A 144,179-nucleotide genomic window follows, 5' to 3' on the forward strand; every position below is an offset into this window, starting at 1 on the left:
TTACTCAAGCGTTTCTTACCTTCAAACTGCCATATCTCGCGAACGGATTGCTCAATCCGCAAAATTTCTGTTGCATCTGAAAGTAGAAACTCACCCGATTACAACGGTACGTGTAGTTTTCCCCTAGGCCGTTTTAGTTATACGTTTCGAGCATCAGAACTGCGAAAATATTGAATTTCTCAAACGTTTCTTACCTCCAAACTGCCATATCTCTTGAACGGATTGAGCAATCCGCAAAATTTCTGTTGCATCTGAAAGTAGAAACTCGGCCGATTACAACGGCATGCGTACTCTTCCGCTAGGCTGTTCTAATTATACGTTTCGAGCATGAGAACTGCGAAAATTTTGAGTTTCTCGAGCGTTTCTTACCTCCAAACTGCCATATCTCGCGAACGGATTGACCAATCCGCAAAATTTCTGTTGCATCTGAAAGTAGAGACTCGCCCGATTACAATGGTACGAGTAGTTTTCTCCTAGGCCGTTCTAGTTATTCGTTTCGAGCATCAGAACTGCGAAAATTTTGAGTTTCTCAAGCGTTTCTTAACTTCAAACTGCCATATCTCGCGAACGGATTGCCCAATCCGCAAAATTTCTGTTGCATCTGAAAGTAGAAACTCACCCGATTACAACGGTACGTGTAGTTTTCCCCTAGGCCGTTTTAGTTATTCGTTTCGAGCATCAGAACTGCGAAAATTTTGAGTTTCTCAAGCGTTTCTTACCTTCAAACTGCCATATCTCGCGAACGGATTGCCCAATCCGCAAAATTTCTGTTGCATCTGAAAGTAGAAACTCGCCCGATTACAACGGTATGAGTAGTCTTCTCCTAGGCCGTTCTAGTTATTCGATTCGAGCATCGCGAACTGCGAAAATTTTGAGTTTCTCAAGCGTTTCTTACCTCCAAACTGCCATATCTCGCGATCGGAGTGACCAATCCGCAAAATTTCTGTTGCATCTGAAAGTAGAAACTCGCCCGATTACAACGGTATGCGTTCTTTTCTCCTAGGCCGTTCTAGTTATTCGTTTCGAGCATCAGCACTGCGAAAATTTTGAGTTTCTCAAGCGTTTCCTACCTCCAAACTGCCATATCTCGCGAACGGATTGACCAATCCGCAAAATTTCTGTTGCATCTGAAAGTAGAAACTCGCCCGATTGCAACGGTTTGAGTAGTTTTCCCCTAGGCCGTTCTAGTTATTCGTTTCGAGCATCAGAACTGCGAAAATTCTGAGTTACTCAAGCGTTTCTTACCTCGAAACTGCGATATCTCGCGAACGGATTGACCAATCCGCAAAATTTCTGTTGCATCTGACAGTAGAAACTCACCCGATTACAACGGTACGTGTAGTTTTCCCCGAGGCCGTTTTAGTTATTCGTTTCGAGCATCAGAACTGCGAAAATGTTGAATTTCTCAAGCGTTTCTTACCTCCAAACTGCCATATCTCGCGATCGGAGTGACCAATCCGCAAAATTTCTGTTGCATCTGAAAGGAGAATCTCGCCCGATTACAACGGTATGCGTTCTTTTCCCCTAGGCCGTTCTAGTTATTCGTTTCGAGCATCAGAACTGCGAAAATTTTGAGTTTCTCAAGCGTTTCTTACCTTCAAACTGCCATATCTCGCGAACGGATTGCCCAATCCGCAAAATTTCTGTTGCATCTGAAAGTAGAAACTCGCCCGATTACAACGGTATGAGTAGTCTTCTCCTAGGCCGTTCTAGTTATTCGATTCGAGCATCGCGAACTGCGAAAATTTTGAGTTTCTCAAGCGTTTCTTACCTCCAAACTGCCATATCTCGCGATCGGAGTGACCAATCCGCAAAATTTCTGTTGCATCTGAAAGTAGAAACTCGCCCGATTACAAAGGTATGCGTACTTTTCCCCTGGGCCGTTCTAGTTATTCCTTTCGAGCATCAAACTGCGTAAAATTTTGAGTTACTCAAGCGCTTCTTACCTCCAAACTGCCATATCTCGCGAACTGATTGACCAATCCGCAAAATTTCTGTTGCATCTGAAAGTAGAAACTCACCCGATTACAACGGTCTGCGTACTTTTCCCCTGGGCCGTTCTAGTTATTCGTTTCGAGCATCAGAACTGCGAAAATTTTGAGTTTCTCGAGCGTTTCTTACCTCCAAACTGCCATATCTCGCGAACGGATAGACCAATCCGCAAAATTTCTGATGCATCTGAAAGTAGAAACTCGCCCGATTACAACCGTATGCGTACTTTTCCCCTATGCCGTTCTAGTTATTCGTTTCGAGCATCAGAACTGCGAAAATTTTGAATTTCTCAAGCGTTTCTTACTTCCAAACTGCCATATCTCGCGAACGGATTGACCAATCCGCAAAGTTTCTGTTGCATCTGAAAGTAGAAACTCGCCCGATTACAACGGTATGCGTACTTTTCCCCTGGGCCGTTCTAGTTATTCGTTTCGAGCATCAGACCTGCGAAAATTTTGAGTTTCCCAAGCGTTTCTTACCTCCAAACTGCCATATCTCGCGAACCGATTGCAAGTCCGCAAAATTTCTGTTGCATCTGAAAGTAGAAACTCGCACGATTACAACAGTATGAGTCGTCTTCTCCTAGGCCGTTCTAGTTATTCGATTCGAGCATCAGAACTGCGAAAATTTTGAGTTTCTCAAGCGTTTCTTACAATCAAACTGCCATATCTCGTGAACGGATTGACCAATCCGCAATATTTCTGTTGCATCTGAAAGTAGAAACTCGCCCGATTACAACGGTACGTGTAATTTTCCCCTAGGCCGTTCTAGTTATTCATTTCGAGCATCAGAACTGCGAAGATATTGAATTTCTCAAGCGTTTCTTACCTCCAAACTGCCATATCTCGCGATCGGAGTGACCAATCCGCAAAATTTCTATGCAGCTGAAAGTAGAAACTCGCCCGATTACAACGGTATGCGTTCTTTTCCGCTAGGCTGTTCTAGTTATTGGTTTCGAGCATCAGAACTGCGAAAATTTTGAGTTTCTCGAGCGTTTCTCACCTCCAAACTGCCATATCTCGCGAACGGATTGACCAATCCGCAAGTTTCTGTTGCATCTGAAAGTAGAAACTCGCCCGATTACAACGGTATGCGTACTTTTCCCCTGGGCCGTTTTAGTTATACGTTTCGAGCATCAGAACTGCGAAAATTTTGAGTTTCTCGAGCGTTTCTCACCTCCAAACTGCCATATCTCGCGAACGGATTGACCAATCCGCAAAATTTCTTTTGCATCTGAAAGTAGAAACTCGGCCGATTACAACGGCATGCGTACTTTTCCGCTAGGCTGTTCTAATTATACGTTTCGAGCATTAGAACTGCGAAAATTTTGAGTTACTCAAGCGCTTCTTACCTCCAAACTGCCATATCTCGCGAACGGATTGACCAATCCGCGAAATTTCTGTTGCATCTGAAAGTAGAAACTCGCCCGATTACAACGGTATGAGTAATTTTCTCCTAGGCCGTTCTAGTTATTCGTTTCGAGCATCAGAACTGCGAAAATTTTGAGTTTCTCAAGCGTTTCTTACCTTCAAACTGCCATATCTCGCGAACGGATTGCTCAATCCGCAAAATTTCTGTTGCATCTGAAAGTAGAAACTCACCCGATTACAACGGTACGTGTAGTTTTCCCCTAGGCCGTTTTAGTTATACGTTTCGAGTATCAGAACTGCGAAAATATTGAATTTCTCAAGCGTTTCTTACCTCCAAACTGCCATATCTCTTGAACGGATTGAGCAATCCGCAAAATTTCTGTTGCATCTGAAAGTAGAAACTCGGCCGATTACAACGGCATGCGTACTTTTCCGCTAGGCTGTTCTAATTATACGTTTCGAGCATTAGAACTGCGAAAATTTTGAGTTTCTCGAGCGTTTCTTACCTCCAAACTGCCATATCTCGCGAACGGATTGACCAATCCGCAAAATTTCTTTTGCATCTGAAAGTAGAAACTCGCCCGATTACAACGGTATGTGTAGTTTTCCCCTAGGCCGTTCTAGTTATTCGTTTCGAGCATCAGAACTGCGAAAATTTTGAGTTTCTCAAGCGTTTCTTACCTCCAAACTGCCATATCTCGCGAACGGAGTGACCAATCCGCAAAATTTCTGTTGCATCTGAAAGTAGAAACTCGCCCGATTACAACGGTTCGCGTTCTTTTCCGCTAGGCCGTTCTAGTTATTGGTTTCGAGCATCAGAACTGCGAAAATTTTGAGTTTCTCGAGCGTTTCTCACCTCCAAACTGCCATATCTCGCGAACGGATTGACCAATCCGCAAGTTTCTGTTGCATCTGAAAGTAGAAACTCGCCCGATTGCAACGGTTTGAGTAGTTTTCCCCTAGGCCGTTCTAGTTATTCGTTTCGAGCATCAGAACTGCGAAAATTCTGAGTTACTCAAGCGTTTCTTACCTTCAAACTGCCATATCTCGCGAACGGATTGCTCAATCCGCAAAATTTCTGTTGCATCTGAAAGTAGAAACTCACCCGATTACAACGGTACGTGTAGTTTTCCCCTAGGCCGTTTTAGTTATACGTTTCGAGCATCAGAACTGCGAAAATATTGAATTTCTCAAACGTTTCTTACCTCCAAACTGCCATATCTCTTGAACGGATTGAGCAATCCGCAAAATTTCTGTTGCATCTGAAAGTAGAAACTCGGCCGATTACAACGGCATGCGTACTCTTCCGCTAGGCTGTTCTAATTATACGTTTCGAGCATGAGAACTGCGAAAATTTTGAGTTTCTCGAGCGTTTCTTACCTCCACACTGCCATATCTCGCGAACGGATTGACCAATCCGCAAAATTTCTGTTGCATCTGAAAGTAGAGACTCGCCCGATTACAATGGTACGAGTAGTTTTCTCCTAGGCCGTTCTAGTTATTCGTTTCGAGCATCAGAACTGCGAAAATTTTGAGTTTCTCAAGCGTTTCTTAACTTCAAACTGCCATATCTCGCGAACGGATTGCCCAATCCGCAAAATTTCTGTTGCATCTGAAAGTAGAAACTCACCCGATTACAACGGTACGTGTAGTTTTCCCCTAGGCCGTTTTAGTTATTCGTTTCGAGCATCAGAACTGCGAAAATTTTGAGTTTCTCAAGCGTTTCTTACCTTCAAACTGCCATATCTCGCGAACGGATTGCCCAATCCGCAAAATTTCTGTTGCATCTGAAAGTAGAAACTCGCCCGATTACAACGGTATGAGTAGTCTTCTCCTAGGCCGTTCTAGTTATTCGATTCGAGCATCGCGAACTGCGAAAATTTTGAGTTTCTCAAGCGTTTCTTACCTCCAAACTGCCATATCTCGCGATCGGAGTGACCAATCCGCAAAATTTCTGTTGCATCTGAAAGTAGAAACTCGCCCGATTACAACGGTATGCGTTCTTTTCTCCTAGGCCGTTCTAGTTATTCGTTTCGAGCATCAGCACTGCGAAAATTTTGAGTTTCTCAAGCGTTTCCTACCTCCAAACTGCCATATCTCGCGAACGGATTGACCAATCCGCAAAATTTCTGTTGCATCTGAAAGTAGAAACTCGCCCGATTGCAACGGTTTGAGTAGTTTTCCCCTAGGCCGTTCTAGTTATTCGTTTCGAGCATCAGAACTGCGAAAATTCTGAGTTACTCAAGCGTTTCTTACCTCGAAACTGCGATATCTCGCGAACGGATTGACCAATCCGCAAAATTTCTGTTGCATCTGACAGTAGAAACTCACCCGATTACAACGGTACGTGTAGTTTTCCCCGAGGCCGTTCTAGTTATTCGTTGCGAGCATCAGAACTGCGAAAATTTTGAGTTTCTCAAGCGTTTCATACCTCCAAACTGTCATATCTCGCGAACTGATTGGCCAATCGGCAAAATTTCTGTTGCATCTGAATGTTGAAACTCGCCCGATTACAACGGTATGAGTAGTTTTCTCCTAGGCCGTTCTAGTTATTCGTTTCGAGCATGAGAACTGCGAAAATTTTGAGTTTCCCAAGCGTTTCTTACCTCCAAACTGCCATATCTCGCGAACGGATTGACCAATCCGCAAAATTTCTGTTGCATCTGAAAGTAAAAACTCGCCCGATTACAACGGTACGTGTACTTTTCCCCTGGGCCGTTGATAGTTATTCGTTTCGAGCATCAGAACTGCGAAAATTTTGAGTTACTCAAGCGTTTCTTTCCTCCAAACTGCCATATCTCGCGAACGGATTGACCAATCCGCAAAATTTCTGTTGCATCTGAAAGTAGAAACTCGCCCGATTACAGCGGTATGCGTACTTTTCCCCTGGGCCGTTCTAGTTATTCGTTTCGAGCATCAGAACTGCGAAAATTTTGAGTTTCCCAAGCGTTTCTTACCTCCAAACTGCCATATCTCGCGAACCGATTGACCAATCCGCAAAATGTCTGTTGCATCTGAAAGAAAAACTCGCCCGATTACAACGGTACGTGTAGTTTTCCCCTAGGCCGTTCTAGTTATTCGTTTCGAGCATCAGAACTGCGAAAATATTGAATTTCTCAAGCGTTTCTTACATCCAAACTGCCATATCTCGCGAACGGATTGACCAATCCGCAAAATTTCTGTTGCATCTGAAAGCAGAAACTCGCCCGATTACAACGGTATGAGTAGCTTTCTCCTAGGCCGTTCTAGCTATCTGTTTCGGGCATCAGAACTGCGAAAATTTTGAGTTTTTCAAGCGTTTCTTACCTGCAAACTGCCATATCTCGCGAACCGATTGACCAATCCGCAAAATTTCTGTTGCATCTGAAAGTAGAAACTCGCCCGATTGCAACGGTATGAGCAGTTTTCCCCTAGGCCGTTCTAGTTATTCATTTCGAGCATCAGCACTACGAAAATTTTGAGTTTCTCAAGCGTTTCCTACCTCCAAACTGTCATATCTCGCGAACTGATTGGACAATCCGCAAAATTTCTGTTGCATCTGAAAGTAGAAACTCACCCGATTACAACGGTACGTGTAGTTTTCCCCTAGGCCGTTTTAGTTATTCGTTTCGAGCATCAGAACTGCGAAAATTTTGAGTTTCTCAAGCGTTTCTTACCTTCAAACTGCCATATCTCGCGAACGGATTGCCCAATCCGCAAAATTTCTGTTGCATCTGAAAGTAGAAACTCGCCCGATTACAACGGTATGAGTAGTCTTCTCCTAGGCCGTTCTAGTTATTCGATTCGAGCATCGCGAACTGCGAAAATTTTGAGTTTCTCAAGCGTTTCTTACCTCCAAACTGCCATATCTCGCGATCGGAGTGACCAATCCGCAAAATTTCTGTTGCATCTGAAAGTAGAAACTCGCCCGATTACAACGGTATGCGTTCTTTTCTCCTAGGCCGTTCTAGTTATTCGTTTCGAGCATCAGCACTGCGAAAATTTTGAGTTTCTCAAGCGTTTCCTACCTCCAAACTGCCATATCTCGCGAACGGATTGACCAATCCGCAAAATTTCTGTTGCATCTGAAAGTAGAAACTCGCCCGATTGCAACGGTTTGAGTAGTTTTCCCCTAGGCCGTTCTAGTTATTCGTTTCGAGCATCAGAACTGCGAAAATTCTGAGTTACTCAAGCGTTTCTTACCTCGAAACTGCGATATCTCGCGAACGGATTGACCAATCCGCAAAATTTCTGTTGCATCTGACAGTAGAAACTCACCCGATTACAACGGTACGTGTAGTTTTCCCCGAGGCCGTTTTAGTTATTCGTTTCGAGCATCAGAACTGCGAAAATGTTGAATTTCTCAAGCGTTTCTTACCTCCAAACTGCCATATCTCGCGATCGGAGTGACCAATCCGCAAAATTTCTGTTGCATCTGAAAGGAGAATCTCGCCCGATTACAACGGTATGCGTTCTTTTCCCCTAGGCCGTTCTAGTTATTCGTTTCGAGCATCAGAACTGCGAAAATTTTGAGTTTCTCAAGCGTTTCTTACCTTCAAACTGCCATATCTCGCGAACGGATTGCCCAATCCGCAAAATTTCTGTTGCATCTGAAAGTAGAAACTCGCCCGATTACAACGGTATGAGTAGTCTTCTCCTAGGCCGTTCTAGTTATTCGATTCGAGCATCGCGAACTGCGAAAATTTTGAGTTTCTCAAGCGTTTCTTACCTCCAAACTGCCATATCTCGCGATCGGAGTGACCAATCCGCAAAATTTCTGTTGCATCTGAAAGTAGAAACTCGCCCGATTACAAAGGTATGCGTACTTTTCCCCTGGGCCGTTCTAGTTATTCCTTTCGAGCATCAAACTGCGTAAAATTTTGAGTTACTCAAGCGCTTCTTACCTCCAAACTGCCATATCTCGCGAACTGATTGACCAATCCGCAAAATTTCTGTTGCATCTGAAAGTAGAAACTCACCCGATTACAACGGTCTGCGTACTTTTCCCCTGGGCCGTTCTAGTTATTCGTTTCGAGCATCAGAACTGCGAAAATTTTGAGTTTCTCGAGCGTTTCTTACCTCCAAACTGCCATATCTCGCGAACGGATAGACCAATCCGCAAAATTTCTGATGCATCTGAAAGTAGAAACTCGCCCGATTACAACCGTATGCGTACTTTTCCCCTATGCCGTTCTAGTTATTCGTTTCGAGCATCAGAACTGCGAAAATTTTGAATTTCTCAAGCGTTTCTTACTTCCAAACTGCCATATCTCGCGAACGGATTGACCAATCCGCAAAGTTTCTGTTGCATCTGAAAGTAGAAACTCGCCCGATTACAACGGTATGCGTACTTTTCCCCTGGGCCGTTCTAGTTATTCGTTTCGAGCATCAGAACTGCGAAAATTTTGAGTTTCCCAAGCGTTTCTTACCTCCAAACTGCCATATCTCGCGAACCGATTGCAAGTCCGCAAAATTTCTGTTGCATCTGAAAGTAGAAACTCGCACGATTACAACAGTATGAGTCGTCTTCTCCTAGGCCGTTCTAGTTATTCGATTCGAGCATCAGAACTGCGAAAATTTTGAGTTTCTCAAGCGTTTCTTACAATCAAACTGCCATATCTCGTGAACGGATTGACCAATCCGCAATATTTCTGTTGCATCTGAAAGTAGAAACTCGCCCGATTACAAAGGTATGAGTACTCTTCCCCTAGGCCGTTATAGTTATGCGTTTCGAGCATCAGAAATGCGAAAATTTTGAGTTTCTCAAGCGCTTCTTACCTCCAAACTGCCATATCTAGCGAACGGATTGAGCAATCCGCAAAATTTCTGTTGCATCTGAAAGTAGAAACTCGCCCGATTACAACGGCATGCGTACTTTACCCCTAGGCCGTTCTAGTTATTCGTTTCGAGCATCAGAACTGCGAAAATTTTGAGTTTCTCGAGCGTTTCTTACCTCCAAACTGCCATATCTCGCGAACGGATTGACCAATCCGCAAAATTTCTGTTGCATCTGAAAGTAGAAACTCGCCCGATTACAAAAGTATGCGTACTTTTCCCCTGGGCCGTTGTAGTTATTCGTTTCGAGCATCAGAACTGCGAAAATTTTGAGTTTCCCAAGCGTTTCTTACCTCCAAACTGCCATATCTGGCGAACGGATTGACCAATCCGCAAAATTTCTGTTGCATCTGAAAGTAAAAACTCGCCCGATTACAACCGTATGCGTACTTTTCCCCTATGCCGTTCTAGTTATTCGTTTCGAGCATCAGAACTGCGAAAATTTTGAGTTTCTCAAGCGTTTCTTACCTTCAAACTGCCATATCTCGCGAACGGATTGCCCAATCCGCAAAATTTCTGTTGCATCTGAAAGTAGAAACTCGCCCGATTACAACGGTATGAGTAGTCTTCTCCTAGGCCGTTCTAGTTATTCGATTCGAGCATCGCGAACTGCGAAAATTTTGAGTTTCTCAAGCGTTTCTTACCTCCAAACTGCCATATCTCGCGATCGGAGTGACCAATCCGCAAAATTTCTGTTGCATCTGAAAGTAGAAACTCGCCCGATTACAAAGGTATGCGTACTTTTCCCCTGGGCCGTTCTAGTTATTCCTTTCGAGCATCAAACTGCGTAAAATTTTGAGTTACTCAAGCGCTTCTTACCTCCAAACTGCCATATCTCGCGAACTGATTGACCAATCCGCAAAATTTCTGTTGCATCTGAAAGTAGAAACTCACCCGATTACAACGGTCTGCGTACTTTTCCCCTGGGCCGTTCTAGTTATTCGTTTCGAGCATCAGAACTGCGAAAATTTTGAGTTTCTCGAGCGTTTCTTACCTCCAAACTGCCATATCTCGCGAACGGATAGACCAATCCGCAAAATTTCTGATGCATCTGAAAGTAGAAACTCGCCCGATTACAACCGTATGCGTACTTTTCCCCTATGCCGTTCTAGTTATTCGTTTCGAGCATCAGAACTGCGAAAATTTTGAATTTCTCAAGCGTTTCTTACTTCCAAACTGCCATATCTCGCGAACGGATTGACCAATCCGCAAAGTTTCTGTTGCATCTGAAAGTAGAAACTCGCCCGATTACAACGGTATGCGTACTTTTCCCCTGGGCCGTTCTAGTTATTCGTTTCGAGCATCAGAACTGCGAAAATTTTGAGTTTCCCAAGCGTTTCTTACCTCCAAACTGCCATATCTCGCGAACCGATTGCAAGTCCGCAAAATTTCTGTTGCATCTGAAAGTAGAAACTCGCACGATTACAACAGTATGAGTCGTCTTCTCCTAGGCCGTTCTAGTTATTCGATTCGAGCATCAGAACTGCGAAAATTTTGAGTTTCTCAAGCGTTTCTTACAATCAAACTGCCATATCTCGTGAACGGATTGACCAATCCGCAATATTTCTGTTGCATCTGAAAGTAGAAACTCGCCCGATTACAAAGGTATGAGTACTCTTCCCCTAGGCCGTTATAGTTATGCGTTTCGAGCATCAGAAATGCGAAAATTTTGAGTTTCTCAAGCGCTTCTTACCTCCAAACTGCCATATCTAGCGAACGGATTGAGCAATCCGCAAAATTTCTGTTGCATCTGAAAGTAGAAACTCGCCCGATTACAACGGCATGCGTACTTTACCCCTAGGCCGTTCTAGTTATTCGTTTCGAGCATCAGAACTGCGAAAATTTTGAGTTTCTCGAGCGTTTCTTACCTCCAAACTGCCATATCTCGCGAACGGATTGACCAATCCGCAAAATTTCTGTTGCATCTGAAAGTAGAAACTCGCCCGATTACAAAAGTATGCGTACTTTTCCCCTGGGCCGTTCTAGTTATTCGTTTCGAGCATCAGAACTGCGAAAATTTTGAGTTTCCCAAGCGTTTCTTACCTCCAAACTGCCATATCTGGCGAACGGATTGACCAATCCGCAAAATTTCTGTTGCATCTGAAAGTAAAAACTCGCCCGATTACAACCGTACGTGTACTCTTCCCCTGGGCCGTTATAGTTATTCGTTCGAGCATCAGAACTGCGAAAATTTTGAGTTACTCAAGCGTTTCTTTCCTCCAAACTGCCATATCTCGCGAACGGATTGACCAATCCGCAAAATTTTTGTTGCATCTGAAAGTAGAAACTCGCCCGATTACAACGGCATGCGTACTTTACCCCTAGGCCGTTCTAGTTATTCGTTTCGAGCATCAGAACTGCGAAAATTTTGAGTTTCTCGAGCGTTTCTTACCTCCAAACTGCCATATCTCGCGAACGGATTGACCAATCCGCAAAATTTCTGTTGCATCTGAAAGTAGAAACTCGCCCGATTACAAAAGTATGCGTACTTTTCCCCTGGGCCGTTCTAGTTATTCGTTTCGAGCATCAGAACTGCGAAAATTTTGAGTTTCCCAAGCGTTTCTTACCTCCAAACTGCCATATCTGGCGAACGGATTGACCAATCCGCAAAATTTCTGTTGCATCTGAAAGTAAAAACTCGCCCGATTACAACCGTATGCGTACTTTTCCCCTATGCCGTTCTAGTTATTCGTTTCGAGCATCAGAACTGCGAAAATTTTGAGTTTCTCAAGCGTTTCTTACCTTCAAACTGCCATATCTCGCGAACGGATTGCCCAATCCGCAAAATTTCTGTTGCATCTGAAAGTAGAAACTCGCCCGATTACAACGGTATGAGTAGTCTTCTCCTAGGCCGTTCTAGTTATTCGATTCGAGCATCGCGAACTGCGAAAATTTTGAGTTTCTCAAGCGTTTCTTACCTCCAAACTGCCATATCTCGCGATCGGAGTGACCAATCCGCAAAATTTCTGTTGCATCTGAAAGTAGAAACTCGCCCGATTACAAAGGTATGCGTACTTTTCCCCTGGGCCGTTCTAGTTATTCCTTTCGAGCATCAAACTGCGTAAAATTTTGAGTTACTCAAGCGCTTCTTACCTCCAAACTGCCATATCTCGCGAACTGATTGACCAATCCGCAAAATTTCTGTTGCATCTGAAAGTAGAAACTCACCCGATTACAACGGTCTGCGTACTTTTCCCCTGGGCCGTTCTAGTTATTCGTTTCGAGCATCAGAACTGCGAAAATTTTGAGTTTCTCGAGCGTTTCTTACCTCCAAACTGCCATATCTCGCGAACGGATAGACCAATCCGCAAAATTTCTGATGCATCTGAAAGTAGAAACTCGCCCGATTACAACCGTATGCGTACTTTTCCCCTATGCCGTTCTAGTTATTCGTTTCGAGCATCAGAACTGCGAAAATTTTGAATTTCTCAAGCGTTTCTTACTTCCAAACTGCCATATCTCGCGAACGGATTGACCAATCCGCAAAGTTTCTGTTGCATCTGAAAGTAGAAACTCGCCCGATTACAACGGTATGCGTACTTTTCCCCTGGGCCGTTCTAGTTATTCGTTTCGAGCATCAGAACTGCGAAAATTTTGAGTTTCCCAAGCGTTTCTTACCTCCAAACTGCCATATCTCGCGAACCGATTGCAAGTCCGCAAAATTTCTGTTGCATCTGAAAGTAGAAACTCGCACGATTACAACAGTATGAGTCGTCTTCTCCTAGGCCGTTCTAGTTATTCGATTCGAGCATCAGAACTGCGAAAATTTTGAGTTTCTCAAGCGTTTCTTACAATCAAACTGCCATATCTCGTGAACGGATTGACCAATCCGCAATATTTCTGTTGCATCTGAAAGTAGAAACTCGCCCGATTACAAAGGTATGAGTACTCTTCCCCTAGGCCGTTATAGTTATGCGTTTCGAGCATCAGAAATGCGAAAATTTTGAGTTTCTCAAGCGCTTCTTACCTCCAAACTGCCATATCTAGCGAACGGATTGAGCAATCCGCAAAATTTCTGTTGCATCTGAAAGTAGAAACTCGCCCGATTACAACGGCATGCGTACTTTACCCCTAGGCCGTTCTAGTTATTCGTTTCGAGCATCAGAACTGCGAAAATTTTGAGTTTCTCGAGCGTTTCTTACCTCCAAACTGCCATATCTCGCGAACGGATTGACCAATCCGCAAAATTTCTGTTGCATCTGAAAGTAGAAACTCGCCCGATTACAAAAGTATGCGTACTTTTCCCCTGGGCCGTTCTAGTTATTCGTTTCGAGCATCAGAACTGCGAAAATTTTGAGTTTCCCAAGCGTTTCTTACCTCCAAACTGCCATATCTGGCGAACGGATTGACCAATCCGCAAAATTTCTGTTGCATCTGAAAGTAAAAACTCGCCCGATTACAACCGTACGTGTACTCTTCCCCTGGGCCGTTATAGTTATTCGTTCGAGCATCAGAACTGCGAAAATTTTGAGTTACTCAAGCGTTTCTTTCCTCCAAACTGCCATATCTCGCGAACGGATTGACCAATCCGCAAAATTTTTGTTGCATCTGAAAGTAGAAACTCGCCCGATTACAACGGCATGCGTACTTTACCCCTAGGCCGTTCTAGTTATTCGTTTCGAGCATCAGAACTGCGAAAATTTTGAGTTTCTCGAGCGTTTCTTACCTCCAAACTGCCATATCTCGCGAACGGATTGACCAATCCGCAAAATTTCTGTTGCATCTGAAAGTAGAAACTCGCCCGATTACAAAAGTATGCGTACTTTTCCCCTGGGCCGTTCTAGTTATTCGTTTCGAGCATCAGAACTGCGAAAATTTTGAGTTTCCCAAGCGTTTCTTACCTCCAAACTGCCATATCTGGCGAACGGATTGACCAATCCGCAAAATTTCTGTTGCATCTGAAAGTAAAAACTCGCCCGATTACAACCGTATGCGTACTTTTCCCCTATGCCGTTCTAGTTATTCGTTTCGAGCATCAGAACTGCGAAAATTTTGAGTTTCTCAAGCGTTTCTTACCTTCAAACTGCCATATCTCGCGAACGGATTGCCCAATCCGCAAAATTTCTGTTGCATCTGAAAGTAGAAACTCGCCCGATTACAACGGTATGAGTAGTCTTCTCCTAGGCCGTTCTAGTTATTCGATTCGAGCATCGCGAACTGCGAAAATTTTGAGTTTCTCAAGCGTTTCTTACCTCCAAACTGCCATATCTCGCGATCGGAGTGACCAATCCGCAAAATTTCTGTTGCATCTGAAAGTAGAAACTCGCCCGATTACAAAGGTATGCGTACTTTTCCCCTGGGCCGTTCTAGTTATTCCTTTCGAGCATCAAACTGCGTAAAATTTTGAGTTACTCAAGCGCTTCTTACCTCCAAACTGCCATATCTCGCGAACTGATTGACCAATCCGCAAAATTTCTGTTGCATCTGAAAGTAGAAACTCACCCGATTACAACGGTCTGCGTACTTTTCCCCTGGGCCGTTCTAGTTATTCGTTTCGAGCATCAGAACTGCGAAAATTTTGAGTTTCTCGAGCGTTTCTTACCTCCAAACTGCCATATCTCGCGAACGGATAGACCAATCCGCAAAATTTCTGATGCATCTGAAAGTAGAAACTCGCCCGATTACAACCGTATGCGTACTTTTCCCCTATGCCGTTCTAGTTATTCGTTTCGAGCATCAGAACTGCGAAAATTTTGAATTTCTCAAGCGTTTCTTACTTCCAAACTGCCATATCTCGCGAACGGATTGACCAATCCGCAAAGTTTCTGTTGCATCTGAAAGTAGAAACTCGCCCGATTACAACGGTATGCGTACTTTTCCCCTGGGCCGTTCTAGTTATTCGTTTCGAGCATCAGAACTGCGAAAATTTTGAGTTTCCCAAGCGTTTCTTACCTCCAAACTGCCATATCTCGCGAACCGATTGCAAGTCCGCAAAATTTCTGTTGCATCTGAAAGTAGAAACTCGCACGATTACAACAGTATGAGTCGTCTTCTCCTAGGCCGTTCTAGTTATTCGATTCGAGCATCAGAACTGCGAAAATTTTGAGTTTCTCAAGCGTTTCTTACAATCAAACTGCCATATCTCGTGAACGGATTGACCAATCCGCAATATTTCTGTTGCATCTGAAAGTAGAAACTCGCCCGATTACAAAGGTATGAGTACTCTTCCCCTAGGCCGTTATAGTTATGCGTTTCGAGCATCAGAAATGCGAAAATTTTGAGTTTCTCAAGCGCTTCTTACCTCCAAACTGCCATATCTAGCGAACGGATTGAGCAATCCGCAAAATTTCTGTTGCATCTGAAAGTAGAAACTCGCCCGATTACAACGGCATGCGTACTTTACCCCTAGGCCGTTCTAGTTATTCGTTTCGAGCATCAGAACTGCGAAAATTTTGAGTTTCTCGAGCGTTTCTTACCTCCAAACTGCCATATCTCGCGAACGGATTGACCAATCCGCAAAATTTCTGTTGCATCTGAAAGTAGAAACTCGCCCGATTACAAAAGTATGCGTACTTTTCCCCTGGGCCGTTCTAGTTATTCGTTTCGAGCATCAGAACTGCGAAAATTTTGAGTTTCCCAAGCGTTTCTTACCTCCAAACTGCCATATCTGGCGAACGGATTGACCAATCCGCAAAATTTCTGTTGCATCTGAAAGTAAAAACTCGCCCGATTACAACCGTACGTGTACTCTTCCCCTGGGCCGTTATAGTTATTCGTTCGAGCATCAGAACTGCGAAAATTTTGAGTTACTCAAGCGTTTCTTTCCTCCAAACTGCCATATCTCGCGAACGGATTGACCAATCCGCAAAATTTTTGTTGCATCTGAAAGTAGAAACTCGCCCGATTGCAACGGTATGGGTAGTTTTCCCCTAGGCCGTTCTTGTTATTCATTTCGAGCATCAGCACTGCGAAAATTTTGAGTTTCTCAAGCGTTTCCTACCTCCAAACTGTCATATCTCGCGAACTGATTGGCCAATCGGCAAAATTTCTGTTGCATCTGAATGTAGAAACTCGCCCGATTACAACGGTATGAGTAGTTTTCTCCTAGGCCGTTCTAGTTATTCGTTTCGAGCATCAGAACTGCGAAAATTTTGAGTTTCTCAAGCGTTTCTTACCTCCAAACTGCCATATCGCGCGAACGGATTGACCAATCCGCAAAATTTCTGTTGCATCTGAAAGTAGAAACTCGCCCGATTACAACGGTATGCGTACTTTTCCCCTGGGCCGTTCTAGTTATTCGTTTCGAGCATCAGAACTGCGAAAATTTTGAGTTTCTCAAGCGCTTCTTACCTCCAAACTGCCATATCTAGCGAACGGATTGAGCAATCCGCAAAATTTCTGTTGCATCTGAAAGTAGAAACTCGCCCGATTACAACGGCATGCGTACTTTTCCCCTAGGCCGTTCTAGTTATTCGTTTCGAGCATCAGAACTGCGAAAATTTTGAGTTTCTCGAGCGTTTCTTACCTCCAAACTGCCATATCTCGCGAACGGATTGACCAATCCGCAAAATTTCAGTTGCATCTGAAAGTAGAAGCTCGCCCGATTACAACGGTATGAGCAGTTTTCCGCTAGGCTGTTCTAATTATTCGTTTCGAGCATTAGAACTGCGAAAATTTTGAGTTTCTCGAGCGTTTCTTACCTCCAAACTGCCATATCTCGCGAACGGATTGACCAATCCGCAAAATTTCTGTTGCATCTGAAAGTAGAAACTCGCCCGATTACAACGGTATGTGCAGCTTTCCCCTAGGCCGTTCTAGTTATTCGTTGCGAGCATCAGAACTGCGAAAATTTTGAGTTTCTCAAGCGTTTCATACCTCCAAACTGTCATATCTCGCGAACTGATTGGCCAATCGGCAAAATTTCTGTTGCATCTGAATGTTGAAACTCGCCCGATTACAACGGTATGAGTAGTTTTCTCCTAGGCCGTTCTAGTTATTCGTTTCGAGCATGAGAACTGCGAAAATTTTGAGTTTCCCAAGCGTTTCTTACCTCCAAACTGCCATATCTCGCGAACGGATTGACCAATCCGCAAAATTTCTGTTGCATCTGAAAGTAAAAACTCGCCCGATTACAACGGTACGTGTACTTTTCCCCTGGGCCGTTGATAGTTATTCGTTTCGAGCATCAGAACTGCGAAAATTTTGAGTTACTCAAGCGTTTCTTTCCTCCAAACTGCCATATCTCGCGAACGGATTGACCAATCCGCAAAATTTCTGTTGCATCTGAAAGTAGAAACTCGCCCGATTACAGCGGTATGCGTACTTTTCCCCTGGGCCGTTCTAGTTATTCGTTTCGAGCATCAGAACTGCGAAAATTTTGAGTTTCCCAAGCGTTTCTTACCTCCAAACTGCCATATCTCGCGAACCGATTGACCAATCCGCAAAATGTCTGTTGCATCTGAAAGAAAAACTCGCCCGATTACAACGGTACGTGTAGTTTTCCCCTAGGCCGTTCTAGTTATTCGTTTCGAGCATCAGAACTGCGAAAATATTGAATTTCTCAAGCGTTTCTTACATCCAAACTGCCATATCTCGCGAACGGATTGACCAATCCGCAAAATTTCTGTTGCATCTGAAAGCAGAAACTCGCCCGATTACAACGGTATGAGTAGCTTTCTCCTAGGCCGTTCTAGCTATCTGTTTCGGGCATCAGAACTGCGAAAATTTTGAGTTTTTCAAGCGTTTCTTACCTGCAAACTGCCATATCTCGCGAACCGATTGACCAATCCGCAAAATTTCTGTTGCATCTGAAAGTAGAAACTCGCCCGATTACAGCGGTATGCGTACTTTTCCCCTGGGCCGTTCTAGTTATTCGTTTCGAGCATCAGAACTGCGAAAATTTTGAGTTTCCCAAGCGTTTCCTACCTCCAAACTGTCATATCTCGCGAACTGATTGGACAATCCGCAAAATTTCTGTTGCATCTGAAAGTAGAAACTCACCCGATTACAACGGTACGTGTAGTTTTCCCCTAGGCCGTTTTAGTTATTCGTTTCGAGCATCAGAACTGCGAAAATTTTGAGTTTCTCAAGCGTTTCTTACCTTCAAACTGCCATATCTCGCGAACGGATTGCCCAATCCGCAAAATTTCTGTTGCATCTGAAAGTAGAAACTCGCCCGATTACAACGGTATGAGTAGTCTTCTCCTAGGCCGTTCTAGTTATTCGATTCGAGCATCGCGAACTGCGAAAATTTTGAGTTTCTCAAGCGTTTCTTACCTCCAAACTGCCATATCTCGCGATCGGAGTGACCAATCCGCAAAATTTCTGTTGCATCTGAAAGTAGAAACTCGCCCGATTACAACGGTATGCGTTCTTTTCTCCTAGGCCGTTCTAGTTATTCGTTTCGAGCATCAGCACTGCGAAAATTTTGAGTTTCTCAAGCGTTTCCTACCTCCAAACTGCCATATCTCGCGAACGGATTGACCAATCCGCAAAATTTCTGTTGCATCTGAAAGTAGAAACTCGCCCGATTGCAACGGTTTGAGTAGTTTTCCCCTAGGCCGTTCTAGTTATTCGTTTCGAGCATCAGAACTGCGAAAATTCTGAGTTACTCAAGCGTTTCTTACCTCGAAACTGCGATATCTCGCGAACGGATTGACCAATCCGCAAAATTTCTGTTGCATCTGACAGTAGAAACTCACCCGATTACAACGGTACGTGTAGTTTTCCCCGAGGCCGTTCTAGTTATTCGTTTCGAGCATCAGAACTGCGAAAATTTTGAGTTTCTCGAGCGTTTCTTACCTCCAAACTGCCATATCTCGCGAACGGATTGACCAATCCGCAAAATTTCTGTTGCATCTGAAAGTAGAAACTCGCCCGATTACAAAAGTATGCGTACTTTTCCCCTGGGCCGTTCTAGTTATTCGTTTCGAGCATCAGAACTGCGAAAATTTTGAGTTTCCCAAGCGTTTCTTACCTCCAAACTGCCATATCTGGCGAACGGATTGACCAATCCGCAAAATTTCTGTTGCATCTGAAAGTAAAAACTCGCCCGATTACAACCGTACGTGTACTCTTCCCCTGGGCCGTTATAGTTATTCGTTCGAGCATCAGAACTGCGAAAATTTTGAGTTACTCAAGCGTTTCTTTCCTCCAAACTGCCATATCTCGCGAACGGATTGACCAATCCGCAAAATTTTTGTTGCATCTGAAAGTAGAAACTCGCCCGATTGCAACGGTATGGGTAGTTTTCCCCTAGGCCGTTCTTGTTATTCATTTCGAGCATCAGCACTGCGAAAATTTTGAGTTTCTCAAGCGTTTCCTACCTCCAAACTGTCATATCTCGCGAACTGATTGGCCAATCGGCAAAATTTCTGTTGCATCTGAATGTAGAAACTCGCCCGATTACAACGGTATGAGTAGTTTTCTCCTAGGCCGTTCTAGTTATTCGTTTCGAGCATCAGAACTGCGAAAATTTTGAGTTTCTCAAGCGTTTCTTACCTCCAAACTGCCATATCGCGCGAACGGATTGACCAATCCGCAAAATTTCTGTTGCATCTGAAAGTAGAAACTCGCCCGATTACAACGGTATGCGTACTTTTCCCCTGGGCCGTTCTAGTTATTCGTTTCGAGCATCAGAACTGCGAAAATTTTGAGTTTCTCAAGCGCTTCTTACCTCCAAACTGCCATATCTAGCGAACGGATTGAGCAATCCGCAAAATTTCTGTTGCATCTGAAAGTAGAAACTCGCCCGATTACAACGGCATGCGTACTTTTCCCCTAGGCCGTTCTAGTTATTCGTTTCGAGCATCAGAACTGCGAAAATTTTGAGTTTCTCGAGCGTTTCTTACCTCCAAACTGCCATATCTCGCGAACGGATTGACCAATCCGCAAAATTTCAGTTGCATCTGAAAGTAGAAGCTCGCCCGATTACAACGGTATGAGCAGTTTTCCGCTAGGCTGTTCTAATTATTCGTTTCGAGCATTAGAACTGCGAAAATTTTGAGTTTCTCGAGCGTTTCTTACCTCCAAACTGCCATATCTCGCGAACGGATTGACCAATCCGCAAAATTTCTGTTGCATCTGAAAGTAGAAACTCGCCCGATTACAACGGTATGTGCAGCTTTCCCCTAGGCCGTTCTAGTTATTCGTTGCGAGCATCAGAACTGCGAAAATTTTGAGTTTCTCAAGCGTTTCATACCTCCAAACTGTCATATCTCGCGAACTGATTGGCCAATCGGCAAAATTTCTGTTGCATCTGAATGTTGAAACTCGCCCGATTACAACGGTATGAGTAGTTTTCTCCTAGGCCGTTCTAGTTATTCGTTTCGAGCATGAGAACTGCGAAAATTTTGAGTTTCCCAAGCGTTTCTTACCTCCAAACTGCCATATCTCGCGAACGGATTGACCAATCCGCAAAATTTCTGTTGCATCTGAAAGTAAAAACTCGCCCGATTACAACGGTACGTGTACTTTTCCCCTGGGCCGTTGATAGTTATTCGTTTCGAGCATCAGAACTGCGAAAATTTTGAGTTACTCAAGCGTTTCTTTCCTCCAAACTGCCATATCTCGCGAACGGATTGACCAATCCGCAAAATTTCTGTTGCATCTGAAAGTAGAAACTCGCCCGATTACAGCGGTATGCGTACTTTTCCCCTGGGCCGTTCTAGTTATTCGTTTCGAGCATCAGAACTGCGAAAATTTTGAGTTTCCCAAGCGTTTCTTACCTCCAAACTGCCATATCTCGCGAACCGATTGACCAATCCGCAAAATGTCTGTTGCATCTGAAAGAAAAACTCGCCCGATTACAACGGTACGTGTACTTTTCCCCTGGGCCGTTGATAGTTATTCGTTTCGAGCATCAGAACTGCGAAAATTTTGAGTTACTCAAGCGTTTCTTTCCTCCAAACTGCCATATCTCGCGAACGGATTGCCCAATCCGCAAAATTTCTGTTGCATCTGAAAGTAGAAACTCGCCCGATTACAACGGTATGAGTAGTCTTCTCCTAGGCCGTTCTAGTTATTCGATTCGAGCATCGCGAACTGCGAAAATTTTGAGTTTCTCAAGCGTTTCTTACCTCCAAACTGCCATATCTCGCGATCGGAGTGACCAATCCGCAAAATTTCTGTTGCATCTGAAAGTAGAAACTCGCCCGATTACAACGGTATGCGTTCTTTTCTCCTAGGCCGTTCTAGTTATTCGTTTCGAGCATCAGCACTGCGAAAATTTTGAGTTTCTCAAGCGTTTCCTACCTCCAAACTGCCATATCTCGCGAACGGATTGACCAATCCGCAAAATTTCTGTTGCATCTGAAAGTAGAAACTCGCCCGATTGCAACGGTTTGAGTAGTTTTCCCCTAGGCCGTTCTAGTTATTCGTTTCGAGCATCAGAACTGCGAAAATTCTGAGTTACTCAAGCGTTTCTTACCTCGAAACTGCGATATCTCGCGAACGGATTGACCAATCCGCAAAATTTCTGTTGCATCTGACAGTAGAAACTCACCCGATTACAACGGTACGTGTAGTTTTCCCCGAGGCCGTTTTAGTTATTCGTTTCGAGCATCAGAACTGCGAAAATGTTGAATTTCTCAAGCGTTTCTTACCTCCAAACTGCCATATCTCGCGATCGGAGTGACCAATCCGCAAAATTTCTGTTGCATCTGAAAGGAGAATCTCGCCCGATTACAACGGTATGCGTTCTTTTCCCCTAGGCCGTTCTAGTTATTCGTTTCGAGCATCAGAACTGCGAAAATTTTGAGTTTCTCAAGCGTTTCTTACCTTCAAACTGCCATATCTCGCGAACGGATTGCCCAATCCGCAAAATTTCTGTTGCATCTGAAAGTAGAAACTCGCCCGATTACAACGGTATGAGTAGTCTTCTCCTAGGCCGTTCTAGTTATTCGATTCGAGCATCGCGAACTGCGAAAATTTTGAGTTTCTCAAGCGTTTCTTACCTCCAAACTGCCATATCTCGCGATCGGAGTGACCAATCCGCAAAATTTCTGTTGCATCTGAAAGTAGAAACTCGCCCGATTACAAAGGTATGCGTACTTTTCCCCTGGGCCGTTCTAGTTATTCCTTTCGAGCATCAAACTGCGTAAAATTTTGAGTTACTCAAGCGCTTCTTACCTCCAAACTGCCATATCTCGCGAACTGATTGACCAATCCGCAAAATTTCTGTTGCATCTGAAAGTAGAAACTCACCCGATTACAACGGTCTGCGTACTTTTCCCCTGGGCCGTTCTAGTTATTCGTTTCGAGCATCAGAACTGCGAAAATTTTGAGTTTCTCGAGCGTTTCTTACCTCCAAACTGCCATATCTCGCGAACGGATAGACCAATCCGCAAAATTTCTGATGCATCTGAAAGTAGAAACTCGCCCGATTACAACCGTATGCGTACTTTTCCCCTATGCCGTTCTAGTTATTCGTTTCGAGCATCAGAACTGCGAAAATTTTGAATTTCTCAAGCGTTTCTTACTTCCAAACTGCCATATCTCGCGAACGGATTGACCAATCCGCAAAGTTTCTGTTGCATCTGAAAGTAGAAACTCGCCCGATTACAACGGTATGCGTACTTTTCCCCTGGGCCGTTCTAGTTATTCGTTTCGAGCATCAGAACTGCGAAAATTTTGAGTTTCCCAAGCGTTTCTTACCTCCAAACTGCCATATCTCGCGAACCGATTGCAAGTCCGCAAAATTTCTGTTGCATCTGAAAGTAGAAACTCGCACGATTACAACAGTATGAGTCGTCTTCTCCTAGGCCGTTCTAGTTATTCGATTCGAGCATCAGAACTGCGAAAATTTTGAGTTTCTCAAGCGTTTCTTACAATCAAACTGCCATATCTCGTGAACGGATTGACCAATCCGCAATATTTCTGTTGCATCTGAAAGTAGAAACTCGCCCGATTACAACGGTACGTGTAATTTTCCCCTAGGCCGTTCTAGTTATTCATTTCGAGCATCAGAACTGCGAAGATATTGAATTTCTCAAGCGTTTCTTACCTCCAAACTGCCATATCTCGCGATCGGAGTGACCAATCCGCAAAATTTCTATGCAGCTGAAAGTAGAAACTCGCCCGATTACAACGGTATGCGTTCTTTTCCGCTAGGCTGTTCTAGTTATTGGTTTCGAGCATCAGAACTGCGAAAATTTTGAGTTTCTCGAGCGTTTCTCACCTCCAAACTGCCATATCTCGCGAACGGATTGACCAATCCGCAAGTTTCTGTTGCATCTGAAAGTAGAAACTCGCCCGATTACAACGGTATGCGTACTTTTCCCCTGGGCCGTTTTAGTTATACGTTTCGAGCATCAGAACTGCGAAAATTTTGAGTTTCTCGAGCGTTTCTCACCTCCAAACTGCCATATCTCGCGAACGGATTGACCAATCCGCAAAATTTCTTTTGCATCTGAAAGTAGAAACTCGGCCGATTACAACGGCATGCGTACTTTTCCGCTAGGCTGTTCTAATTATACGTTTCGAGCATTAGAACTGCGAAAATTTTGAGTTACTCAAGCGCTTCTTACCTCCAAACTGCCATATCTCGCGAACGGATTGACCAATCCGCGAAATTTCTGTTGCATCTGAAAGTAGAAACTCGCCCGATTACAACGGTATGAGTAATTTTCTCCTAGGCCGTTCTAGTTATTCGTTTCGAGCATCAGAACTGCGAAAATTTTGAGTTTCTCAAGCGTTTCTTACCTTCAAACTGCCATATCTCGCGAACGGATTGCTCAATCCGCAAAATTTCTGTTGCATCTGAAAGTAGAAACTCACCCGATTACAACGGTACGTGTAGTTTTCCCCTAGGCCGTTTTAGTTATACGTTTCGAGTATCAGAACTGCGAAAATATTGAATTTCTCAAGCGTTTCTTACCTCCAAACTGCCATATCTCTTGAACGGATTGAGCAATCCGCAAAATTTCTGTTGCATCTGAAAGTAGAAACTCGGCCGATTACAACGGCATGCGTACTTTTCCGCTAGGCTGTTCTAATTATACGTTTCGAGCATTAGAACTGCGAAAATTTTGAGTTTCTCGAGCGTTTCTTACCTCCAAACTGCCATATCTCGCGAACGGATTGACCAATCCGCAAAATTTCTTTTGCATCTGAAAGTAGAAACTCGCCCGATTACAACGGTATGTGTAGTTTTCCCCTAGGCCGTTCTAGTTATTCGTTTCGAGCATCAGAACTGCGAAAATTTTGAGTTTCTCAAGCGTTTCTTACCTCCAAACTGCCATATCTCGCGAACGGAGTGACCAATCCGCAAAATTTCTGTTGCATCTGAAAGTAGAAACTCGCCCGATTACAACGGTTCGCGTTCTTTTCCGCTAGGCCGTTCTAGTTATTGGTTTCGAGCATCAGAACTGCGAAAATTTTGAGTTTCTCGAGCGTTTCTCACCTCCAAACTGCCATATCTCGCGAACGGATTGACCAATCCGCAAGTTTCTGTTGCATCTGAAAGTAGAAACTCGCCCGATTGCAACGGTTTGAGTAGTTTTCCCCTAGGCCGTTCTAGTTATTCGTTTCGAGCATCAGAACTGCGAAAATTCTGAGTTACTCAAGCGTTTCTTACCTTCAAACTGCCATATCTCGCGAACGGATTGCTCAATCCGCAAAATTTCTGTTGCATCTGAAAGTAGAAACTCACCCGATTACAACGGTACGTGTAGTTTTCCCCTAGGCCGTTTTAGTTATACGTTTCGAGCATCAGAACTGCGAAAATATTGAATTTCTCAAACGTTTCTTACCTCCAAACTGCCATATCTCTTGAACGGATTGAGCAATCCGCAAAATTTCTGTTGCATCTGAAAGTAGAAACTCGGCCGATTACAACGGCATGCGTACTCTTCCGCTAGGCTGTTCTAATTATACGTTTCGAGCATGAGAACTGCGAAAATTTTGAGTTCTCGAGCGTTTCTTACCTCCAAACTGCCATATCTCGCGAACGGATTGACCAATCCGCAAAATTTCTGTTGCATCTGAAAGTAGAGACTCGCCCGATTACAATGGTACGAGTAGTTTTCTCCTAGGCCGTTCTAGTTATTCGTTTCGAGCATCAGAACTGCGAAAATTTTGAGTTTCTCAAGCGTTTCTTAACTTCAAACTGCCATATCTCGCGAACGGATTGCCCAATCCGCAAAATTTCTGTTGCATCTGAAAGTAGAAACTCACCCGATTACAACGGTACGTGTAGTTTTCCCCTAGGCCGTTTTAGTTATTCGTTTCGAGCATCAGAACTGCGAAAATTTTGAGTTTCTCAAGCGTTTCTTACCTTCAAACTGCCATATCTCGCGAACGGATTGCCCAATCCGCAAAATTTCTGTTGCATCTGAAAGTAGAAACTCGCCCGATTACAACGGTATGAGTAGTCTTCTCCTAGGCCGTTCTAGTTATTCGATTCGAGCATCGCGAACTGCGAAAATTTTGAGTTTCTCAAGCGTTTCTTACCTCCAAACTGCCATATCTCGCGATCGGAGTGACCAATCCGCAAAATTTCTGTTGCATCTGAAAGTAGAAACTCGCCCGATTACAACGGTATGCGTTCTTTTCTCCTAGGCCGTTCTAGTTATTCGTTTCGAGCATCAGCACTGCGAAAATTTTGAGTTTCTCAAGCGTTTCCTACCTCCAAACTGCCATATCTCGCGAACGGATTGACCAATCCGCAAAATTTCTGTTGCATCTGAAAGTAGAAACTCGCCCGATTGCAACGGTTTGAGTAGTTTTCCCCTAGGCCGTTCTAGTTATTCGTTTCGAGCATCAGAACTGCGAAAATTCTGAGTTACTCAAGCGTTTCTTACCTCGAAACTGCGATATCTCGCGAACGGATTGACCAATCCGCAAAATTTCTGTTGCATCTGACAGTAGAAACTCACCCGATTACAACGGTACGTGTAGTTTTCCCCGAGGCCGTTTTAGTTATTCGTTTCGAGCATCAGAACTGCGAAAATGTTGAATTTCTCAAGCGTTTCTTACCTCCAAACTGCCATATCTCGCGATCGGAGTGACCAATCCGCAAAATTTCTGTTGCATCTGAAAGGAGAATCTCGCCCGATTACAACGGTATGCGTTCTTTTCCCCTAGGCCGTTCTAGTTATTCGTTTCGAGCATCAGAACTGCGAAAATTTTGAGTTTCTCAAGCGTTTCTTACCTTCAAACTGCCATATCTCGCGAACGGATTGCCCAATCCGCAAAATTTCTGTTGCATCTGAAAGTAGAAACTCGCCCGATTACAACGGTATGAGTAGTCTTCTCCTAGGCCGTTCTAGTTATTCGATTCGAGCATCGCGAACTGCGAAAATTTTGAGTTTCTCAAGCGTTTCTTACCTCCAAACTGCCATATCTCGCGATCGGAGTGACCAATCCGCAAAATTTCTGTTGCATCTGAAAGTAGAAACTCGCCCGATTACAAAGGTATGCGTACTTTTCCCCTGGGCCGTTCTAGTTATTCCTTTCGAGCATCAAACTGCGTAAAATTTTGAGTTACTCAAGCGCTTCTTACCTCCAAACTGCCATATCTCGCGAACTGATTGACCAATCCGCAAAATTTCTGTTGCATCTGAAAGTAGAAACTCACCCGATTACAACGGTCTGCGTACTTTTCCCCTGGGCCGTTCTAGTTATTCGTTTCGAGCATCAGAACTGCGAAAATTTTGAGTTTCTCGAGCGTTTCTTACCTCCAAACTGCCATATCTCGCGAACGGATAGACCAATCCGCAAAATTTCTGATGCATCTGAAAGTAGAAACTCGCCCGATTACAACCGTATGCGTACTTTTCCCCTATGCCGTTCTAGTTATTCGTTTCGAGCATCAGAACTGCGAAAATTTTGAATTTCTCAAGCGTTTCTTACTTCCAAACTGCCATATCTCGCGAACGGATTGACCAATCCGCAAAGTTTCTGTTGCATCTGAAAGTAGAAACTCGCCCGATTACAACGGTATGCGTACTTTTCCCCTGGGCCGTTCTAGTTATTCGTTTCGAGCATCAGAACTGCGAAAATTTTGAGTTTCCCAAGCGTTTCTTACCTCCAAACTGCCATATCTCGCGAACCGATTGCAAGTCCGCAAAATTTCTGTTGCATCTGAAAGTAGAAACTCGCACGATTACAACAGTATGAGTCGTCTTCTCCTAGGCCGTTCTAGTTATTCGATTCGAGCATCAGAACTGCGAAAATTTTGAGTTTCTCAAGCGTTTCTTACAATCAAACTGCCATATCTCGTGAACGGATTGACCAATCCGCAATATTTCTGTTGCATCTGAAAGTAGAAACTCGCCCGATTACAAAGGTATGAGTACTCTTCCCCTAGGCCGTTATAGTTATGCGTTTCGAGCATCAGAACTGCGAAAATTTTGAGTTTCTCAAGCGTTTCTTACCTCCAAACTGCCATATCTCGCGAACGGAGTGACCAATCCGCAAAATTTCTGTTGCATCTGAAAGTAGAAACTCGCCCGATTACAACGGTTCGCGTTCTTTTCCGCTAGGCCGTTCTAGTTATTGGTTTCGAGCATCAGAACTGCGAAAATTTTGAGTTTCTCGAGCGTTTCTCACCTCCAAACTGCCATATCTCGCGAACGGATTGACCAATCCGCAAGTTTCTGTTGCATCTGAAAGTAGAAACTCGCCCGATTGCAACGGTTTGAGTAGTTTTCCCCTAGGCCGTTCTAGTTATTCGTTTCGAGCATCAGAACTGCGAAAATTCTGAGTTACTCAAGCGTTTCTTACCTTCAAACTGCCATATCTCGCGAACGGATTGCTCAATCCGCAAAATTTCTGTTGCATCTGAAAGTAGAAACTCACCCGATTACAACGGTACGTGTAGTTTTCCCCTAGGCCGTTTTAGTTATACGTTTCGAGCATCAGAACTGCGAAAATATTGAATTTCTCAAACGTTTCTTACCTCCAAACTGCCATATCTCTTGAACGGATTGAGCAATCCGCAAAATTTCTGTTGCATCTGAAAGTAGAAACTCGGCCGATTACAACGGCATGCGTACTCTTCCGCTAGGCTGTTCTAATTATACGTTTCGAGCATGAGAACTGCGAAAATTTTGAGTTTCTCGAGCGTTTCTTACCTCCACACTGCCATATCTCGCGAACGGATTGACCAATCCGCAAAATTTCTGTTGCATCTGAAAGTAGAGACTCGCCCGATTACAATGGTACGAGTAGTTTTCTCCTAGGCCGTTCTAGTTATTCGTTTCGAGCATCAGAACTGCGAAAATTTTGAGTTTCTCAAGCGTTTCTTAACTTCAAACTGCCATATCTCGCGAACGGATTGCCCAATCCGCAAAATTTCTGTTGCATCTGAAAGTAGAAACTCACCCGATTACAACGGTACGTGTAGTTTTCCCCTAGGCCGTTTTAGTTATTCGTTTCGAGCATCAGAACTGCGAAAATTTTGAGTTTCTCAAGCGTTTCTTACCTTCAAACTGCCATATCTCGCGAACGGATTGCCCAATCCGCAAAATTTCTGTTGCATCTGAAAGTAGAAACTCGCCCGATTACAACGGTATGAGTAGTCTTCTCCTAGGCCGTTCTAGTTATTCGATTCGAGCATCGCGAACTGCGAAAATTTTGAGTTTCTCAAGCGTTTCTTACCTCCAAACTGCCATATCTCGCGATCGGAGTGACCAATCCGCAAAATTTCTGTTGCATCTGAAAGTAGAAACTCGCCCGATTACAACGGTATGCGTTCTTTTCTCCTAGGCCGTTCTAGTTATTCGTTTCGAGCATCAGCACTGCGAAAATTTTGAGTTTCTCAAGCGTTTCCTACCTCCAAACTGCCATATCTCGCGAACGGATTGACCAATCCGCAAAATTTCTGTTGCATCTGAAAGTAGAAACTCGCCCGATTGCAACGGTTTGAGTAGTTTTCCCCTAGGCCGTTCTAGTTATTCGTTTCGAGCATCAGAACTGCGAAAATTCTGAGTTACTCAAGCGTTTCTTACCTCGAAACTGCGATATCTCGCGAACGGATTGACCAATCCGCAAAATTTCTGTTGCATCTGACAGTAGAAACTCACCCGATTACAACGGTACGTGTAGTTTTCCCCGAGGCCGTTCTAGTTATTCGTTGCGAGCATCAGAACTGCGAAAATTTTGAGTTTCTCAAGCGCTTCTTACCTCCAAACTGCCATATCTAGCGAACGGATTGAGCAATCCGCAAAATTTCTGTTGCATCTGAAAGTAGAAACTCGCCCGATTACAACGGCATGCGTACTTTACCCCTAGGCCGTTCTAGTTATTCGTTTCGAGCATCAGAACTGCGAAAATTTTGAGTTTCTCGAGCGTTTCTTACCTCCAAACTGCCATATCTCGCGAACGGATTGACCAATCCGCAAAATTTCTGTTGCATCTGAAAGTAGAAACTCGCCCGATTACAAAAGTATGCGTACTTTTCCCCTGGGCCGTTCTAGTTATTCGTTTCGAGCATCAGAACTGCGAAAATTTTGAGTTTCCCAAGCGTTTCTTACCTCCAAACTGCCATATCTGGCGAACGGATTGACCAATCCGCAAAATTTCTGTTGCATCTGAAAGTAAAAACTCGCCCGATTACAACCGTACGTGTACTCTTCCCCTGGGCCGTTATAGTTATTCGTTCGAGCATCAGAACTGCGAAAATTTTGAGTTACTCAAGCGTTTCTTTCCTCCAAACTGCCATATCTCGCGAACGGATTGACCAATCCGCAAAATTTTTGTTGCATCTGAAAGTAGAAACTCGCCCGATTGCAACGGTATGGGTAGTTTTCCCCTAGGCCGTTCTTGTTATTCATTTCGAGCATCAGCACTGCGAAAATTTTGAGTTTCTCAAGCGTTTCCTACCTCCAAACTGTCATATCTCGCGAACTGATTGGCCAATCGGCAAAATTTCTGTTGCATCTGAATGTAGAAACTCGCCCGATTACAACGGTATGAGTAGTTTTCTCCTAGGCCGTTCTAGTTATTCGTTTCGAGCATCAGAACTGCGAAAATTTTGAGTTTCTCAAGCGTTTCTTACCTCCAAACTGCCATATCGCGCGAACGGATTGACCAATCCGCAAAATTTCTGTTGCATCTGAAAGTAGAAACTCGCCCGATTACAACGGTATGCGTACTTTTCCCCTGGGCCGTTCTAGTTATTCGTTTCGAGCATCAGAACTGCGAAAATTTTGAGTTTCTCAAGCGCTTCTTACCTCCAAACTGCCATATCTAGCGAACGGATTGAGCAATCCGCAAAATTTCTGTTGCATCTGAAAGTAGAAACTCGCCCGATTACAACGGCATGCGTACTTTTCCCCTAGGCCGTTCTAGTTATTCGTTTCGAGCATCAGAACTGCGAAAATTTTGAGTTTCTCGAGCGTTTCTTACCTCCAAACTGCCATATCTCGCGAACGGATTGACCAATCCGCAAAATTTCAGTTGCATCTGAAAGTAGAAGCTCGCCCGATTACAACGGTATGAGCAGTTTTCCGCTAGGCTGTTCTAATTATTCGTTTCGAGCATTAGAACTGCGAAAATTTTGAGTTTCTCGAGCGTTTCTTACCTCCAAACTGCCATATCTCGCGAACGGATTGACCAATCCGCAAAATTTCTGTTGCATCTGAAAGTAGAAACTCGCCCGATTACAACGGTATGTGCAGCTTTCCCCTAGGCCGTTCTAGTTATTCGTTGCGAGCATCAGAACTGCGAAAATTTTGAGTTTCTCAAGCGTTTCATACCTCCAAACTGTCATATCTCGCGAACTGATTGGCCAATCGGCAAAATTTCTGTTGCATCTGAATGTTGAAACTCGCCCGATTACAACGGTATGAGTAGTTTTCTCCTAGGCCGTTCTAGTTATTCGTTTCGAGCATGAGAACTGCGAAAATTTTGAGTTTCCCAAGCGTTTCTTACCTCCAAACTGCCATATCTCGCGAACGGATTGACCAATCCGCAAAATTTCTGTTGCATCTGAAAGTAAAAACTCGCCCGATTACAACGGTACGTGTACTTTTCCCCTGGGCCGTTGATAGTTATTCGTTTCGAGCATCAGAACTGCGAAAATTTTGAGTTACTCAAGCGTTTCTTTCCTCCAAACTGCCATATCTCGCGAACGGATTGACCAATCCGCAAAATTTCTGTTGCATCTGAAAGTAGAAACTCGCCCGATTACAGCGGTATGCGTACTTTTCCCCTGGGCCGTTCTAGTTATTCGTTTCGAGCATCAGAACTGCGAAAATTTTGAGTTTCCCAAGCGTTTCTTACCTCCAAACTGCCATATCTCGCGAACCGATTGACCAATCCGCAAAATGTCTGTTGCATCTGAAAGAAAAACTCGCCCGATTACAACGGTACGTGTAGTTTTCCCCTAGGCCGTTCTAGTTATTCGTTTCGAGCATCAGAACTGCGAAAATATTGAATTTCTCAAGCGTTTCTTACATCCAAACTGCCATATCTCGCGAACGGATTGACCAATCCGCAAAATTTCTGTTGCATCTGAAAGCAGAAACTCGCCCGATTACAACGGTATGAGTAGCTTTCTCCTAGGCCGTTCTAGCTATCTGTTTCGGGCATCAGAACTGCGAAAATTTTGAGTTTTTCAAGCGTTTCTTACCTGCAAACTGCCATATCTCGCGAACCGATTGACCAATCCGCAAAATTTCTGTTGCATCTGAAAGTAGAAACTCGCCCGATTGCAACGGTATGAGCAGTTTTCCCCTAGGCCGTTCTAGTTATTCATTTCGAGCATCAGCACTACGAAAATTTTGAGTTTCTCAAGCGTTTCCTACATCCAAACTGTCATATCTCGCGAACTGATTGGACAATCCGCAAAATTTCTGTTGCATCTGAAAGTAGAAACTCGCCCGATTACAACGGTATGAGTACTCTTCCCCTAGGACGTTATAGTTATGCGTTTCGAGCATCAGAACTGCGAAAATTTTGAGTTTCTCAAGCGCTTCTTACCTCCAAACTGCCATATCTAGCGAACGGATTGAGCAATCCGCAAAATTTCTGTTGCATCTGAAAGTAGAAACTCGCCCGATTACAACGGCATGCGTACTTTTCCCCTGGGCCGTTCTAGTTATTCGTTTCGAGCATCAGAACTGCGAAAATTTTGAGTTTTTCAAGCGTTTCTTACCTGCAAACTGCCATATCTCGCGAACGGATTGACCAATCCGCAAAGTTTCTGTTGCATCTGAAAGTAGAAACTCGCCCGATTACAACGGTATGCGTACTTTTCCCCTGGGCCGTTCTAGTTATTCGTTTCGAGCATCAGAACTGCGAAAATTTTGAGTTTCCCAAGCGTTTCTTACCTCCAAACTGCCATATCTCGCGAACCGATTGACCAATCCGCAAAATTTCTGTTGCATCTGAAAGAAAAACTCGCCCGATTACAACGGTACGTGTAGTTTTCCCCTAGGCCGTTCTAGTTATTCGTTTCGAGCATCAGAACTGCGAAAATATTGAATTTCTCTAGCGTTTCTTACCTCCAAACTTCCATATCTCGCGAAGGGATTGACCAATCCGCAAAATTTCTGTTGCATCTGAAAGTAGAAACTCGCCCGATTACAACGGTATGTGTACTTTTTCCCTAGGCCATTCTAGTTATTCGTTTCGAGCATCAGAACTGCGAAAATTTTAAGTTTCTTAACCGTTTCTTCACTCCAAACTGCCATATCTCGCGAACGTATTGACGATTCCGCAAAATTTCTGTTGCATCTGAAGGTAGAAACTCGCCCGATTACAACGGTATGTGTACTTTCCCCTAGGCAATTCCAGTTATTCGTGACGAGACTCAGAACTGCAAAAATGTTGAGTTTCTCAACCGTTTTTTACATCCAAACTGACATATCTCGCGGACGGATTGACGAATCCGAAAAATTTCTGTTGCATCTGAAAGTAGGAACTCGCCCGATTACAACGGTATGTGTACTTTTCCCCTAGGCGATTCTACTTATTCGTTTCGAGCATCAGAACTGCGAAAATTTTGAGTTTCCCAAGCGTTTCTTACCTCCAAACTGCCATATCTCGCGAACCGATTGACCAATCCGCAAAATTTCTGTTGCATCTGAAAGAAAAACACGCCCGATTACAACGGTACGTGTAGTTTTCCCCTAGGCCGTTCTAGTTATTCATTTCGAGCATCAGAACTGCGAAAATTTTGAGTTTCTCAAGCGTTTCTTACCTCCAAACTGCCATATCTCGCGAACGGATTGACCAATCCGCAAAGTTTCTGTTGCATCTAAGAGTAGAAACTCGCCCGATTACAACGGTATGCGTACTTTTCCCCTGGGCCGTTCTAGTTATTCGTTTCGAGCATCAGAACTGCGAAAATTTTGAGTTTCCCAAGCGTTTCTTACCTCCAAACTGCCATATCTCGCGAACCGATTGACCAATCCGCAAAATTTCTGTTGCATCTGAAAGAAAAACACGCCCGATTACAACGGTACGTGTAGTTTTCCCCTAGGCCGTTCTAGTTATTCATTTCGAGCATCAGAACTGCGAAAATTTTGAGTTTCTCGAGCGTTTCTTACCTCCAAACTGCCATATCTCGCGAACGGATTGACCAATCCGCAAAATTTCTGTTGCATCTGAAAGTAGAAACTCGCCCGATTACAAAAGTATGCGTACTTTTCCCCTGGGCCGTTCTAGTTATTCGTTTCGAGCATCAGAACTGCGAAAATTTTGAGTTTCCCAAGCGTTTCTTACCTCCAAACTGCCATATCTGGCGAACGGATTGACCAATCCGCAAAATTTCTGTTGCATCTGAAAGTAAAAACTCGCCCGATTACAACCGTACGTGTACTCTTCCCCTGGGCCGTTATAGTTATTCGTTCGAGCATCAGAACTGCGAAAATTTTGAGTTACTCAAGCGTTTCTTTCCTCCAAACTGCCATATCTCGCGAACGGATTGACCAATCCGCAAAATTTTTGTTGCATCTGAAAGTAGAAACTCGCCCGATTGCAACGGTATGGGTAGTTTTCCCCTAGGCCGTTCTTGTTATTCATTTCGAGCATCAGCACTGCGAAAATTTTGAGTTTCTCAAGCGTTTCCTACCTCCAAACTGTCATATCTCGCGAACTGATTGGCCAATCGGCAAAATTTCTGTTGCATCTGAATGTAGAAACTCGCCCGATTACAACGGTATGAGTAGTTTTCTCCTAGGCCGTTCTAGTTATTCGTTTCGAGCATCAGAACTGCGAAAATTTTGAGTTTCTCAAGCGTTTCTTACCTCCAAACTGCCATATCGCGCGAACGGATTGACCAATCCGCAAAATTTCTGTTGCATCTGAAAGTAGAAACTCGCCCGATTACAACGGTATGCGTACTTTTCCCCTGGGCCGTTCTAGTTATTCGTTTCGAGCATCAGAACTGCGAAAATTTTGAGTTTCTCAAGCGCTTCTTACCTCCAAACTGCCATATCTAGCGAACGGATTGAGCAATCCGCAAAATTTCTGTTGCATCTGAAAGTAGAAACTCGCCCGATTACAACGGCATGCGTACTTTTCCCCTAGGCCGTTCTAGTTATTCGTTTCGAGCATCAGAACTGCGAAAATTTTGAGTTTCTCGAGCGTTTCTTACCTCCAAACTGCCATATCTCGCGAACGGATTGACCAATCCGCAAAATTTCAGTTGCATCTGAAAGTAGAAGCTCGCCCGATTACAACGGTATGAGCAGTTTTCCGCTAGGCTGTTCTAATTATTCGTTTCGAGCATTAGAACTGCGAAAATTTTGAGTTTCTCGAGCGTTTCTTACCTCCAAACTGCCATATCTCGCGAACGGATTGACCAATCCGCAAAATTTCTGTTGCATCTGAAAGTAGAAACTCGCCCGATTACAACGGTATGTGCAGCTTTCCCCTAGGCCGTTCTAGTTATTCGTTGCGAGCATCAGAACTGCGAAAATTTTGAGTTTCTCAAGCGTTTCATACCTCCAAACTGTCATATCTCGCGAACTGATTGGCCAATCGGCAAAATTTCTGTTGCATCTGAATGTTGAAACTCGCCCGATTACAACGGTATGAGTAGTTTTCTCCTAGGCCGTTCTAGTTATTCGTTTCGAGCATGAGAACTGCGAAAATTTTGAGTTTCCCAAGCGTTTCTTACCTCCAAACTGCCATATCTCGCGAACGGATTGACCAATCCGCAAAATTTCTGTTGCATCTGAAAGTAAAAACTCGCCCGATTACAACGGTACGTGTACTTTTCCCCTGGGCCGTTGATAGTTATTCGTTTCGAGCATCAGAACTGCGAAAATTTTGAGTTACTCAAGCGTTTCTTTCCTCCAAACTGCCATATCTCGCGAACGGATTGACCAATCCGCAAAATTTCTGTTGCATCTGAAAGTAGAAACTCGCCCGATTACAGCGGTATGCGTACTTTTCCCCTGGGCCGTTCTAGTTATTCGTTTCGAGCATCAGAACTGCGAAAATTTTGAGTTTCCCAAGCGTTTCTTACCTCCAAACTGCCATATCTCGCGAACCGATTGACCAATCCGCAAAATGTCTGTTGCATCTGAAAGAAAAACTCGCCCGATTACAACGGTACGTGTAGTTTTCCCCTAGGCCGTTCTAGTTATTCGTTTCGAGCATCAGAACTGCGAAAATATTGAATTTCTCAAGCGTTTCTTACATCCAAACTGCCATATCTCGCGAACGGATTGACCAATCCGCAAAATTTCTGTTGCATCTGAAAGCAGAAACTCGCCCGATTACAACGGTATGAGTAGCTTTCTCCTAGGCCGTTCTAGCTATCTGTTTCGGGCATCAGAACTGCGAAAATTTTGAGTTTTTCAAGCGTTTCTTACCTGCAAACTGCCATATCTCGCGAACCGATTGACCAATCCGCAAAATTTCTGTTGCATCTGAAAGTAGAAACTCGCCCGATTGCAACGGTATGAGCAGTTTTCCCCTAGGCCGTTCTAGTTATTCATTTCGAGCATCAGCACTACGAAAATTTTGAGTTTCTCAAGCGTTTCCTACATCCAAACTGTCATATCTCGCGAACTGATTGGACAATCCGCAAAATTTCTGTTGCATCTGAAAGTAGAAACTCGCCCGATTACAACGGTATGAGTACTCTTCCCCTAGGACGTTATAGTTATGCGTTTCGAGCATCAGAACTGCGAAAATTTTGAGTTTCTCAAGCGCTTCTTACCTCCAAACTGCCATATCTAGCGAACGGATTGAGCAATCCGCAAAATTTCTGTTGCATCTGAAAGTAGAAACTCGCCCGATTACAACGGCATGCGTACTTTTCCCCTGGGCCGTTCTAGTTATTCGTTTCGAGCATCAGAACTGCGAAAATTTTGAGTTTTTCAAGCGTTTCTTACCTGCAAACTGCCATATCTCGCGAACGGATTGACCAATCCGCAAAGTTTCTGTTGCATCTGAAAGTAGAAACTCGCCCGATTACAACGGTATGCGTACTTTTCCCCTGGGCCGTTCTAGTTATTCGTTTCGAGCATCAGAACTGCGAAAATTTTGAGTTTCCCAAGCGTTTCTTACCTCCAAACTGCCATATCTCGCGAACCGATTGACCAATCCGCAAAATTTCTGTTGCATCTGAAAGAAAAACTCGCCCGATTACAACGGTACGTGTAGTTTTCCCCTAGGCCGTTCTAGTTATTCGTTTCGAGCATCAGAACTGCGAAAATATTGAATTTCTCTAGCGTTTCTTACCTCCAAACTTCCATATCTCGCGAAGGGATTGACCAATCCGCAAAATTTCTGTTGCATCTGAAAGTAGAAACTCGCCCGATTACAACGGTATGTGTACTTTTTCCCTAGGCCATTCTAGTTATTCGTTTCGAGCATCAGAACTGCGAAAATTTTAAGTTTCTTAACCGTTTCTTCACTCCAAACTGCCATATCTCGCGAACGTATTGACGAATCCGCAAAATTTCTGTTGCATCTGAAGGTAGAAACTCGCCCGATTACAACGGTATGTGTACTTTCCCCTAGGCAATTCCAGTTATTCGTGACGAGACTCAGAACTGCAAAAATGTTGAGTTTCTCAACCGTTTTTTACATCCAAACTGACATATCTCGCGGACGGATTGACGAATCCGAAAAATTTCTGTTGCATCTGAAAGTAGGAACTCGCCCGATTACAACGGTATGTGTACTTTTCCCCTAGGCGATTCTACTTATACGTTTCGAGCATCAGAACTGCGAAAATTTTGAGTTTCCCAAGCGTTTCTTACCTCCAAACTGCCATATCTCGCGAACCGATTGACCAATCCGCAAAATTTCTGTTGCATCTGAAAGAAAAACACGCCCGATTACAACGGTACGTGTAGTTTTCCCCTAGGCCGTTCTAGTTATTCATTTCGAGCATCAGAACTGCGAAAATTTTGAGTTTCTCAAGCGTTTCTTACCTCCAAACTGCCATATCTCGCGAACGGATTGACCAATCCGCAAAGTTTCTGTTGCATCTAAGAGTAGAAACTCGCCCGATTACAACGGTATGCGTACTTTTCCCCTGGGCCGTTCTAGTTATTCGTTTCGAGCATCAGAACTGCGAAAATTTTGAGTTTCCCAAGCGTTTCTTACCTCCAAACTGCCATATCTCGCGAACCGATTGACAAGTCCGCAAAATTTCTGTTGCATCTGAATGTAGAAACTCGCACGATTACAACAGTATGAGTCGTCTTCTCCTAGGCCGTTCTAGTTATTCGATTCGAGCATCAGAACTGCGAAAATTTTGAGTTTCTCAAGCGTTTCTTACAATCAAACTGCCATATCTCGCGAACGGATTGACCAATCCGCAATATTTCTGTTGCATCTGAAAGTAGAAACTCGCCCGATTACAACGGTATGAGTACTCTTCCCCTAGGCCGTTATAGTTATGCGTTTCGAGCATCAGAACTGCGAAAATTTTGAGTTTCTCGAGCGTTTCTTACCTCCAAACTGCCATATCTCGCGAACGGATTGACCAATCCGCAAAATTTCAGTTGCATCTGAAAGTAGAAGCTCGCCCGATTACAACGGTATGAGCAGTTTTCCGCTAGGCTGTTCTAATTATTCGTTTCGAGCATTAGAACTGCGAAAATTTTGAGTTTCTCGAGCGTTTCTTACCTCCAAACTGCCATATCTCGCGAACGGATTGACCAATCCGCAAAGTTTCTGTTGCATCTGAAAGTAGAAACTCGCCCGATTACAACGGTATGTGTACTTTTCCCCTAGGCCATTCTAGTTATTCGTTTCGAGCATCAGAACTGCAAAAATTTTAAGTTTCTTAACCGTTTCTTCCCTCCAAACTGCCATATCTCGCGAACGTATTGACGATTCCGCAAAATTTCTGTTGCATCTGAAAGTAGAAACTCGCCCGATTACAACGGTATGTGTACTTTCCCCTAGGCAATTCTAGTTATTCGTGACGAGACGCAGAACTGCAAAAATATTGAGTTTCTCAACCGTTTTTTACATCCAAACTGACATATCTCGCGGACGGATTGACGAATCCGAAAAATTTCTGTTGCATCTGAAAGTAGGAACTCGCCCGATTACAACGGTATGTGTACTTTTCCCCTAGGCGATTCTACTTATTCGTTTCGAGCATCAGAACTGCGAAAATTTTGAGTTTCCCAAGCGTTTCTTACCTCCAAACTGCCATATCTCGCGAACCGATTGACCAATCCGCAAAATCTCTGTTGCATCTGAAAGAAAAACTCGCCCGATTACAACGGTACGTGTAGTTTTCCCCTAGGTCGTTCTAGTTATTCGTTTCGAGCATCAGAACTGCGAAAATTTTGAGTTTCTCATGCGTTTCCTACCTCCAAACTGTCATATCTCGCGAACGGATTGACCAATTCGCAAAATTTCTGTTGCATCTGAAAGTAGAAACTCGCCCGATTACAACGGTATGAGTAGTTTTCTCTAAGGCCGTTCTAGTTATGCGTTTCGAGCATCAGAACTGCGAAAATTTTGAGTTTCTCGAGCGTTTCTTCCCTCCAAACTGCCATATCTCGCGAACGGATTGACCAATCCGCAAAATTTCTGTTGCATCTGAAAGTAGAAACTCGCCCGATTACAAAGGTATGCGTACATTTCCCCTAGGCCGTTCTAGTTATTCATTTCGAGCATCAGAACTGCGAAAATTTTGAGTTTCTCGAGCGTTTCTTACCTCCAAACTGCCATATCTCGCGAACCGATTGACAAGTCCGCAAAATTTCTGTTGCATCTGAAAGTAGAAACTCGCACGATTACAACAGTATGAGTCGTCTTCTCCTAGGCCGTTCTAGTTATTCGATTCGAGCATCAGAACTGCGAAAATTTTGATTTTCTCAAGCGTTTCTTACAATCAAACTGCCATATCTCGCGAACGGATTGACCAATCCGCAATATTTCTGTTGCATCTGAAAGTAGAAACTCGCCCGATTACAACGGTATGAGTACTCTTCCCCTAGGCCGTTATAGTTATGCGTTTCGAGCATCAGAACTGCGAAAATTTTGAGTTTCTCGAGCGTTTCTTACCTCCAAACTGCCATATCTCGCGAACGGATTGACCAATCTGCAAAATTTCTGTTGCATCTGAAAGTAAAAACTCGCCCGATTACAACGGTATGCGTACTTTTCCCCTGGGCCGTTCTAGTTATTCGTTTCGAGCATCAGAACTGCGAAAATTTTGAGTTTCCCAAGCGTTTCTTACATCCAAACTGCCATATCTCGCGAACGGATTGACCAATCCGCAAAATTTCTGTTGCATCTGAAAGTAAAAACTCGCCCGATTACAACGGTACGTGTACTTTTCCCCTGGGCCGTTCTAGTTATTCGTTTCGAGCATCAGAACTGCGAAAATTTTGAGTTACTCAAGCGTTTCTTTCCTCCAAACTGCCATATCTCGCGAACGGATTGACCAATCCGCAAAATTTCTGTTGCATCTGAAAGCAGAAACTCGCCCGATTACAACGGTATGAGTAGCTTTCTCCTAGGCCGTTCTAGCTATCTGTTTCGGGCATCAGAACTGCGAAAATTTTGAGTTTTTCAAGCGTTTCTTTCCTGCAAACTGCCATATCTCGCGAACCGATTGACCAATCCGCAAAATTTCTGTTGCATCTGAAAGTAGAAACTCGCCCGATTGCAACGGTATGAGCAGTTTTCCCCTGGGCCGTTCTAGTTATTCGTTTCGAGCATCAGAACTGCGAAAATTTTGAGTTTCCCAAGCGTTTCTTACTTCCAAACTGCCATATCTCGCGAACGGATTGACCAATCCGCAAAGTTTCTGTTGCATCTGAAAGTAGAAACTCGCCCGATTACAACGGTATGCGTACTTTTCCCCTGGGCCGTTCTAGTTATTCGTTTCGAGCATCAGAACTGCGAAAATTTTGAGTTTCCCAAGCGTTTCTTACCTCCAAACTGCCATATCTCGCGAACCGATTGACCAATCCGCAAAATTTCTGTTGCATCCGAAAGAAAAACTCGCCCGATTACAACGGTACGTGTAGTTTTCCCCTAGGCCGTTCTAGTTATTCGTTTCGAGCATCAGAACTGCGAAAATATTGAATTTCTCAAGCGTTTCTTACCTCCAAACTTCCATATCTCGCGAAGGGTTTGACCAATCCGCAAAATTTCTGTTGCATCTGAAAGTAGAAACTCGCCCGATTACAACGGTATGTGTACTTTTCCCCTAGGCCATTCTAGTTATTCGTTTCGAGCATCAGAACTGCGAAAATTTTAAGTTTCTTAACCGTTTCTTCCCTCCAAACTGCCATATCTCTCGAACGTATTGACGATTCCGCAAAATTTCTGTTGCATCTGAAAGTAGAAACTCGCCCGATTACAACGGTATGTGTACTTTCCCCTAGGCAATTCTAGTTATTCGTGACGAGACGCAGAACTGCAAAAATGTTGAGTTTCTCAACCGTTTTTTACATCCAAACTGACATATCTCGCGGACGGATTGACGAATCCGAAAAATTTCTGTTGCATCTGAAAGTAGGAACTCGCCCGATTACAACGGTATGTGTACTTTTCCCCTAGGCGATTCTACTTATTCGTTTCGAGCATCAGAACTGCGAAAATTTTGAGTTTCCCTAGCGTTTCTTACCTCCAAACTGCCATATCTCGCGAACCGATTGACCAATCCGCAAAATTTCTGTTGCATCTGAAAGAAAAACTCGCCCGATTACAACGGTACGTGTAGTTTTTCCCTAGGTCGTTCTAGTTATTCGTTTCGAGCACCAGAACTGCGAAAATATTGAATTTCTCAAGCGTTTCTTACACCCAAACTGCCATATCTCGCGAACGGATTGACCAATCCGCAAAATTTCTGTTGCATCTGAAAGTAGAAACACGCCCGATTGCAACGGTACGTGTAGTTTTCCCCTAGGCCGTTCTAGTTATTCGTTTCGAGCATCAGAACTGCGAAAATTTTGAGTTTCTCATGCGTTTCCAACCTCCAAACTGTCATATCTCGCGAACGGATTGACCAATTCGCAAAATTTCTGTTGCATCTGAAAGTAGAAACTCGCCCGATTACAACGGTATGAGTAGTTTTCTCTTAGGCCGTTCTAGTTATGCGTTTCGAGCATCAGAACTGCGAAAATTTTGAGTTTCTCGAGCGTTTCTTCCCTCCAAACTGCCATATCTCGCGAACGGATTGACCAATCCGCAAAATTTCTGTTGCATCTGAAAGTAGAAACTCGCCCGATTACAAAGGTATGCGTACATTTCCCCTAGGCCGTTCTAGTTATTCATTTCGAGCATCAGAACTGCGAAAATTTTGAGTTTCCCAAGCGTTTCTTACCTCCAAACTGCCATATCTCGCGAACCGATTGACAAGACCGCAAAATTTCTGTTGCATCTGAAAGTAGAAACTCGCACGATTACAACAGTATGAGTCGTCTTCTCCTAGGCCGTTCTAGTTATTCGATTCGAGCATCAGAACTGCGAAAATTTTGATTTTCTCAAGCGTTTCTTACAATCAAACTGCCACATCTCGCGAACGGATTGACCAATCCGCAATATTTCTGTTGCATCTGAAAGTAGAAACTCGCCCGATTACAACGGTATGAGTACTCTTCCCCTAGGCCGTTATAGTTATGCGTTTCGAGCATCAGAACTGCGAAAATTTTGAGTTTCTCGAGCGTTTCTTACCTCCAAACTGCCATATCTCGCGAACGGATTGACCAATCCGCAAAATTTCAGTTGCATATGAAAGTAGAAGCTCGCCCGATTACAACGGTATGAGCAGTTTTCCGCTAGGCTGTTCTAATTATTCGTTTCGAGCATTAGAACTGCGAAAATTTTGAGTTTCTCGAGCGTTTCTTACCTCCAAACTGCCATATCTCGCGAACGGATTGACCAGTCCGCAAAATTTCTGTTGCATCTGAAAGTAGAAACTCGCCCGATTACAACGGTATGTGCAGCTTTCCCCTAGGCCGTTCTAGTTATTCGTTTCGAGCATCAGAACTGCGAAAATTTTGAGTTTCTCAAGCGTTTCTTACCTCCAAACTGCCATATCTCGCGAACGGAGTGACCAATCCGCAAAATTTCTGTTGCATCTGAAAGTAAAAACTCGCCCGATTACAACGGTATGCGTACTTTTCCCCTGGGCCGTTCTAGTTATTCGTTTCGAGCATCAGAACTGCGAAAATTTTGAGTTTCCCAAGCGTTTCTTACCTCCAAACTGCCATATCTCGCGAACGGATTGACCAATCCGCAAAATTTCTGTTGCATCTGAAAGTAAAAACTCGCCCGATTACAACGGTACGTGTACTTTTCCCCTGGGCCGTTCTAGTTATTCGTTTCGAGCATCAGAACTGCGAAAATTTTGAGTTACTCAAGCGTTTCTTTCCTCCAAACTGCCATATCTCGCGAACGGATTGACCAATCCGCAAGATTTCTGTTGCATCTGAAAGCAGAAACTCGCCCGATTACAACGGTATGAGTAGCTTTCTCCTAGGCCGTTCTAGCTATCTGTTTCGGGCATCAGAACTGCGAAAATTTTGAGTTTTTCAAGCGTTTCTTACATGCAAACTGCCATATCTCGCGAACCGATTGACCAATCCGCAAAATTTCTGTTGCATCTGAAAGTAGAAACTCGCCCGATTGCAACGGTATGAGCAGTTTTCCCCTAGGCCGTTCTAGTTATTCATTTCGAGCATCAGCACTACGAAAATTTTGAGTTTCTCAAGCGTTTCCTACCTCCAAACTGTCATATCTCGCGAACTGATTGGACAATCCGCAAAATTTCTGTTGCATCTGAATGTAGAAACTCGCCCGATTACAACGGTATGAGTAGTTTTCTCCTAGGCCGTTCTAGTTATTCGTTTCGAGCATCAGAACTGCGAAAATTTTGAGTTTCTCAAGCGTTTCTTACTTCCAAACTGCCATATCTCGCGAACGGATTGACCAATCCGCAAAGTTTCTGTTGCATCTGAAAGTAGAAACTCGCCCGATTACAACGGTATGCGTACTTTTCCCCTGGGCCGTTCTAGTTATTCGTTTCGAGCATTAGAACTGCGAAAATTTTGAGTTTCTCGAGCGTTTCTTACCTCCAAACTGCCATATCTCGCGAACGGATTGACCAATCCGCAAAATTTCTGTTGCATCTGAAAGTAGAAACTCGCCCGAATACAACGGTATGTGCAGCTTTCCCCTAGGCCGTTCTAGTTATTCGTTTCGAGCATCAGAACTGCGAAAATTTTGAGTTTCTCAAGCGTTTCTTACCTCCAAACTGCCATATCTCGCGAACGGAGTGACCAATCTGCAAAATTTCTGTTGCATCTGAAAGTAAAACCTCGCCCGATTACAACGGTACGTGTACTTTTCCCCTGGGCCGTTCTAGTTATTCGTTTCGAGCATCAGAACTGCGAAAATTTTGAGTTACTCAAGCGTTTCTTTCCTCCAAACTGCCATATCTCGCGAACGGATTGACCAATCCGCAAAATTTCTGTTGCATCTGAAAGCAGAAACTCGCCCGATTACAACGGTATGAGTAGTTTTCTCCTAGGCCGTTCTAGTTATTCGTTTCGAGCATCAGAACTGCGAAAATTTTGAGTTTCTCAAGCGTTTCTTACTTCCAAACTGCCATATCTCGCGAACGGATTGACCAATCCGCAAAATTTCTGTTGCATCTGAAAGTAGAAACTCGCCCGATTGCAACGGTATGAGCAGTTTTCCCCTAGGCCGTTCTAGTTATTCATTTCGAGCATCAGCACTACGAAAATTTTGAGTTTCTCAAGCGTTTCCTACCTCCAAACTGTCATATCTCGCGAACTGATTGGACAATCCGCAAAATTTCTGTTGCATCTGAATGTAGAAACTCGCCCGATTACAACGGTATGAGTAGTTTTCTCCTAGGCCGTTCTAGTTATTCGTTTCGAGCATCAGAACTGCGAAAATTTTGAGTTTCTCAAGCGTTTCTTACTTCCAAACTGCCATATCTCGCGAACGGATTGACCAATCCGCAAAGTTTCTGTTGCATCTGAAAGTAGAAACTCGCCCGATTACAACGGTATGCGTACTTTTCCCCTGGGCCGTTCTAGTTATTCGTTTCGAGCATTAGAACTGCGAAAATTTTGAGTTTCTCGAGCGTTTCTTACCTCCAAACTGCCATATCTCGCGAACGGATTGACCAATCCGCAAAATTTCTGTTGCATCTGAAAGTAGAAACTCGCCCGATTACAACGGTATGTGCAGCTTTCCCCTAGGCCGTTCTAGTTATTCGTTTCGAGCATCAGAACTGCGAAAATTTTGAGTTTCTCAAGCGTTTCTTACCTCCAAACTGCCATATCTCGCGAACGGAGTGACCAATCTGCAAAATTTCTGTTGCATCTGAAAGTAAAAACTCGCCCGATTACAACGGTATGCGTACTTTTCCCCTGGGCCGTTCTAGTTATTCGTTTCGAGCATCAGAACTGCGAAAATTTTGAGTTTCCCAAGCGTTTCTTACCTCCAAACTGCCATATCTCGCGAACGGATTGACCAATCCGCAAAATTTCTGTTGCATCTGAAAGTAAAAACTCGCCCGATTACAACGGTACGTGTACTTTTCCCCTGGGCCGTTCTAGTTATTCGTTTCGAGCATCAGAACTGCGAAAATTTTGAGTTACTCAAGCGTTTCTTTCCTCCAAACTGCCATATCTCGCGAACGGATTGACCAATCCGCAAAATTTCTGTTGCATCTGAAAGCAGAAACTCGCCCGATTACAACGGTATGAGTAGCTTTCTCCTAGGCCGTTCTAGCTATCTGTTTCGGGCATCAGAACTGCGAAAATTTTGAGTTTTTCAAGCGTTTCTTTCCTGCAAACTGCCATATCTCGCGAACCGATTGACCAATCCGCAAAATTTCTGTTGCATCTGAAAGTAGAAACTCGCCCGATTGCAACGGTATGAGCAGTTTTCCCCTAGGCCGTTCTAGTTATTCATTTCGAGCATCAGCACTACGAAAATTTTGAGTTTCTCAAGCGTTTCCTACCTCCAAACTGTCATATCTCGCGAACTGATTGGACAATCCGCAAAATTTCTGTTGCATCTGAAAGTAGGAACTCGCCCGATTACAACGGTATGAGTAGTTTTCTCTTAGGCCGTTCTAGTTATGCGTTTCGAGCATCAGAACTGCGAAAATTTTGAGTTTCTCGAGCGTTTCTTCCCTCCAAACTGCCATATCTCGCGAACGGATTGACCAATCCGCAAAATTTCTGTTGCATCTGAAAGTAGAAACACGCCCGATTACAAAGGTATGCGTACATTTCCCCTAGGCCGTTCTAGTTATTCATTTGGAGCATCAGAACTGCGAAAATTTTGAGTTTCCCAAGCGTTTCTTACCTCCAAACTGCCATATCTCGCGAACCGATTGACAAGTCCGCAAAATTTCTGTTGCATCTGAAAGTAGAAACTCGCACGATTACAACAGTATGAGTCGTCTTCTCCTAGGCCGTTCTAGTTATTCGATTCGAGCATCAGAACTGCGAAAATTTTGATTTTCTCAAGCGTTTCTTACAATCAAACTGCCATATCTCGCGAACGGATTGACCAATCCGCAATATTTCTGTTGCATCTGAAAGTAGAAACTCGCCCGATTACAACGGTATGAGTACTCTTCCCCTAGGCCGTTATAGTTATGCGTTTCGAGCATCAGAACTGCGAAAATTTTGAGTTTCTCGAGCGTTTCTTACCTCCAAACTGCCATATCTCGCGAACGGATTGACCAATCCGCAAAATTTCAGTTGCATCTGAAAGTAGAAGCTCGCCCGATTACAACGGTATGAGCAGTTTTCCGCTAGGCTGTTCTAATTATTCGTTTCGAGCATTAGAACTGCGAAAATTTTGAGTTTCTCGAGCGTTTCTTACCTCCAAACTGCCATATCTCGCGAACGGATTGACCAGTCCGCAAAATTTCTGTTGCATCTGAAAGTAGAAACTCGCCCGATTACAACGGTATGTGCAGCTTTCCCCTAGGCCGTTCTAGTTATTCGTTTCGAGCATCAGAACTGCGAAAATTTTGAGTTTCTCAAGCGTTTCTTACCTCCAAACTGCCATATCTCGCGAACGGAGTGACCAATCCGCAAAATTTCTGTTGCATCTGAAAGTAAAAACTCGCCCGATTACAACGGTATGCGTACTTATCCCCTGGGCCGTTCTAGTTATTCGTTTCGAGCATCAGAACTGCGAAAATTTTGAGTTTCCCAAGCGTTTCTTACCTCCAAACTGCCATATCTCGCGAACGGATTGACCAATCCGCAAAATTTCTGTTGCATCTGAAAGTAAAAACTCGCCCGATTACAACGGTACGTGTACTTTTCCCCTGGGCCGTTCTAGTTATTCGTTTCGAGCATCAGAACTGCGAAAATTTTGAGTTACTCAAGCGTTTCTTTCCTCCAAACTGCCATATCTCGCGAACGGATTGACCAATCCGCAAAGTTTCTGTTGCATCTGAAAGTAGAAACTCGCCCGATTACAACGGTATGCGTACTTTTCCCCTGGGCCGTTCTAGTTATTCGTTTCGAGCATTAGAACTGCGAAAATTTTGAGTTTCTCGAGCGTTTCTTACCTCCAAACTGCCATATCTCGCGAACGGATTGACCAATCCGCAAAATTTCTGTTGCATCTGAAAGTAGAAACTCGCCCGAATACAACGGTATGTGCAGCTTTCCCCTAGGCCGTTCTAGTTATTCGTTTCGAGCATCAGAACTGCGAAAATTTTGAGTTTCTCAAGCGTTTCTTACCTCCAAACTGCCATATCTCGCGAACGGAGTGACCAATCTGCAAAATTTCTGTTGCATCTGAAAGTAAAACCTCGCCCGATTACAACGGTACGTGTACTTTTCCCCTGGGCCGTTCTAGTTATTCGTTTCGAGCATCAGAACTGCGAAAATTTTGAGTTACTCAAGCGTTTCTTTCCTCCAAACTGCCATATCTCGCGAACGGATTGACCAATCCGCAAAATTTCTGTTGCATCTGAAAGCAGAAACTCGCCCGATTACAACGGTATGAGTAGTTTTCTCCTAGGCCGTTCTAGTTATTCGTTTCGAGCATCAGAACTGCGAAAATTTTGAGTTTCTCAAGCGTTTCTTACTTCCAAACTGCCATATCTCGCGAACGGATTGACCAATCCGCAAAATTTCTGTTGCATCTGAAAGTAGAAACTCGCCCGATTGCAACGGTATGAGCAGTTTTCCCCTAGGCCGTTCTAGTTATTCATTTCGAGCATCAGCACTACGAAAATTTTGAGTTTCTCAAGCGTTTCCTACCTCCAAACTGTCATATCTCGCGAACTGATTGGACAATCCGCAAAATTTCTGTTGCATCTGAATGTAGAAACTCGCCCGATTACAACGGTATGAGTAGTTTTCTCCTAGGCCGTTCTAGTTATTCGTTTCGAGCATCAGAACTGCGAAAATTTTGAGTTTCTCAAGCGTTTCTTACTTCCAAACTGCCATATCTCGCGAACGGATTGACCAATCCGCAAAGTTTCTGTTGCATCTGAAAGTAGAAACTCGCCCGATTACAACGGTATGCGTACTTTTCCCCTGGGCCGTTCTAGTTATTCGTTTCGAGCATTAGAACTGCGAAAATTTTGAGTTTCTCGAGCGTTTCTTACCTCCAAACTGCCATATCTCGCGAACGGATTGACCAATCCGCAAAATTTCTGTTGCATCTGAAAGTAGAAACTCGCCCGATTACAACGGTATGTGCAGCTTTCCCCTAGGCCGTTCTAGTTATTCGTTTCGAGCATCAGAACTGCGAAAATTTTGAGTTTCTCAAGCGTTTCTTACCTCCAAACTGCCATATCTCGCGAACGGAGTGACCAATCTGCAAAATTTCTGTTGCATCTGAAAGTAAAAACTCGCCCGATTACAACGGTATGCGTACTTTTCCCCTGGGCCGTTCTAGTTATTCGTTTCGAGCATCAGAACTGCGAAAATTTTGAGTTTCCCAAGCGTTTCTTACCTCCAAACTGCCATATCTCGCGAACGGATTGACCAATCCGCAAAATTTCTGTTGCATCTGAAAGTAAAAACTCGCCCGATTACAACGGTACGTGTACTTTTCCCCTGGGCCGTTCTAGTTATTCGTTTCGAGCATCAGAACTGCGAAAATTTTGAGTTACTCAAGCGTTTCTTTCCTCCAAACTGCCATATCTCGCGAACGGATTGACCAATCCGCAAAATTTCTGTTGCATCTGAAAGCAGAAACTCGCCCGATTACAACGGTATGAGTAGCTTTCCCCTAGGCCGTTCTAGTTATTCATTTCGAGCATCAGAACTGCGAAAATTTTGAGTTTCCCAAGCGTTTCTTACCTCCAAACTGCCATATCTCGCGAACCGATTGACAAGTCCGCAAAATTTCTGTTGCATCTGAAAGTAGAAACTCGCACGATTACAACAGTATGAGTCGTCTTCTCCTAGGCCGTTCTAGTTATTCGATTCGAGCATCAGAACTGCGAAAATTTTGATTTTCTCAAGCGTTTCTTACAATCAAACTGCCATATCTCGCGAACGGATTGACCAATCCGCAATATTTCTGTTGCATCTGAAAGTAGAAACTCGCCCGATTACAACGGTATGAGTACTCTTCCCCTAGGCCGTTATAGTTATGCGTTTCGAGCATCAGAACTGCGAAAATTTTGAGTTTCTCGAGCGTTTCTTACCTCCAAACTGCCATATCTCGCGAACGGATTGACCAATCCGCAAAATTTCAGTTGCATCTGAAAGTAGAAGCTCGCCCGATTACAACGGTATGAGCAGTTTTCCGCTAGGCTGTTCTAATTATTCGTTTCGAGCATTAGAACTGCGAAAATTTTGAGTTTCTCGAGCGTTTCTTACCTCCAAACTGCCATATCTCGCGAACGGATTGACCAGTCCGCAAAATTTCCGTTGCATCTGAAAGTAGAAACTCGCCCGATTACAACGGTATGTGCAGCTTTCCCCTAGGCCGTTCTAGTTATTCGTTTCGAGCATCAGAACTGCGAAAATTTTGAGTTTCTCAAGCGTTTCTTACCTCCAAACTGCCATATCTCGCGAACGGAGTGACCAATCCGCAAAATTTCTGTTGCATCTGAAAGTAAAAACTCGCCCGATTACAACGGTATGCGTACTTTTCCCCTGGGCCGTTCTAGTTATTCGTTTCGAGCATCAGAACTGCGAAAATTTTGAGTTTCCCAAGCGTTTCTTACCTCCAAACTGCCATATCTCGCGAACGGATTGACCAATCCGCAAAATTTCTGTTGCATCTGAAAGTAAAAACTCGCCCGATTACAACGGTACGTGTACTTTTCCCCTGGGCCGTTCTAGTTATTCGTTTCGAGCATCAGAACTGCGAAAATTTTGAGTTACTCAAGCGTTTCTTTCCTCCAAACTGCCATATCTCGCGAACGGATTGACCAATCCGCAAGATTTCTGTTGCATCTGAAAGCAGAAACTCGCCCGATTACAACGGTATGAGTAGCTTTCTCCTAGGCCGTTCTAGCTATCTGTTTCGGGCATCAGAACTGCGAAAATTTTGAGTTTTTCAAGCGTTTCTTACCTGCAAACTGCCATATCTCGCGAACCGATTGACCAATCCGCAAAATTTCTGTTGCATCTGAAAGTAGAAACTCGCCCGATTACAACGGTATGTGTACTTTCCCCTAGGCAATTCTAGTTATTCGTGACGAGACGCAGAACTGCAAAAATGTTGAGTTTCTCAACCGTTTTTTACATCCAAACTGACATATCTCGCGGACGGATTGACGAATCCGAAAAATTTCTGTTGCATCTGAAAGTAGGAACTCGCCCGATTACAACGGTATGTGTACTTTTCCCCTAGGCGATTCTACTTATTCGTTTCGAGCATCAGAACTGCGAAAATTTTGAGTTTCCCAAGCGTTTCTTACCTCCAAACTGCCATATCTCGCGAACCGATTGACCAATCCGCAAAATTTCTGTTGCATCTGAAAGAAAAACTCGCCCGATTACAACGGTACGTGTAGTTTTCCCCTAGGCCGTTCTAGTTATTCGTTTCGAGCATCAGAACTGCGAAAATATTGAGTTTTTCAAGCGTTTCCTACCTCCAAACTGCCATATCTCGCGAACGGATTGACCAATCCGCAAAATTTCTGTTGCATCTGAAAGTAGAAACACGCCCGATTGCAACGGTACGTGTAGTTTTCCCCTAGGCCGTTCTGGTTATTCGTTTCGAGCATCAGCACTGCGAAAATTTTGAGTTTCTCAAGCGTTTCTTACCTCCAAACTGCCATATGTCGCGAACGGATTGAACAATCCGCAAAATTTCTGTTGCATCTGAAAGTAGAAACTCGCCCGATTACAAAGGTATGCGTACATTTCCCCTAGGCCGTTCTAGTTATTCGTTTCGAGCATCAGAACTGCGAAAATTTTGAGTTTCTCGAGCGTTTCTTACATCCAATCTGCCATATCTCGCGAACGGATTGACCAATCCGCAAAATTTCTGTTGCATCTGAAAGTAGAAACTCGCCCGATTACAAAGGTATGAGTAGTTTTCCCGTAGGACGTTCTAGTTATTCATTTCGAGCATCAGCACTGCGAAAATTTTGAGTTTCTCAAGCGTTTCCTACGTCCAAACTGCCATATCTCGCGAACTGATTGACCAATCCGCAAAATTTCTGTTGCATCTGAAAGTAAAAACTCGCCCGATTACAACGGTATGCGTACTTTTCCCCTGGGCCGTTCTAGTTATTCGTTTCGAGCATCACAACTGCGAAAATTTTGAGCTTCTCGAGCGTTTCTTACCTCCAAACTGCCATATCTCGCGAACGGATAGACCAATCTGCAAAATTTCTGTTGCATCTGAAAGTAGAAACTCGCCCGATTACAACCGTATGCGCACTTTTCCCCTATGCCGTTCTAGTTATTCGTTTCGAGCATCAGAACTGCGAAAATTCTGAGTTACTCAAGCGTTTCTTACCTCCAAACTGCCATGTCTCGCGATCGGAGTGACCAATCCGCAAACTTTCTGTTACATCTGAAAGTTGAAACTCGCCCGATTACAACGGTATGCGTTCTTTTCCCCTAGGCCGTTCTAGTTATTCGTTTCGAGCATCAGCACTGCGAAAATTTTGAGTTTCTCAAGCGTTTCCTACCTCCAAACTGCCATATCTCGCGAACGGATTGACCAATCCGCAAAATTTCTGTTGCATCTGAAAGTAGAAACTCGCCCGATTACAACGGTACGTGTAGTTTTCCCCTAGGCCGTTCTAGTTATTCGTTTCGAGTATCAGAACTGCGAAAATATTGAATTTCTCAAGCGTTTCTTACCTCCAAACTGCCATATCTCGCGAACGGATTGACCAATCCGCAAAATTTCTGTTGCATCTGAAAGTAGAAACGCGCCCGATTACAAAGGTATGCGTACTTTTCCCCTGGGCCGTTCTAGTTATTCGCTTCGAGCATCAGAACTGCGAAAATTTTGAGTTTCTCAAGCGTTTCTTACATCCAACCTGCCATATCTCGCGAACGGATTGACCAATCCGCAAAATTTCTGTTGCATCTGAAAGTAGAAACCCGCCCGATTACAAGGGTATGCGTACTTTTCCCCTAGGCCGTTCTGGTTATTCGTTTCGAGCATCAGCACTGCGAAAATTTTGAGTTTCTCAAGCGTTTCTTACCTCCAAACTGCCATATGTCGCGAACGGATTGAACAATCCGCAAAATTTCTGTTGCATCTGAAAGTAGAAACTCGCCCGATTACAAAGGTATGCGTACATTTCCCCTAGGCCGTTCTAGTTATTCGTTTCGAGCATCAGAACTGCGAAAATTTTGAGTTTCTCGAGCGTTTCTTACATCCAATCTGCCATATCTCGCGAACGGATTGACCAATCCGCAAAATTTCTGTTGCATCTGAAAGTAGAAACTCGCCCGATTACAAAGGTATGAGTAGTTTTCCCGTAGGACGTTCTAGTTATTCATTTCGAGCATCAGCACTGCGAAAATTTTGAGTTTCTCAAGCGTTTCCTACGTCCAAACTGCCATATCTCGCGAACTGATTGACCAATCCGCAAAATTTCTGTTGCATCTGAAAGTAAAAACTCGCCCGATTACAACGGTATGCGTACTTTTCCCCTGGGCCGTTCTAGTTATTCGTTTCGAGCATCACAACTGCGAAAATTTTGAGCTTCTCGAGCGTTTCTTACCTCCAAACTGCCATATCTCGCGAACGGATAGACCAATCTGCAAAATTTCTGTTGCATCTGAAAGTAGAAACTCGCCCGATTACAAGCGTATGCGCACTTTTCCCCTATGCCGTTCTAGTTATTCGTTTCGAGCATCAGAACTGCGAAAATTCTGAGTTACTCAAGCGTTTCTTACCTCCAAACTGCCATGTCTCGCGATCGGAGTGACCAATCCGCAAACTTTCTGTTACATCTGAAAGTTGAAACTCGCCCGATTACAACGGTATGCGTTCTTTTCCCCTAGGCCGTTCTAGTTATTCGTTTCGAGCATCAGCACTGCGAAAATTTTGAGTTTCTCAAGCGTTTCCTACCTCCAAACTGCCATATCTCGCGAACGGATTGACCAATCCGCAAAATTTCTGTTGCATCTGAAAGTAGAAACTCGCCCGATTACAACGGTACGTGTAGTTTTCCCCTAGGCCGTTCTAGTTATTCGTTTCGAGTATCAGAACTGCGAAAATATTGAATTTCTCAAGCGTTTCTTACCTCCAAACTGCCATATCTCGCGAACGGATTGACCAATCCGCAAAATTTCTGTTGCATCTGAAAGTAGAAACGCGCCCGATTACAAAGGTATGCGTACTTTTCCCCTGGGCCGTTCTAGTTATTCGCTTCGAGCATCAGAACTGCGAAAATTTTGAGTTTCTCAAGCGTTTCTTACATCCAACCTGCCATATCTCGCGAACGGATTGACCAATCCGCAAAATTTCTGTTGCATCTGAAAGTAGAAACCCGCCCGATTACAAGGGTATGCGTACTTTTCCGCTGGGCCGTTCTAGTTATTCGTTTCGAGCATCAGAACTGCGAAGATTTTGAGTTACTCAAGCGTTTCTTACCTCCAAACTGCCATATCTCGCGAACCGATTGACCAATCCGCAAAATTTCTGTTGCATCTGAAAGAAAAACTCGCCCGATTACAACGGTACGTGTAGTTTTCCCCTAGGCCGTTCTAGTTATTCGTTTCGAGCATCAGAACTGCGAAAATATTGAATTTCTCAAGCGTTTCTTACACCCAAACTGCCATATCTCGCGAACGGATTGACCAATCCGCAAAATTTCTGTTGCATCTGAAAGTAGAAACACGCCCGATTGCAACGGTACGTGTAGTTTTCCCCTAGGCCGTTCTAGTTATTCGTTTCGAGCATCAGAACTGCGAAAATTTTGAGTTTCTCATGCGTTTCTTACCTCCAAACTGTCATATCTCGCGAACGGATTGACCAATTCGCAAAATTTCTGTTGCATCTGAAAGTAGAAACTCGCCCGATTACAGCGGTATGAGTAGTTTTCCCCTAGGCCGTTCTGGTTATTCGTTTCGAGCATCAGAACTGCGAAAATTTTGAGTTTCTCGAGCGTTTCTTACCTCCAAACTGCCATATCTCGCGAACGGATTGACCAATCCGCAAAATTTCTGTTGCATCTGAAAGTAGAAACTCGCCCGATTACAACGGTGTGAGTAGTTTCCCCCTAAGCCGGTCTAGTTATTCGTTTCGAGCATCAGAACTGCGAAAATATTGAATTTCTCAAGCGTTTCTTACCTCCAAACTGCCATATCTCGCGAACGGATTGACCAATCCGCAAAATTTCTGTTGCATCTGAAAGTAGAAACTCGCCCGATTACAACGGTGTGAGTAGTTTCCCCCTAAGCCGGTCTAGTTATTCGTTTCGAGCATCAGAACTGCGAAAATATTGAATTTCTCAAGCGTTTCTTACCTCCAAACTGCCATATCTCGCGAACTGATTGACCAATCCGCAAAATTTCTGTTGCATCTGAAAGTAGAAACTCGCCCGATTACAACGGTATGCGTAGTTTTCCCCTAGGCCGTTCTGGTTATTCGTTTCGAGCATCAGCACTGCGAAAATTTTGAGTTTCTCAAGCGTTTCTTACCTCCAAACTACCATATGTCGCGAACGGATTGAACAATCCGCAAAATTTCTGTTGCATCTGAAAGTAGAAACTCGCCCGATTACAAAGGTATGCGTACATTTCCCCTAGGCCGTTCTAGTTATTCGTTTCGAGCATCAGAACTGCGAAAATTTTGAGTTTCTCATGCGTTTCCTACCTCCAAACTCTCATATCTCGCGAACGGATTGACCAATCCGCAAAATTTCTGTTGCATCTGAAAGTAGAAACTCGCCCGATTACAACGGTATGAGTAGTTTTCCCCTAGGCCGTTCTGGTTATTCGTTTCGAGCATCAGAACTGCGAACATTTTGAGTTTCTCGAGCGTTTCTTACCTCCAAACTGCCATATCTCGCGAACGGATTGACCAATCCGCAAAATTTCTGTTGCATCTGAAAGTAGAAACTCGCCCGATTACAACGGTATGAGTAGTTTTCCCGTAGGACGTTCTAGTTATTCATTTCGAGCATCAGCACTGCGAAAATTTTGAGTTTCTCAAGCGTTTCTTACACCCAAACTGCCATATCTCGCGAACGGATTGACCAATCCGCAAAATTTCTGTTGCATCTGAAAGTAGAAACACGCCCGATTGCAACGGTACGTGTAGTTTTTCCCTAGGCCGTTCTAGTTATTCGTTTCGAGCATCAGAACTGCGAAAATTTTGAGTTTCTCATGCGTTTCTTACCTCCAAACTGTCATATCTCGCGAACGGATTGACCAATTCGCAAAATTTCTGTTGCATCTGAAAGTAGAAACTCGCCCGATTACAGCGGTATGAGTAGTTTTCCCCTAGGCCGTTCTGGTTATTCGTTTCGAGCATCAGAACTGCGAAAATTTTGAGTTTCTCGAGCGTTTCTTACCTCCAGACTGCCATATCTCGCGAACGGATTGACCAATCCGCAAAATTTCTGTTGCATCTGAAAGTAGAAACTCGCCCGATTACAACGGTGTGAGTAGTTTCCCCCTAAGCCGGTCTAGTTATTCGTTTCGAGCATCAGAACTGCGAAAATATTGAATTTCTCAAGCGTTTCTTACCTCCAAACTGCCATATCTCGCGAACTGATTGACCAATCCGCAAAATTTCTGTTGCATCTGAAAGTAGAAACTCGCCCGATTACAACGGTATGCGTAGTTTTCCCCTAGGCCGTTCTGGTTATTCGTTTCGAGCATCAGCACTGCGAAAATTTTGAGTTTCTCAAGCGTTTCTTACCTCCAAACTGCCATATGTCGCGAACGGATTGAACAATCCGCAAAATTTCTGTTGCATCTGAAAGTAGAAACTCGCCCGATTACAAAGGTTTGCGTACATTTCCCCTAGGCCGTTCTAGTTATTCGTTTCGAGCATCAGAACTGCGAAAATTTTGAGTTTCTCATGCGTTTCCTACCTCCAAACTCTCATATCTCGCGAACGGATTGACCAATCCGCAAAATTTCTGTTGCATCTGAAAGTAGAAACTCGCCCGATTACAACGGTATGAGTAGTTTTCCCCTAGGCCGTTCTGGTCATTCGTTTCGAGCATCAGAACTGCGAACATTTTGAGTTTCTCGAGCGTTTCTTACCTCCAAACTGCCATATCTCGCGAACGGATTGACCAATCCGCAAAATTTCTGTTGCATCTGAAAGTAGAAACTCGCCCGATTACAAAGGTATGAGTAGTTTTCCCCTAGGACGTTCTAGTTATTCATTTCGAGCATCAGCACTGCGAAAATTTTGAGTTTTTCAAGCGTTTCCTACCTCCAAACTGCCATATCTCGCGAACGAATTGACCAATCCGCAAAATTTCTGTTGCATCTGAAAGTAGAAACTCGCCCGATTACAACGGTATGCGTAGTTTTCCCCTAGGCCGTTCTGGTTATTCGTTCCGAGCATCAGAACTGCGAAAATTTTGAGTTTCTCGAGCGTTTCTTACCTCCAATCTGCCATATCTCGCGAACAGATTGACCAATCCGCAAAATTTCTGTTGCATCTGAAAGTAGAAACTCGCCCGATTACAACGGTATGAGTAGTTTTCCCGTAGGACGTTCTAGTTATTCATTTCGAGCATCAGCACTGCGAAAATTTTGAGTTTCTCAAGCGTTTCCTACGTCCAAACTGCCATATCTCGCGAACTGATTGACCAATCCGCAAAATTTCTGTTGCATCTGAAAGTAGAAACGCGCCCGATTACAAAGGTATGCGTACTTTTCCCCTGGGCCGTTCTAGTTATTCGCTTCGAGCATCAGAACTGCGAAAATTTTGAGTTTCTCAAGCGTTTCTTACATCCAACCTGCCATATCTCGCGAACGGATTGACCAATCCGCAAAATTTCTGTTGCATCTGAAAGTAGAAACCCGCCCGATTACAAGGGTATGCGTACTTTTCCGCTGGGCCGTTCTAGTTATTCGTTTCGAGCATCAGAACTGCGAAGATTTTGAGTTACTCAAGCGCTTCTTACCTCCAAACTGCCATATCTAGCGAACGGATTGACCAATCCGCAAAATTTCTGTTGCATCTGAAAGTAGAAACTCGCCCGATTACAACGATATGCGTACTTTTCCCCTGGGCCGTTCTAGTTATTCGTTTCGAGCATCAGAACTGCGAAAATTTTGAGTTTCTCGAGCGTTTCTTACCTCCAAACTGCCATATCTCGCGAACGGATAGACCAATCCGCAAAATTTCTGTTGCATCTGAAAGTAGAAACTCGCCCGATTACAACCGTATGCGTACTTTTCCCCTATGCCGTTTTAGTTATTCGTTTCGAGCATCAGAACTGCGAAAATTCTGAGTTACTCAAGCGTTTCTTACCTCCAAACTGCCATATCTCGCGATCGGAGTGACCAATCCGCAAACTTTCTGTTGCATCTGAAATTTGAAACTCGCCCGATTACAACGGTATGCATTCTTTTCCCCTAGGCCGATCTAGTTATTCGTTTCGAGCATCAGCACTGCGAAAATTTTGAGTTTCACAAGCGTTTCCTACCTCCAAACTGCCATATCTCGCGAACGGATTGACCAATCCGCAAAATTTCTGTTGCATCTGAAAGTAGAAACTCGCCCGATTACAAAGGTATGCGTACTTTTCCCCTGGGCCGTTCTAGTCATTCGCTTCGAGCATCAGAACTGCGAAAATTTTGAGTTTCTCAAGCGTTTCTTACATCCAACCTGCCATATCTCGCGAACGGATTGACCAATCCGCAAAATTTCTGTTGCATCTGAAAGTAGAAACTCGCCCGATTACAACGGTATGAGTAGTTTTCCCCTAGGCCGTTCTGGTTATTCGTTTCGAGCATCAGAACTGCGAAAATTTTGAGTTTCTCGAGCGTTTCTTACCTCCAAACTGCCATATCTCGCGAACTGATTGACCAATCCGCAAAATTTCTGTTACATCTGAAAGTAGAAACTCACCCGATTACAACGGTCTGCGTACTTTTCCCCTGGGCCGTTCTAGTTATTCGTTTCGAGCATCAGAACTGCGAAAATTTTGAGTTACTCAAGCGTTTCTTTCCACCAAACTGCCATATCTCGCGAACGGATTGACCAATCCGCAAAATTTCTGTTGCATCTGAAAGTAAAAACTCGCCCGGCTACAACGGTACGTGTAGTTTTCCCCTAGGCCGTTCTAGTTATTCGTTTCGAGCAACAGAACAGCGAAAATATTGAATTTCTCAAGCGTTTCTTACCTCCAAACTGCCATATCTCGCGAACGGATTGACCAATCCGCAAAATTTCTGTTGCATGTGAAAGCAGAAACTCGCCCGACTACAACGGTACGTGTAGTTTTCCCCTAGGCCGTTCCAGTTATTCGTTTCGAGCATCAGCACTGCGATAATTTTGAGTTTCTCAAGCGTTTCTTACCTCCAAACTGCCATATCTCGCGAACGGATTGACCAATCCGCAAAATTTCTGTTGCATCTGAAAGTAGAAACTCGCCCGATTACAAAGGTATGAGTAGTTTTCCCCTAGGACGTTCTAGTTATTCATTTCGAGCATCAGCACTGCGAAAATTTTGAGTTTTTCAAGCGTTTCCTACCTCCAAACTGCCATATCTCGCGAACTGATTGACCAATCCGCAAAATTTCTGTTGCATCTGAAAGTAGAAACACGCCCGATTACAACGGTACGTGTAGTTTTCCCCTAGGCCGTTCTAGTTATTTGTTTCGAACATCAGCACTGCGATAATTTTGAGTTTCTCAAGCGTTTCTTACCTCCAAACTGCCATATCTCGCGAACGGATAGACCAATCCGCAAAATTTCTGTTGCATCTGAAAGTAGAAACTCGCCCGATTACAACCGTATGCGTACTTTTCCCCTATGCCGTTCTAGTTATTCGTTTCGAGCATCAGAACTGCGAAAATTCTGAGTTACTCAAGCGTTTCTTACCTCCAAACTGCCATATCTCGCGAACGGATTGACCAATCCGCAAAATTTCTGTTGCATCTGAAAGTAGAAACCCGCCCGATTACAAGGGTATGCGTACTTTTCCGCTGGGCCGTTCTGGTTATTCGTTTCGAGCATCAGAACTGCGAAGATTTTGAGTTACTCAAGCGCGTCTTACCTCCAAACTGCCATATCTAGCGAACGGATTAACCAATCCGCAAAATTTCTGTTACATCTGAAAGTAGAGACTCGCCCGATTACAACGGTATGCGTACTTTTCCCCTGGGCCGTTCTAGTTATTCGTTTCGAGCATCAGAACTGCGAAAATTTTGAGTTTCTCGAGCGTTTCTTACCTCCAAACTGCCATATCTCGCGAACGGATAGACCAATCCGCAAAATTTCTGTTGCATCTGAAAGTAGAAACTCGCCCGATTACAACCGTATGCGTACTTTTCCCCTATGCCGTTCTAGTTATTCGTTTCGAGCATCAGAACTGCGAAAATTCTGAGTTACTCAAGCGTTTCTTACCTCCAAACTGCCATATCTCGCGATCGGTGTGACCAATCCGCAAACTTTCTGTTGCATCTGAAATTTGAAACTCGGCCGATTACAACGGTTTGCATTCTTTTCCCCTAGACCGATCTAGTTATTCGTTTCGAGCATCAGCACTGCGAAAATTTTGAGTTTCACAAGCGTTTCCTACCTCCAAACTGCCATATCTCGCGAACGGATTGACCAATCCGCAAAATTTCTGTTGCATCTGAAAGTAGAAACTCGCCTGATTCCAACGGTATGAGTAGTTTTCCCCTAGGCCGTTCTAGTTATTCGTTTCGAGCATCAGAACTTCGAAAATTTGGAGTTTTTCAAGCGTTTCTTACTTCAAAACTGCCATACCTCGCGAACGGATTGACCAATCCGCAAAATTTCTGTTGCATCTGAAAGTAGAAACTCGCCCGATTACAACGGTATGAGGAGTTTTCCCCTAGGCCGTTCTAGTTATTCGTTTCGAGTATCAGAACTGCGAAAATTTGGAGTTTCTCAAGCGTTTCTTACCTCAAAACTGCCATATCTCGCGAACGGATTGACCAATCTGCAAAATTTCTGTTGTATCTGAAAGTAGAAACCCGCCTGATTACAACGGTATGAGTAGTTTTCCCCTAGGCCGTTCTAGTTATTCGTTTCGAGCATCAGAACTGCGAAAATTTGGAGCCTCTCAAGCGTTTCTTACCTCCAAAATACTATATCTCGCGAACGGATTAACCAATCCGCAAAATTTCTGTTGCATCTGAAAGTAGAAACTCGCCCGATTACAACGGTATTAGTAGTTTTCCCCTAGGCAGTTCTAGTTACTCGTTTCGAGTATCAGAACTGCGAAAATATTGAATTTCTCAAGCGTTTCTTACCTCCAAACTGCCATATCTCGCGAACGGATTGACCAATCCGCAAAATTTCTGTTGCATCTGAAAGTAGAAACTCGCCCGATTACAACGGTACGTGTAGTTTTCCCCTAGGCCGTTCTAGTTATTCGTTTCGAGTATCAGAACTGCGAAAATATTGAATTTCTCAAGCGTTTCTTACCTCCAAACTGCCATATCTCCGAACGGATTGACCAATCGGCAAAATTTCTGTTGCATCTGAAAGTAGAAACTCGCCCGATTACAACGGTCTTAGTAGTTTTCCCCTAGGCCGTTCTAGTTATTCGTTTCGACAATGAGAACTGCGAAAATTTGGAGTTTCTCAAGCGTTTCTTACCTCAAAACTGCCATATCTCGCGAACGGATTGACCCATCCGCAAAATTTCTGTTGCATCTGAAAGTAGAAACTCGCCCGGTTACAACGGTACGTGTAGTTTTCCCCTAGGCCGTTCTAGTTATTCGTTTCGAGTATCAGAACTGCGAAAATATTGAATTTCTCAAGCGTTTCTTACCTCCAAACTGCCATATCTCCGAACGGATTGACCAATTGGCAAAATTTCTGTTGCATCTGAAAGTAGAAACTCGCCCGATTACAACGGTCTTAGTAGTTTTCCCCTAGGCCGTTCTAGTTATTCGTTTCGACTATGAGAACTGCGAAAATTTGGAGTTTCTCAAGCGTTTCTTACCTCAAAACTGCCATATCTCGCGAACGGATTGACCCATCCGCAAAATTTCTGTTGCATCTGAAAGTAGAAACCCGCCTGATTACAACGGTATGAGTAGTTTTCCCCTAGGCCGTTCTAGTTATTCGTTTCGAGCATCAGAACTGCAAAAATTTGGAGTTTTTCAAGCGTTTCTTACCTCAAAACTGCCATATCTGGCGAACGGATTGACCCATCCGCAAAATTTCTGTCGCATCTGAAAGTAGAAACTCGCCCGATTACAACGGTATGAGGAGTTTTCCCCTAGGCCGTTCTAGTTATTCGTTTCGAGTATCAGAACTGCGAAAATTTGGAGTTTCTCAAGCGTTTCTTACCTCAAAACTGCCATATCTCGCGAACGGATTGACCAATCTGCAAAATTTCTGTTGTATCTGAAAGTAGAAACCCGCCTGATTACAACGGTATGAGTAGTTTTCCCCTAGGCCGTTCTAGTTATTCGTTTCGAGCATCAGAACTGCGAAAATTTGGAGCCTCTCAAGCGTTTCTTACCTCCAAAATACAATATCTCGCGAACGGATTAACCAATCCGCAAAATTTCTGTTGCATCTGAAAGTAGAAACTCGCCCGATTACAACGGTACGTGTAGTTTTCCCCTAGGCCGTTCTAGTTATTCGTTTCGAGTATCAGAACTGCGAAAATATTGAATTTCTCAAGCGTTTCTTACCTCCAAACTGCCATATCTCCGAACGGATTGACCAATCGGCAAAATTTCTGTTGCATCTGAAAGTAGAAACTCGCCCGATTACAACGGTCTTAGTAGTTTTCCCCTAGGCCGTTCTAGTTATTCGTTTCGACAATGAGAACTGCGAAAATTTGGAGTTTCTCAAGCGTTTCTTACCTCAAAACTGCCATATCTCGCGAACGGATTGACCCATCCGCAAAATTTCTGTCGCATCTGAAAGTAGAAACTCGCCCGATTACAACGGTATGAGTAGTTTTCCCCTAGGCCGTTCTAGTTATTCGTTTCGGGCATCAGAACTGCGAAAATTTGCAGTTTCTCAAGCGTTTCTTACCTCAGAACTGCCATATCTCGCGAACGGATTGACCAATCCGCAAAATTTCTGTTGCATCTGAAAGTAGAAACTCGCCCGATTACAACGATATGCGTACTTTTCCCCTAGGTCGTTCCAGTTATTCGTTTCGAGCATCAGAACTGCGAAAATATTGAATTTCTCAAGCGTTTCTTACCTCCAAACTGCCATATCTCGCGAACGGATTGACCAATCCGCAAAATTTCTGTTGCATCTGAAAGTAGAAACTCGCCCGATTACAAAGGTATGCGTACTTTTCCCCTGGGCCGTTCTAGTTATTCGCTTCGAGCATCAGAACTGCGAAAATTTTGAGTTTCTCAAGCGTTTCTTACATCCAACCTACCATATCTCGCGAACGGATTGACCAATCCGCAAAATTTCTGTTGCGTCTGAAAGTAGAAACTCGCCCGATTACAAAGGTATGCGTACTTTTCCCCTGGGCCGTTCTAGTTACTCGCTTCGAGCATCAGAACTGCGAAAATTTTGAGTTTCTCAAGCGTTTCTTACATCCAACCTGCCATATCTCACGAACGGATTGCACAATCCGCAAAATTTCTGTTGCATCTGAAAGTTTAAATTCGCCCGATTACAACGGTACGTGTAGTTTTCCCCTAGGCCGTTCTAGTTATTCGTTTCGAGTATCAGAACTGCGAAAATATTGAATTTCTCAAGCGTTTCTTACCTCCAAACTGCCGTATCTCGCGAACGGATTGACCAATCCGCAAAATTTCGGTTGCATCTGAAAGTAGAAACACGCCCGATTACAACGGTGCGTGTAGTTTTCTCCTAGGCCGTCCTAGTTATTCGTTTCGAGTATCAGAACTGCGAAAATATTGAATTTCTCAAGCGTTTCTTACCTCCAAACTGCCATATCTCCGAACGGATTGACCAATCGGCAAAATTTCTGTTGCATCTGAAAGTAGAAACTCGCCCGATTACAACGGTCTTAGTAGTTTTCCCCTAGGCCGTTCTAGTTATTCGTTTCGACAATGAGAACTGCGAAAATTTGGAGTTTCTCAAGCGTTTCTTACCTCAAAACTGCCATATCTCGCGAACGGATTGACCCATCCGCAAAATTTCTGTTGCATCTGAAAGTAGAAACCCGCCTGACTACAACGGTATGAGTAGTTTTCCCCTAGGCCGTTCTAGTCATTCGTTTCGGGCATCAGAACTGCGAAAATTTGGAGTTTCTCAAGCGCTTCTTACCTCAAAACTGCTATATCTCGGGAACGGATTGACCAATCCGCAAAATTTCTGTTGCATCTGAAAGTAGAAACCCGCCTGATTACAACGGTATGAGTAGTTTTCCCCTAGGCCGTTCTAGTTATTCGTTTCGAGCATCAGAACTGCGAAAATTTGGAGTTTTTCAAGCGTTTCTTACTTCAAAACTGCCATACCTCGCGAACGGATTGACCAATCCGCAAAATTTCTCTTGCATCTGAAAGTAGAAACTCGCGCGGTTACAACGGTATGAGTAGTTTTCCCCTAGGCCGTTCTAGTTATTCGCTTCGAGCATCAGAACTGCGAAAATTTGGAGTTTCTCATGCGTTTCTTACCTCAAAACTGCCATATCTGGCGAACGGATTGACCCATCCGCAAAATTTCTGTCGCATCTGAAAGTAGAAACTCGCCCGATTACAACGGTATGAGTAGTTTTCCCCTAGGCCGTTCTAGTTATTCGTTTCGGGCATCAGAACTGCGAAAATTTGCAGTTTCTCAAGCGTTTCTTACCTCAGAACTGCCATATCTCGCGAACGGATTGACCAATCCGCAAAATTTCTGTTGCATCTGAAAGTAGAAACTCGCCCGATTACAACGATATGCGTACTTTTCCCCTAGGTCGTTCCAGTTATTCGTTTCGAGCATCAGAACTGCGAAAATATTGAATTTCTCAAGCGTTTCTTACTTCCAAACTGCCATATCTCGCGAACGGATTGACCAATCCGCAAAATTTCTGTTGCATCTGAAAGTAGAAACTCGCCCGATTACAAAGGTATGCGTACTTTTCCCCTGGGCCGTTCTAGTTATTCGCTTCGAGCATCAGAACTGCGAAAATTTTGAGTTTCTCAAGCGTTTCTTACATCCAACCTACCATATCTCGCGAACGGATTGACCAATCCGCAAAATTTCTGTTGCGTCTGAAAGTAGAAACTCGCCCGATTACAAAGGTATGCGTACTTTTCCCCTGGGCCGTTCTAGTTACTCGCTTCGAGCATCAGAACTGCGAAAATTTTGAGTTTCTCAAGCGTTTCTTACATCCAACCTGCCATATCTCACGAACGGATTGCACAATCCGCAAAATTTCTGTTGCATCTGAAAGTTTAAATTCGCCCGATTACAACGGTACGTGTAGTTTTCCCCTAGGCCGTTCTAGTTATTCGTTTCGAGTATCAGAACTGCGAAAATATTGAATTTCTCAAGCGTTTCTTACCTCCAAACTGCCGTATCTCGCGAACGGATTGACCAATCCGCAAAATTTCGGTTGCATCTGAAAGTAGAAACACGCCCGATTACAACGGTGCGTGTAGTTTTCTCCTAGGCCGTCCTAGTTATTCGTTTCGAGTATCAGAACTGCGAAAATATTGAATTTCTCAAGCGTTTCTTACCTCCAAACTGCCATATCTCCGAACGGATTGACCAATCGGCAAAATTTCTGTTGCATCTGAAAGTAGAAACTCGCCCGATTACAACGGTCTTAGTAGTTTTCCCCTAGGCCGTTCTAGTTATTCGTTTCGACAATGAGAACTGCGAAAATTTGGAGTTTCTCAAGCGTTTCTTACCTCAAAACTGCCATATCTCGGGAACGGATTGACCAGTCCGCAAAATTTCTGTTGCATCTGAAAGTAGAAACCCGCCTGATTCCAACGGTATGAGTAGTTTTCCCCTAGGCCGTTCTAGTTATTCGTTTCGAGCATCAGAACTTCGAAAATTTGGAGTTTTTCAAGCGTTTCTTACTTCAAAACTGCCATACCTCGCGAACGGATTGACCAATTCGCAAAATTTCTGTTGCATCTGAAAGTAGAAACTCGCCCGATTACAACGGTATGAGGAGTTTTCCCCTAGGCCGTTCTAGTTATTCGTTTCGAGTATCAGAACTGCGAAAATTTGGAGTTTCTCAAGCGTTTCTTACCTCAAAACTGCCATATCTCGCGAACGGATTGACCAATCTGCAAAATTTCTGTTGTATCTGAAAGTAGAAACCCGCCTGATTACAACGGTATGAGTAGTTTTCCCCTAAGCCGTTCTAGTTATTCGTTTCGAGCATCAGAACTGCGAAAATTTGGAGCCTCTCAAGCGTTTCTTACCTCCAAAATACTATATCTCGCGAACGGATTAACCAATCCGCAAAATTTCTGTTGCATCTGAAAGTAGAAACTCGCCCGATTACAACGGTATTAGTAGTTTTCCCCTAGGCAGTTCTAGTTACTCGTTTCGAGTATCAGAACTGCGAAAATATTGAATTTCTCAAGCGTTTCTTACCTCCAAACTGCCATATCTCGCGAACGGATTGACCAATCCGCAAAATTTCTGTTGCATCTGAAAGTAGAAACTCGCCCGATTACAACGGTATGAGTAGTTTTCCCCTAGGCCGTTCTAGTTATTCGTTTCGGGCATCAGAACTGCGAAAATATTGAATTTCTCAAGCGTTTCTTACCTCGAAACTGCCATATCTCCGAACGGATTGACCAATCGGCAAAATTTCTGTTGCATCTGAAAGTAGAAACTCGCCCGATTACAACGGTCTTAGTAGTTTTCCCCTAGGCCGTTCTAGTTATTCGTTTCGACAATGAGAACTGCGAAAATTTGGAGTTTCTCAAGCGTTTCTTACCTCAAAACTGCCATATCTCGCGAACGGATTGACCCATCCGCAAAATTTCTGTTGCATCTGAAAGTAGAAACCCGCCTGATTACAACGGTATGAGTAGTTTTCCCCTAGGCCGTTCTAGTTATTCGTTTCGAGCATCAGAACTGCGAAAATTTGGAGTTTTTCAAGCGTGTCTTACTTCAAAACTGCCATACCTCGCGAACGGATTGACCAATCCGCAAAATTTCTCTTGCATCTGAAAGTAGAAACTCGCGCGATTACAACGGTATGAGTAGTTTTCCCTAGGCCGTTCTAGTTATTCGTTTCGAGCATCAGAGCTGCGAAAATTTGGAGTTTCTCATGCGTTTCTTACCTCAAAACTGCCATATCTCGCGAACGGATTGACCCATCCGCAAAATTTCTGTCGCATCTGAAAGTAGAAACTCGCCCGATTACAACGGTATGAGTAGTTTTCCCCTAGGCCGTTCTAGTTATTCGTTTCGGGCATCAGAACTGCGAAAATTTGCAGTTTCTCAAGCGTTTCTTACCTCAGAACTGCTATATCTCGCGAACGGATTGACCAATCCGCAAAATTTCTGTTGCATCTGAAAGTAGAAACTCGCCCGATTACAACGGTATGAGTAGTTTTCCCCTAGGCCGTTCTAGTTATTCGTTTCGAGCATCAGAACTGCGAAAATTTGGAGTTTCTCAAGCGTTTCTTACCTCAAAACTGCCATATCTCGCGAACGGATAGACCAATCCGCAAAATTTCTGTTGCATCTGAAAGTAGAAACTCGCCCGATTACAATGATATGCGTACTTTTCCCCTAGGTCGTTCCAGTTATTCGTTTCGAGCATCAGAACTGCGAAAATATTGAATTTCTCAAGCGTTTCTTACCTCCAAACTGCCATATCTCGCGAACGGATTGACCAATCCGCAAAATTTCTGTTGCATCTGGAAGTAGAAACTCGCCCGATTACAAGGGTATGCGTACTTTTCCCCTGGGCCGTTCTAGTTATTCGCTTCGAGCATCAGAACTGCGAAAATTTTGAGTTTCTCAAGCGTTTCTTACATCCAACCTGCCATATCTCGCGAACGGATTGACCAATCCGCAAAATTTCTGTTGCGTCTGAAAGTAGAAACTCGCCCGATTACAAAGGTATGCGTACTTTTCCCCTGGGCCGTTCTAGTTATTCGCTTCGAGCATCAGAACTGCGAAAATTTTGAGTTTCTCAAGCGTTTCTTACATCCAACCTGCCATATCTCACGAACGGATTGCACAATCCGCAAAATTTCTGTTGCATCTGAAAGTTTAAATTCGCCCGATTACAGCGGTACGTGTAGTTTTCCCCTAGGTCGTTCCAGTTATTCGTTTCGAGTATCAGAACTGCGAAAATATTGAATTTCTCAAGCGTTTCTTACCTCCAAACTGCCATATCTCGCGAACGGATTGACCAATCCGCAAAATTTCTGTTGCATCTGGAAGTAGAAACTCGCCCGATTACAAGGGTATGCGTACTTTTCCCCTGGGCCGTTCTAGTTATTCGCTTCGAGCATCAGAACTGCGAAAATTTTGAGTTTCTCAAGCGTTTCTTACATCCAACCTGCCATATCTCGCGAACGGATTGACCAATCCGCAAAATTTCTGTTGCGTCTGAAAGTAGAAACTCGCCCGATTACAAAGGTATGCGTACTTTTCCCCTGGGCCGTTCTAGTTATTCGCTTCGAGCATCAGAACTGCGAAAATTTTGAGTTTCTCAAGCGTTTCTTACATCCAACCTGCCATATCTCACGAACGGATTGCACAATCCGCAAAATTTCTGTTGCATCTGAAAGTTTAAATTCGCCCGATTACAGCGGTACGTGTAGTTTTCCCCTAGGCCGTTCTAGTTATTCGTTTCGAGTATCAGAACTGCGAAAATATTGAATTTCTCAAGCGTTTCTTACCTCCAAACTGCCATATCTCGCGAACGGATTGACCAATCCGCAACATTTCGGTTGCATCTGAAAGTAGAAACACGCCCGATTACAACGGTGCGTGTAGTTTTCTCCTAGGCCGTCCTAGTTATTCGTTTCGAGTATCAGAACTGCGAAAACATTGAATTTCTCAAGCGTTTCTTACCTCCAAACTGCCATATCTCCGAACGGATTGACCAATCGGCAAAATTTCTGTTGCATCTGAAAGTAGAAACTCGCCCGATTACAACGGTCTTAGTAGTTTTCCCCTAGGCCGTTCTAGTTATTCGTTTCGACAATGAGAACTGCGAAAATTTGGAGTTTCTCAAGCGTTTCTTACCTCAAAACTGCAATATCTCGGGAACGGATTGACCAGTCCGCAAAATTTCTGTTGCATCTGAAAGTAGAAACCCGCCTGATTACAACGGTATGAGTAGTTTTCCCCTAGGCCGTTCTAGTTATTCGTTTCGAGCATCAGAACTGCGAAAATTTGGAGCCTCTCAAGCGTTTCTTACCTCCAAAATACTATATCTCGCGAACGGATTAACCAATCCGCAAAATTTCTGTTGCATCTGAAAGTAGAAACTCGCCCGATTACAACGGTATTAGTAGTTTTCCCCTAGGCAGTTCTAGTTACTCGTTTCGAGTATCAGAACTGCGAAAATATTGAATTTCTCAAGCGTTTCTTACCTCCAAACTGCCATATCTCGCGAACGGATTGACCAATCCGCAAAATTTCTGTTGCATCTGAAAGTAGAAACTCGCCCGATTACAACGGTACGTGTAGTTTTCCCCTAGGCCGTTCTAGTTATTCGTTTCGAGTATCAGAACTGCGAAAATATTGAATTTCTCAAGCGTTTCTTACCTCCAAACTGCCATATCTCCGAACGGATTGACCAATCGGCAAAATTTCTGTTGCATCTGAAAGTAGAAACTCGCCCGATTACAACGGTCTTAGTAGTTTTCCCCTAGGCCGTTCTAGTTATTCGTTTCGACAATGAGAACTGCGAAAATTTGGAGTTTCTCAAGCGTTTCTTACCTCAGAACTGCTATACCTCGCGAACGGATTGACCCATCCGCAAAATTTCTGTCGCATCTGAAAGTAGAAACTCGCCCGATTACAACGGTATGAGTAGTTTTCCCCTAGGCCGTTCTAGTTATTCGTTTCGGGCATCAGAACTGCGAAAATTTGCAGTTTCTCAAGCGTTTCTTACCTCAGAACTGCTATATCTCGCGAACGGATTGACCAATCCGCAAAATTTCTGTTGCATCTGAAAGTAGAAACTCGCCCGATTACAACGGTATGAGTAGTTTTCCCCTAGGCCGTTCTAGTTATTCGTTTCGAGCATCAGAACTGCGAAAATTTGGAGTTTCTCAAGCGTTTCTTACCTCCAAACTGCCATATCTCGCGAACGGATTGACCAATCCGCAAAATTTCTGTTGCATCTGGAAGTAGAAACTCGCCCGATTACAAAGGTATGCGTACTTTTCCCCTGGGCCGTTCTAGTTATTCGCTTCGAGCATCAGAACTGCGAAAATTTTGAGTTTCTCAAGCGTTTCTTACATCCAACCTGCCATATCTCGCGAACGGATTGACCAATCCGCAAAATTTCTGTTGCGTCTGAAAGTAGAAACTCGCCCGATTACAAAGGTATGCGTACTTTTCCCCTGGGCCGTTCTAGTTATTCGCTTCGAGCATCAGAACTGCGAAAATTTTGAGTTTCTCAAGCGTTTCTTACATCCAACCTGCCATATCTCACGATCGGATTGCACAATCCGCAAAATTTCTGTTGCATCTGAAAGTTTAAATTCGCCCGATTACAGCGGTACGTGTAGTTTTCCCCTAGGCCGTTCTAGTTATTCGTTTCGAGTATCAGAACTGCGAAAATATTGAATTTCTCAAGCGTTTCTTACCTCCAAACTGCCATATCTCGCGAACGGATTGACCAATCCGCAACATTTCGGTTGCATCTGAAAGTAGAAACACGCCCGATTACAACGGTGCGTGTAGTTTTCTCCTAGGCCGTCCTAGTTATTCGTTTCGAGTATCAGAACTGCGAAAACATTGAATTTCTCAAGCGTTTCTTACCTCCAAACTGCCATATCTCCGAACGGATTGACCAATCGGCAAAATTTCTGTTGCATCTGAAAGTAGAAACTCGCCCGATTACAACGGTCTTAGTAGTTTTCCCCTAGGCCGTTCTAGTTATTCGTTTCGACAATGAGAACTGCGAAAATTTGGAGTTTCTCAAGCGTTTCTTACCTCAAAACTGCCATATCTCGGGAACGGATTGACCAGTCCGCAAAATTTCTGTTGCATCTGAAAGTAGAAACCCGCCTGATTCCAACGGTATGAGTAGTTTTCCCCTAGGCCGTTCTAGTTATTCGTTTCGAGCACCAGAACTTCGAAAATTTGGAGTTTTTCAAGCGTTTCTTACTTCAAAACTGCCATACCTCGCGAACGGATTGACCAACCCGCAAAATTTCTGTTGCATCTGAAAGTAGAAACTCGCCCGATTACAACGGTATGAGGAGTTTTCCCCTAGGCCGTTCTAGTTATTCGTTTCGAGCATCAGAACTGCGAAAATTTGGAGCCTCTCAAGCGTTTCTTACCTCCAAAATACTATATCTCGCGAACGGATTAACCAATCCGCAAAATTTCTGTTGCATCTGAAAGTAGAAACTCGCCCGATTACAACGGTATTAGTAGTTTTCCCCTAGGCAGTTCTAGTTACTCGTTTCGAGTATCAGAACTGCGAAAACTTTGAGTTTCTCAACCGTTTCTTACCTCCAAACAGCCATATCTCGCGACCGGATTGAACAATCAGCAAAATTTCTGTTGCATCTGAAAGTAGAAACGCGCCCGATTACAACGGTATGTGCAGTTTTCCCCTAGGCCTTACTAGTTAGTCGTTTCGAGCATCAGAACTGCGAAAATGTTGAGTTTCTCAACCGCTTCTTACCTCCAAACTGCCGTATCTCGCGAACGGATTGACGAATCTGAATAATTTCTGTTGCTTCTGAAAGCAGAAACTCGCCCCATTACAACGGTATGTGTACTTTTCCCCTAGGCCTTTCCAGTTATTCGTTTCGAGCATCAGAACTGCGAAAATGTTGAGTTTCTCAACCGTTTCTTACCTCCAAACTGCCGTATCTCGCGAACGGATTGACGAATCCGAATAATTTCTGTTGCATCTGAACGTAGAAACTCGCCCGATTACAACGGTATGTGTACTTTTCCCCTACACCATTCTAGTTATTCGTTTCGAGCATCAGAACAGCGAAAATGTTGAGTTTCTCAACCGTTTCTTACCTCCAAACTGCCATATCTCGCGACAGGATTGACGAATCCGAATAATTTTTGTTGCACCATAAAAGTAGAAACTCGCCCGATTACAACGTAGGTGTACTTTTCCCCTAGGCCATTCTAGTTATTCGTTTCGAGCATCAGAACTGTGAAAATGTTGAGTTTCTCCGCCGTTTCCTACCTCCAAACTGCCATATCTCGCGAACGGATTGACGAATCCGAATAATTTCTGTTGCGTCTGAAAGTAGAAGCTCGCCCGATTACAACGGTATGTGTACTTTTCCCCTAGGCCATTCTCGTTATTCGTTTCGAGCATCAGAACTGTGAAAATGTTGAGTTTCCCAACCGTTTCTTACCTCCAAACTGCCATATCTCGCGAACGGATTGACGAATCCGCAAAATTTCTGTTGCATCTGAAAGCAGAAACTCGCCCGATTACAACGGTATGTGTACTTTTCCCCTAGGCCTTTCTAGTTATTCGTTTCGAGCATCAGAACTGCGAAAATGTTGAGTTTCTCAACCGCTTCTTACCTCCAAACTGCCGTATCTCGCGAACGGATTGACGAATCCGAATAATTTCTGTTGCATCTGAACGTATAAACTCGCCCGATTACAATGGTATGTAAACTTTCCCCCTAGACCATTCTAGTTATTCGTTTCGAGCATCAGAACTGCGAAAATGTTGAGTTTCTCAACCGTTTCTTACCTCCAAACTGCCGTATCTCGCGAACGGATTGACGAATCCGAATAATTTCTGTTGCATCTGAACGTATAAACTCGCCCGATTACAACGGTATGTGTACTTTTCCCCTAGGCCTTTCTAGTTATTCGTTTCGAGCATCAGAACTGCGAAAATGATGAGTTTCTCAACCGCTTCTTACTTCCAAACTGCCGTATCTCGCGAACGGATTGACGAATCGGAATAATTTCTGTTGCATCTGAAAGCAGAAACCCGCCCCATTACAACGGTATGTGTACTTTTCCCCTAGGCCTTACTAGTTAGTCGTTTCGAGCATCAGAACTGCGAAAATGTTGAGTTTCTCAACCGCTTCTTACCTCCAAACTGCCGTATCTCGCGAACGGATTGACGAATCTGAATAATTTCTGTTGCATCTGAAAGCAGAAACTCGCCCCATTACAACGGTATGTGTACTTTTCCCCTAGGCCTTTCCAGTTATTCGTTTCGAGCATCAGAACTGCGAAAATGTTGAGTTTCTCAACCGTTTCTTACCTCCAAACTGCCGTATCTCGCGAACGGATTGACGAATCCGAATAATTTCTGTTGCATCTGAACGTATAAACTCGCCCGATTACAACGGTATGTGTACTTTTCCCCTAGGCCTTTCTAGTTATTCGTTTCGAGCATCAGAACTGCGAAAATGTTGAGTTTCTCAACCGCTTCTTACCTCCAAACTGCCGTATCTCGCGAACGGATTGACGAATCCGAATAATTTCTATTGCATCATAACGTAGAAACTCGCCCGATTACAACGGTATGTGTACTTTTCCCCTAGACCATTCTAGTTATTCGTTTCGAGCATCAGAACAGCGAAAATGTTGAGTTTCTCAACCGTTTCTTACCTCCAAACGGCAATATCTCGCGAACCGATTGACGAATCCGAATAATTTCTGTTGCATCTGTCAGTAGAAACCCGCCCGATTACAACGGTATGTGTACCTTTCCCCTAGGCCATTCTCGTTATTCGTTTCGAGCATCAGACGTGTGAAAATGTTGAGTTTCCCAACCGTTTCTTACCTCCAAACTACCATATCTCGCGAACGGATTGACGAATCCGCAAAATTTCTGTTGCATCTGAAAGCAGAAACGCGCCCGATTACAACGGTACGTGTACTTTTCCCCTAGGCCTTTCTAGTTATTCGTTTCGAGCATCAGTACTGCGAAAATGTTGAGTTTCTCAACCGCTTCTTACCTCCAAACTGCCGTATCTCGCGAACGGATTGACGAATCCGAATAATTTCTGTTGCATCCGAACGTATAAACTCGCCCGATTACAACGGTATGTCCACTTTTCCCCTAGACCATTCTAGTTATTCGTTTCGAGCATCGGAACAGCGAAAATGTTGAGTTTCTCAACCTTTTCTTACCTCCAAACTGCCATATCTCGCGACAGGATTGACGAATCCGAATAATTTCTGTTGCATCTGAAAGTAGAAGCTCGCCCGATTACAACGGTATGTGTACTTTTCCCCTAGGCCATTCTCGTTATTCGTTTCGAGCATCAGAACTGTGAAAATGTTGAGTTTCCCAACCGTTTCTTACCTCCAAACTGCCATATCTCGCGAACGGATTGACGAATCCGCAAAATTTCTGTTGCATCTGAAAGCAGAAACTCGCCCGATTACAACGGTATGTGTACTTTTCCCCTAGGCCTTTCCAGTTATTCGTTTCGAGCATCAGAACTGCGAAAATGTTGAGTTTCTCAACCGCTTCTTACCTCCAAACTGCCGTATCTCGCGAACGGATTGACGAATCGGAATAATTTCTGTTGCATCTGAAAGCAGAAACCCGCCCCATTACAACGGTATGTGTACTTTTCCCCTAGGCCTTACTAGTTAGTCGTTTCGAGCATCAGAACTGCGAAAATGTTGAGTTTCTCAACCGCTTCTTACCTCCAAACTGCCGTATCTCGCGAACGGATTGACGAATCGGAATAATTTCTGTTGCATCTGAAAGCAGAAACTCGCCCCATTACAACGGTATGTGTACTTTTCCCCTAGGCCTTACTAGTTAGTCGTTTCGAGCATCAGAACTGCGAAAATGTTGAGTTTCTCAACCGTTTCTTACCTCCAAACTGCCATATCTCGCGAACGGATTGATGAATCCGCAAAATTTCTGTTGCATCTGAAAGCAGAAACTCGCCCGATTACAACGGTATGGGTACTTTTCCCCTAGGCATTTCTAGGTATTCGTTTCGAGCATCAGAACTGCGAAAATGTTGAGTTTCTCAACCGCTTCTGACCTCCAAACTGCCGTATCTCGCGAACGGATTGACGAATCCGAATAATTTCTATTGCATCATAACGTAGAAACTCGCCCGATTACAACGGTATGTGTACTATTCCCCTAGACCATTCTAGTTATTCGTTTCGAGCATCAGAACAGCGAAAATGTTGAGTTTCTCAACCGTTTCTTACCTCCAAACGGCCATATCTCGCGAACCGATTGACGAATCCGAATAATTTCTGTTGCATCTGTCAGTAGAAACCCGCCCGATTACAACGGTATGTGTACCTTTCCCCTAGGCCATTCTCGTTATTCGTTTCGAGCATCAGAACTGCGAAAATGTTGAGTTTCTCAACCGCTTCTTACCTCCAAACTGCCGTATCTCGCGAACGGATTGACGAATCCGAATAATTTCTGCTGCATCTGAACGTATAAACTCGCCCGATTACAACGGTATGTCCACTTTTCCCCTAGACCATTCTAGTTATTCGTTTCGAGCATCAGAACAGCGAAAATGTTGAGTTTCTCAACCGTTTCTTACCTCCAAGCTGCGATATCTCGCGACAGGATTGACGAATCCGAATAATTTCTGTTGCATCTGAAAGTAGAATCTTGCCCGATTACAACGGTGTGTGTACTTTTCCCCTAGGCCATTCTCGTTATTCATTTCGAGCATCAGAACTGTGAAAATGTTGAGTTTCCCAACCGTTTCTTACCTCCAAACTGCCGTATCTCGCGAACGGATTGACGAATCCGAATAATTTCTGTTGCATCATAACGTAGAAACTCGCCCGATTACAACGGTATGTGTACTTTTCCCCTAGACCATTCTGGTTATTCGTTTCGAGCATCAGAACAGCGAAAATGTTGAGTTTCTCAACCGTTTCTTACTTCCAAACTGCCATATCTCGCGACAGGATTTACGAATCGGAATAATTTCTGTTGCATCTGAAAGTAGAAACTCGCCCGATTACAACGGTTTGTGTACTTTTCCCCTAGGCCATTCTCGTTATTCGTTTCGAGCATCAGAACTGTGAAAATTTTGAGTTTCTCAACCGTTTCTTACCTGCAAACTGCCATATCTCGCGAACGGATTGACGAATCCGCAAAATTTCTTTCGCATCTGAAAGTAGAAACTCGCCCGATTACAACGGTGAGTGTACTTTTCCCTTAGGCCTTTCTAGTTATTCGTTTCGAGCATCAGAACTGTGAAAATGATGACTTTCTCAACCGTTTCTTACTTCCAAACTGCCATATCTCGCGAACGGATTGACGAAGATGAATAATTTCTGTTGCATCTGAAAGTAGAAGCTCGCCTGATTACAACGGTATGTGTACTTTTCCCCTAGGCCATTCTCGTTATTCGTTTCGAGCATCAGAACTGTGAAAATGTTGAGTTTCTCAACCGCTTCTTACCTCCAAACTGCCGTATATCGCGAACGGATTGACGAATCCGAACAATTTCTGTTGCATCTGAAAGCAGAATCTCGCCCCATTACAACGGTATGTGTACTTTTCCCCTAGGCCTTTCTAGTTATTCGTTTCGAGCATCAGAACTGCGAAAATGTTGAGTTTCTCAACCGCTTCTTACATCCAAACTGCCGTATCTCGCGAACGGATTGACGAATCCGAATAATTTCTGTTGCATCATAACGTAGATACTCGCCCGATTACAACGGTATGTGTACTTTTCCCCTAGACCATTCTAGTTATTCGTTTCGAGCACCAGAACAGCGAAAATGTTGAGTTTCTCAACCGTTTCTTACTTCCAAACTGTCATATCTCGCGACAGGATTGACGAATCCGAATAATTTCTGTTGCATCTGAAAGTAGAAACTCGCCCGATTACAAAGGTTTGTGTACCCTTCAACTAGGGTATTCTAGTTATTCGTTTCGAGCATCCGAACTGCGAGGATTTTGAGTTTCTCAACCGTTTCTTACCTCCAAACTGCCATATCTCGCGAACGGATTGACGAATCCGCCAAATTTCTGTTGCATCTGAAAGTAGAAACTCGCCCGATTACAACGGTATGTGTACTTTTCCCTTAGGCCTTTCTAGTTATTCGTTTCGAGCATCAGAACTGCGAAAATGATGACTTTCTCAACCGTTTCTTACTTCCAAACTGCCATATCTCGCGAACGGATTGACGAATCTGAATAATTTCTGTTGCATCTGAAAGTAGAAGCTCGCCCGATTACAACGGTATGTGTACTTTTCCCCTAGGCCATTCTCGTTATTCGTTTCGAGCATCAGAACTGTGAAAATGTTGAGTTTCCCAACCGTTTCTTACCTCCAAACTGCCATATCTCGCGAACGGATTGACGAATCCGCAAAATTTCTGTTGCATCTGAAAGCAGAAACTCGCCCGATTACAACGGTATGTGTACTTTTCCCCTAGACCATTCTAGTTATTCGTTTCGAGCATCAGAACAGCGAAAATGTTGAGTTTCTCAACCGTTTCTTACCTCCAAACTGCCATATCTCGCGACAGGATTGACGAATCCGAATAATTTCTGTTGCATCTGAAAGTAGAAACTCGCCCGATTACAACGGTATGTGTACCTTTCGACTAGGCTATTCTAGTTATTCGTTTCGAGCATCAGAACTGCGAGAATTTGAGTTTCTCAACCGTTTCTTACATCCAAACTGCCGTATCTTCGGAACGGATTGACGAAACCGAATAATTTCTGTTGCATCTGAACGTATAAACTCGCCCGATTACAACGGTATGTCCACCTTTCCCCTAGACAATTCTAGTTATTCGTTTCGAGCATCAGAACAGCGAAAATGTTGAGTTTCTCAACCGTTTCTTACTTCCAAACTGCCATATCTCGCGAACGGATTGACGAATCCGAATAATTTCTGTTGCACCTGACAGTAGAAGCTCGCCCGATTACAACGGTATGTGTACTTTTCCCCTAGGCAATTCTCGTTATTCGTTTCGAGCATCAGAACTGCGAAAATGATGACTTTCTCAACCGTTTCTTACTTCCAAACTGCCATATCTCGCGAACGGATTGACGAATCTGAATAATTTCTGTTGCATCTGAAAGTAGAAGCTCGCCCGATTACAACGGTATATGTACTTTTTAACTAGGCTATTCTAGTTATTCGTTTCGAGCATCAGAACTGTGAAAATTTTGAGTTTCTCAACCGTTTCTTACCTCCAAACTGCCATATCTCGCGAACGGATTGACGAATCCGCAAAATTTCTGTCGCATCTGAAAGTAGAAACTCGCCCGATTACAACGGTGAGTGTACTTTTCCCTTAGGCCTTTCTAGTTATTCGTTTCGAGCATCAGAACTGTGAAAATGATGACTTTCTCAACCGCTTCTTACCTCCAAACTGCCGTATCTCGCGAACGGATTGACGAATTCGAACAATTTCTGTTGCATCTGATAGCAGAATCTCGCCCCATTACAACGGTATGTGTACTTTTCCCCTAGACCTTACTAGTTATTCGTTTCGAGCATCAGAACTGCGAAAAGGTTGAGTTTCTCAACCGTTTCTTACCTCCAAACTGCCATATCTCGCGAACGGATTGACGAATCCGCAAAATTTCTGTTGCATCTGAAAGCAGAAACTCGCCCGGTTACAACGGTATGTGTACTTTTCCCCTAGGCCTTTCTAGTTATTCGTTTCGAGCATGAGAACTGCGAAAATGTTGAGTTTCTCAACCGCTTCTTACATCCAAACTGCAGTATCTCGCGAACGGATTGACGAATCCGAATAATTTCTGTTGCATCATAACGTAGATACTCGCCCGATTACAACGGTATGTGTACTTTTCCCCTGGACCATTCTAGTTATTCGTTTCGAGCATCAGAACAGCGAAAATGTTGAGTTTCTCAACCGTTTCTTACTTCCAAACTGTCATATCTCGCGACAGGATTGACGAATCCGAATAATTTCTGTTGCATCTGAAAGTAGAAACTCGCCCGATTACAAAGGTTTGTGTACCTTTCAACTAGGCTATTCTAGTTATTCGTTTCGAGCATCCGAACTGCGAGAATTTTGAGTTTCTCAACCGTTTCTTACCTCCAAACTGCCATATCTCGCGAACGGATTGACGAATCCGCCAAATTTCTGTTGCATCTGAAAGCAGAAACTCGCCCGATTACAACGGTATGTGTACTTTTCCCTTAGGCCTTTCTAGTTATTCGTTTCGAGCATCAGAACTGCGAAAATGATGACTTTCTCAACCGTTTCTTACTTCCAAACTGCCGTATCTCGAGAACGGATTGACGAATCCGAATAATTTCTGTTGCATCTGAACGTAGAAACTCGCCCGATTACAACGGTATGTCCACCTTTCCCCTAGACAATTCTAGTTATTCGTTTCGAGCATCAGAACAGCGAAAATGTTGAGTTTCTCAACCGTTTCTTACCTCCAAACTGCCATATCTCGCGAACGGATTGACGAATCCGAATAATTTCTGTTGCATCTGACAGTAGAAACTCGCCCCATTACAACGGTATGTGTACTTTTCCCCTAGGTCTTTCTAGTTATTCGTTTCGTGCATCAGAACTGCGAAAATGTTGAGTTTCTCAACCGTTTCTTACCTCCAAACTGCCATATCTCGCGACAGGATTGACGAATCCGAATAATTTCTGTTGCATGGAAAGTAGGAACTCGCCCGATTACAACGGTATATGTACTTTTCAACTAGGCTATTCTAGTTATTCGTTTCGAGCATCTGAACTGCGAGAATTTTGAGTTTCTCAACCGTTTCTTACCTCCAAACTGCCGTATCTCGCGAACGGAATGACGAATCCGAATAATTTCTGTTGCATCTGAACGTATAAACTCGCCCGATTACAACGGTATGTCCACTTTTCCCCTAGACCATTCTAGTTGTTCGTTTCGAGTATCAGAACAGCGAAAATGTTGAGTTTCTCAACCGTTTCTTACCTCCAAACTGCCATATCTTGCGACAGGATTGACGAACCCGAATAATTTCTGTTGTATCTGAAAGTAGAAGCTCGCCCGATTACACCGGTATGTGTACTTTTCCCGTAGGCCATTCTCGTTATTCGTTTCGGGCATCAGAACTGTGAAAATGTTGAGTTTCCCAAACGTTTCTTACATCCAAACTGCCATATCTCGTGAACGGATTGACGAATACGCAAAATTTCCGTTGCATCTGAAAGCAGAAACTCGCCCGATTACAACGGTATGTGCACATATCCCCTAGACCATTCTAGTTATTCGTTTCGAGCATCAGAACAGCGAAAATGTTGAGTTTCTCAACCGTTTCTTACCTCCAAGCTGCCATATCTCGCGACAGGATTGACGAATCCGAATAATTTCTGTTGCATCTGAAAGTAGAAGCTTGCCCGATTACAACGGTATGTGTACTTTTCCACTAGGCCATTCTCGTTATTCGTTTCGAGCATCAGAACTGCGAGAATTTTGAGTTTCACAACCGTTTCTTACCTCCAAACTGCCGTATCTCGCGAACGGATTGACGAATCCGAATAATTTCTGTTGCATCTGAACGTATAAACTCGCCCGATTACAACGGTATGTCCACCTTTCCCCTAGACAATTCTAGTTATTCGTTTCGAGCATCAGAACAGCGAAAATGTTGAGTTTCTCAACCGTTTCTTACCTCCAAACTGCCATATCTCGCGAACGGATTGACGAATCCGAATAATTTCTGTTGCATCTGACAGTAGAAACTCGCCCCAGTACAACGGTATGTGTACTTTTCCCCTAGGCCTTTCTAGTTATTCGTTTCGAGCATCAGAACTGCGAAAATGTTGAGTTTCACAACCGTTTCTTACCTCCAAACTGCCATATCTCTTGACAGGATTGACGAATCCGAATAATTTCTGTTGCATCTGAAAGTAGGAACTCGCCCGATTACAACGGTATATGTACTTTTCAACTTGGCTATTCTAGTTATTCGTTTCGAGCATCTGAACGCGGAGAATTTTGAGTTTCTCAACCGTTTCTTACCTCCAAACTGCCGTATCTCGCGAACGGATTGACGAATCCGAATAATTTCTGTTGCATCTGAACGTATAAACTCGCCCGATTACAACGGTATGTCCACTTTTCCCCTAGACCATTCTAGTTATTCGTTTCGAGTATCAGAACAGCGAAAATGTTGAGTTTCTCAACCGTTCCTTACCTCCAAACTGCCATATCTCGCGACAGGATTGACGAATCCGAATAATTTCTGTTGCATCTGAAAGTAGAAGCTCGCCCGATTACAACGGTATGTGTACTTTTCCCGTAGGCCATTCTAGTTATTCGTTTCGAGCATCAGAACTGTGAAAATGTTGAGTTTCCCAACCGTTTCTTACCTCCAAACTGCCATATCTCGCGAACGGATTGACGAATCCGCAAAATTTCTGTTGCATCTGAAAGTAGAAACTCGCCCGATTACAACGGTAAGTGTACTTTTCCCCTAGTCCATTCTAGTTATTCGTTTCGAGCATCAGAACTGCGAGAATTTTGAGTTTCTCAACCGTTTCTTACCTCCAAACTGCCATATCTCCCGAACGGATCGACGAATCCGAATAATTTCTGTTGCATCTGAAAGCAGAAACTCGCCCCATTACAACGGTATGTGTACTTTTCCCCTAGGCCATTCTCGTTATTCGTTTCGAGCGTCAGAACTGTGAAAATGTTAAGTTACCAAACCGTTTCTTTCCTCCAAACTGCCATATCTCGCGAACGGATTGACGAATCCGAATAATTTCTGTTGCATCTGAAAGTAGAAGCTCGCCCGATTACAGCGGTACTTGTACTTTTCCCCTAGGCCTTTCCAGTTACTCGTTTCGAGCATCAGAACTGCGAAAATGTTGAGTTTCTCAACCGCTTCTTACCTCCAAACTGCCGTATCTCGCGAACGGATTGACGAATCCGAATAACTTCTGTTGCATCTGAACGTAGAAACTCGCCCGATTACAACGGTATGTGTCCTTTTCCTCTAGACCATTCTAGTTATTCGTTTCGAGCATCAGAACAGCGAAAATGTTGAGTTTCTCAACCGTTTCTTACCTCCAAACTGCCATATCTCGCGACAGGATTGACGAATCCGAATAATTGCTGTTGCATCTGAAAGTAGAGACTCGCCCGATTACAACGGTTTGTGTACTTTTCAACTAGGCTATTTTAGTTATTCGTTTCGAGCATCCGAACTGCGAGAATTTTGAGTTTCTCAACCGTTTCTTACCTCCAAACTGCCATATCTCGCGAACGGATTGACGACACCGCAAAATTTCTGTTGCATCTGAAAGTAGAAACTCGCCCGATTATAACGGTATGTGTACTTTTCCCTTAGGCCTTTCTAGTTATTCGTTTCAAGCATCAGAACTGCGAAAATAATGACTTTCTCAACCGTTTCTTACTTCCAAACTGCCATATCTCGCGAACGGATTGACGAATCTGAATAATTTCTGTTGCATCTGAAAGTAGAAGCTCGCCCGATTACAACGGTATGTGTACTTTTCCCCTAGGCCATTCTCGTTATTCGTTTCGAGCATCAGAACTGTGAAAATGTTGAGTTTCCCAACCGTTTCTTACCTCCAAACTGCCATATCTCGCGAACGGATTGACGAATCCGCAAAATTTCTGTTGCATCTGAAAGCAGAAACTCGCCCCATTACAACGGTATGTGTACTTTTCCCCCAGGCCTTTCTAGTTATTCGTTTCGAGCATTAGAACTGCGAAAATGTTGAGTTTCTCAACCGCTTCTTACCTCCAAACTGCCGTATCTCGCGAACGGATTGACGAATCCGAATAATTTCTGTTGCATCTGAACGTAGAAACTCGCCCGATTACAACGGTATGTGTACTTTTCCCCTAGACCATTCTAGTTATTCGTTTCGAGTATCAGAACAGCGAAAATGTTGAGCTTCTCAACCGTTTCTTACCTCCAAACTGCCATATCTCGCGACAGGATTGACGAATCCGAATAATTTCTGTTGCATCTGAAAGTAGAAACTCGCCCGATTACAACGGTATGTGTATTTTTCCCCTGTGCCATTCTCGTTATTCATTTCGAGCATCAGAACTGTGAAAATGTTGAGTTTGTCAACCGTTTCTTACCTCCCAACCGCCATATCTCGCGAACGGATTGACGAATCCGAATAATTTCTGTTGCATCTGACTGTAGAAACTCGCCCGATTACAACGGTATGTGTACTTTTCCCCTAGGCCATTCTAGTTGTTCGTTTCGAGCATCAGAACTGCGAAAATGTTGAGTTTCTCTACCGTTTCTTACCTCCAAACTGCCATATCTCGCGAACGGATTGACGAATCCGAATAATTTCGGTTGCATCTGAAAGTGGAAACTCGCCCGATTACGACGGTATGTGTAATTTTCCCCTAGACCATTCTAGTTATTCGTTTCGAGCATCAGAACTGCGAAAATGTTGAGTTTCCCAACCGTTTCTTACCTCCAAACTGCCATATCTCGCGAACGGATTGACGAATCCGAATAATTTCTGTTGCATCTGAAAGTAGAAACTCGCCCGATTACAACGGTATGTGTACTTTACCCTAGGCCTTTCTAGTTATTCGTTTCGAGCATCAGAACTGCGAAAATGTTGAGTTTCTCTACCGTTTCTTACCTCCAAACTGCCATATCTCGCGAACGGATTGACGAATCCGAATAATTTCTGATGCATTTGAAAGCAGAAGCTCGCCCGATTACAACGGTATTTGTAATTTTCCCCTAGACCATTCTAGTTATTCGTTTCGAGCATCAGAACTGCGAAAATGTTGAGTTTCTCAACCGTTTCTTCCCTCCAAACTGCCATATCTCGCGAACGGATTGACGAATACGCAAACTTTCTTTTGCATCTGAAAGTAGAAGCTCGCCGTATACAACGGTATGTGTACTTTTCTCCTAGGCCAATGTCGTTATTCGTTTCGAGCATCAGAACTGTGAAAATGTTGAGTTTCCCAACCGTTTCTTACCTCCAAACTGCCATATCTCGCGAACGGATTAACGAATCCGCAAAATTTCTGTTGGATCTGAAAGCAGAAACTCGCCCGATTACAACGGTATGTGTACTTTCCCCCTAGGCCTTTCTAGTTATTCGTTTCGAGCATCAGAACTGCGAAAATTTTGAGTTTCTCAACCGTTTCTTACCTCCGAACCGCCATATCTCGCGAACGGATTGACAAATCCGCAAAATTTCTGTTGCATCTGAAAGTAGAAACTCGCCCGATTACAACGGCATGTGTACTTTTCCCCTAGGCCTTTCTAGTTATTCGTTTCGAGCATCAGAACTGCGAAAATGTTGAGTTTCTCAACCGTTTCTTACCTCCAAACTGCCATATCTCGGGAACGGATTGACGAATCCGCAAAATTTCTGTTGCATTTGAAAGTAGAAACTCGCCCGATTACAACGGTATGTGTACTTTTCCCCTAGGCCATTCTACTTATTCGTTTCGAGCATCAGAACTGCGAATATTTTGAGCTTCTCAATCGTTTCTTCCCTCCAAACTGCCATATCTGCGAACGGATTGACGACTCCGCAAAATTTCTGTTGCATCTGAAAGTAGAAACTCGCCCGATTACGCCGGGATGTGTACTTTTCCTCTAGGCCATTCTAGTTATTCGTTTCCAGCATCAGAACTGCGAACATTTTGAGTTTCTCAACCGATGCTTACCTCCAAACTGTCATATCTCGCGAACGGATTGACGAATCCCAATAATTTCTGTTGCATCTGAAAGTAGTAACTCGCCCGATTACAACGGTATGTGTTCTTTTCCCCTAGGTCATTCTAGTTATTCGTTCCGAGCATCAGAACAGCGAAAATGTTGAATTTCTCAACCGTTTCTTCCCTCCAAACTGCCATATCTCGCGAACGGATTGGCGAATCCGCAAACTTTCTTTTGCATCTGAAAGTAGAAGCTCGCCGTATACAACGGTATGTGTACTTTTCTCCTAGGCCAATCTCGTTATTCGTTTCGAGCATCAGAACTGTAAAAATGTTGAGTTTCCCAACCGTTTCTTACCTCCAAACTGCAATATCTCGCGAACGGATTGACGAATCCGCAAAATTTCTGTTGCATCTGAAAGCAGAAACTCGCCCGATTACAACGATATGTGTACTTTCCCCCTAGGCCTTGCTAGTTCTTCATTTCGAGCATCAGAACTGCGAAAATGTTGAGAATCTCAAACGTTTCTTACTTCCAATCTGCCATATCTCGCGAACGGACTGACGAATCCGAATAATTTCTGTTGCATCTGAAAGTAGAAACTCGCCCGATTACAACGGTATGTGTACATTTCCCCTAGGCCAGTCTCGCTATTCGTTTCGAGCATCAGAACAGCAAAGATTTTAAGTTTCTCAAACGTTTCTTCCCGCCAAACTGCCTTATATCGCGAACGGATTGTCGAATCCGAATCATTTCTGTTGCATCTGAAAGTAGAAACTCGACCGATTACGCCGGGTTGTGTACTTTTCCTCTAGGCAGCTCTAGTTATTCGTTTCGAGCATCAGAACTGCGAAAATTTTGTGTTTCTCAACCGTTTCTTAACTCCAAACTGCCATATCTCACGAACGGATTGACGAATCCGAATAATTTTGGTTGCATCTGACAGTATAAACTCGCCCGATTACAACGGTATGTGTACTTTTCCCCTAGGCCATTCTAGTTATTCGTTTCGAGCATCAGAACAGCGAAAATGTTGAGTTTCTCAACCGTTTCTTACCTCCAAACTGCCATATCTCGCGACAGGATTGACGAATCCGAATAATTTCTGTTGCATCTGAAAGTAGAAACTCGCCCGATTTCAACGTATGTCTACTCTTCCCCTAGGCCATTCTAGTTATTCGTTTCGAGCATCAGAACAGCGAAAATGTTGAGTTTCTCAACCGTTTCTTACATCCAAACTGCCATATCTCGCGAACGGATTGACGAATCCGAATAATTTCTGTTGCGTCTGAAAGTAGAAACTCGCCCGATTACAACGGTATGTGTACTTTTCCCCTAGGCTATTCTAGTTATTCGTTTCGAGCATCAGAACTGCGAAAATTTTGAGTTTCTCAACCGTTTCTTACCACCAAACTGCCATATCTCGCGAACGGTTTGACGAATTCGAATAATTTCTGTTGCATCTGACAGTAGAAACTCGCCCGATTACAACGGTTTGTGTACTTTTCCCCTAGGCCATTCTAGTTATTCGTTTCGAACAACAGAACAAAGAAAATGTTGAGTTTCTCTACCGTTTCTTACCTCCAAACTGCCATATCTCGCGAACGGATTGACGAATCCGAATAATTTCTGTTGCATCTGAAAGTAGAAACTGGGCCGATTACAACGGTATGTGTACTTTTCCCCTAGGCCATTCTAGTCATTCGTTTCGAGCATCAGAACTGCGAAAGTGTTGAGTTTCTCTACCGATTCTCACTTCCAAACTGCCATATCTCGCGAACGGATTGACGAATCCGAATAATTTTGGTTGCATCTGACAGTATAAACTTGCCCGATTACAACGGTATGTGTACTTTTCCCCTAGGCCGTTCTAGTTATTCGTTTCGAGCATCAGAACTGTGAAAATGTTGAGTTTCTCTACCGATTCTCACCTCCAAACTGCCATATCTCGCGAACGGATTGACGAATCCGAATAATTTCTGTTGCATCTGAAAGTAGAAACTCGCCCGATTACAACGGTATGTGTACTTTTCCCCTAGGCCATTCTAGTTATTCGTTTCGGGCATCAGAACTGCGAAAATGTTGAGTTTCTCTACCGATTCTCACCTCCAAACTGCCATATCTCGCGAACGGATTGACGAATCCGAATAATTTCTGTTGCATCTGAAAGTAGAAACTCGCCCGATTACAACGGTATGTGTAATTTTCCCCTAGACCATTCTAGTTATTCGTTTCGAACAACAGAACAGCGAAAATGTTGAGTTTCTCAACCGTTTCTTACTTCCAAACTGCCATATCTCACGACAGGATTGACGAATCCGAATAATTTCTGTTGCATCTGAAAGTAGAAACTCGCCTGATAACAACGGTATGTGTACACTTCCGCTAGGCCAATCTGGTTATTCGTTTCGAGAATCAGAACTGCGAAGATCTTGAGTTTCTCAACCGTTTCTTCCCTCCAAACTGCCATATCTCGCGAACGGATTGACGAATCCGCAAAATTGCTGTTGCATCTGAAAGTAGAAACTCGACCGATTACGCCGGGTTGTGTACTTTTCCTCTAGGCAACTCTATTTATTCGTTTCGAGCATCAGAACTGCGAAAATATTGAGTTCCTCAACCGTTTCTTACTTCCAAACTGCCATATCTCACGACAGGATTGACGAATCCGAATAATTTCTTTTGCATCTGAAAGTAGAAACTCGCCCGATTACAAAGGTATGTGTACTTTTCCCCTGGGCCATTCTCGTTATTCATTTCGAGCATCAGAACTGTGAAAATGTTGAGTTTCTCAACCGTTTCTTACCTCCAAACTGCCATATCTCGCGAACGGATTGACGAATCCGAATAATTTCTGTTGCATCTGAAGGTAGAAACTCGCCCGATTACGCCGGGTTGTGTACTTTTCCTCTAGGCAACTCTAGTTATTCGTTTCGAGCATCAGAACTGCGAAAATTTTGTGTTTCTCAACCGTTTCTTACCTCCAAACTGCCATATCTCACGAACGGATTGACGAATCCGAATAATTTTGGTTGCATCTGACAGTATAAACTCGCCCGATTACAACGGTATGTGTACTTTTCCCCTAGGCCATTCTAGTTATTCGTTTCGAGCATCAGAACAGCGAAAATGTTGAGTTTCTCAACCGTTTCTTACCTCCAAACTGTCATATCTCGCGACAGGATTGACGAATCCGAATAATTTCTGTTGCGTCTGAAAGTAGAAACTCGCCCGATTACAACGGTATGTGTACTTTTCCCCTGGGCCTTTCTAGTTATTCGTTTCGAGCATCAGAACTGCGAAAATGTTGAGTTTCTCAACCGTTTCCTACCTCCAAACTGCCTTATCTCGCGAACGGTTTGACGAATTCGAATAATTTCTGTTGCATCTGACAGCAGAAACTCGCCCGATTACAACGGTATGTGTACTTTTCCCCTAGGCCAATCGCGTTATTCGTTTCGAGCGTCAGAACTGCGAAGATTTTAAGTTTCTCAACCGTTTCTACCCTCCAAACTGCCATATCTCGCGAACGGATTGACGAATCCGCAAAATTTCTGTTGCATCTGAAAGTAGAAACTCGCCCGATTACGCCGGGATGTGTACTTTTCCTCTAGGCCATTCTAGTTATTCGTTTCGAGCATCAGAACAGCGAAAATGTTGAGTTTCTCAACGGTTTCTTACCTCCAAACTGCCATATCCCGCGAACGGATTGACGAATCCGCAAAATTTCTGTTGCATCTGAAAGTAGAAACTCGCCCGATTACGCCGGGATGTGTACTTTTCCTCTAGGCCATTCTAGTTATTCGTTTCGAGCATCAGAACTGCGAAAATTTTGAGTTTCTCAACCGATGCTTACATCCAAACTGCCATATCTCGCGAACCGATTGACGAATCCGAATAATTTCTGTTGCATCTGACAGTAGAAACTTGCCCGATTTCAACGTATCTCTACTCTTCCCCTAGGCCATTCTAGTTATTCGTTTCGAGCATCAGAACAGCGAAAATGTTGAGTTTCTCAACCGTTTCTTCCCTCCAAACTGCCATATCTCGCGAACGGATTGACGAATCCGAATAATTTCTGTTGCATCTGACAGTAGAAACTCGCCCGATTACAACCGTATGTGTACTTTTCCCGTAGGCAATTCTAGTTATTCGTTTCGAGCATCAGAACAGCGAAAATGTTGAGTTTCTCAACGGTTTCTTACCTCCAAACTGCCATATCCCGCGATCGGTTTGACGAATCCGAATAATTTCTGTTGCATCTGAAAGTAGAAATTCGCCCGATTTCAACGTATGTCTACTCTTCCCCTAGTCCATTCTAGTTATTCGTTTCGAGTATCAGAACTGCGAAGATTTTAAGTTTCTCAACCGTTTCTTCCCTCCAAACTGCCATATCTCGCGAACGGTTTGACGAATCCGCAAAATGTCTATTGCATCTGAAAGTAGAAACTCGCCCGATTACAACGGTATTTGTAGTTTTCCCCTGGGCCATTCTCGTTATTCGTTTCGAGCATCAGAACTGTGAAAATGTTGAGTTTCTCAACCGTTTCTTACATCCAAACTGCCATATCTCGCGAACGGATTGACGAATCCGCACAATTTCTGTAGCATCTGAAAGTAGAAACTCGCCCGGTTACGCCGGGATGTGTACTTTTCCCCTAGGCTATTCTAGTTACTCGTTTCGAGCATCAGAAATGCAAAAAATTCGTGTTTCTCAACCGTTTCTTCCCTCCAAACTGCCATATCTCGCGAACGGATTGACGAATCCGCAAAATTTCTGTTGCATCTGACAGTAGATACTCGCCCGATTACAACGGCATGTGTACTTTTCCCCTAGGCCTTTCTAGTTATTCGTTTCGAGCAACAGAACTGCGAAAATGTTGAGTTTCTCAACCGTTTCTTATCTCCAAACTGCCATATCTCGCGAACGGATTGAAGAATCCGAATAATTTCTGTTGCATCTATAAGTAGAAACTCGTCCGATTACAACGGTATGTGTACTTTTCCCCTGGGCCATTCTCGTTATTCATTTCGAGCATCAGAACTGTGAAAATGTTGAGTTTCTCAACCGTTTCTCACCTCCAAACGGCCATATCTCGCGAACCAATTGACGAATCCGAATAATTTCTGTTGCATCTGAAAGTAGAAATCCGCCCGATTTCAACGTATGTCTACTCTTCCCCGAGGCCATTCTAGTTATTCGTTTCGAGCATCAGAACAGCGAAAATGTTGAGTTTCTCAACCGTTTCTTACCTCCAAACTGCCGTATCACGCGACAGGATTGACGACTCCGAATAATTTCTGTTGCATCTGAAAGTAGAAACTCGCCCGATTTCAACGTATGTCTACTCTTCCCCTAGGCCATTCTAGTTATTCGTTTCGAGCATCAGAACAGCGAAAATGTTGAGTTTCGCAACCGTTTCTTACCTCCAAACTGCCATATCTCGCGAACGGATTGACGAATCCGAATAGTTTCTGTTGCATCTATATGTAGAAACTCGCCCGATTACAACGGTATGTGTACCTTTCCCCTAGGCCATTCTAGTTATTCGTTTCGAGCATCAGAAGAGCGAAAATGTTGAGTTTCTCAACGGTTTCTTACCTCCAAACTGCCATATCTCGCGAACGGATTGACGAATCCGCAAAATTTCTGTTGCATCTGAAAGTAGGAACTCGCCCGATTACAACGGTACGTGTACATTTCCCCTAGGCCAATCTCGTTAATCGTTTCGAGCATCAGAACTGCGAAGATTCTAAGTTTCTCAACCGATTCTTCCTTCCAAACTGCCATATCTCGCGAACGGATTGACGAATCCGCAAAATTTCTGTTGCTTCTGACAGTAGAAACTCGCCCGATTTCAACGTATGTCTACTCTTCCCCTAGGCCATTCTAGTTATTCGTTTCGAGCATCAGAACAGCGAAAGTGTTGAGTTTCTCAACCGTTTCTTCCCTCCAAACTGCCATATCTCGCGAACGGATTGACGAATCCGCAAAATTTCTGTTGCATCTTAAAGTAGAAACTCGCCCGATTTCGCCGGGATGTGTACTTTTCCCCTAGGACATTCTAGTTATTCGTTTCGAGCATCAGAACTGCGAAAATTTTGAGTTTCTCAACCGATGCTTACCTCCAAACTGCCATATCTCGCGAACGGATTGACGAATCCGAATAATTTCTGTTGCATCTGACAGTAGAAACTCGCCCGAATACAACGGTATGTGTACTTCTCCCCTAGGCTACTCCAGTTATTCGTTTCGAGCATCAGAACTGCGAAAATTTTGAGTTTCTCAAGCGTTTCATACATCCAAACTGCCATATCTGGCGAACGGATTGACGAATCCTCAAAATTTCTGTTGCATCGGAAAGTAGAAACTCGCCCGATTACAACGGCATGTGTACTTTTCCTCTTCGCCTTTCTAGTTATTCGTTTCGAGCAACAGAACTGCGAAAATGTTGAGTTTCACAACCGTTTCTTACCTCCAAACTGCCATATCTCGCGAACGGATTGACGTATCCGAATAATCTCGGTTGCATCTGAAAGTAGAAACTCGCCCGCTTACGACGGGATGTGTACTTTTCCCCTAGGCCATTCTAGTTATTCGTTTCGAGCATCAGAACTGCGAAAATTTTGAGTTTCTCAACCGTTTCTTCCCTCCAAACTGCCATATCTCGCGAACGGATTGAAGAATCCGAATAGTTTCTGTTGCATCTATAAGTAGAAACTCGCCCGATTACAACGGTATGTGTACATTTCCCCTGGGCCATTCTCGTTATTCATTTCGAGCATCAGAACAGCGAAAATGTTGAGTTTCTCAACCGTTTCTTACCTCCAAACTGCCATATCTCGCGAACGGATTGACGAATCCGCAAAATTTCTGTTGCATCTGAAAGTAGAAACTTCCCCGATTACAACGGTATGTGTACTCTTCCCCTAGGCCTTTCTAGTTATTCATTTCGAGCATCAGGACTGTGAAAATGTTGAGTTTCTCAACCGTTTCTTACCTCCAAACTGCCATATCTCGCGAACGGATTGAAGAATCCGAATAGTTTCTGTTGCATCTATAAGTAGAAACTCGCCCGATTACAACGGTATGTGTACATTTCCCCTGGGCCATTCTCGTTGTTCATTTCGAGCATCAGAACAGCGAAAATGTTGAGTTTCTCAACCGTTTCTTACCTCCAAACTGCCATATCTCGCGAACGGATTGAAGAATCCGAATAGTTTCTGTTGCATCTATAAGTAGAAACTCGCCCGATTACAACGGTATGTGTACCTTTCCCCTAGGCCCTTCTAGTTATTCGTTTCGAGCATCAGAACAGCGAAAATGATGAGTCTCTACGGTTTCTTACCCCCAAACTGCCATATCTCGCGATCGGATTGACGAATCCGAATAATTTCTGTTGCATCTGAAAGTAGAAATTCGCCCGATTTCAACGTATGTCTACTCTTCCCCTAGGCCATTCTAGTTATTCGTTTCGAGCATCAGAACAGCGAAAATGTTGAGTTTCTTAACCGTTTCTTACCTCCAAACTGCCATATCACGCGACAGGATTGACGACTCCGAATAATTTCTGTTGCATCTGAAACTAGAAACTCGCCCGATTTCAACGTATGTCTACTCTTCCCCTAGGCCATTCTAGTTATTCGTTTCGAGCATCAGAACAACGAAAATGTTGAGTTTCTCAACCGTTTCTTACCTCCAAACTGCCATATCTCGCGACAAGATTGACGAATCCGCAAAATTTCTGTTGCATCTGAAATTAGAAACTCGCCCGATTACAACGGTATGTGTACATTTCCCCTAGGCAATCTCGTTATTCGTTTCGAGCATCAGAACTGCGAAGATTTTAAGTTTCTCAACCGTTTCTTCCCTCCAAACTGCCATATCTCGCGAACGGATTGACGAATCCGCAAAATTTCTGTTGCATCTGAAAGTAGAAACTCGCCCGAATACGCCGGAATGTGTACTTTTCCCCTAGGCCATTCTAGTTATTCGTTTCGAGCATCAGAACAGCGAAAATTTTGAGTTTCTCTACCGTTTCTTACCTCCAAACGGCCATATCTCGCGAACCGATTGACGAATCCGAATAATTTCTGTTGCATCTGACAGTAGAAACTCGCCCGATTACAACGGTATGTGTACTTTTCCCCTAGGCCATTCTAGTTATTCGTTTCGAGCATCAGAACGGCGAAAATGTTGAGTTTCTCAACCGTTTCTTACATCCAATCTGCCATATCTCGCGACCGGATTGACGAATCGGAATAATTTCTGTTGCATCTGAAGGTAGAAACTCTCCCGATTACAACGGTATGTGTACTTTTCCCCTAGGCTATTCTAGTTACTCGTTTCGAGCATCAGAAATGCAAAAAATTCGAGTTTCTCAACCGTTTCTTCCCTCTCAAACTGCGATATCTCGCGAACGGATTGACGAATCCGCAAAATTTCTGTTGCATCTGGAAGTAGAAACTCGCCCGATTACGACGGTATGTGTACTTCTCCCCTGGGCCATTCTCGTTATTCGTGTCGAGCATCAGAACTGTGAAAATGTTGAGTTTCTCAACCGATGCTTACCTCCAAACTGCCATATCTCGCGAACGGATTGACGAATCCGAATAATTTCTGTTGCATCTGACAGTAGAAACTCGCCCGATTACAACGGTATGTGTACTTTTCCCCTAGGCCATTCTAGTTATTCGTTTCGAGCATCAGAACAGCGAAAATGTTGGGTTTCTCAACCGTTTCTTACATCCAAACTGCCATATCTCGCGACCGGATTGACGAATGCGAATAATTTCTGTTGCATCTGAAAGTAGAAACTCTCCCGATTACAACGGTATGTGTACTTTTCCCCTAGGCTATTCTAGTTAGTCGTTTCGAGCATCAGAAATGCAAAAAATTCGAGTTTCTCAACCGTTTCTTCCCTCCAAACTGCCATATCTCGCGAACGGATTGACGAATCCGAATAATTTCTGTTGAATCGGACAGTAGAAACTCGCCCGATTACAACGGTATCTGTACTTTTCCCCTAGGCCATTCTAGTTATTCGTTTCGAGCATCAGAACTGCGAAAATGTTGAGTTTCTCAACTGTTTCTTACCTCCAAACTGCCATATCTCGCGAACGGATTGACGAATCCGCAAAATTTCTGTTGCATCTGAAATTAGAAACTCGGCCGATTACAACGGTATGTGTACATTTCCCCTAGGCAATCTCGTTATTCGTTTCGAGCATCAGAACTGCGAAGATTTTAAGTTTCTCAACCGTTTCTTCCCTCCAAACTGCCATATCTCGCGAACGGAATGACGAATCCGAACAATTTCTGTTGCATCTAAAAGTAGAAGCTCGCCCGATTACAACGGTATGTGTACTTTTCCCCTAGGCCACTCTCGTTATTCGTTTCGAGCACCAGAACTGTGAAAATGTTGAGTTTCCCAACCGTTTTTTACTTCCAAACTGCCATATCTCGCGAACGGATTGACGAATCCGCAAAATTTCTCTTGCATCAGAAAATAGAAACTCGCCCGATTACAACGGTATGTGTACTTTTCCTCTAGGCCATTCTCGTTATTCGTTCCGAGCATCAGAACTGCGAAGATTTTAAGTTTCTCAACCGTTTCTTCCCTCCAAACTGCCATATCTCGCGAACGGATTGACGAATCTGCAAAATTTCTGTTGCATCTGACAGTAGAAACTCGCCCGATAACAACGGTATGTGTACTTTTCCCCTAGGCCATTCTAGTTATTCGTTTCGAGCATCAGAACAGCGAAAATTTTGAGTTTCTCTACCGTTTCTTACCTCCAAACGGCCATATCTCGCGAACCGATTGACGAATCCGAATAATTTCTGTTGCATCTGACAGTAGAAACTCGCCCGATTACAACGGTATGTGTACTTTTCCCCTAGGCCATTCTAGTTATTCGTTTCGAGCATCAGAACGGCGAAAATGTTGAGTTTCTCAACCGTTTCTTACATCCAATCTGCCATATCTCGCGACCGGATTGACGAATCCGAATAATTTCTGTTGCATCTGAAGGTAGAAACTCTCCCGATTACAACGGTATGTGTACTTTTCCCCTAGGCTATTCTAGTTACTCGTTTCGAGCATCAGAAATGCAAAAAATTCGAGTTTCTCAACCGTTTCTTCCCTCTCAAACTGCCATATCTCGCGAACGGATTGACGAATCCGCAAAATTTCTGTTGCATCTGGAAGTAGAAACTCGCCCGATTACGACGGTATGTGTACTTCTCCCCTGGGCCATTCTCGTTATTCGTGTCGAGCATCAGAACTGTGAAAATGTTGAGTTTCTCAACCGATGCTTACCTCCAAACTGCCATATCTCGCGAACGGATTGACGAATCCGAATAATTTCTGTTGCATCTGACAGTAGAAACTCGCCCGATTACAACGGTATGTGTACTTTTCCCCTAGGCCATTCTAGTTATTCGTTTCGAGCATCAGAACAGCGAAAATGTTGGGTTTCTCAACCGTTTCTTACATCCAAACTGCCATATCTCGCGACCGGATTGACGAATGCGAATAATTTCTGTTGCATCTGAAAGTAGAAACTCTCCCGATTACAACGGTATGTGTACTTTTCCCCTAGGCTATTCTAGTTAGTCGTTTCGAGCATCAGAAATGCAAAAAATTCGAGTTTCTCAACCATTTCTTCCCTCCAAACTGCCATATCTCGCGAACGGATTGACGAATCCGAATAATTTCTGTTGAATCGGACAGTAGAAACTCGCCCGATTACAACGGTATCTGTACTTTTCCCCTAGGCCATTCTAGTTATTCGTTTCGAGCATCAGAACTGCGAAAATGTTGAGTTTCTCAACTGTTTCTTACCTCCAAACTGCCATATCTCGCGAACGGATTGACGAATCCGCAAAATTTCTGTTGCATCTGAAATTAGAAACTCGGCCGATTACAACGGTATGTGTACATTTCCCCTAGGCAATCTCGTTATTCGTTTCGAGCATCAGAACTGCGAAGATTTTAAGTTTCTCAACCGTTTCTTCCCTCCAAACTGCCATATCTCGCGAACGGAATGACGAATCCGAACAATTTCTGTTGCATCTAAAAGTAGAAGCTCGCCCGATTACAACGGTATGTGTACTTTTCTCCTAGGCCACTCTCGTTATTCGTTTCGAGCACCAGAACTGTGAAAATGTTGAGTTTCCCAACCGTTTTTTACTTCCAAACTGCCATATCTCGCGAACGGATTGACGAATCCGCAAAATTTCTCTTGCATCAGAAAATAGAAACTCGCCCGATTACAACGGTATGTGTACTTTTCCTCTAGGCCATTCTCGTTATTCGTTCCGAGCATCAGAACTGCGAAGATTTTAAGTTTCTCAACCGTTTCTTCCCTCCAAACTGCCATATCTCGCGAACGGATTGACGAATCTGCAAAATTTCTGTTGCATCTGACAGTAGAAACTCGCCCGATAACAACGGTATGTGTACTTTTCCCCTGGGCCATTCTCGTTAATCGTTTCGAGCATCCGAACTGTGAAAATGTTGAGTTTCTCAACCGTTTCTTACCTCCAATCTGCCATATCTAGCGAACGGATTGACGAATCCGAATAATTTCTGTTGAATCGGACAGTAGAAACTCGCCCGATTACAACGGTATGTGTACTTCTCCCCTGGGCCATTCTCGTTATTCGTTTCGAGCATCAGAACTGTGAAAATGTTGAGTTTCTCAACCGTTTCTTCCCTCTCAAACTGCCATATCTCACGAACGGATTGACGAATCCGAATAATTTCTGTTGAATCGGACAGTAGAAACTCGCCCGATTACAACGGTATGTGTACTTCTCCCCTGGGCCATTCTCGTTATTCGTTTCGAGCATCAGAACTGTGAAAATGTTGAGTTTCTCAACCGTTTCTTACATCCAAACTGGCATATCTCGCGAACGGATTGACGAATCCGAATAATTTCTGTTGCATCTGAAGGTAGAAACTCTCCCGATTACAACGGTATGTGTACTTTTCCCCTAGGCTATTCTAGTTACTCGTTTCGAGCATCAGAAATGCAAAAAATTCGAGTTTCTCAACCGTTTCTTCCCTCTCAAACTGCCATATCTCGCGAACGGATTGACGAATCCGCAAAATTTCTGTTGCATCCGGAAGTAGAAACTCGCCCGATTACGACGGTATGTGTACTTCTCCCCTGGGCCATTCTCGTTATTCGTTTCGAGCATCAGAACTGTGAAAATGTTGAGTTTCTCAACCGTTTCTTACATCCAAACTGGCATATCTCGCGAACGGATTGACGAATCCGGATAATTTCTGTTGCATCTGAAAGTAGAAACTCGCCCGATTACAACGGTATGTGTACTTTTCCCCTGGGCCATTCTCGTTATTCGTGTCGAGCATCAGAACTGTGAAAATGTTGAGTTTCTCAACCGTTTCTTACATCCAAACTGCCATATCTCGCGACCGGATTGACGAATCCGAATAATTTCTGTTGCATCTGAAAGTAGAAACTCTCCCGATTACAACGGTATGTGTACTTTTCCTCTAGGCTATTCTAGTTACTCGTTTCGAGCATCAGAAATGCAAAAAATTCGAGTTTCTCAACCGTTTCTTCTCTCCAAACTGCCATATCTCACGAACGGATTGACGAATCCGAATAATTTCTGTTGAATCGGACAGTAGAAACTCGCCCGATTACAACGGTATGTGTACTTTTCCGCTAGGCCATTCTAGTTATTCGTTTCGAGCATCAGAACTGCGAAAATGTTGAGTTTCTCAACCGTTTCTTACCTCCAAACTGCCATATCTCGCGAACGGATTGACGAATCCGCAAAATTTCTGTTGCATCTGGAAGTAGAAACTCGCCCGATTACGCCGGGATGTGTACTTTTCCTCTAGGCCATTCTAGTTATTCGTTTCGAGCATCAGAACTGCGAAAATGTTGAGTTTCTCAACCTATGCTTACCTCCAAACTGCCATATCTCGCGAACGGAATGACGAATCCGAATAATTTCTGTTGCATCTAAAAGTAGAAGCTCGCCCGATTACAACGGTATGTGTACTTTTCCCCTAGACCACTCTCGTTATTCGTTTCGAGCGCCAGAACTGCGAAAATGTTGAGTTTCCCAACCGTTTTTTACTTCCAAACTGCCATATCTCGCGAACGGATTGACGAATTCGCAAAATTTCTGTTGCATCTGAAAGCAGAAACTCGCCCGATTACAACGGTATGTGTACTTTTCCCCTATGCCATTCTCGTTATTCGTTTCGAGCATCAGAACTGTGAAAATGTTGAGTTTCCAAACCGCTTCTTACCTCCAAACTGCCATATCTCGCGAACGGATTGACGAATCCGCAAAATATCTGTTGCATCTGAAAATAGAAACTCGCCCGATTACAACGGTATGTGTGCTTTTCCTCTAGGCCATTCTCGTTATTCGTTCCGAGCATCAGAACTGCGAAGATTTTAAGTTTCTCAACCGTTTCTTCCCTCCAAACTGCCATATCTCGCGAACGGATTGACGAATCCGCAAAATTTCTGTTGCATCTGACAGTAGAAACTCGCCCGATAACAACGGTATGTGTACTTTTCCCCTGGGCCATTCTCGTTATTCGTTTCGAGCATCCGAACTGTGAAAATGTTGAGTTTCTCAACCGTTTCTTACCTCCAAACTGCCATATCTAGCGAACGGATTGACGAATCCGAATAATTTTTGTTGCATCTGACAGCAGAAACTCGCCCGATTACAACGGTATGTGTACTTTTCCCCTAGGCCATTCTGGTTATTCGTTTCGAGCATCAGAACTGCGAAAATGTCGAGTTTCTCAACCGTTTCTTCCCTCCAAACTGCCATATCTCGCGAACGGATTGACGAATCCGCAAACTTTCTGTTGCATCTCAAAGTAGAAGCTCGCCCGATTACAACGGTATGTGTACTTTTCCTCTAGGCCATTCCCGTTATTCGTTACGAGCATCAGAACTGCGAAGATTTTGAGTTTCTCAACCGATGCTTACCTCCAACCTGCCATATCTCGCGAAAGGATTGACGAATCCGAATAATTTCTGTTGCATCTGACAGTAGAAACTCGCCCGATTACAACGGTATGTGTACTTTTCCCCTAGGCCATTCTAGTTATTCGTTTCGAGCATCAGAACTGCAAAAATGTTGAGTTTCTCAACCGCTTCTTACCTCCAAACTGCCATATCTCGCGAACGGATCGACGAATCCGAATAATTTCTGTTGCATCTGAAAGTAGAAGCTCGCCCGTTTACAACGGTATGTGTACTTTCCTCCTAGGACATTCTCGTTCTTCTCGTCTCGACCATCAGAGCTGCGAAAATTTTGAGTTTCTCAACAGTTTCTTACATCCAAACTGCCATATCTCGCGAACGGATTGACGAATCCGCAAAACTTCTGTTGCCTCTGAAAGTAGAAACTCGCCCGATTACAACGGTATGCGTACTCTTCCCCTAGGCCATTCTAGTTATTCGTTTCGAGCATTTGAACTGCGAAAATATTGAGTTTCTCAACCATTTCTTCCCTCCAAACTGCCATATCTCGCGAACGGATTGACGAATCCGCAAACTTTCTTTTGGATCTGAAAGTAGAATCTCGCCCGATTACAACGGTATGTGTAATTTTCCCCAGGCCATTCTCGTTATACGTTTCGAGCATCAGAACTGCGGAAATGTTGAGATTCTCAACCGTTTCCTACATCCAAAATGCCATATCTCGCGAATGGATTGGCGAATCCGAATAGTTTCTGTTGCATCTGAGAGTAGAAGCTCGCCCGATTACAACGGTATGTGTACTTTTCCTCTAGGCCATTCCCGTTATTCGTTACGAGCATGAGAACTGCGAAGATTTTGAGTTTCTCAACCGATGCTTACCTCCAAACTGCCATATCTCGCGAACGGATTGACGAATCCGAATAATTTCTGTTGCATCTGAAAGTAGAAGCTCGCCCGTTTACAACGGTATGTGTACTTTCCTCCTAGGACATTCTCGTTCTTTCGTCTCGACCATCAGAGCTGCGAAAATTTTGAGTTTCTCAACAGTTTCTTACATCCAAACTGCCATATCTAGCGAACGGATTGACGAATCCCAATATTTTCTGTTGCATCTGGCAGTAGAAACCCGCCCGATTACAACGGTATGTGTACTTTTCCCCTAGGCCATTCTAGTTATTCGTTTCGACCATCAGAACTGCGAAAATGTTGAGTTTCTCAAACGTTTCTTACATCCAAACTGCCATATCTCGCGAACGGATTGACGAATCCGCAAAATTTCCGTTGCATCTGAAAGTAGAAACTCGCCCGATTACAACGGTATGCGTACTCTTCCCCTAGGCCATTCTTGTTATTCGTTTCGAGCATTTGAACTGCGAAAATTTTGAGTTTCTCAACCGTTTCTTACATCCAAACTGCCATATCTCGCGAACGGATTGACGAATCCGCAAAATTTCTGTTCCATCTGAAAGTAGAAACTCGCCCGATTACAACGGTATGTGTACTTTTCCCCTAGGCCATTCTAGTTATTCGTTTCGAGCATTTGAACTGCGAAAATGTTGAGTTTCTCAACCGTTTCTTACCTCCAAACTGCCATACCTCGCCAACGGATTGACAAATCCGAATTATTTCCGTTGCATTTGAAAGTAGAAACTCGCCCGATTACAACGGTATGTGTACCTTTCCCCTAGGCCATTCTACTTATTCGTTTCGAGCATCAGAACTGCGAAAATTTTGAGTTTCTCAATCGTTTCTTCCCTCCAAACTGCCATATCTCGCTAACGGATTGACGCATCCGCAACATTTCGGTTGCATCTGACAGCAGAAGCTCGCCCGATTACAACAGTATGTGTACTTTTCCCGTAGGCCAGTCTCGTAATTCGTTTCGAGCATCAGAACTGGGAAAATGTTGAGTTTCTCAACCGTTTCTTACCTCCAAACTGCCATATCTCGCGAACGGATTGGCGAATCCGAATAATTTCTGCTGCATCTGAAAGTAGAAACTCGCCCGATTACAACGGTATGTGTACTCTTCCGCTAGGCCATTCTTATTATTCGTTTCGAGCATTTGAACTGCGAAAATGTTGAGTTTCTCAACCGTTTCTTACCTCCAAACTGCCATATCTCGCGAACGGATTGACGCATCCGCAACATTTCGGTTGCATCTGAAAGTAGATACTCGCCCGATTACAACGTATGTGTACTTTTCCCCTAGACCATTCTTTTTATTCGTTTTGAGTATCAGAACTGCGAAAATTTTGAGTTTCTCAACCGTTTCTTCCTTCCAAACTGCCATATCTCGCGAACGGATTGACGAATCCGCAAAATTTCTGTTGGATCTGAAAGTAGAATCTCGCCCGATTACAACGGTATGTGTACTTTTCCCCAGGCCATTCTCGTTATTCGTTTCGAGAATCAGAACTGTGAAAATGTTGAATTTCCCAACCGTTCCTTACCTCCAAACCGCCATATCTCGCGAACGGATTGACGAAGCAGCAAACTATCTGTTGCATCTGAAAGTAGAAACTCGCCCGATTACAGCGGTATGCGTACTTTTCCCCCAGGCCATTCTAGTTATTCGTTTCGAGCATTTGAACTGCGAAAATGTTGAGTTTCTCAACCGTTTCTTGACCTCCAAACTGCCATATCTCGCCAACGGATTGACAAATCCGAATAATTTCCGTTGCATTTGAAAGTAGAAACTCGCCCGATTACAACGGTATGTGTACTTTTCCCCTAGGCCATTCTCGTTATTCGTTTCGAGCATCAGAACTGTGAAAATGTTGAGTTTCCCAACCGTTTCTTACCTCCAAACTGCCATATCTCGCGAACGGATTGACGAATCCGCAAAATTTCTGTTGCACCTGAAACCAGAAACTGGCCCGATTGCAACGATATGTGTACTTTTCCCCTAGGCTATTCTAGTTATTCGTTTCGAGCATCAGAACTGCGAAAATTTTGAGTTTCTCAACCCTTTCTTACCTCCAAACTGCCATATCTCGCGAACGGATTGACGAATCCGAATAATTTGTGTTGCATCTGACAGTAGAAACCCACCCGATTACAACGGTATGTGTACTTTTCCCCTAGGCCATTCTACTTATTCGTTTCGAGCATCAGAACTGCGAAAATTTTGAGTTTCTCAACCGTTTCTTCCCTCCAAACTGCCATATCTCGTGAACGGATTGACGAATCCGCAAAATTTCTGTTGCATCTGAAAGTAGAAACTCGCCCGATTACAACGGTATGTGTACTTTTCCCCAAGACCATTCTAGTTATTCGTTTCGAGCATCAGAACTGCTAAAATGTTGCGTTTCTCAACCGTTTCTTACCTCCAAACTGCCACATCTCGCGAACGGATTGACGAATCCGCAAAACTTCTGTTGCCTCTGAAAGTAGAAACTCGCCCGATTACAACGGTATGCGTACTCTTCCCCTAGGCCATTCTAGTTATTCGTTTCGAGCATTTGAACTGCGAAAATATTGAGTTTCTCAACCATTTCTTCCCTCCAAACTGCCATATCTCGCGAACGGATTGACGAATCCGCAAACTTTCTTTTGGATCTGAAAGTAGAATCTCGCCCGATTACAACGGTATGTGTAATTTTCCCCAGGCCATTCTCGTTATACGTTTCGAGCATCAGAACTGCGGAAATGTTGAGATTCTCAACCGTTTCCTACATCCAAAATGCCATATCTCGCGAATGGATTGGCGAATCCGAATAGTTTCTGTTGCATCTGAGAGTAGAAGCTCGCCCGATTACAACGGTATGTGTACTTTTCCTCTAGGCCATTCCCGTTATTCGTTACGAGCATGAGAACTGCGAAGATTTTGAGTTTCTCAACCGATGCTTACCTCCAAACTGCCATATCTCGCGAACGGATTGACGAATCCGAATAATTTCTGTTGCATCTGAAAGTAGAAGCTCGCCCGTTTACAACGGTATGTGTACTTTCCTCCTAGGACATTCTCGTTCTTCTCGTCTCGACCATCAGAGCTGCGAAAATTTTGAGTTTCTCAACAGTTTCTTACATCCAAACTGCCATATCTAGCGAACGGATTGACGAATCCCAATATTTTCTGTTGCATCTGGCAGTAGAAACCCGCCCGATTACAACGGTATGTGTACTTTTCCCCTAGGCCATTCTAGTTATTCGTTTCGACCATCAGAACTGCGAAAATGTTGAGTTTCTCAAACGTTTCTTACATCCAAACTGCCATATCTCGCGAACGGATTGACGAATCCGCAAAATTTCCGTTGCATCTGAAAGTAGAAACTCGCCCGATTACAACGGTATGTGTACTTTTCCCCTAGGCCATTCTAGTTATTCGTTTCGAGCATTTGAACTGCGAAAATGTTGAGTTTCTCAACCGTTTCTTACCTCCAAACTGCCATACCTCGCCAACGGATTGACAAATCCGAATTATTTCCGTTGCATTTGAAAGTAGAAACTCGCCCGATTACAACGGTATGTGTACCTTTCCCCTAGGCCATTCTACTTATTCGTTTCGAGCATCAGAACTGCGAAAATTTTGAGTTTCTCAATCGTTTCTTCCCTCCAAACTGCCATATCTCGCTAACGGATTGACGCATCCGCAACATTTCGGTTGCATCTGACAGCAGAAGCTCGCCCGATTACAACAGTATGTGTACTTTTCCCGTAGGCCAGTCTCGTAATTCGTTTCGAGCATCAGAACTGGGAAAATGTTGAGTTTCTCAACCGTTTCTTACCTCCAAACTGCCATATCTCGCGAACGGATTGGCGAATCCGAATAATTTCTGCTGCATCTGAAAGTAGAAACTCGCCCGATTACAACGGTATGTGTACTCTTCCGCTAGGCCATTCTTATTATTCGTTTCGAGCATTTGAACTGCGAAAATGTTGAGTTTCTCAACCGTTTCTTACCTCCAAACTGCCATATCTCGCGAACGGATTGACGCATCCGCAACATTTCGGTTGCATCTGAAAGTAGATACTCGCCCGATTACAACGTATGTGTACTTTTCCCCTAGACCATTCTTTTTATTCGTTTTGAGTATCAGAACTGCGAAAATTTTGAGTTTCTCAACCGTTTCTTCCTTCCAAACTGCCATATCTCGCGAACGGATTGACGAATCCGCAAAATTTCTGTTGGATCTGAAAGTAGAATCTCGCCCGATTACAACGGTATGTGTACTTTTCCCCAGGCCATTCTCGTTATTCGTTTCGAGAATCAGAACTGTGAAAATGTTGAATTTCCCAACCGTTCCTTACCTCCAAACCGCCATATCTCGCGAACGGATTGACGAAGCAGCAAACTATCTGTTGCATCTGAAAGTAGAAACTCGCCCGATTACAGCGGTATGCGTACTTTTCCCCCAGGCCATTCTAGTTATTCGTTTCGAGCATTTGAACTGCGAAAATGTTGAGTTTCTCAACCGTTTCTTGACCTCCAAACTGCCATATCTCGCCAACGGATTGACAAATCCGAATAATTTCCGTTGCATTTGAAAGTAGAAACTCGCCCGATTACAACGGTATGTGTACTTTTCCCCTAGGCCATTCTCGTTATTCGTTTCGAGCATCAGAACTGTGAAAATGTTGAGTTTCCCAACCGTTTCTTACCTCCAAACTGCCATATCTCGCGAACGGATTGACGAATCCGCAAAATTTCTGTTGCACCTGAAACCAGAAACTGGCCCGATTGCAACGATATGTGTACTTTTCCCCTAGGCTATTCTAGTTATTCGTTTCGAGCATCAGAACTGCGAAAATTTTGAGTTTCTCAACCCTTTCTTACCTCCAAACTGCCATATCTCGCGAACGGATTGACGAATCCGAATAATTTGTGTTGCATCTGACAGTAGAAACCCACCCGATTACAACGGTATGTGTACTTTTCCCCTAGGCCATTCTACTTATTCGTTTCGAGCATCAGAACTGCGAAAATTTTGAGTTTCTCAACCGTTTCTTCCCTCCAAACTGCCATATCTCGTGAACGGATTGACGAATCCGCAAAATTTCTGTTGCATCTGAAAGTAGAAACTCGCCCGATTACAACGGTATGTGTACTTTTCCCCAAGACCATTCTAGTTATTCGTTTCGAGCATCAGAACTGCTAAAATGTTGCGTTTCTCAACCGTTTCTTACCTCCAAACTGCCACATCTCGCGAACGGATTGACGAATCCGCAAAATTTCTGTTGCATCTGAAAGTAGAAACTCGCCCGATTACAACGGTATGTGTACTTTTCCCCTAGGCCATTATAGTTATTCGTTTCGAGCATTTGAACTGCGAAAATGTTGAGTTTCTCAACCGTTCCTTCCCTCCAAACTGCCATATCTCGCGAACGGATTGACGCATCCGCAACATTTCTGTTGCATCTGTCGGCAGAAACTCGCCCGATTACAACGGTATGTGTACTTTTCCAATAGCGCTTTCTAGTTTTTCGTTTCGAGCATCAGAACTGCGAAAATGTTGAGTTTCTCAACCGTTTCTTACCTCCAAACTGCCATATCTCGCGAGCGGATTGACGAATCCGCAAACTTTCGGTTGAATCTGAAAGTAGAAACTCGCCCGATTACAACGGCATGTGTACTTTTCCCCTAGGCGATTCTGGTTATTCGTTTCGAGCATTTGAACTGCGAAAATGTTGAGTTTCTCAACCGTTTCTTACCTCCAAACTGCCATATCTCGCCAACGGATTGACGAATCCGAATAATTTCCGTTGCATTTGAAAGTAGAAACTCGCCCGATTACAACGGTATGTGTACTTTTTCCCTAGGCCTTTCTAGTTATTCGTTTCGAGCATCAGAACTGCGAAAATGTTGAGTTTCTCAACCGTTTCTTACATCCAAACTGCCATATCTCGCGAACGGATTGACGAATCCGCAAACTTTCTGTTGCATCTGAAAGTAGAAACTCGCCCGATTACAACGATATGTGTACTTTTCCCCTAGACCATTCTTGTTATTCGTTTCTAGTATCAGAACTGCGAAAATTTTGAGTTTCTCAACCGTTTCTTACCTCCAAACTGCCATATCTCGCGAACAGATTGAGGCATCCGCAACATTTCGGTTGCATCTGACAGCAGAAACTCGCCCGATTGCAGCGGTATGCGTACTTTTCCCCTAGGCCTTTCTAGTTATTCGTTTCGAGCATCAGAACTGCGAATATGTTGAGTTTCTCAATCGTTTCTTCCCTCCAAACTGCCATATCTCGCGAACAGATTGAGGCATCCGCAACATTTCGGTTGCATCTGACAGCAGAAACTCGCCCGATTACAACGGTATGTGTACTTTTCCCCTAGGCGTTTCTAGTTATTCGTTTCGAGCATCAGAACTGCGAAACTGTTGAGTTTCTCAACCATTTCTTACATCCAAACTGCCATATCTCGCGAACGGATTGACGAATCCACGAACTTTGTGTTGCATCTGAAAGTAGAAACTCGCCCGATTACAACGGTATGTGTATTTTTCCCCTAGGCCATTCTTGTTATTCGTTTCGAGCATCAGAACTGCGAAAATGTTGAGTTTCTCAACCGTTTCTTCCCTCCAAACTGCCATATCTCGCGAACGGATTGACGAATCCGCAAAATTTCTGTTGCATCTGAAAGCAGAAACTCGCCCGATTACAACGGTATGTGTACTTTTCCCCTAGGCCATTCTCGTTATTCGTTTCGAGCATCAGAACTGGGAAAATGTTGAGTTTCTCAACCGTTTCTTACCTCCAAACTGCCATATCTCGCCAACGGATTGACGAATCCGAATAATTTCTGTTGCATCTGGAAGTAGAAACTCGACCGATTACAACGGTATGTGTACTTTTCCCCTAGGCCATTCTACTTATTCGTTTCGAGCATCAGAACTGCGAAAATTTTGAGTTTCTCAATCGTTTCTTCTCTCCAAACTGCCATATCTCGCGAACAGACTGAGGCATCCGCAACATTTCGGTTGCATCTGAGAGCACAAACTCGTCCGATTACAACGGTATGTGTACTTTTCCCCTAGGCCATTCTAGTTATTCGTTTCGAGCATCAGAACTGCGAAAATGTTGAGTTTCTCAACCGTTTCTTACCTCCAAACTGCCATATCTCGCGAACGGATTGACGAATCCGAATAATTTCTGTTGCATCTGAAAGTAGAAACTCGCCCGAATACAACGGTATGTGTACTTTTCCCCTAGGCCATTCTAGTTATTCGTTTCGAGCATCAGAACTGCGAAAATGTTGAGTTTCTCAACCGTTTCTTACCTCCAAACTGCCATATCTCGCGAACGGGTTGACGAATCCGCAAAGTTTCTATTGCATCTGAAAGTAGAAACTCGCCCGATTACAACGGTATGTGTACTTTTCCCCTAGGCCATTCTAGTTATTCGTTTCGAGCATCAGAACTGCGAAAATGTTGAGTTTCTCAACCGTTTCTTCCCTCCAAACTGCCATATCTCGCGAACGGATTGACGCATCCGAAACATTTCTGTTGCATCTGTCAGCAGACACTCGCCCGATTACAACGGTATGTGTACTTTTCCAATAGCGCTTTCTAGTTGTTCGTTTCGAGCATCAGAACTGCGAAAATGTTGAGTTTCTCAACCGTTTCTTACCTCCAAACTGCCATATCTCGCGAGCGGATTGACGAATCCGCAAACTTTCCGTTGCATCTGAAATTAGAAACTCGCCCGATTACAACGGCATGTGTACTTTTCCCCTAGGCCATTCTTGTTATTCGTTCCGAGTACAAGAACTGCGAAAATTTTGAGTTTCTCAACCGTTTCTTACCTCCAAACTGCCATATCTCGCGAACGGATTGACGAATCCGCAAAATTTCTGTTGCATCTGAAAGTAGAAACTCGCCCGATTACAACGGTATGCGTACTTTTCCCCTAGGCGATTCTAGTTATTCGTTTCGAGCATTTGAACTGCGAAAATGTTGAGTTTCTCAACCGTTTCTTACCTCCAAACTGCCATATCTCGCCAACGGATTGACGAATCCGAATAATTTCCGTTGCATCTGAAAGTAGAAACTCGCCCGATTACAACGGTATGTGTACTTTTCCCCTAGGCCATTCTTGTTATTCGTTTCTAGTATCAGAACTGCGAAAATTTTGAGTTTCTCAACCGTTTCTTACCTCCATACTGCCAAATCTCGCGAACAGATTGAGGCATCCGCAACATTTCGGTTGCATCTGACAGCAGAAACTCGCCCGATTACAGCGGTATGCGTACTTTTCCCCTAGGCCTTTCTAGTTATTCGTTTCAAGCATCAGAACTGCGAAACAGTTGAGTTTCTCAACCATTTCTTACATCCAAACTGCCATATCTCGCGAACGGATTGACGAATGCGCGAACTTTGTGTTGCATCTGAAAGTAGAAACTCGCCCGATTACAACGGTATGTGTATTTTTCCCCTAGGCCATTCTTGTTATTCGTTTCGAGCATCAGAACTGCGAAAATGTTGAGTTTCTCAACCGTTTCTTCCCTCCAAACTGCCATATCTCGCGAACGGATTGACGAATCCGCAAAATTTCTGTTGCATCTGAAAGCAGAAACTCGCCCGATTACAACGGTATGTATACTTTTCCCCTAGGCCATTCTCGTTATTCGTTTCGAGCATCAGAACTGCGAAAATGTTGAGTTTCTCAACCGTTTCTCACCTCCAAACTGCCATATCTATCGAACGGATTGACGAATCCGAATAATTTCTGTTGCATCTGAAAGTAGAAACTCGCCCGATTACAACGCTATGTGTACTTTTCCCCAAGACTATTCTAGTTATTCGTTTCGAGCATCAGAACTGCGAAAATGTTGCGTTTCTCAACCGTTTCTTCTCTCCAAACTGCCATATCTCGCGAACGGATTGACGAATCCGCAAAATTTCAGTTGCATCTGATGTAGAAACTCGCCCGATTACAACGGTATGTGTACTTTTCCCCTAGGCCATTCTTGTTCTTCGTTTCGAGTACCAGAACTGCGAGAATTTTGAGTTTCTTAACCGTTTCTTACCTCCAAACTGCCACATCTCGCGAACGGATTGACGAATCCGAAAAATTTCTGTTGCATCTGAAAGTAGAAATTCGCCCGATTACAACGGTATGTGTTCTTTTCCCCTAGGCCATTATAGTTATTCGTTTCGAGCATTTGAACTGCGAAAATGTTGAGTTTCTCAACCGTTTCTTCCCTCCAAACTGCCATATCTCGCGAACGGATTGACGCATCCGCAACATTTCTGTTGCATCTGTCAGCAGAAACTCGCCCGATTACAACGGTATGTGTACTTTTCCAATAGCGCTTTCTAGTTGTTCGTTTCGAGCATCAGAACTGCGAAAATGTTGAGTTTCTCAACCGTTTCTTACCTCCAAACTGCCATATCTCGCGAGCGGATTGACGAATCCGCAAACTTTCGGTTGCATCTGAAAGTAAAAACTCGCCCGATTAAAACGGCATGTGTACTTTTCCCCTAGGCCATTCTTGTTATTCGTTCCGAGTACAAGAACTGCGAAAATTTTGAGTTTCTCAACCGTTTCTTACCTCCAAACTGCCATATCTCGCGAACGGATTGACGAATCCGAATAATTTCTGTTGCATCTGAAAGTAGAAACTCGCCCGATTACAACGGTATGTGTACTTTTCCCCTAGGCCATTCTAGTTATTCGTTTCGAGCATCAGAACTGTGGAAATGTTGAGTTTCCCAACCGTTTCTTCCCTCCAAACTGCCATATCTCGCGAACGGATTGACGAATCCGCAAGCTTTCTGTTGCATCTGAAAGTAGAAGCTCGCCCGATTACAACGGTATGTGTACTTTTCCCCTAGGCCATTCTAGTTATTCGTTTCGAGCATCAGAACTGCGAAAATGTTGAGTTTCTCAACCGTTTCTTACCTCCAAACTGCCATATCTCGCCAACGGATTGACGAATCCGAATAATTTCCGTTGCATTTGAAAGTAGAAACTCGCCCGATTACAACGGTATGTGTACTTTTCCCCTAGGCCATTCTACTTATTCGTTTCGAGCACCATAACTGCGAAAATTTTGAGTTTCTCAATCGTTTCTTCCCTCCAAACTGCCATATCTCGCGAACAGATTGAGGCATCCGCAACATTTCGATTGCATCTGACAGCAGAAACTCGCCCGATTACAACGGTATGTGTACTTTTCCCCTAGGCCTTTCTAGTTATTCGTTTCGAGCATCAGAACTGCGAAACTGTTGAGTTTCTCAACCGTTTCTTACATCCAAACTGCCATATCTCGCGAACGGATTGACGAATCCGAATAATTTCTATTGCATCTGAATGTAGAAGCTCGCCCGATAACAACGGTATGTGTACTTTTCCCCTAGGCCATTCTAGTTATTCGTTTCGAGCATCAGAACTGCGAAAATTTTGAGTTTCCCAACCATTTCTTACCTCCAAACTGCCATATCTCGGGAACGGATTGACAAATCCGCAAAATTTCTGTTGCATCTGAAAGTAGAAACTCGCCCGATTACAACGGTATGTGTACTTTTCCCCTAGGCCATTCTAGTTATTCGTTTCGAGCATCAGAACTGCGAAAATTTTGAGTTTCTCAACCGTTTCTTACCTCCAAACTGCCATATCTCGCGAACGGATTAACGAATCCGCAAAATTTCTGTTGCATCTGAAAGTAGAAACTCGCCTGATTACAACGGTATGTGTAGTTTTCCCCTAGGCCATTCTAGTCATTCGTTTCGAGCATCAGAACTGCGAAAGTGTTGAGTTTCTCAACCGCTTCTTACTTCCAAACTGCCATATCTCGCGAACGGATTGACGAATCCGTAATATATCTGTTGCATCTGAAAGTATAAACTCGCCCGATTACAAGGGTATGTGTACTTTTCCCCTAGGCCATTCTACTTATTCGTTTCGACCATCAGAACTGCGAAAATTTTGAGTTTCTCAACCGTTTCTTACCTCCAAACTGCCATATCTCGCGAACGGATTGACGAATCCGCAAAATTTCTGTTGCATCTGAAAGTAGAAACTCGCCCGATTACAACGGTATGCGTACTTTTCCCCTAGGCGATTCTAGTTATTCGTTTCGAGCATTTGAACTGCGAAAATGTTGAGTTTCTCAACCGTTTCTTACCTCCAAACTGCCATATCTCGCCAACGGATTGACGAATCCGAATAATTTCCGTTGCATCTGAAAGTAGAAACTCGCCCGATTACAACGGTATGTGTACTTTTCCCCTAGGCCATTCTTGTTATTCGTTTCTAGTATCAGAACTGCGAAAATTTTGAGTTTCTCAACCGTTTCTTACCTCCATACTGCCAAATCTCGCGAACAGATTGAGGCATCCGCAACATTTCGGTTGCATCTGACAGCAGAAACTCGCCCGATTACAGCGGTATGCGTACTTTTCCCCTAGGCCATTCTAGTTCTTCGTATCGAGCATTTGAACTGCGAAAATGTTGAGTTTCTCAACCTTTTCTTACCTCCAAACTGCCATATCTCGCCAACGGATTGACAAATCCGAATAATTTCCGTTGCATTTGAAAGTAGAAACTCGCCCGATTACAACGGTATGTGTACTTTTCCCCTAGGCCTTTCTAGTTATTCGTTTCAAGCATCAGAACTGCGAAACAGTTGAGTTTCTCAACCATTTCTTACATCCAAACTGCCATATCTCGCGAACGGATTGACGAATGCGCGAACTTTGTGTTGCATCTGAAAGTAGAAACTCGCCCGATTACAACGGTATGTGTTCTTTTCCCCTAGGCCATTATAGTTATTCGTTTCGAGCATTTGAACTGCGAAAATGTTGAGTTTCTCAACCGTTTCTTCCCTCCAAACTGCCATATCTCGCGAACGGATTGACGCATCCGCAACATTTCTGTTGCATCTGTCAGCAGAAACTCGCCCGATTACAACGGTATGTGTACTTTTCCAATAGCGCTTTCTAGTTGTTCGTTTCGAGCATCAGAACTGCGAAAATGTTGAGTTTCTCAACCGTTTCTTACCTCCAAACTGCCATATCTCGCGAGCGGATTGACGAATCCGCAAACTTTCGGTTGCATCTGAAAGTAAAAACTCGCCCGATTAAAACGGCATGTGTACTTTTCCCCTAGGCCATTCTTGTTATTCGTTCCGAGTACAAGAACTGCGAAAATTTTGAGTTTCTCAACCGTTTCTTACCTCCAAACTGCCATATCTCGCGAACGGATTGACGAATCCGCAAAATTTCTGTTGCATCTGAAAGTAGAAACTCGCCCGATTACAACGGTGTGCGAACTTTTCCCCTAGGCGATTCTAGTTATTCGTTTCGAGCATTTGAACTGCGAAAATGTTGAGTTTCTCAACCGTTTCTTACCTCCAAACTGCCATATCTCGCCAACGGATTGACGAATCCGAATAATTTCCGTTGCATTTGAAAGTAGAAACTCGCCCGATTACAACGGTATGTGTACTTTTCCCCTAGGCCTTTCTAGTTATTCGTTTCGAGCATCAGAACTGCGAAAATGTTGAGTTTCTCAACCGTTTCTTACATCCAAACTGCCATATCTCGCGAACGGATTGACGAATCCGCAAACATTCTGTTGCATCTGAAAGTAGAAACTCGCCCGATTACAACGATATGTGTACATTTCCCCTAGGCCATTCTTGTTATTCGTTTCTAGTATCAGAACTGCGAAAATTTTGAGTTTCTCAACCGTTTCTTACCTCCAAACTGCCATATCTCGCGAACAGATTGTGGCATCCGCAACATTTCGGTTGCATCTGACAGCAGAAGCTCGCCCGATTACAGCGGTATGCGTACTTTTCCCCTAGGCCATTCTAGTTATTCGTTTCGAGCATCAGAACTGCGAAAATGTTGAGTTTCTCAACCGTTTCTTACCTCCAAACTGCCATATCTCGCGAACGGATTGACGAATCCGCAAAATTTCTGTTGCATCTGAAAGTAGAAACTCGCCCGAACACAACGGTATGTGTACTTTTCCCCTAGGCCATTCTAGTTATTCGTTTCAAGCATCAGAACTGCGAAAATGTTGAGTTTCTCAACCGTTTCTTTCCTCCAAACTGCCATATCTCGCCAACGGATTGACGAATCCGAATAAATTCCGTTGCATTTGAAAGTAGAAACTCGCCCGATTACAACGGTATGTGTACTTTTCCCCTAGGCCATTCTACTTATTCGTTTCGAGCATCAGAACTGCGAAAATTTTGTGTTTCTCAATCGTTTCTTCCCTCCAAACTGCCAGATCTCGCGAACAGATTGAGGCATCCGCAACATTTCGGTTGCATCTGACAGCAGAAACTCGCCTGATTACAACGGTATGTGTACTTTTCCCCTAGGCCTTTCTAGTTATTCGTTTCGAGCATCAGAACTGCGAAACTGTTGAGTTTCTCAACCGTTTCTTCCCTCCAAACTGCCATATCTCGCCAACGGATTGACGAATCCGCAAAATTTCTGTTGCATCTGAAAGTAGAAACTCGCCCGATTACAACGGTATGTGAACTTTTCCCCTAGGCCATTCTAGTTATTCGTTTCGAGCATCAGAACTGCGAAAATGTTGAGTTTCTCAACCGTTTCTTACCTCCAAACTGCCATATCTTGCGAACGGATTGACGAATCCGAATAATTTCTGTTGCATGTGAAAGTAGAAACTCGCCCGATTACAACGGTATGTGTACTTTTCCCCTAGGCCATTCTAGTTATTCGTTTCGAGCATCAGAACTGTGGAAATGTTGAGTTTCCCAACCGTTTCTTCCCTCCAAACTGCCATATCTCGCGAACGGATTGACGAATCCGCAAGCTTTCTGTTGCATCTGAAAGTAGAAGCTCGCCCGATTACAACGGTATGTGTACTTCTCCCCTAGGCCATTCTAGTTATTCGTTTCGAGCATCAGAACTGCGAAAATGTTGAGTTTCTCAACCGTTTCTTACCTCCAAACTGCCATATCTCGCCAACGGATTGACGAATCCGAATAATTTCCGTTGCATTTGAAAGTAGAAACTCGCCCGATTACAACGGTATGTGTACTTTTCCCCTAGGCCATTCTACTTATTCGTTTCGAGCACCAGAACTGCGAAAATTTTGAGTTTCTCAATCGTTTCTTCCCTCCAAACTGCCATATCTCGCGAACAGATTGAGGCATCCGCAACATTTCGATTGCATCTGACAGCAGAAACTCGCCCGATTACAACGGTATGTGTACTTTTCCCCTAGGCCTTTCTAGTTATTCGTTTCGAGCATCAGAACTGCGAAACTGTTGAGTTTCTCAACCGTTTCTTACATCCAAACTGCCATATCTCGCGAACGGATTGACGAATCCGAATAATTTCTGTTGCATCTGAAAGTAGAAGCTCGCCCGATAACAACGGTATGTGTACTTTTCCCCTAGGCCATTCTAGTTATTCGTTTCGAGCATCAGAACTGCGAAAATTTTGAGTTTCCCAACCATTTCTTACCTCCAAACTGCCATATCTCGCGAACGGATTGACGAATCCGCAAAATTTCTGTTGCATCTGAAAGTAGAAACTCGCCCGATTACAACGGTATGTGTACTTTTCCCCTAGGCCATTCTAGTTATTCGTTTCGAGCATCAGAACTGCGAAAATTTTGAGTTTCTCAACCGTTTCTTACCTCCAAACTGCCATATCTCGCGAACGGATTAACGAATCCGCAAAATTTCTGTTGCATCTGAAAGTAGAAACTCGCCTGATTACAACGGTATGTGTAGTTTTCCCCTAGGCCATTCTAGTCATTCGTTTCGAGCATCAGAACTGCGAAAATGTTGAGTTTCTCAACCGTTTCTTACCTCCAAACTGCCATATCTCGCCAACGGATTGACGAATCCGAATAATTTCCGTTGCATTTGAAAGTAGAAACTCGCCCGATTACAACGGTATGTGTACTTTTCCCCTAGGCCATTCTACTTATTCGTTTCGAGCACCAGAACTGCGAAAATTTTGAGTTTCTCAATCGTTTCTTCCCTCCAAACTGCCATATCTCGCGAACAGATTGAGGCATCCGCAACATTTCGATTGCATCTGACAGCAGAAACTCGCCCGATTACAACGGTATGTGTACTTTTCCCCTAGGCCTTTCTAGTTATTCGTTTCGAGCATCAGAACTGCGAAACTGTTGAGTTTCTCAACCGTTTCTTACATCCAAACTGCCATATCTCGCGAACGGATTGACGAATCCGAATAATTTCTGTTGCATCTGAAAGTAGAAGCTCGCCCGATAACAACGGTATGTGTACTTTTCCCCTAGGCCATTCTAGTTATTCGTTTCGAGCATCAGAACTGCGAAAATTTTGAGTTTCCCAACCATTTCTTACCTCCAAACTGCCATATCTCGCGAACGGATTGACGAATCCGCAAAATTTCTGTTGCATCTGAAAGTAGAAACTCGCCCGATTACAACGGTATGTGTACTTTTCCCCTAGGCCATTCTAGTTATTCGTTTCGAGCATCAGAACTGCGAAAATTTTGAGTTTCTCAACCGTTTCTTACCTCCAAACTGCCATATCTCGCGAACGGATTAACGAATCCGCAAAATTTCTGTTGCATCTGAAAGTAGAAACTCGCCTGATTACAACGGTATGTGTAGTTTTCCCCTAGGCCATTCTAGTCATTCGTTTCGAGCATCAGAACTGCGAAAGTGTTGAGTTTCTCAACCGCTTCTTACTTCCAAACTGCCATATCTCGCGAACGGATTGACGAATCCGTAATATATCTGTTGCATCTGAAAGTATAAACTCGCCCGATTACAAGGGTATGTGTACTTTTCCCCTAGGCCATTCTACTTATTCGTTTCGACCATCAGAACTGCGAAAATTTTAAGTTTCTCAACCTTTTCTTACCTCCAAACTGCCATATCTCGCGAACGGATTGACGAATCCGCAAAATTTCTGTTGCATCTGAAAGTAGAAACTCGCCCGATTACAACGGTGTGTGTAGTTTCCCCCTAGGCCATTCTAGTTATTCGTTTCGAGCATCAGAACTGCGACAATGTTGAGTTTCTCAACCGCTTCTTACCTCCAAACTGCCATATGTCGCGAAAGGATTGACGAATCCGAATAATTTCTGTTGCATCTGAAGGTAGAAACTCGCCCGATTACAACGGTATGTGTACTTTTCCCGTAGGCCATTCTAGTTACTCGTTTCGAGCATCAGAACTGCGAAAATTTTGAGTATCTCAACCGTTTCTTACCTCCAAACTGCCATATCTCGCGAACGGATTGACGAATCCGAATAATTTCTGTTGCATCTGAAAGTATAAACTCGCCCGATTGCAAGGGTATGTGTACTTTTCCCCTAGGCCATTCTACTTATTCGTTTCGACCATCAGAACTGTGAAAATTGTGAGTTTCTCAACCTTTTCTTACCTCCAAACTGCCATATCTCGCGAACGGATTGACGAATCCGCAAAATTTCTGTTGCATCTGAAAGTAGAAACTCGCCCGATTACAACGGTGTGTGTAGTTTCCCCCTAGGCCATTCTAGTTATTCGTTTCGAGCATCAGAACTGCGACAATGTTGAGTTTCTCAACCGCTTATTACCTCCAAACTGCCATATGTCGCGAAAGGATTGACGAATCCGAATAATTTCTGTTGCATCTGAAGGTAGAAACTCGCCCGATTACAACGGTATGTGTACTTTTCCCGTAGGCCATTCTAGTTACTCGTTTCGAGCATCAGAACTGCGAAAATTTTGAGTATCTCAACCGTTTCTTACCTCCAAACTGCCATATCTCGCGAACGGATTGACGAATCCGAATAATTTCTGTTGCATCTGAAAGTATAAACTCGCCCGATTGCAAGGGTATGTGTACTTTTCCCCTAGGCCATTCTACTTATTCGTTTCGACCATCAGAACTGTGAAAATTGTGAGTTTCTCAACCTTTTCTTACCTCCAAACTGCCATATCTCGCGAACGGATTGACGATTCCGCAAAATTTCTGTTGCATCTGAAAGTAGAAACTCGCCCGATTACAACGGTATGTGTACTTTTCCCCTAGGCCATTCTAGTTATTCGTTTCGAGCATCAGAACTGCGAAAATTTTGAGTTTCTCAACCGTTTCTTACCTCCAAACTGCCATATCTCGCGAACGGATTGACGAATCCGCAAAATTTCTGTTGCATCTGAAAGTAGAAACTCGCCCGATTACAACGGTATGTGTAGTTTTCCCCTAGGCCATTCTAGTCATTCGTTTCGAGCATCAGAACTGCGAAAGTGTTGAGTTTCTCAACCGCTTCTTACTTCCAAACTGCCATATCTCGCGAACGGATTGACGAATCCGTAATATATCTGTTGCATCTGAAAGTATAAACTCGCCCGATTACAAGGGTATGTGTACTTTTCCCCTAGGCCATTCTAGTTATTCGTTTCGAGCATCAGAACTGCGAAAATTTTGAGTTTCTCAACCGTTTCTTACCTCCAAACTGCCATATCTCGCGAACGGATTAACGAATCCGCAAAATTTCTGTTGCATCTGAAAGTAGAAACTCGCCTGATTACAAAGGTATGTGTAGTTTTCCCCTAGGCCATTCTAGTCATTCGTTTCGAGCATCAGAACTGCGAAAGTGTTGAGTTTCTCAACCGCTTCTTACTTCCAAACTGCCATATCTCGCGAACGGATTGACGAATCCGTAATATATCTGTTGCATCTGAAAGTATAAACTCGCCCGATTACAAGGGTATGTGTACTTTTCCCCTAGGCCATTCTACTTATTCGTTTCGACCATCAGAACTGCGAAAATTTTAAGTTTCTCAACCTTTTCTTACCTCCAAACTGCCATATCTCGCGAACGGATTGACGAATCCGCAAAATTTCTGTTGCATCTGAAAGTAGAAACTCGCCCGATTACAACGGTGTGTGTAGTTTCCCCCTAGGCCATTCTAGTTATTCGTTTCGAGCATCAGAACTGCGACAATGTTGAGTTTCTCAACCGCTTGTTACCTCCAAACTGCCATATGTCGCGAAAGGATTGACGAATCCGAATAATTTCTGTTGCATCTGAAGGTAGAAACTCGCCCGATTACAACGGTATGAGTACTTTTCCCGTAGGCCATTCTAGTTACTCGTTTCGAGCATCAGAACTGCGAAAATTTTGAGTATCTCAACCGTTTCTTACCTCCAAACTGCCATATCTCGCGAACGGATTGACGAATCCGAATAATTTCTGTTGCATCTGAAAGTATAAACTCGCCCGATTGCAAGGGTATGTGTACTTTTCCCCTAGGCCATTCTACTTATTCGTTTCGACCATCAGAACTGTGAAAATTGTGAGTTTCTCAACCTTTTCTTACCTCCAAACTGCCATATCTCGCGAACGGATTGACGATTCCGCAAAATTTCTGTTGCATCTGAAAGTAGAAACTCGCCCGATTACAACGGTATGTGTACTTTTCCCCTAGGCCATTCTAGTTATTCGTTTCGAGCATCAGAACTGCGAAAATTTTGAGTTTCTCAACCGTTTCTTACCTCCAAACTGCCATATCTCGCGAACGGATTGACGAATCCGCAAAATTTCTGTTGCATCTGAAAGTAGAAACTCGCCCGATTACAACGGTATGTGTAGTTTTCCCCTAGGCCATTCTAGTCATTCGTTTCGAGCATCAGAACTGCGAATGTGTTGAGTTTCTCAACCGCTTCTTACTTCCAAACTGCCATATCTCGCGAACGGATTGACGAATCCGTAATATATCTGTTGCATCTGAAAGTATAAACTCGCCCGATTACAAGGGTATGTGTACTTTTCCCCTAGGCCATTCTACTTATTCGTTTCGACCATCAGAACTGCGAAAATTTTGAGTTTCTCAACCTTTTCTTACCTCCAAACTGCCATATCTCGCGAACGGATCGACGAATCCGCAAAATTTCTGTTGCATCTGAAAGTAGAAACTCGCCCGATTACAACGGTATGTGTACTTTTCCCGTAGGCCATAATAGTTATTCGTTTCGAGCAACAGAACTGCGAAAATTTTGAGTATCTCAACCGTTTCTTACCTCCAAACTGCCATATCTCGCGAACGGATTGACGAATCCGAATAATTTCTGTTGCATCTGAAAGTAGAAGCTCTCCCGATTACAACGGCGTGTGTACTTTTCGCCTAGGCCAATCTAGTTATTTGTATCGACCATCAGAACTGCGAAAATTTTGAGTTTCTCACCCGTTTCTAACCTCCAAACTGCCATATCTCGCGAACGGATTGACGAATCCGCAAAATTTCTGATGCATCTGAAAGTTGAAACTCGCCCTGTTACAACGGTGTGTGTAGTTTCCACCTAGGCCATTCTAGTCATTCGTTTCGAGCATCAGAACTGCGAAAGTGTTGAGTTTCTCAACCGCTTCTTACTTCCAAACTGCCATATCTCGCGAACGGATTGACGAATCCGTAATATATCTGTTGCATCTGAAAGTATAAACTCGCCCGATTACAAGGGTATGTGTACTTTTCCCCTAGGCCATTCTACTTATTCGTTTCGACCATCAGAACTGCGAAAATTTTGAGTTTCTCAACCTTTTCTTACCTCCAAACTGCCATATCTCGCGAACGGATCGACGAATCCGCAAAATTTCTGTTGCATCTGAAAGTAGAAACTCGCCCGATTACGACGGTATGTGTACTTTTCCCGTAGGCCATAATAGTTATTCGGTTCGAGCAACAGAACTGCGAAAATTTTGAGTATCTCAACCGTTTCTTACCTCCAAACTGCCATATCTCGCGAACGGATTGACGAATCCGAATAATTTCTGTTGCATCTGAAAGTAGAAGCTCTCCCGATTACAACGGCGTGTGTACTTTTCGCCTAGGCCAATCTAGTTATTTGTATCGACCATCAGAACTGCGAAAATTTTGAGTTTCTCACCCGTTTCTAACCTCCAAACTGCCATATCTCGCGAACGGATTGACGAATCCGCAAAATTTCTGATGCATCTGAAAGTTGAAACTCGCCCTGTTACAACGGTGTGTGTAGTTTCCACCTAGGCCATTCTAGTCATTCGTTTCGAGCATCAGAACTGCGAAAATGTTGAGTTTCTCAACCGCTTCTTACCTCCAAACTGCCATATGTCGCGAAAGGATTGACGAATCCGAATAATTTCTGTTGCATCTGAAGGTAGAAACTCGCCCGATTACAACGGTATGTGTACTTTTCCCGTAGGCCATTCTAGTTACTCGTTTCGAGCATCAGAACTGCGAAAATTTTGAATATCTCAACCGTTTCTTACCTCCAAACTGCCATATCTCGCGAACGGATTGACGAATCCGAATAATTTCTGTTGCATCTGAAAGTATAAACTCGCCCGATTACAAGGGTATGTGTACTTTCCCCCTAGGCCATTCTACTTATTCGTTTCGACCATCAGAACTGTGAAAATTGTGAGTTTCCCAAACATTTCTTACCTCCAAACTGCCATATCTCGCGAACGGATTGACGAATCCGCAAAATTTCTGTTGCATCTGAAAGTAGAAACTCGCCCGATTACAACGGTATGTGTACTTTTCCCCTAGGCCATTCTCGTTATTCGTTTCGAGCATCAGAACTGTGAAAATGTTGAGTTTCCCAACCGTTTCTTACCTCCAAACTGCCATTTCTCGCGAATGGATTGACGAATCCGCAAAATTTCTGATGCATCTGAAAGCAGAAACTCGCCCGATTACAACGGTATGTGTACTTTTCCCCTACGCCATTCTCGTTATTCGTTTCGAGCATCAGAACTGCGAAAATGTTGAGTTTCTCAACCGTTTCTTACCTCCACGCTGCCATATCTCGCGAACGGATTGACGAATCCGAATAATTTCTGTTGCATCTGAAAGTATAAACTCGCCCGATTACAAGGGTATGTGTACTTTTCCCCTAGGCCATTCTACTTATTCGTTTCGACCATCAGAACTGTGAAAATTGTGAGTTTCCCAAACATTTCTTACCTCCAAACTGCCATATCTCGCGAACGGATTGACGAATCCGCAAAATTTCTGTTGCATCTGAAAGTAGAAACTCGCCCGATTACAACGGTATGTGTACTTTTCCCGTAGGCCATTCTAGTTACTGGTTTCGAGCATCAGAACTGCGAAAATTTTGAGTATCTCAACCGTTTCTTACCTCCAAACTGCCATATCTCGCGAACGGATTGACGAATCCGAATAATTTCTGTTGCATCTGAAAGTATAAACTCGCCCGATGACAAGGGTATGTGTACTTTTCCCCTAGGCCATTCTACTTATTCGTTTCGAGCATCAGAACTGCGAAAATTTTGAGTTTCTCAACCGTTTCTTTCCTCCAAACTGCCATATCTCGCGAACGGATTGACGAATCCGCAACATTTCTGTTGCATCTGAAAGTAGAAACTCGCCCGATTACAACGGTATGTGTACTTTTCCCGTAGGCCATTCTAGTTATTCGTTTCGAGCATCAGAACTGCCAAAATTTTGAGTTTCTCAACCGTTTCTTACCTCCAAACTGTCATATCTCGCGAACGGATTGACGAATCCGCAACATTTCTGTTGCATCTGAAAGTAGAAACTCGCCCGATTACAACGGTATGTGTACTTTTCCCGTAGGCCATTCTAGTTATTCGTTTCGAGCAACAGAACTGCGAAAATTTTGAGTATCTCATCCGTTTCTTACCTCCAAACTGCCATATCTCGCGAACGGATTGACGAATCCGAATAATTTCTGTTGCATCTGAAAGTAGAAGCTCGCCCGATTACAACGGTATGTGTACTTTTCGCCTAGGCCAATCTAGTTATTTGTATCGACCATCAGAACTGCGAAAATTTTGAGTTTCTCAACCGTTTCTTACCTCCAAACTGCCATATCTCCGGAACATAATGACGAATCCGAATAATTTCTGTTGCATCTGAAAGTAGAAACTCGCCCGATTACAACGTTATGTGTACTTTTCCCCTAGGCCATTCTAGTTATTCGTTTCGAGCATCAGAACTGCGTAAATTTTGAGTTTCTCAACCGTTTCTTACTTTAAAATTGCCATATCTCGCGAACGGATATACGAATCCGAATAATTTCCGTTGCATCTGAAAGTAGAAACTCGCCCGATTACAACGGTATGTGTAGTTTTCCCCTAGGCCATTCAACTTATTCGCTTCGAGCATCAGATCTGCGAAAATTTAAAGTTTCTCAAACGTTTCTTCCCTCCAAACAGGCATATATCGCGAACGGATTGACGAATCCGCAAAATTTCTGTTGCATCTGAAAGTAGAAACTCGCCCGATTACAACGGTATGTGCAGTTTTCCCCTAGGCCATTCTAGTTATTCGTTTCGAGCATCAGAACTGCGAGAATTTTGAGTTTCTCAAACGTTTCTTCCCTCCAAACAGCCATATATCGCGGACGGATTGACGAATCCGCAAAATTTCTGTTGCATCTGAAAGCTGAAACTCGCCCGATTACAACGGTATGTGTACTTTTCCCCTAGGCCATTCTAGTTATTCGTTTCGAGCATCAGAACTGCGAAAATTTTGAGTTTCTCAACCGTTTCTTACCTCCAAACTGCCATATGTCGCGAACGGATTGAGGAATCCGAATAATTTCTGTTTCATCTGAGAGAAGAAACTCGCCCGATTACAACGTTTTGTGTACTTTTCCCCTACGCGACTCTAGTTATTCGTTTCGAGCATCAGAACTGCGAAAATTTTGAGTTTCTCAAACGTTTCTTCCCTCCAAACAGCCATATATCGCGGACGGATTGACGAATCCGAAAATTTCTGTTGCATCTGAAAGCTGAAACTCATCCGATTACAACGGTATGTGTACTTTTCGCCTAGGCCATTCTAGTTATTCGTTTCGAGCATCAGAACTGCGAAAATTTTGAGTTTCTCAAACGTTTCTTCCCTCCAAACAGCCATATATCGCGGACGGATTGACGAATACGAAAATTTCTGTTGCATCTGAAAGCTGAAACTCGCCCGATTACAACGGTATGTGTACTTTTCCCCTAGGCCATTCTAGTTATTCGTTTCGAGCATCAGAACTGCGAAAATTTTGAGTTTCTCAACCGTTTCTTACCTCCAAACTGCCATATGTCGCGAACGGATTGAGGAATCCGAATAATTTCTGTTGCATCTGAAAGAAGAAACTCGCCCGATTACAACGTTTTGTGTACTTTTCCCCTACGCGACTCTAGTTATTCGTTTCGAGCATCAGAACTGCGAAAATTTTGAGTTTCTCAAACGTTTCTTCCCTCCAAACAGCCATATATCGCGGACGGATTGACGAATCCGCCAAATTTCTGTTGAATCTGAAAGTAGAAGCTCGCCCGATTACAAGGGTATGTGTACTTTTCCCCTAGGCCATTATACTTATTCGTTTCGAGTATCAGAACTGCGAAAATTTTGAGTTTCTCAAACGTTTCTTCCCTCCAAACAGCCATATATCGCGAACGGATTGACGAATCCGCAAAATTTCTGTTGCATCTGAAAGTAGAAACTCGCCCGATTACAACGGTATGTGCAGTTTTCCCCTAGGCCATTCTAGTTATTCGTTTCGAGCATCAGAACTGCGAGAATTTTGAGTTTCTCAAACGTTTCTTACCTCCAAACTGCCATATCTCGCGACCGGATTGAAGAATGCGCAAAATTTCTGTTGCATCTGAAAGTAGAAACTCGCCCGATAACAACGGTATGTGTACTTTTCCCCTAGGCCATTATACTTATTCGTCTCGAGCATCAGAACTGCGAAAATTTTGAGTTTCTCAAACGTTACTTCCCTCCAAACAGCCATATATCGCGGACGGATTGACGAATCCGCAAAATTTCTGTTGCATCGGAAAGTAGAAGCTCGCCCGATTACAACGGTGTGTGTACTTTTCCCCAAGACCATTCTAGTTATTCGTTTCGTGCATTAGAAATGCGAAAATTTTGAGTTTCTCAACCGTTTCTTACCTCCAAACTGCCATATCTCGCGAACGGATTGACGAATCCGAAAAATATCCGCTGCATCTGAAAGTAGAAACTCGTCCGATTACAGCGGTATGTGTACTTTTCCCCTAGAACATTCTAGTTATTCGTTTCGAGCATCAGAACTGCGAAAATTTTCAGTTTCTCAACCGTTTCTTACCTCCAAACTGCCATATCGCGCGACCGGATTGACGAATCCGCAAAATTTCTGTTGCATCTGAAAGTGGAAGCTCGCCCGATTATATCGGTATGTGTACTTTTCCCCTAGGCCATTCTAGTTATTCGTTTCGAGCATCAGAACTGCGAAAATTTTGAGTTTCTCAACCGTTTCTTACCTCCAAACTGCCATATCGCGCGACCGGATTGACGAATCCGCAAAATTTCTGTTGCATCTGAAAGTAGAAGCTCGCCCGATCACAACGGTATGTGTACCTTTCCCCTAGGCCATTCTAGTTATTCGTTTCGAGCATCAGAACTGCGAAAACTTTGAGTTTCTCAACCGTTTCTTACCTCCAAACAGCCATATCTCGCGAACGGATTGACGAATCCGCAAAATATCTGCTGCATCTGAAAGTAGAAACTCGTCCGATTACAACGGTATGTGTACTTCTCCCCCAGGCCATTCTAGTTGTTCGTTTCGAGCATCAGAACTGCGAAAATTTTGAGTTTCTCAACCGTTTCTTACCTCCAAACTGCCATATCTCGCGAACGGATAGACGAATCCGAAAAATTTCTGTTGTCTCTGAAAGTAGAAACTCGCCCGATAACAACGGTATGTGTACTCTTCCCCTAGGCCATTCTACTTATTCGTTTCGAGCATCAGAACTGCGAAAATTTTGAGTTTCTCAAACGTTTCTTACCTCCAAACAGCCATATATCGCGGACGGATTGACGAATCCGCAAAATTTCTGTTGCATCTGAAAGTAGAAGCTCGCCCGATTACAACGGTATGTGTACTTTTCCCCTAAGCCATTCTAGTTATTCGTTTCGAGCATCAGAACTGCGAAAATTTTGAGTTTCTCAACCGTTTCTTACCTCCAAACTGCCATATGTAGCGAACGGATTGACGAATCCGAATAAATTCTGTTGCATCTGAAAGTAGAAACTCGCCCGATTACAACGGTATGTGTACCTTTCCCCTAGGCCATTCTAGTTATTCGTTTCGCGGATCAGAACTGCGAAAATTTTGAGTTTCTCAACCGTTTCTTACCTCCAAACAGCCATATCTCGTGACCGGATTGACGAAGCCGCAAAATTTCTGTGCATCTGTAAGTAGAAAATCGTCCGATTACAACGGTATGTGTACTTTTCCTCTAGGCCATTCTACTTATTCGTTTCGAGCATCAGAACTGCGAAAATTTTGAGTTTCTCAAACGTTTCTTACCGCCAAACTGCCATATCGTGCGACCGGATTGACGAATCCGCAAAATATCTGCTGCATCTGAAAGTAGAAACTCGTCCGATTACAACGGTATGTGTACTTTTCCCCCAGGCCATTCTAGTTATTCGTTTCGAGCATCAGAACTGCGAAAATTTTGAGTTTCTCTACCGGTACTTACCTCCAAACTGCCATATATCGCGGACGGATTGACGCATCCGCAAAATTTCTGTTGCATCTGAAAGCTGAAACTCACCCGATTACAACGGTATGTGTACTTTTCCCCTAGGCCATTCTAGTTATTCGTTTCGAGCATCAGAACTGCGACAATTTTGAGTTTCTCAACCGTTTCTTACCTCCAAACTGCCATATCTCGCGAACGGATAGACGAATCCGAAAAATTTCTGTTGCCTCTGAAAGTAGAAACTCGCCCGATTACAACGGTATGTGTACATTTCCCCTAGGCCATTCTAATTATTCGTTTCGAGCATCAGAACTGCGAAAATTTTGAGTTTCTCCAACGTTCCTTACCTCCAAACTGCCATATCTCGCGAACGGATTGACGAATCGGAAAAATATCTGCTGCATCTGAAAGTAGAAACTCGCCCAATTACAACGGTATGTGTACTTTTCCCCTAGGCCATTCTACTTATTCGTTTCGAGAATCAGAACTGCGAAAATTTTGAGTTTCTCAACCGTTTCTTACCTCCAAACTGCAATATCTCGCGACCGGATTGACGAAGCCGCAAAATTTCTGTGCATCTGAAAGTAGAAACTCGCCCGATAACAACGGTATGTGTACTTTTCCCCTAGGCAATTGTACTTATTCGTTTCGAGCATCAGAACTGCGAAAATTTTGAGTTTCTCAACCGTTTCTTACATCGAAACTGCCATATCTCGCGAACGGATTGACGAATCCGCAAAATATCTGCTGCATCTGAAAGTAGAAACTCGTCCGATTACAACGGTATGGGTACTTTTCCCCCAGGCCATTCTAGTTATTCGTTTCGAGCATCAGAACTGCGAAAATTTTGAGTTTCTCAACCGTTTCTTACCTCCAAACTGCCATATCTCGCGACCGGATTGACGAAGCCGCAAAATTTCTGTGCATCTGAAAGTAGAAACTCGCCCGATAACAACGGTATGTGTACTTTTCCCCTAGGCCATTGTACTTATTCGTTTCGAGCATCAGAACTGCGAAAATTTTGAGTTTCTCAACCGTTTCTTACATCCAAACTGCCATATCTCGCGAACGGATTGACGAATCCGCAAAATATCTGCTGCATCTGAAAGTAGAAACTCGTCCGATTACAACGGTATGTGTACATTTCCCCCAGGCCATTCTGGTTATTCGTTTCGAGCATCAGAACTGCGAAAATTTTGAGTTTCTCCACCGTTTCTTACCTCCAAACTGCAATATCGCGCGACCGGATTGACGAATCCGCAAAATTTCTATTGCATCTGAAAGTAGAAACTCGCCCGATAAAACGGTATGTGTACTTTTCCCCTAGGCCATACTACTTATTCGTTTCGAGCATGTGAACTGCGAAAATTTTGAGTTTCTAAAACGTTTCTTCCCTCCAAACAGCCATATATCGCGAACAGATTGACGAATCCGCAAAATTTCTGTTGCATCTGAAAGCTGAAACTCGCCCGATTACAACGGTATGTGTACTTTTCCCCCAGGCCATTCTAGTTATTCGTTTCGAGCATCAGAACTGCGAAAATTTTGAGTTTCTCAACCGTTTCTTACCTCCAAACTGCCATATCTCGCGAACGGATAGACGAATCCGAAAAATTTCTGTTGCCTCTGAAAGTAGAAACTCGCCCGATTACAACGGTATGTGTACATTTCCACTAGGCCATTCTAATTATTCGTTTCGAGCATCAGAACTGCGAAAATTTTGAGTTTCTCCACCGTTTCTTACCTCCAAACTGCCATATCTCGCGATCGGATTGACGAATCGGAAAAATATCTGCTGCATCTGAAAGTAGAAACTCGCCCAATTACAACGGTATGTGTACTTTTCCCCTAAGCCAATCTACTTATTCGTTTCGAGCATCAGAAGTGTGAAAATTTTGAGTTTCTCAACAGTTTCTTACCTCCAAACTGCCATATCGCGCGACCGGATTGACGAATCCGCAAAATTTCTGTTGCATCTGAAAGGATAAAACTCGCCCGATAACAACGGTATGTGTACTCTTCCCCTAGGCCATTCTACTTATTCGTTTCGAGCTTCAGAACTGCGAAAATTTTGAGTTTCTCAAACGTTTCTTCCCTCCAAACAGCCATATATCGCGGACGGATTGACGAATCCGCAAAATTTCTGTTGCATCTGAAAGCTGAAACTCACCCGATTACAACGGTATGTGTACGTTTCCCCTAGGCCATGCTAGTTATTCGTTTCGAGCATCAGAACTGCGAAAATTTTGAGTTTCTCAACCGTTTCTTACCTCCAAACTGCCATATCTTGCGAACGGATAGACGAATCCGAAAAATATCTGCTGCATCTGAAAGTAGAAACTCGTCCGATTACAACGGTATGTGTACTTTTCCCCCAGGCCATTCTAGTTATTCGTTTCGAGCATCAGAACTGCGAAAATTTTGAGTTTCTCCACCGTTTCTTACCTCCAAACTGCAATATCGCGCGACCGGATTGACGAATCCGCAAAACTTCTGTTGCATCTGAAAGTAGAAACTCGCCCGATAAAACGGTATGTGTACTTTTCCCCTAGGCCATTCTACTTATTCGTTTCGAGCATGTCAACTGCGAAAATTTTGAGTTTCTAAAACGTTTCCTCCCTCCAAACAGCCATATATTGCGAACAGATTGACGAATCCGCAAAATTTCTGTTGCATCTGAAAGCTGAAACTCGCCCGATTACAACGGTATGTGTACTTTTCCCCCAGGCCATTCTAGTTATTCGTTTCGAGCATCAGAACTGCGAAAATTTTGAGTTTCTCAACCGTTTCTTACCTCCAAACAGCCATATCTCGCGACCGGATTGACGAAGCCGCAAAATTTCTGTGCATCTGAAAGTAGAAAATCGTACGATTACAACGGTATGTGTACTTTTCCTCTAGGCCATTCTACTTATTCGTTTCGAGCATCAGAACTGCGAAAATTTTGAGTTTCTCCACCGTTTCTTACCTCCAAACTGCCATATCTCGCGATCGGATTGACGAATCGGAAAAATATCTGCTGCATCTGAAAGTAGAAACTCGCCCGATTACAACGGTATGTGTACTTTTCCCCTAGGCCATTCTAGTTATTCGTTTCGAGCAACAGAACTGCGAAAATTTTGAGTTTCTCCACCGTTTCTTACCTCCAAACTGCAATATCGCGCGACCGGATTGACGAATCCGCAAAATTTCTGTTGCATCTGAAAGTAGAAACTCGCCCGATAACAACGGTATGTGTACTTTTCCCCTAGGCCATTCTACTTATTTGTATCGAGCATGAGAACTGCGAAAATTTTGAGTTTCTAAAACGTTTCTTCCCTCCAAACAGCCATATATCGCGAACAGATTGACGAATCCGCAAAATTTCTGTTGCATCTGAAAGGATAAAACTCGCCCGATAACAACGGTATGTGTACTCTTCGCCTAGGCCATTCTAGTTATTCGTTTCGAGCATCAGTCTGCGAAAATTTTGAGTTTCTCAACCGTTTCTTACATCCAAACTGCCATATCTCGCGAACGGATTGACGAATCCGCAAAATTTCTGTTGCATCTGAAAGTAGAAACTCGTCCGATTACAACGGCATGTGTACTTTTCCCCCAGGCCATTCTAGTTATTCGTTTCGAGCATCAGAACTGCGAAAATTTTGAGTTTCTCAACCGTTTCTTTCCTCCAAACTGCCATATCTCGCGAACGGATAGACGAATCCGAAAAGTTCCTGTTGCCTCTGAAAGTAGAAACTCGCCCGATTACAACGGTATGTGTACTTTTCCCCGAGGCTATTCTAGTTATTCGTTTCGAGCATCAGAACTGCGAAAATTTTTAGTTTCTCCACCGTTTCTTACCTCCAAACTGCCATATCTCGCGAACGGATTGACGAATCGGAAAAATATCGGCTGCATCTGAAAGTAGAAACTCGCCCAATTACAACGGTATGTGTACTTTTCCCCCAGGCCATTCTAGTTATTCGTTTCGAGCATCAGAACTGCGAAAATTTTGAGTTTCTCCACCGTTTCTTACCTCCAAACTGCCATATCTCGCGAATGGATTGACGAATCGGAAAAATATCTGCTGCATCTGAAAGTACAAACTCGCCCGATTACAACGGTATGTGTACATTTCCCCTAGGCCATTCTATTTATTCGTTTCGAGCATCAGAACTGCGAAAATTTTGAGTTTCTCCAACGTTCCTTACCTCCAAACTGCCATATCTCGCGAACGGATTGACGAATCGGAAAAATATCTGCTGCATCTGAAAGTAGAAACTCGCCCAATTACAACGGTATGTGTACTTTTCCCCTAAGCCATTCTACTTATTCGTTTCGAGCATCAGAAGTGCGAAAATTTTGAGTTTCTCAACCGTTTCTCACCTCCAAACTGCCATATCGCGCGACCGGATTGAGGAATCCGCAAAATTTCTGTTGCATCTGAAAGGATAAAACTCGCCCGATAACAACGGTATGTGTACTCTTCCCCTAGGCCATTCTAGTTATTCGTTTCGAGCATCAGTCTGCGAAAATTTTGAGTTTCTCAACCGTTTCTTACATCCAAACTGCCATATCTCGCGAACGGATTGACGAATCCGCAAAATTTCTGTTGCATCTGAAAGTAGAAACTCGTCCGATTACAACGGCATGTGTACTTTTCCCCCAGGCCATTCTAGTTATTCGTTTCGAGCATCAGAACTGCGAAAATTTTGAGTTTCTCAACCGTTTCTTTCCTCCAAACTGCCATATCTCGCGAACGGATAGACGAATCCGAAAAATTCCTGTTGCTTCTGAAAGTAGAAACTCGCCCGATTACAACGGTATGTGTACTTTTCCCCGAGGCTATTCTAGTTATTCGTTTCGAGCATCAGAACTGCGAAAATTTTGAGTTTCTCCACCGTTTCTTACATCCAAACTGCCATATCTCGCGAACGGATTGACGAATCGGAAAAATATCTGCTGCATCTGAAAGTAGAAACTCGCCCAATTACAACGGTATGTGTACTTTTCCCCCAGGCCATTCTAGTTATTCGTTTCGAGCATCAGAACTGCGAAAATTTTGAGTTTCTCCACCGTTTCTTACCTCCAAACTGCCATATCTCGCGAACGGATTGACGAATCGGAAAAATATCTGCTGCATCTGAAAGTAGAAACTCGCCCAATTACAACGGTATGTGTACTTTTCCCCTAGGCCATTCTACTTATTCGTTTCGAGCATCAGAACTGCGAAAATTTTGAGTTTCTCAACCGTTTCATACCTCCAAACTGCCATATCTCGCGACCGGATTGACGAAGCCGCAAAATTTCTGTGCATCTGAAAGTAGAAACTCGCCCGATAACAACGGTATGTGTACTTTTCCCCTAGGCCATTGTACTTATTCGTTTCGAGCATCAGAACTGCGAAAATTTTGAGTTTCTCAACCGTTTCTTACCTCCAAACTGCCATATCTCGCGACCGGATTGACGAAGCAGCAAAGTTTCTGTGCATCTGAAAGTAGAAACTCGCCCGATAACAACGGTATGTGTACTTTTCCCCTAGGCCATTGTACTTATTCGTTTCGAGCATCAGAACTGCGAAAATTTTGAGTTTCTCAACCGTTTCTTACATCCAAACTGCCATATCTCGCGAACGGATTGACGAATCCGCAAAATATCTGCTGCATCTGAAAGTAGAAACTCGTCCGATTACAACGGTATGTGTACTTTTCCCCCAGGCCATTCTAGTTATTCGTTTCGAGCATCAGAACTGCGAAAATTTTGAGTTTCTCCACCGTTTCTTACATCCAAACTGCAATATCGCGCGACCGGATTGACGAATCCGCAAAATTTCTGTTGCGTCTGAAAGTAGAAACTCGCCCGATAAAACGGTATGTGTACTTTTCCCCTAGGCCATTCTACTTATTCGTTTCGAGCATGTGAACTGCGAAAATTTTGAGTTTCTAAAACGTTTCTTCCCTCCAAACAGCCATATATCGCGAACAGATTGACGAATCCGCAAAATTTCTGTTGCATCTGAAAGGATAAAACTCGCCCGATAACAACGGTATGTGTACTCTTCCCCTAGGCCATTCTACTTATTCGTTTCGAGCATCAGAACTGCGAAAATTTTGAGTTTCTCAACCGTTTCTTACATCCAAACTGCCATATCTTGCGAACGGATAGACGAATCCGAAAAATATCTGCTGCATCTGAAAGTAGAAACTCGTCCGATTACAACGGTATGTGTACTTTTCCCCCAGGCCATTCTAGTTATTCGTTTCGAGCATCAGAACTGCGAAAATTTTGAGTTTCTCCACCGTTTCTTACCTCCAAACTGCCATATCTCGCGAATGGATTGACGAATCGGAAAAATATCTGCTGCATCTGAAAGTACAAACTCGCCCGATTACAACGGTATGTGTACATTTCCCCTAGGCCATTCTATTTATTCGTTTCGAGCATCAGAACTGCGAAAATTTTGAGTTTCTCCAACGTTCCTTACCTCCAAACTGCCATATCTCGCGAACGGATTGACGAATCGGAAAAATATCTGCTGCATCTGAAAGTAGAAACTCGCCCAATTACAACGGTATGTGTACTTTTCCCCTAAGCCATTCTACTTATTCGTTTCGAGCATCAGAAGTGCGAAAATTTTGAGTTTCTCAACCGTTTCTCACCTCCAAACTGCCATATCGCGCGACCGGATTGAGGAATCCGCAAAATTTCTGTTGCATCTGAAAGGATAAAACTCGCCCGATAACAACGGTATGTGTACTCTTCCCCTAGGCCATTCTAGTTATTCGTTTCGAGCATCAGTCTGCGAAAATTTTGAGTTTCTCAACCGTTTCTTACATCCAAACTGCCATATCTCGCGAACGGATTGACGAATCCGCAAAATTTCTGTTGCATCTGAAAGTAGAAACTCGTCCGATTACAACGGCATGTGTACTTTTCCCCCAGGCCATTCTAGTTATTCGTTTCGAGCATCAGAACTGCGAAAATTTTGAGTTTCTCAACCGTTTCTTTCCTCCAAACTGCCATATCTCGCGAACGGATAGACGAATCCGAAAAATTCCTGTTGCTTCTGAAAGTAGAAACTCGCCCGATTACAACGGTATGTGTACTTTTCCCCGAGGCTATTCTAGTTATTCGTTTCGAGCATCAGAACTGCGAAAATTTTGAGTTTCTCCACCGTTTCTTACATCCAAACTGCCATATCTCGCGAACGGATTGACGAATCGGAAAAATATCTGCTGCATCTGAAAGTAGAAACTCGCCCAATTACAACGGTATGTGTACTTTTCCCCCAGGCCATTCTAGTTATTCGTTTCGAGCATCAGAACTGCGAAAATTTTGAGTTTCTCCACCGTTTCTTACCTCCAAACTGCCATATCTCGCGAACGGATTGACGAATCGGAAAAATATCTGCTGCATCTGAAAGTAGAAACTCGCCCAATTACAACGGTATGTGTACTTTTCCCCTAGGCCATTCTACTTATTCGTTTCGAGCATCAGAACTGCGAAAATTTTGAGTTTCTCAACCGTTTCATACCTCCAAACTGCCATATCTCGCGACCGGATTGACGAAGCCGCAAAATTTCTGTGCATCTGAAAGTAGAAACTCGCCCGATAACAACGGTATGTGTACTTTTCCCCTAGGCCATTGTACTTATTCGTTTCGAGCATCAGAACTGCGAAAATTTTGAGTTTCTCAACCGTTTCTTACCTCCAAACTGCCATATCTCGCGACCGGATTGACGAAGCCGCAAAGTTTCTGTGCATCTGAAAGTAGAAACTCGCCCGATAACAACGGTATGTGTACTTTTCCCCTAGGCCATTGTACTTATTCGTTTCGAGCATCAGAACTGCGAAAATTTTGAGTTTCTCAACCGTTTCTTACATCCAAACTGCCATATCTCGCGAACGGATTGACGAATCCGCAAAATATCTGCTGCATCTGAAAGTAGAAACTCGTCCGATTACAACGGTATGTGTACTTTTCCCCCAGGCCATTCTAGTTATTCGTTTCGAGCATCAGAACTGCGAAAATTTTGAGTTTCTCCACCGTTTCTTACATCCAAACTGCAATATCGCGCGACCGGATTGACGAATCCGCAAAATTTCTGTTGCGTCTGAAAGTAGAAACTCGCCCGATAAAACGGTATGTGTACTTTTCCCCTAGGCCATTCTACTTATTCGTTTCGAGCATGTGAACTGCGAAAATTTTGAGTTTCTAAAACGTTTCTTCCCTCCAAACAGCCATATATCGCGAACAGATTGACGAATCCGCAAAATTTCTGTTGCATCTGAAAGGATAAAACTCGCCCGATAACAACGGTATGTGTACTCTTCCCCTAGGCCATTCTACTTATTCGTTTCGAGCATCAGAACTGCGAAAATTTTGAGTTTCTCAACCGTTTCTTACATCCAAACTGCCATATCTTGCGAACGGATAGACGAATCCGAAAAATATCTGCTGCATCTGAAAGTAGAAACTCGTCCGATTACAACGGTATGTGTACTTTTCCCCCAGGCCAATCTAGTTATTCGTTTCGAGCATCAGAACTGCGAAAATTTTGACTTTCTCAACCGTTTCTTACCTCCAAACTGCCATATCTCGCGACCGGATTGACGAAGCCGCAAAATTTCTGTGCATCTGAAAGTAGAAACTCGCCCGATAACAACGGTATGTGTACTTTTCCCCTAGCCCATTGTACTTATTCGTTTCGAGCATCAGACCTGCGAAAATTTTGTGTTTCTCAACCGTTTTTTACCTCAAAACTGCCATATCTCGCGACCGGATTGACGAATCGGAAAAATATCTGCTGCATCTGAAAGTAGAAACTCGTCCGATTACAGCGGTATGTGTACTTTTCCCCTAGGACATTCTAATTATTCGTTTCGAGCATCAGAACTGCGAAAATTTTGAGTTTCTCAACCGTTTCTTACATCCAAACTGCCATATCTCGCGAACGGATTGACGAATCCGCAAAATATCTGCTGCATCTGAAAGTAGAAACTCGTCCGATTACAACGGTATGTGTACTTTTCCCCCAGGCCATTCTAGTTATTCGTTTCGAGCATCAGAACTGTGAAAATTTTGAGTTTCTCAACCGTTTCTTACCTCCAAACAACCATATATCGCGAACAGATTGACGAATCCGCAATATTTCTGTTGCATCTGAAAGCTGAAACTCGCCCGATAAAACGGTATGTGTACTTTTCCCCTAGGCCATTCTACTTATTCGTTTCGAGCATGTGAATTGCGAAAATTTTGAGTTTCTAAAACGTTTCTTCCCTCCAAACAGCCATATATCGCGAACAGATTGACGAATCCGCAAAATTTCTGTTGCATCTGAAAGCTGAAACTCGCCCGATTACAACGGTATGTGTACTTTTCCCCCAGGCCATTCTAGTTATTCGTTTCGAGCATCAGAACTGCGAAAATTTTGAGTTTCTCAACCGTTTCTTACCTCCAAACAGCCATATCTCGCGACCGCATTGACGAAGCCGCAAAATTTCTGTGCATCTGAAAGTAGAGAATCGTCCGATTACAACGGTATGTGTACTTTTCCTCTAGGCCATTCTACTTATTCGTTTCGAGCATCAGAACTGCGAAAATTTTGAGTTTCTCCACCGTTTCTTACCTCCAAACTGCCATATCTCGCGATCGGATTGACGAATCGGAAAAATATCTGCTGCATCTGAAAGTAGAAACTCGCCCAATTACAACGGTATGTGTACTTTTCCCCTAGGCCATTCTACTTATTCGTTTCGAGCATCAGAACTGCGAAAATTTTGAGTTTCTCAACCGTTTCTTACCTCCAAACTGCCATATCTCGCGACCGGATTGACGAAGCCGCAAAATTTCTGTGCATCTGAAAGTAGAAACTCGCCCGATAACAACGGTATGTGTACTTTTCCCCTAGGCCATTGTACTTATTCGTTTCGAGCATCAGAACTGCGAAAATTTTGAGTTTCTCAACCGTTTCTTACATCCAAACTGCCATATCTCGCGAACGGATTGACGAATCCGCAAAATATCTGCTGCATCTGAAAGTAGAAACTCGTCCGATAAAACGGTATGTGTACTTTTCCCCTAGGCCATTCTACTTATTCGTTTCGAGCATGTGAACTGCGAAAATTTTGAGTTTCTAAAACGTTTCTTCCCTCCAAACAGCCATATCTCGCGAACGGATTGACGAATCGGAAAAATATCTGCTGCATCTGAAAGTAGAAACTCGCCCAATTACAACGGTATGTGTACTTTTCCCCCAGGCCATTCTAGTTATTCGTTTCGAGCATCAGAACTGCGAAAATTTTGAGTTTCTCAACCGTTTCTTACATCCAAACTGCCATATCTCGCGAACGGATTGACGAATCCGCAAAATATCTGCTGCATCTGAAAGTAGAAACTCGTCCGATTACAACGGTATGTGTACTTTTCCCCCAGGCCATTCTAGTTATTCGTTTCGAGCATCAGAACTGCGAAAATTTTGAGTTTCTCAACCGTTTCTTACCTCCAAACTGCCATATCTCGCGACCGGATTGACGAAGCCGCAAAATTTCTGTGCATCTGAAAGTAGAAACTCGCCCGATAACAACGGTATGTGTACTTTTCCCCTAGGCCATTGTACTTATTCGTTTCGAGCATCAGAACTGCGAAAATTTTGAGTTTCTCAACCGTTTCTTACATCCAAACTGCCATATCTCGCGAACGGATTGACGAATCCGCAAAACATCTGCTGCATCTGAAAGTACAAACTCGTCCGATTACAACGGTATGTGTACTTTTCCCCCAGGCCATTCTAGTTATTCGTTTCGAGCATCAGAACTGCGAAAATTTTGAGTTTCTCAACCGTTTCTTACCTCCAAACTGCCATATCTCGCGACCGGATTGACGAAGCCGCAAAATTTCTGTGCATCTGAAAGTAGAAACTCGCCCGATAACAACGGTATGTGTACTTTTCCCCTAGGCCATTCTACTTATTCGTTTCGAGCATGTGAACTGCGAAAATTTTGAGTTTCTAAAACGTTTCTTCCCTCCAAACAGCCATATATCGCGAACAGATTGACGAATCCGCAGAATTTCTGTTGCATCTGAAAGCTGAAACTCGCCCGATTACAACGATATGTGTACTTTTCCCCCAGGCCATTCTAGTTATTCGTTTCGAGCATCAGAACTGCGAAAATTTTGAGTTTCTCAACCGTTTCTTACCTCCAAACTGCCATATCTCGCGCCGGATTGAAGAATGCGCAAAATTTCTGTTGCATCTGAAAGTAGAAACTCGCCCGATTACAACGGTATGTGTACATTTCCCCTAGGCCATTCTAATTATTCGTTTCGAGCATCAGAACTGCGAAAATTTTGAGTTTCTCCACCGTTTCTTACCTCCAAACTGCCATATCTCGCGATCAGATTGACGAATCGGAAAAATATCTGCTGCATCTGAAAGTAGAAACTCGCCCAATTACAACGGTATGTGTACTTTTCCCCTAAGCCAATCTACTTATTCGTTTCGAGCATCAGAAGTGTGAAAATTTTGAGTTTCTCAACCGTTTCTTACCTCCAAACTGCCATATCGCGCGACCGGATTGACGAATCCGAAAAATATCTGCTGCATCTGAAAGTAGAAACTCGTCCGATTACAACGGTATGTGTACTTTTCCCCCAGGCCATTCTAGTTATTCGTTTCGAGCATCAGAACTGCGAAAATTTTGAGTTTCTCAACCGTTTCTTACCTCCAAACTGCCATATCTCGCGACCGGATTGACGAAGCCGCAAAATTTCTGTTGCATCTGAAAGGATAAAACTCGCCCGATAACAACGGTATGTGTACTCTTCCCCTAGGCCATTCTACTTATTCGTTTCGAGCATCAGAACTGCGAAAATTTTGAGTTTCTCAAACGTTTCTTCCCTCCAAACAGCCATATATCGCGGACGGATTGACGAATTCGCAAAATTTCTGTTGCATCTGAAAGCTGAAACTCACCCGATTACAACGGTATGTGTACGTTTCCCCTAGGCCATTCTAATTATTCGTTTCGAGCATCAGAACTGCGAAAATTTTGAGTTTCTCAACCGTTTCTTACCTCCAAATTGCCATATCTCGCGACCGGATTGACGAAGCCGCAAAATTTCTGTGCATCTGAAAGTAGAAACTCGCCCGATAACAACGGTATGTGTACTTTTCCCCTAGCCCATTGTACTTATTCGTTTCGAGCATCAGACCTGCGAAAATTTTGTGTTTCTCAACCGTTTTTTACCTCAAAACTGCCATATCTCGCGACCGGATTGACGAATCGGAAAAATATCTGCTGCATCTGAAAGTAGAAACTCGTCCGATTACAGCGGTATGTGAACTTTTCCCCTTAGCCATTCTAGTTATTCGTTTCGAGCATCAGAACTGCGAAAATTTTGAGTTTCTCAACCGTTTCTTACCTCCAAACAACCATATATCGCGAACAGATTGACGAATCCGCAATATTTCTGTTGCATCTGAAAGCTGAAACTCGCCCGATTACAACGGTATGTGTACTTTTCCCCTAGGACATTCTAATTATTCGTTTCGAGCATCAGAACTGCGAAAATTTTGAGTTTCTCAACCGTTTCTTACATCCAAACTGCCATATCTCGCGAACGGATTGACGAATCCGCAAAATATCTGCTGCATCTGAAAGTAGAAACTCGTCCGATTACAACGGTATGTGTACTTTTCCCCCAGGCCATTCTAGTTATTCGTTTCGAGCATCAGAACTGCGAAAATTTTGAGTTTCTCCACCGTTTCTTACCTCCAAACTGCAATATCGCGCGACCGGATTGACGAATCTGCAAAATTTCTGTTGCATCTGAAAGTAGAAACTCGCCCGATAAAACGGTATGTGTACTTTTCCCCTAGGCCATTCTACTTATTCGTTTCGAGCATGTGAACTGCGAAAATTTTCAGTTTCTCAACCGTTTCTTACCTCCAAACTGCCATATCTCGCGACCGGATTGACGAAGCCGCAAAATTTCTGTGCATCTGAAAGTAGAAACTCGCCCGATAACAACGGTATGTGTACTTTTCCCCTAGGCCATTGTACTTATTCGTTTCGAGCATCAGAACTGCGAAAATTTTGAGTTTCTCAACCGTTTCTTACATCCAAACTGCCATATCTCGCGAACGGATTGACGAATCCGCAAAATATCTGCTGCATCTGAAATTAGAAACTCGTCCGATAAAACGGTATGTGTACTTTTCCCCTAGGCCATTCTACTTATTCGTTTCGAGCATGTGAACTGCGAAAATTTTGAGTTTCTAAAACGTTTCTTCCCTCCAAACAGCCATATCTCGCGAACGGATTGACGAATCGGAAAAATATCTGCTCCATCTGAAAGTAGAAACTCGCCCAATTACAACGGTATGTGTACTTTTCCCCCAGGCCATTCTAGTTATTCGTTTCGAGCATCAGAACTGCGAAAATTTTGAGTTTCTCAACCGTTTCTTACATCCAAACTGCCATATCTCGCGAACGGATTGACGAATCCGCAAAATATCTGCTGCATCTGAAAGTAGAAACTCGTCCGATTACAACGGTATGTGTACTTTTCCCCCAGGCCATTCTAGTTATTCGTTTCGAGCATCAGAACTGCGAAAATTTTGAGTTTCTCAACCGTTTCTTACCTCCAAACTGCCATATCTCGCGACCGGATTGACGAAGCCGCAAAATTTCTGTGCATCTGAAAGTAGAAACTCGCCCGATAACAACGGTATGTGTACTTTTCCCCTAGGCCATTGTACTTATTCGTTTCGAGCATCAGAACTGCGAAAATTTTGAGTTTCTCAACCGTTTCTTACATCCAAACTGCCATATCTCGCGAACGGATTGACGAATCCGCAAAATATCTGCTGCATCTGAAAGTACAAACTCGTCCGATTACAACGGTATGTGTACTTTTCCCCCAGGCCATTCTAGTTATTCGTTTCGAGCATCAGAACTGCGAAAATTTTGAGTTTCTCAACCGTTTCTTACCTCCAAACTGCCATATCTCGCGACCGGATTGACGAAGCCGCAAAATTTCTGTGCATCTGAAAGTAGAAACTCGCCCGATAACAACGGTATGTGTACTTTTCCCCTAGGCCATTCTACTTATTCGTTTCGAGCATGTGAACTGCGAAAATTTTGAGTTTCTAAAACGTTTCTTCCCTCCAAACAGCCATATATCGCGAACAGATTGACGAATCCGCAGAATTTCTGTTGCATCTGAAAGCTGAAACTCGCCCGATTACAACGATATGTGTACTTTTCCCCCAGGCCATTCTAGTTATTCGTTTCGAGCATCAGAACTGCGAAAATTTTGAGTTTCTCAACCGTTTCTTACCTCCAAACTGCCATATCTCGCGACCGGATTGAAGAATGCGCAAAATTTCTGTTGCATCTGAAAGTAGAAACTCGCCCGATTACAACGGTATGTGTACATTTCCCCTAGGCCATTCTAATTATTCGTTTCGAGCATCAGAACTGCGAAAATTTTGAGTTTCTCCACCGTTTCTTACCTCCAAACTGCCATATCTCGCGATCAGATTGACGAATCGGAAAAATATCTGCTGCATCTGAAAGTAGAAACTCGCCCAATTACAACGGTATGTGTACTTTTCCCCTAAGCCAATCTACTTATTCGTTTCGAGCATCAGAAGTGTGAAAATTTTGAGTTTCTCAACCGTTTCTTACCTCCAAACTGCCATATCGCGCGACCGGATTGACGAATCCGAAAAATATCTGCTGCATCTGAAAGTAGAAACTCGTCCGATTACAACGGTATGTGTACTTTTCCCCCAGGCCATTCTAGTTATTCGTTTCGAGCATCAGAACTGCGAAAATTTTGAGTTTCTCAACCGTTTCTTACCTCCAAACTGCCATATCTCGCGACCGGATTGACGAAGCCGCAAAATTTCTGTTGCATCTGAAAGGATAAAACTCGCCCGATAACAACGGTATGTGTACTCTTCCCCTAGGCCATTCTACTTATTCGTTTCGAGCATCAGAACTGCGAAAATTTTGAGTTTCTCAAACGTTTCTTCCCTCCAAACAGCCATATATCGCGGACGGATTGACGAATTCGCAAAATTTCTGTTGCATCTGAAAGCTGAAACTCACCCGATTACAACGGTATGTGTACGTTTCCCCTAGGCCATTCTAATTATTCGTTTCGAGCATCAGAACTGCGAAAATTTTGAGTTTCTCAACCGTTTCTTACCTCCAAATTGCCATATCTCGCGACCGGATTGACGAAGCCGCAAAATTTCTGTGCATCTGAAAGTAGAAACTCGCCCGATAACAACGGTATGTGTACTTTTCCCCTAGCCCATTGTACTTATTCGTTTCGAGCATCAGACCTGCGAAAATTTTGTGTTTCTCAACCGTTTTTTACCTCAAAACTGCCATATCTCGCGACCGGATTGACGAATCGGAAAAATATCTGCTGCATCTGAAAGTAGAAACTCGTCCGATTACAGCGGTATGTGAACTTTTCCCCTTAGCCATTCTAGTTATTCGTTTCGAGCATCAGAACTGCATAAATTTTGAGTTTCTCAACCGTTTCTTACCTCCAAACAACCATATATCGCGAACAGATTGACGAATCCGCAATATTTCTGTTGCATCTGAAAGCTGAAACTCGCCCGATTACAACGGTATGTGTACTTTTCCCCTAGGACATTCTAATTATTCGTTTCGAGCATCAGAACTGCGAAAATTTTGAGTTTCTCAACCGTTTCTTACATCCAAACTGCCATATCTCGCGAACGGATTGACGAATCCGCAAAATATCTGCTGCATCTGAAAGTAGAAACTCGTCCGATTACAACGGTATGTGTACTTTTCCCCCAGGCCATTCTAGTTATTCGTTTCGAGCATCAGAACTGCGAAAATTTTGAGTTTCTCCACCGTTTCTTACCTCCAAACTGCAATATCGCGCGACCGGATTGACGAATCTGCAAAATTTCTGTTGCATCTGAAAGTAGAAACTCGCCCGATAAAACGGTATGTGTACTTTTCCCCTAGGCCATTCTACTTATTCGTTTCGAGCATGTGAACTGCGAAAATTTTGAGTTTCTAAAACGTTTCTTCCCTCCAAACAGCCATATATCGCGAACAGATTGACGAATCCGCAAAATTTCTGTTGCATCTGAAAGCTGAAACTCGCCCGATTACAACGGTATGTGTACTTTTCCCCCAGGCCATTCTAGTTATTCGTTTCGAGCATCAGAACTGCGAAAATTTTGAGTTTCTCAACCGTTTCTTACCTCCAAACAGCCATATCTCGCGACCGCATTGACGAAGCCGCAAAATTTCTGTGCATCTGAAAGTAGAAAATCGTCCGATTACAACGGTATGTGTACTTTTCCTCTAGGCCATTCTACTTATTCGTTTCGAGCATCAGAACTGCGAAAATTTTGAGTTTCTCCACCGTTTCTTACCTCCAAACTGCCATATCTCGCGATCGGATTGACGAATCGGAAAAATATCTGCTGCATCTGAAAGTAGAAACTCGCCCAATTACAACGGTATGTGTACTTTTCCCCTAGGCTATTCTACTTATTCGTTTCGAGCATTAGAACTGCGAAAATTTTGAGTTTCTCAACCGTTTCTTACCTCCAAACTGCCATATCTTCCGAACGGATAGACGAATCCGAAAAATTTCTGTTGCCTCTGAAAGTAGAAACTCGCCCGATTACAACGGTATGTGTACATTTCCCCTAGGCCATTCTAATTATTCGTTTCGAGCATCAGAACTGCGAAAATTTTGAGTTTCTCCACCGTTTCTTACATCCAAACTGCCATATCTCGCGATCGGATTGACGAATCGGAAAAATATCTGCTGCATCTGAAAGTAGAAACTCGCCCAATTACAACGGTATGTGTACTTTTCCCCTAAGCCAATCTACTTATTCGTTTCGAGCATCAGAAGTGTGAAAATTTTGATTTTCTCAACCGTTTCTTACCTCCAAACTGCCATATCGCGCGACCGGATTGACGAATCCGAAAAATATCTGCTGCATCTGAAAGTAGAAACTCGTCCGATTACAACGGTATGTGTACTTTTCCCCCAGGCCATTCTAGTTATTCGTTTCGAGCATCAGAACTGCGAAAATTTTGAGTTTCTCAACCGTTTCTTACCTCCAAACTGCCATATCTCGCGACCGGATTGACGAAGCCGCAAAATTTCTGTTGCATCTGAAAGGATAAAACTCGCCCGATAACAACGGTATGTGTACTCTTCCCCTAGGCCATTCTACTTATTCGTTTCGAGCATCAGAACTGCGAAAATTTTGAGTTTCTCAAACGTTTCTTCCCTCCAAACAGCCATATATCGCGGACGGATTGACGAATCCGCAAAATTTCTGTTGCATCTGAAAGCTGAAACTCACCCGATTACAACGGTATGTGTACGTTTCCCCTAGGCCATTCTAGTTATTCGTTTCGAGCATCAGAACTGCGAAAATTTTGAGTTTCTCAACCGTTTCTTACCTCCAAACTGCCATATCTCGCGACCGGATTGACGAAGCCGCAAAATTTCTGTGCATCTGAAAGTAGAAACTCGCCCGATAACAACGGTATGTGTACTTTTCCCCTAGCCCATTGTACTTATTCGTTTCGAGCATCAGACCTGCGAAAATTTTGTGTTTCTCAACCGTTTTTTACCTCAAAACTGCCATATCTTGCGACCGGATTGACGAATCGGAAAAATATCTGCTGCATCTGAAAGTAGAAACTCGTCCGATTACAGCGGTATGTGTACTTTTCCCCTTAGCCATTCTAGTTATTCGTTTCGAGCATCAGAACTGTGAAAATTTTGAGTTTCTCAACCGTTTCTTACCTCCAAACAACCATATATCGCGAACAGATTGACGAATCCGCAATATTTCTGTTGCATCTGAAAGCTGAAACTCGCCCGATTACAACGGTATGTGTACTTTTCCCCTAGGACATTCTAATTATTCGTTTCGAGCATCAGAACTGCGAAAATTTTGAGTTTCTCAACCGTTTCTTACATCCAAACTGCCATATCTCGCGAACGGATTGACGAATCCGCAAAATATCTGCTGCATCTGAAAGTAGAAACTCGTCCGATTACAACGGTATGTGTACTTTTCCCCCAGGCCATTCTAGTTATTCGTTTCGAGCATCAGAACTGCGAAAATTTTGAGTTTCTCCACCGTTTCTTACCTCCAAACTGCCATATCGCGCGACCGGATTGACGAAGGCGCAAAATTTCTGTTGCATCTGAAAGTAGAAACTCGCCCGATAACAACGGTATGTGTACTTTTCCCCTAGGCCATTCTACTTATTCGTTTCGAGCATGTGAACTGCGAAAATTTTGAGTTTCTAAAACGTTTCTTCCCTCCAAACAGCCATATATCGCGAACAGATTGACGAATCCGCAAAATTTCTGTTGCATCTGAAAGCTGAAACTCGCCCGATTACAACGGTATGTGTACTTTTCCCCCAGGCCATTCTAGTTATTCGTTTCGAGCATCAGAACTGCGAAAATTTTGAGTTTCTCAACCGTATCTTACCTCCAAACAGCCATATCTCGCGACCGCATTGACGAAGCCGCAAAATTTCTGTGCATCTGAAAGTAGAAAATCGTCCGATTACAACGGTATGTGTACTTTTCCTCTAGGCCATTCTACTTATTCGTTTCGAGCATCAGAACTGCGAAAATTTTGAGTTTCTCCACCGTTTCTTACCTCCAAACTGCCATATCTCGCGATCGGATTGACGAATCGGAAAAATATCTGCTGCATCTGAAAGTAGAAACTCGCCCAATTACAACGGTATGTGTACTTTTCCCCTAGGCCATTCTACTTATTCGTTTCGAGCATCAGAACTGCGAAAATTTTGAGTTTCTCAACCGTTTCTTACCTCCAAACTGCCATATCTTCCGAACGGATAGACGAATCCGAAAAATTTCTGTTGCCTCTGAAAGTAGAAACTCGCCCGATTACAACGGTATGTGTACATTTCCCCTAGGCCATTCTAATTATTCGTTTCGAGCATCAGAACTGCGAAAATTTTGAGTTTCTCCACCGTTTCTTACCTCCAAACTGCCATATCTCGCGATCGGATTGACGAATCGGAAAAATATCTGCTGCATCTGAAAGTAGAAACTCGCCCAATTACAACGGTATGTGTACTTTTCCCCTAAGCCAATCTACTTATTCGTTTCGAGCATCAGAAGTGTGAAAATTTTGAGTTTCTCAACCATTTCTTACCTCCAAACTGCCATATCGCGCGACCGGATTGACGAATCCGAAAAATATCTGCTGCATCTGAAAGTAGAAACTCGTCCGATTACAACGGTATGTGTACTTTTCCCCCAGGCCATTCTAGTTATTCGTTTCGAGCATCAGAACTGCGAAAATTTTGAGTTTCTCAACCGTTTCTTACCTCCAAACTGCCATATCTCGCGACCGGATTGACGAAGCCGCAAAATTTCTGTTGCATCTGAAAGGATAAAACTCGCCCGATAACAACGGTATGTGTACTCTTCCCCTAGGCCATTCTACTTATTCGTTTCGAGCATCAGAACTGCGAAAATTTTGAGTTTCTCAAACGTTTCTTCCCTCCAAACAGCCATATATCGCGGACGGATTGACGAATCCGCAAAATTTCTGTTGCATCTGAAAGCTGAAACTCACCCGATTACAACGGTATGTGTACGTTTCCCCTAGGCCATTCTAGTTATTCGTTTCGAGCATCAGAACTGCGAAAATTTTGAGTTTCTCAACCGTTTCTTACCTCCAAACTGCCATATCTCGCGACCGGATTGACGAAGCCGCAAAATTTCTGTGCATCTGAAAGTAGAAACTCGCCCGATAACAACGGTATGTGCACTTTTCCCCTAGCCCATTGTACTTATTCGTTTCGAGCATCAGACCTGCGAAAATTTTGTGTTTCTCAACCGTTTTTTCCTCAAAACTGCCATATCTCGCGACCGGATTGACG

Source organism: Ptiloglossa arizonensis, chromosome 7 (assembly GCF_051014685.1).
Source record: "Ptiloglossa arizonensis isolate GNS036 chromosome 7, iyPtiAriz1_principal, whole genome shotgun sequence".
Taxonomy (NCBI): Eukaryota; Metazoa; Arthropoda; class Insecta; order Hymenoptera; family Colletidae; genus Ptiloglossa; species Ptiloglossa arizonensis.